The sequence below is a fragment of the Elaeis guineensis genome, chromosome 5, assembly GCF_000442705.2.
Source record: "Elaeis guineensis isolate ETL-2024a chromosome 5, EG11, whole genome shotgun sequence".
NCBI lineage: Eukaryota > Viridiplantae > Streptophyta > Magnoliopsida > Arecales > Arecaceae > Elaeis > Elaeis guineensis.
Genome location: NC_025997.2, coordinates 20,966,203 through 21,110,381, shown reverse-complemented (window position 1 = coordinate 21,110,381; position 144,179 = coordinate 20,966,203). Strand labels below are relative to the sequence as shown.

Below are 144,179 nucleotides of genomic sequence, written 5' to 3'. Positions count from 1 at the left end.
TGCAAATCATTGACCAGTTATTTAAACAATTGGGCCAATCAACTATAGTGGATAGTAAACTAGAAGAGGGTAGATTATCAAGCCAACTAGAGAATGACCCTAGAGCTCAGAATGGTCTAGAACTTAAAGATCAGTTCAATCAGTTGAGAATATTCAGGTCTAAGGAACTAAAGGAGATACCCGAAGTTGATAAAAATAATAAAGTATCCACACCTAGTGACCATTACACTCAGCTAAACCCAAAATTATTTGTTGAACCCCTCATAATACTGATTGAACCTCTGCTTAAAAAGGAAGAGGCAACAATAGGAGATCCAAAAATACTCCCTCAACACATCGAGTATGTAGATCTAGGTCTCTTAAAATCCTGACTAGTACTTATGTTATACCTAGATCTAATTATAGAGGAAGAATTATTAGTTATTAGGAGAATGAGTCATATAATGGTCCCAAGTAGAAAATACCTTGAGGAAAAGCCTGAATCACATAGAAAATTACAGACTCATATTAAGATTCAGGTAAAAATAGGATAAGCACTCTTTTAACATCTGGCTGAAGACGTTAAACTTAACACCTTTTGGGAGGCAACCCAAATTTTTTATTTTATTTTAACTAATCTTCATTCTTTTAGGAATAAAGGACCACTCTGTGTGAAAGCACCTATCGATAATTTGATATGGCTGAAGATAATAAACTTAGTACTTTTTGGGAGGTAATCCAGTTTTAGCTTTTGCTTTTACTTTCTTTTATATTTTGTTTAGGTTAATCGAGTCTTGCTTCGTATCTTTTGTAGAAATTTGAAGACAATATTGGCTAAATAAGGGAAAAAATTAATTTTGAAAAGATATTTGGATCAGATGATATCTCTCCTTTTTCTTTCTCTTTTTATGCATCTTTTTTTTCTTACTCCATTGAGGACAATGTTGATTAAGTTGGAGGGAGAGAATAAAAATAATTTTTTTTAAAATCCTCAAGTAAGTTAATATTTAGCATTTAAGCACCTGATTACACTTAAGAATCGAGTTAAACTAAGTATTTTTTTAAAAAAAATTGATGTACAGACTAAAGAGTTTGTGAGATACTGAGGGATCAAGTATTAAGAAAATTTAATAAAGAGCTAAGTTTGGAACTTAAACAGTTATGTTTGAATATTTTTAAATTTTTTTATCAGTATCAAAGAAGAGTTTACTTCCTATGGACTTGTGTAGGGTAACTATACATTTCTTTATACTTAAAAAAAAAGTTTTCAAGTACTTCATGCTGAGTAACCGGACCTCTTTGTCTAAGCAAGTATTGAGTTTCGCATCAAAAGATATGAAGGGCAAAAAAGCTTTATTATAAAGCAAGTTTTAACTCGTAGCCTGTTTGATTCGAGCAAGTAGGTCTAAAGGGTATTTTATACCTAGTACCCTAAAGCCATCTAGTTTGAAAGTCATTGGCTGAAAACTTGCTACATTAGTCAAACAGAAAGCTTAAGGAGCTAAAACATTCAATAGCAGTACAACATTAAAAAAAAAATCAATCAATAAATGAGGATGGAAGTAATAATATACTTGTCCATATGAGGTTAATGATAAAGATAGAGATAATTTAGAAAAAATTTAGAAAATATTTAGTGTTCTTAGCTTAACTCTCATATTGATTAGTATTAATACCCCAATGACATACCTCGCTCACGCTCTACTGAATATCAATGATCTTTTTAAAAATTATTTGATAAAATTTGAAATTTTAAGTTAAATAGTACTTAATTCTAAATTCTTTCTTTACTCAAGGATGAATAAAGTTCAAGTTGGAGGGTGTGATAAGTGGTATATTTTTATATTTATTGAAGATATTTTTGATAATTTATGGTGCTAACATCTTCTTAAGAACCTAATTTCATGAATAAATTAGATTTTTTTATAAAAATAGATAATTTTAAAAAATATGAAATTAGAGCATATTTATGAAAAATAGATGTTGAGTTCATTAAGTAATTTAAGTACCAAAATAATAAAATTTTTTTAAAGAATTTAATATATTTTTTTTATTTTTCAGACAAAAATTGAAGCAAAAATTAAGTGAAAATATCTTAAAAAATAAATTTTATTACCTTCGATGCACGGTGGATCGGCCACTTGGTCCACAAAATCAGGGGCACAGTCCATAGGAACAATTCATGATCCATGATGCGGTCCACGATGGGTGGAAGCTTCTTTGTGCGATTCGATGGCTGGAAATCGATCTGGACTTCGATCCAATGGCTAGCATCGATCTCGACTATGTTAAAGAGATAAACTACACGATCCAACAGCCAAAATTTGATCTGGAGCATGATTGAATGGTAGAGAATGCATCTGACCCTGATAAGGATTTAAACATTGATTTTTGGGTAGATCTGGAGGGTCAAAATATGATCCGACAGTCAGAATTAATTCCTATGATTATAATATGAATTTTAAGGATTTTGAAACTCCTTTTTCTACTAAAAAAGATAAAAAATTTATCTATAAAAGAAAATCTAAAAATAAGTGTAGAGAGAGAAAAAAATTAGAAAAAAAATAAAAAAAATAAAAAAAAAATCAAAGAGCTTTAGGGATCAAATATTGGGAGAATATGGAGCTAGATATCTTGATGCGTGGCTAAATCTCTTCAATCCAAGAATACGATGAAGTCTATAAATGAATTTTTATTTTTTTATTTAATTTTTATACAATAAAATTATATTTTATTTCATATCTTTTAATTTTTCTGAGGTATTGATCCAGCCTACACGTCCTATATTTTCTATTGACGTACCGTGATCTCTGGATACAGTTCATACTTAGAAAAGATAGATCGTAGTATGTTAGATTAAATCTTATATCTTATAATTAAATTTATATAGTTTATACTCTGATAAGACGAGCTGTGATCTACTGATACAGTCCGTACCTCTTAGAGATAATCTATACTAATACCTTAATCACAAAAATTAATATTACAATATAAATAAATAAATAAATCTAATTTGTATGGTGGATTTAAAATTTTTGAATTATTTCTCTAATTTATTTTTTTCATAAATTAATTTATACTTTTAATTTAATTTTTATGATTTTATTTCTTTTTAATCCTTCTACAATCAATCCTCTTTTATTTCTTCTTAAAAAAAAAGATAATCACCCTAGATCTTTGTGAAAATAATTCTTATTCATCCTATCTATATAGTTTGAGTTGGTTTTTATTCTTGACCGCCTACGACAACAATCAACAATTATGACTTTTTAGTCCATGTATCTTGCCTTCTTTGACTTGAACACATCGAGCAATATTAGATGCATAAGAATTTGGCATCTTCACATCCTTCAAAAATTGGCAAAAAGTTCTTCTTTCATTTAATGACATGATATATTTTGCAGCAGGCAGTTCAAACTTGTCCTCTATTATTTTACGTGGATGTAGTCCCTTTTCGATACCCATCTCTTTAAGATCAAGATGAGCATTCAAGCTATCTTTGTTTTTCCCATCAAGACATAGTATTGTACCCAAAATACTATCACACACATTTTTTCCACTTGCATCACATCCAAATTATGTCGCAGTAATAACATTTTCCAATAAGGAAGCTCAAAAGAAACACTCTTCTTTTTCTAGTTATGCACCTTATCTTCATCTCTCTTTCTCTTCATTGGAGTGAGCTTCTCAAATATGACTTATTCAAAAGTTTGATATTGTTCCAGTGCATCATATCCAAAGAGGGATTTAGGTGCATTTCGAGTCTCCTTATGGTTATCAAACAGAGTTTTATTTTTTCTCCAAGCATGATCTTCAGGTAGAAAGCAACGATGACCCATGCAACAATATTTATGACCATGCTTTAATCTCTTTGAAACTATTTCCTTATTACAGCAAGGGCATGCTAACTCTTCGTTGGTGCTCCAATCAGACAACATGGCATAAGTAGGAAAATCGTTTAGAATCCATAAAACAGTAGCTCGAAGATGAAAATTTTGCTTCTTATGAGCATCAAAAGTTTCAACTCCAACTTCCCATAATAATTTCAATTCATTAATTAAAAGCTACAAGTACCCATCGATATTGTTTCCTGGTGACTTAGGTCCACGAATAATCAATGATAATATCCAATAAGGACTCTTTAAACACAACCATGGTGGTAAGTTATAAGGAATAAGTAAAACTGGCCATGTGCTATGTGAGATGTTCATGGTTCCAAAAGGATTGAAACCATCACTTGCAAGTTCAAGTCTAACATTTCTAAGATCTTGGGAAAATGATTGATGTTGCTGATCAAATGATTTCCATGCCATGGAATCAGCTGGATGCCTTAAAATGCCATCATCAATCCTCTTCTCTTTATGCCATCTCGTGTCAATTGCTATTTGTTTAGACATAAACAGACGCTGAAGCCTTGATTTTAATGGAAAATAATGCAAAGTCTTTGCTGAAACATTGTTCCTTTTCTTAGAACCTAAGCGACTAGGTCCATCACTGCCATAATCTTGATTTTTTATCCACCTTGACTCTTTACATTTTGGGCACTCATTCAAATCTGCATATTCATTGTAAAAAAGGATACAATCATTTCTACAAGTGTCTATCTCCTTGTAATCCAACCCTAAATCCCGAATTATCTTTCGAGCATCATAAAATGATGCAGGGCATATATTTTCTAGTGGCAGCACACTTTTCAGTAAACTTAGTAAAGCATCTAAAGATCTATTGGTCCATCCATATTGGCATTTCATTTGGAATAATTTTACTGTGAATGTCAACTTAGAGAATCCTTGACAATTTGGGCACAACTTTTGCTCTGCATCTTTTAATAACCGATAGAATTTTTGAGCTTCTTCATTGGGCTCTTGAGGTTCTTGACTACCTAAATTTTTGGACACACCTTCAATATTTTCTCCAAGGTTCTCACATCTAAACATATCATATAACATTTCAAAAGTGGCAACATCATCGCCTTCATTAAAATTGGCATTGTCATCTAATTCAAGCTCATCAAGGGAAGCAACATATAATCTTTCTCCATGATATGTGCATCTTCTGTAGGTTTTTTCCATCCCCCATAAATATAAATTCATATTAACTTCACTTCTAGTTTTGTAGTAGCCATTGTTGCACTTAGTACAAGGACAATGTATTATATCCACTACCCTAGGGCGAGAAAATACAATGTCTAGAAATGCATCCAAACCCTTTTCATATTCAGGCGTACGCTTATCATATTCAATCTAGTTCTTATCATACTCAACTTCCTTATTTTGCATCAGCCTAATTTTTTGCAAAATTGAACACTTTTAATGCTAAGAACTTTGTATTAGAAGCAGAAACTTTGTAAACTATCGACATTGTAAGAAAACCTATAAGAATAATAAAAAGCATTCAGGACCAATGTCTTAGGCATTCAAGGAAATATGATAATGAAATCAAGATCGGTGAGTAACAAACCTAGAAAAAATTAGAATGATAATGAAACAAAAAGAGAGAACCTATAGAGTCAAAAACCAAAGCCAATGTTTAAATAATACCTCTGTAAAGGCAGCCCCCCCACATCTAGAGTAGAGGTCGTAGAGATGATGGAAGTCATCGACCAAGATGAGGAGCCGATCTCAAGAAGCCGAGGACTTAGAGACGACGTCGATGCGAGAGAAAGAGAGAGGTGGGACTTCGAGATGGCATTGATGCTAGAGAAAGAGTGAGGTCGGACTAGAAAAGGGGTTTTTACAGACACGAGGGGGGGAGAGAGATCATGGGTAGAAAAAGAATTTTTAGGTGTTGGCAAAGAAGCACAACGATAGTGCACAGGGGAGAGAGAGAGAAAGTGGAGGTTGTGGCTCGGAGGTAAGAGCAAAAGAGAGAGATATCGCATGCACGGGTGAGGGAGAGAAAGAGATATATCATATAGAATTTGAAAGTTTTTTCCCCTAAATTTTAAAAATTTATGCACACAAACATATTTAAAAAAATATAAATTAATCATATTTTTTTTGCCATTCTATTTTTAATTATCTTTTTTTGGAAAGCCCAAATAAAATATGGTTCATATAATTAAACAAATCAATACCCTAATTAAGTACATAAAATTAATATATGTATGCATTTTGATTGTTATGTTATATATAAGATCGATCAACTGCTAAACTAGATATTACCGAACTAATAACTAATTAAAGTCGACATCGATCATATATAACCAACAACTAAAAATTTAAATTGGATCTAGTTATCATGCATGTAAGCGACAGTGATGGAATAATTTATCCATTATCAATTAAATATAATTAATTCGATCAATATCATATATTTGTGTCATTTAATAAATACATGTGTATATCTATATAACTTATATAACTTAACCTGCACATAAAATTATTTTTGGCAAATAATTATATGCATGTGAAACTTTTTTTTTAATTGACTATATGCATATGCAGCTATTGCAGCTGTTGACCTCAGGAGTGATTTTGATGATGACCAAATATTAGAGCATATATTTACTAATATTTTATATAAGATTGTTTTGTAGAAAAAAAATTTCATGGAAGAAGTTTACTAATATATTTACTAATATTTTTGGTGCTACTAATGAAAATCTTTGCCAAGAGTTTGCTGAGCTAATACAGGGTGAATTTGAAATGAGCATGACGGCAGAGCATAATTTCTTCCTCAGGCTTCAAGTCAAGTAAATAAATTAAAGAAGGTGTTGAGAGATACTTAAAAAGTTTGCAATGGAGAATACAAAGGACATTGAAATTGTTAGAAAATGCTATGGTTTTGTATGTGTAATTTAAAAAAAATTAAAAAATTATGTAGTAAAAATAAATAAATTAAAATATTTTTAATTTAAAAATATATACTTGATCTGATCTAAAAACTATGCTAAGGATCTTGACACGAACATGCTACCTTGATCTGAAATCTAAAAAAAAAGAATCAAATGTCAGTGAAATAAAATTGAAGATCAGATCTTCATACCTTCGGATTCTGCAGATGTCTGAGGTTCCGATCGTAGCCGCACATGCATCCAACCTCTACTGGTATCCACATAAAAATATTTGATCAAAGTATCGAAATCACCAGTGTACTAGCACCTTGCAGATCTCACTCCTTAACCTTGGATCTGAATCTCTTCTTCTAGATCTCAAAGAAGATGATCGTTGCGTAAACTTCTTCGCACAGATCCGATGGGATCTGAACTAGATCATCAAGAAAGAAAGAAGAACCTTTTTTCTTCTCTTCTTCTCTCTCTTTTTCTCTCTATTTTTTTCTCCTTAGATATGATCACATCAGATTTGGGCATTCGGGTAAAGGGAAGAGAGAGGATAGTGCTAGAAAATAAGTTGGATGTCTTAAAGAAGCCATCCCATACATCTCATGCTAAAATGTCACGCCCCTTTTTTATTTTTGTCGCACAAAACCAAAATTCTCTACACCCAACCACTTTCTCACACCTTAATAGATCAAATCTTATTTGATCTTAGGTGTTCAAATCCAAAGGAAGGGTTTAGATGCATTGAGATTATGTTGTACGATAAGAAAGGAGATTCCAATCTAAAATAGCGCACGCCCCTTCTCTTCCCAAAATTTTGTCACACAAAATCAAGGTCCAAAATCTTTCCTTTTAGACATTATCCTCTTCTTAGTTTGAATCAAATTCAAATAGAAAAAGAGAATGAAATAAGAAAAGATGCACATAAAGGAGGGGTACCCTTTTCCTTTCACGCATGCAAACGTGCATCTTTCCTTTTCTTAATTTTTTTGATGCATAAAAAATCAACTCCCACACCCCATCAAATGAGAATTTGATCATATTTTGAATCAAATTTAAATAAAAAAAATGAGTGAGAAAGAGAACCCCAGATGGAGTGGGGCACCAACTATTGGCGCCCCTCCCCTTCATGCATGTGAAAAGAAAAGGGGGCGTGTCTCCATGCCCTCTCTCTCATTTTTTGTATAAAAATTGGAGAGAGAGTCCTAAAAAAACCTAAGCTCTCTGAGTCATGGTTCATTTGATTCAAATTTGATCTCAATCGGATTCAAATCGAGTCTAAATCAAGTTGAATTTGAAAGGCTGTCAAGCTTGATCCAATCAAGCTTGAAATTCAAATCTGATTTGGATAATTGAATCTAATTAAAATTAAATTAAATATAATTAAATTAAATTTGATTTAAAGTAATTAAAACTTAATCCATAATTTAATCAATCTCAAAATAAATTATAATATTTATATTTAAGTCTCTGCCTAACAATTAGCATCTATCAAAACTGTAACTTTTACAAATTAGCAGTTTCTAAAATTCAAACTATCAATCCAATTGATAATTTGAATATGATGCAAGTCATTGATTAAGTCATACTCTTTTTGGTATATGACCCCTCAGGTTCTATTCTGTCTGGTAGTGAGACATACCATGATCTCCATCACAATATCATTGAAACTCCTTTCGATAGACTAGAACGATTCTAACTCATCTCAACAAAGATCGTTGATCCGAAAATGATCCTAGTAAGTTCTCACGATCCACCAATGATACCTAGCAGCATGTAGTGGCAATCCAATGGAATAGAAAGATAAATCTTTAGGTACAGTTATCGCATGATACAATCCCTCTATCGTGAGTCTCTACTAGATGGAGGTCATGGAGAACTTGTCAAACCCCATCGTCAGTCATATGCTAGATTGGCTCGACTCGAATTTATCTATGAATTTTTTGAAAACTCTTTTTCAGTGTTCACTCTTACTTTGGTCAGAGATTTTTTGAACTCAGTCTTGTGAATCACATAGGACTTCTCCTTTTCTATCAAGATCGATAGATTCCATCTAGGTGCATCCTACTCCAAACAGCGAATCTGAACTTGCAATAACTAACATACACAGCAAGGGCTCAAATAGCTAGGGATAAAGAGAATGTGTAGTCAAATTAAGTAGCCTCACTGTGAATAGCCAACACACTATAGGTCAAAGGATCAGTCACACCACTGCAGCATCAAGAAGACTACTAACGAGTGAGTAGATATTTAAGTGGTTTCTCATGTTGGTCACGCTCAGTATAAGTTGTTCTCTATCAACCACCTGCACTCTCATCCCAATGTCTCTACACCATAGACTGGAGACTCATCTATCTTAAAGAGAGGTGATTTGTACCCCAATCTTGAATAGATTGATCACTATCCTCCGTGACGATCCTTCGATTGGGAGTATTTAGAAATTAACCACTAATGATGTATGTCTCAAATTCTCAACACCTTGAGAATATACAAAATCATCTTTGTTAATTTTTAGGATAAATAATGGATATAAATGATATGATTGGTTATAAAAACTATCCATCAAGTACAAAATATATCCTAAAAAAAAATATATGTCAGCCAAGATTAGCTTTTAGGGTACATATCTAACAAACTCTCACTTTCACTAAAGCCAATTTGCCATATACCTGAGCCCCATCTTTTGAAGATAGGCTTCCATGTTTAGCTAGCTAAGTGACTCGGGCCCACCACATCTTATGTGGAGTCTACTCTCTACACCTCCATGTATTTCTACTTGAGGTAATCGCGTATATCCTAGCTCTATGTGCATAGACTTCTGGTGAGACCTTGGCTTCTTAGTGAAGGTTATAGATCATTATCTTTGCAATACAATATCATAACATCTAATGGTATGACATTCAGTTTCACAACTATCACTAGAATCAGAACACATCCTGTACATCTATTGTATATTCAGCTTTCATTGATCGATTGTCTGAAATCCTTCCAACATATCGAACCAACATAACTCAAAAATATATACTAATGTAGATATTCTACTATCAACATTAGTGTATCCTCTCACTCTTAGGTCTAATTCTCCTTCAAAGATGAAGAATAATCCCTTAGTGCTTTTCAAGTACTTAGGAATATTTTTCACAGCAATCCAATGCTCCCAGCTTGGATTTGGCTAATATCTGCTTGTGACTTTCATAGCAAGATATCTAAATCGAGTACATATCATGGCATACACCTATGTCCAAGAGGATAACGGATCTCTCTTGGAGGTTTCAATGCTAAACCCTTTCAGCACCTCTTCTACGTACTTGTCAGTTAAAACCAAAAATTCTTTTAGGATCTATCTCTATAGACTTTTATTTTTAGAATGTTTGACTTAGGTCTTTGATAAGAAAAATCTATATGTAACCACATTATAACCGATGTCAACATAGAACCCTCCCACTGACCTTCATATAACTACATGATTCCTCACATCACATTGTTGTAGGTTTTGGGATCATCCCAATGTTCCCAATCTCCCTAGAGAAATACTTTCTCTGAATCCTTTGTAGGAATATCAAGTACCTTTCTAAAGGATGGAAGATCCTACTAGATCTATGAGGTAGAAGAGGTACTATAATACTGGCTCATCTTAAATAAGTTGTACAAGTCCTGTGACTCATTGTTCTTTAGAAATTTTCTTTGAGTTTATCCTCCCACTGTTTCTAAGAAACAGTATGATTGCTCACAATCACATTATGAACCACTAAAAAAGAAAAATAACATCCCAATACCTTATAAATGAGCTCTTACAGACTTATCCTTTAACCTATCCATCATATTATATCTCATATGATGTGGTGAAACCAACTTTAGAGAGAATCTAAACTAAATTTTAGAAATTAAACTTTGTTTCTAAAGAAATAATAGTTGAACCAGTGATGTTCATGATGGATCGAACCATATCTCATACAGCACCATTGCTCCTCACATATACCCCGTTGAGCTGAGGTGTATAAGAAAAATTTCATCATAAAATTATGCCATCTCTTTAGATAATCGATAAATTTTTTATTTGGTATTGCATCCTCAATCTGATAGAAGTACCTTTAAAAATTTTTTGATTTATCTTTTTTATTTTACATCTGAATTCTTTAAACCTTTCAAAGTTTTTCAGATTTATATCTCACATACATATCTATACCATGACTGTTCATCTATAAAGATGATGAAGTAGTGTAACCTCCTAGTCTGGCTCATCAAATGGATCATGTACATCGTATGTATACTAGGATAAGTATCTCAGTGGTACTATCTCTTTGACCCATAAAAGATAGCTTGGTCATTAATCCTCAAAGAGATGATTCACAGACTAGATATGACTAAACAATCAATAAGCTCAAAGGTCTATTTTTTTCAGTCGACAAATCATTTCTTCTCATACATGATCTAGCCAAAAGAACCATCTATATACTTCAGGTTATTTGCTTCTAGATCTCTCAGACCCAATGGCATTTACTATTTACTCAAATAAGTTCACAAATGCATCACCATGCAAATGATAAAGAACTAAATCCAAAATGATAATCATCGAGGTTAGGTGCCCACGATCTCAGTGTAACTTTTGCACCATTATTGACTCAAAAGAGTCACTTCACCTTTCTTTAGTCCTCTTTCTTCCTTAGACTCTATATTAAAGTGTGTAATATATACTAGAGTCTAATGAAAAAGAGAAAATTGTAAGATCAATTTTAAGCAATTTGACATACCTTTCAAAGGCATGTAAATGATTCTTTAGATTCTCTAGGTATGTAACTCTGAACTTTTCAAGGTCCTTTAGTTATCAGTATATTGACCAATTTAGTTAAGGTGCTATATTATTTATTCATATAATAGTTTCATAAACTATCCATATGAATCAGAGATTGCAGGATCAAATCTATTAGTAATTTTTATACATGGTCATGTTGAGCTTTTTAAGCTCTTCAATATTTTTGATCATCGATCATGGACAAACTGTCCATCACGCATCTCATATACTATACGACTTTGATCATCTCATAACCATTACAGATGAACTAGTACATCATTGGCAGTCTACATATCTTTATGCATATATTGGATTTCGTCAACTATGCGGTCCAATTTATAACACCTAACCTAATTGTCAATACCCAACTATTTGTCAAGTATAGCTTGTTGACTATGGATTGGATAAGCTGATGACATTGGGTTAACCTGATAAAAAATATGACTTAATTTTTAAAAGCTAAGAACTACTTTTAGATTTTTGAGCCAGAATATGTAATTGATTTTGATTAAGTGGTTGATATCTAGGATTCGAGCTAGAGTGATGGAGGCTGAATAATTGATCATAGAAAGTAAAGATTTAATTAGATGATTGTGCTTGTAATAGTTTATTCTAGAGACTTTAAAAGCAAACAAAAGCTCTCACTAATTTTTTGAGTCTCTCACACTCTTCAGATGGAGAAAATAAAAATCCTAATGTGATAAAAGTGATTCTAGTGGGTGCTGCAGTCCCACCGATGTACGGCTCCTCATGTAACAGTTATTGATAACACATATACCAATACGTAGACAACTCTTTATCTAGATGCTTTTCTAAGCATGTTGCAGTAACTTGATCTCTAAGTCCTGTGGCCTCACCTAACAATTATTAGTATATTTCTTAGTTAAGTTTGACCCATCATTCACCAGCAAATACAAAGCCATCATTGGGTTCCTCACCTAATAGTTATTGGACCCAACCCCATCTTTACCTTAGGGCATCTAATGCAAATAGAATAGTTGTGTCTTTGTGATGCCATCGAACCATTATAATCGTCAAGAATGATCAACACCTTAAAAGGCACCCACATCTCTACAACGATGGAAGTCCAGTAGATTTAATATTTAGTGAAAAGATTTAAGTTTAGATCTTTTCTAATTAGTCACATACATCTGATGTAATAACTAATATAGTTTGGGTCAGTACATTTCATGTCTGACCAACCTAGTCGGCATTGGTGAACTCGGGTCAACAAGTAACCTAATACAAAATATAATCTCTCAAGATGGTCAGATAAGTAAAGATGAGTGGGGGTCCCCCGTTGCTTTCCTTGGACACCAATGAATTGGTTAGATCAGACAACGGAATCAATTAAAGAACCACCATCTAATACTTGCCTTAGATACCAAATTGATTGATTAGAATCAATTAGGTTAACCTATAAACCTGAACTCGAACCACTGAGCCAAATTCGATCTTCATTTAATCAATTTACATCACATATGAATTAATTTGATCAACTATAACTAAATTTAATTTTGAGTCCCTTTGACCTAATCCCAACCAACTCTTGATTAGGTTTGATCAACTACTCAAAATCGAAAAAAGAATTCTAGCCTGATCTAATTAATGATCCTAGTTGTAGTTTAGTCTCTAAACCTAATTTGTTAAACTCATACCCAAAGTTCATATTTTATATATTAAAATTTAGATCTTAAATTCATAATTTTATATCTTATAATTTTGAATCTTAATTCTCAATTAAGTGCATTATGTATATAGATTTAAGTTTAGATCTCGAAATAATTTTTAATCTAAATAACTTATATTGTATCTCATATAATTTTATTGTCTACAGAATCAAGTCGACTTATCCTGGTATACGAATTAATTTGTCATAGTGTTGCCCAGCTATGCAACCCAAGAGGGGGGGTGAATTGGGTTTCTAAAAATTTTAAGCTTAACTTATGACTTATGAAAAATATTTGATAATAGCTAAATAAATAAGGAGAGTAAAATTAATTCAAGACTAATGGCTAAAAGCAAGAATGCAAGAAAATAATGAAGAGTTAAAGAAGAGCAATTAGGCACACCACAAACAAAAGAATTTATAGTGGTTTGGTGCCAACCTTGCACCTACATCCACTCCCCAAGCTCCTACTTGAGAATTTCAATCCACTAACTTATATTCAACACGAATACAAACGTCGGAAACTCCGACTCTAGCTATCCCAAGCTAGTCCACTTATTTTTCGGGTACAAGCCAACCCAATACACTCCGATTCAAGGTTCGGATCAACCTTTCCTTATTTTCGAATCCTTCCAAAATAAAAACAATAACTCAAACAAAGTATAACAATGAATAGCACAAGTAAGTACAAAGAAAGCTCCTTTAATGAGCGTATGATGCTTTAAATACACTTTACTCAAAGGGAAGAAGACTCTTTTTGATTTCCTTAAGGTGGTTGGAGACTTGAATGTGCACTTGAGGAGTTGGTGAGCTTGGATTAAAGGCTTCTTGAATGCTTTGAGTGAGCTCTTGCTTAGGACTGAAAAGTTTGCTTGAAATCCCTTTTTCAAAATCTCTCTTCTTGATTCTTCTTTTTGATTCCCACCTTTTTGTCCCTTTTATAGCTTCAAAAAATAGTGAAAAATATTCTAGGCTGAAATAGAGCCGTTAGACCATATTAAATGAGCATTAAAAGCACTTAAAATGGGTTAAAAACTAGCCGTTATGGAAAAATTCCATCACAGGGGTCGACTCATGGGTCAACTCATGCCTGGGGGTCGACTCATGGGTCGACCTCTGTGGAAGAATATCAGAGAATCAAACGGGATGCAAGGTTCTGTAAAATTGGCTTAAAACCCACAGAGGTCGACTCATGGGTCGACTCATACCTTGGGGGTCGACTCATGGGTCGACTCACAGGGTGTGCCAAGTTTGTGCCGGCCAAGAATTTTAGCGTGCCAATCATCTCATGTGCCATGAGTCGACTCATGGGTCGACTCATGTTTTTCAAACAAGCATATCTTTCAAAATACAAGTCCAAAAATAATGAAATTTTTACTCCTGGATCACATATCTTTTGTTCTATCACTTGATGCTTTCAAATCAGGATTTGATAAAATTATAATTTTGCCCCTGAAGAGCAATAAGTCTTTTTCAGGCGAAAATCATTAGTACCCCTTCAAATGCTTTGTAATCATCAAAATCAATCCAAGGAGCAACAATCTCCTCCTTTTTGATGATGACAAAATACTTGAATGAAAGCATATATATAAATCAATGAGCATGAATTTCAATATAGGTAGTTTGAAGATAAATAGAAAATTTATTGTCAACTTAAAAATTACTTACAAGTGCATTTGCTTGAAAAAAAAAATTGATTCTTTTGGCATGTGATACATGTGCCCATTTGCTTATGTTGCTTATTTGCATAAATAATTTGCCTATTGCTTAATGATTTAAAAATTTTCTCATTTGATTATGTGATTTTGGTATCAGAGCAAAATTTATTTTTACTATCAGAGCAAAGCAAAATTTGTCTAAGAATTTGAAAATTACGTATTTGAAAATATCTCATTTGCTCATTTGCTTATTTTTCAAATTTCTTAGCATCTTGAAAATTTGCTCATTCTCATTTGATTATTTAATTTTGGTATCAGAGCATGTTTAACAATTAAGTGTATCAAAGCATGTCTAAGAATTAATTTTAAAGTGTATCAGAGCATGTCTAAGAATTAATTTTAAAGTTTGCTCATTTGCTTTTGCAATTTACTCATTTTGTTTTTAAGTCTTTTATTTATCTTACTTTTGATACTTTTCTTTAATTTCTCCCCTTTTTTGACATCATCAAACATTGTTTACTCCTCCTTTTCTTTTGAATACATTTTCTCTTTTTGTTTCTTGAATTTCTTGTACTAATCATTAATTTTACTAACATTAATGTTTACTCTCCCTGAATACAGCAATCATAAAACAAAATATACCATTGAGTACCATAGATATAAAATAGCAATTCATAGTATTTTAAGCATGCACAAAATTGAAAGTAACTCAATTTAAAGGACATACATTAAAAGTCAAAAAGTAGATATATAATCAAAAAGAGATTGATACCATAGTTGTTCCAATACATATTTCATAATATAAAAGTTAATTAGTTAACATCATTACATGACCCAAAAGATAGATCCTAGAAAGAAACAACAGACAAGGCTAACTACAAGGATCTAGTAGAGCTCATGACTGGATGGATCAGAATCAGATGTATCGGAGATGGGGTGGGGAGATGAAGGATCACGACCAAGGACTCGTCCTCTACCCCATCTGCCTCTGCCACGAGTGGAGGTGCTGGCACGAGTAGGTGGGCGAGATGATCCTGAAGGCTGAGAAGCAATAGACTGAACTGCAAGAGAGAGCCTGATGGTGTCAAGAAGGTTCAGAGCTCTCGAAACAGACTGAAGCAGTGCAGTGAACTGTGTAGATGCATGCTCACTAGAGCCTCTGATCTCTCTCCTCAGGAAATCAAATCCACTCTCCAATACTCCTCTAAGTCTGGCTGCCTCCGTAGATAGGTCTGAGACCTCAGTAGTGCACTCTTGTGGCTGTGGATGTGCCAGAGCTAACACTTGCCCCTGCAAGTCAAGTATTCTCTCAGTCAGTCTCAAAATGTAATCCTCGAGCTGCTGAATCCGAACAGACTGATCTGAGATCATCTGAAATACAGTGGAGATGTGGGGGATCAAGGTCTGATCAGATGCATCAAATGATGTGGATCCTAATGCAAAAGCTGAAGTGCTCCACTGTCGAGAAAGCAAGGAAGCCACACGCTGAGAAATCATCTCAATCTGATCATCAGCCAATCTGATCTCTGAGGGAGGTGCTCTGCTGTCTGGCTGCTGAACTGGAGTGTGCCTCCTGGTAGACTCTGAAGGGCCAGCCTCTGGATCTGAAAAAATTGGATGTTTGGAGATGCTGCCCTGATATTATGGAGAGGTGATGAAGGACCTTCTTCCTCAGCTCTGTCCTCAACTCTCTCTCTTCTGCACCCTTAATCCAACCACCATCGGTCTTAGTGAATCCCATGCGGTGCAAAGTATGTTGGTTGATGGTGTCAGAGTGAGAAAGCCTAGCTGATGCCTCCCCCTCAAAACTAACTCCAAACCTCCTGAATACCAGTGTGAGGGCCATACCAAAAGGCAGATGTGCCTTGGATCTATTCAGTGTTTCTCTCATGGCCTCAATCATTAAAGCTGGGAGGTTTAAGGGGGTTTGGGTGATCACATGAAACATGATGCATATGTCTCAGCCTGAAAGGAGGTCATGTCTACCACTTCTTAGGAAGAAAAGCTTTGTTACCAATTAATGTAGAATTCTCATTTCAATTGACAGGATCTTAGCTTCTAATTTATTTAGGCTTCCCGAGTAGGTTCCTCTTAAAATCACATTGATCCCTTCTTCCTTCACTGGGAGTTTCATGTTTGAATATCCCTCACAGGGCAAATGAAGAATCTCTCCCAAAATAATAGGATCTAAGCAGATATCAATTCCCTTAACAGTAGATGTTACTGTTCCATTACCATAGTGTAGATTCAGATAAAACTCTCTAACCAAATCTACATATGTAACTTCTTTAAGTGAACAGTAAAATCCCCAACCCTGATTTTTGATCTTTGAACCAATGGAGAATCCCTCATTTTCAAAAAATCTGAAGTCAATATTTTTCCCGATTTCTACCTTTTTGACAGATAGAGAAATTTTACTAGGGCTGAGAGGAGACCGAGAGGAACCTGGAGAAGATGCTGAAGCAGGAATGGGAGCAGAGGAGGTCTGAGAAGCTTGCCTTTTCCTGTGCACGCCCTCTTCCAACTCACGGACTGATTTTCTTCTTTGAGGGAGTTTCATTTTTGGAGCCATTCTCACCACAAGAGCAAGCAAGGAGACTTGGAAGATCAAATGGGTGAGGAGAAGGAGGGTTATTAGGGGATGGAAAGGGATTTTTGGAGAAGAGAAATCCCGATTTGGAGAAGAATGGTGGAAGCTAGGGCACGCTCCAACCGCTCCAATCAAGGGAGAAAAATGAGAATAGTGCCTTTCCCAAGGGGCGATTTGAGGTGGAGAGGTGATGGGAGAAGGATCTTGGGCTTAGACCTTGGATTTGGAGAGAAAGAAGAGGAGGACTACGGGTTTTGGAGGGAGGAAGATGAAGATGGAGGGGTCGGCTCATGAACGGGTTTTTAATTAAAAAGAGATGAACTCGTGGGATGTTGGCCGAAAATTGCAAGTATGCCATTGGGTCGATCCTAGGGGGTCGACTCATGATTCATAAAATTTCAGAAAAATTATGAATAAATTTTGAAAAAATTCAAAATTTTGGGAGAAGAATTTTTGCTCAATGACAAGTTGTGAGAAGGATAATCTTGAGCTTTTAGGTCCAAGAGAGATGATGGAAATTGAGCTTAAAGAAATTTTGACATCGATTCCTTGGAATTTGAGAGATATTTAAGCTAATGGATCAAGAATTCCTAGATCTCTCCTAATTTCATAGAATCTATCTTCACTTAGGGCCTTTGTAAAGATATCGGCTAATTGATTTTCAGTGCAAACATAGTCAAGAATTATATCTTTGTTTTGAACATGTTCTCTTATAAAATGATGTCTGATTTCAATATGTTTAGACCTTGAATGTTGAATTAGATTTTTAGTAAGATTTATGGCACTAGTGTTATCACATCTTATGCGTGTTTCATTAAGTTTGATACCAAAGTCTTCGAGTTGTTGCTTAATCCACAAGATTTGAGCACAACAACTTCTGGCTGCAATGTATTTGACCTCAGTCGTAGACAGTGCTACCGAATTTTATTTCTTGCTAAACCAAGAGATTAGGTTAACTCCAAGAAATTGATAGGTTCCACTAGTGCTTTTTCTATCTAATCTATATCTAGCAAAATCAGTATCTGAATATCCTATTAAGTCAATTAATGAGTCCTTAGAGTACCATAATCCTAGAGTTTGAGTACCATTTAAATATCTAAGGATTCTTTTAACAGTATTCAAGTGAGACTCTTTAGAATTAGATTGAAATCTAGCACACAGACAAACACTAAACATGATATCAGGCCTACTTGCAGTCAAATATAATAGAGAGCCAATCATACCTCTATAATATTTTAGGTCTACACATTTACCTTCTTCATCCTTGTCAAGCTTACATGAAGGGCTCATGGGTGTGCCAATTGCTTTGGAGTTCTCCATTCCAAATCTTTTGAGTAATTTTTTAGTGTACTTGCTTTGGGTGATGGAGATTCCTTCTTTTGTTTGTTTGATTTGGAGTCTGAGGAAGAATGTAAGTTCTCCCATCATGCTTATCTCGAACTCCCCCTGCATGAGCTTAGCAAAGTCTTGACAAAGAGATTCGTTAGTAGACCCAAAAATAATGTCATCAACATATATTTGTATAATTAATATATCATTTTGATTTCTTTTAATGAAAAGGATTGTGTCTACATTACCTCTTGAAAAACTATTATTTAGTAAAAATTTGCTTAGCCTATCATACCAAGCCCTAGGTGCTTGTTTCAAACCATATAGAGCTTTATTTAATTTAAAAATATGATTAGGAAAAGCATGATTTTCAAAACTTGGGGGTTGTTCTACATAGACTTCTTCAGCAATATATCCATTCAAAAATACACTTTTGACATCCATTTGAAATAATTTAAATTTCATAAAGCAAGCATATGCAAGTAGAAGTCTAATGGCCTCTAATCTAGCAACATGTGCAAAGGTCTCATCAAAATCAATTTCTTCTTCTTGATTATAACCTTTAGCAACCAATCTTGCTTTATTTCTTATTACATTTTCATGTTCATCTAATTTATTCCTAAAGATCCATTTTGTGCTAATTATTGAATAATTTTTAGGTCTTGATACTAAAGTCCATACATTATTTCTTTCAAATTGATTAAGTTCCTCTTGCATTGCATTAATCCAATTATAATCATTTTCAGCTTCTTCAATAGTTTTTGATTCAAGATGAGAGACAAAAGTACAATGATTAAATATATCTTTAAGTGAAGAATGAGTTTTTACCCCATGCATAGGATCACCAATAATTAGCTCCTTAGGGTGATTGTGAACATACCTCCATTCTTTGGGTAGGTTATTTGTACCTTGAGGTTGTTTTTGATGTTCTTCACCTCCTTCATCCTGTTTGTCTTCATGTTTCTCATCATCTTGAAATGTTGAATCTTTCAGAGTGATCTCCTTCATTCCTTCTATAAGAGGATCTGCATCATCAACACCTTCATTCTTTCTTGAAGGAAGATCGTTAGATTCATCAAAGACAACATGTATCGACTCCTCTACTACTAAAGTTCTTTTGTTAAAAACTCTAAAAGCTTTACTAGTGGAGGAGTAACTAAGAAAGATTGCTTCATCTGATTTTGCATCAAATTTTTTAAATCTTTCTTTACCATTATTTAATACAAAACATCGGCAACTAAAAACATGAAAATATACAATATTAGATTTTCTTTCTTTCCAAAGCTCATAGGGGGTTTTCTTTAAAATTTGTCTAATCAAAGCATGATTTAAAATGTAATATGCTGTGTTAATAGCTTTCGCCCAAAAGTATCTTGGAAGGTTGTTTTCACATAGCATGGTACAGGCCATTTCTTCTAGGGTTCTATTTTTCCTTTCTACTACCCCATTTTGTTGGGGTGTCCTAGGTGCAGAGAAGTTATGGCCAATTCCTTTTTCATCACAAAATTTTTCAAAGTCTTGATTTTCAAATTCAGTTCCATGATCACTTCGAATATTTTGAATTGAAAATCCTTTCTCATTAGTGACTTTTCGGTAAAATTTAGTGAAAACTTGAAAAGTTTCATCTTTGTGTGCCAAAAAGAAAACCCAAGTAAAATGAGAGTAATCATCTATAATTACAAAATCATATTATTTTCCTCCTAGACTAGTAGTTCTAGTAGGTCCAAATAAGTCCATATGCAAAAGCTCTAAAGGTCTAGAGGTTGAAACAATATTTTTGGATTTAAATGAAACTCTTGTTTGTTTACCTAGTTGGCATGCATCACAAATTCTATCCTTTTCAAAGTTCAATTTTGGCAAACCAAGAACTAATTCTTTCTTAATTAATTTTGAAAGTGAATGCATGCTAATATGTGCAAGCCTACGATGCCAAAGCCAACTAGTCTCATTAATTTTAGCATTCAAGGATACTAGGTATTGCATTTTTATTTTGGATAGATCATTTAAATCTACCATATAAATATTACCATATCTATGTCCTATAAATTTAATGCCATCATTAATAGGACTAGTTACAATGCAAACAGAAGATTCAAAAATAACTTTATATCTTTTATCACAAAATTGACTAATGCTTAGTAAATTATGCTTTAAACCATCTACTAACAAAATATTTTCAATGTATTTGAAAGGACCATCCCTCCATTCTTAGCATCAAGAGTGATGAATTGGGATTCATCACCAGTCATGTGTCTCGAGCATCCGCTATCAAGATACCATTTCCTGTTTCCTCCTTGGGATGCTAGACACACCTGCAAGCAAAAGTCAAATTTTTATTTTAGGTACCCAAGCTTTCTTGGGTCCTTTTTGGTTAGTCATAATGGTTCCTTTTGGAACCCATATTTTCTTTACATTTGAGTTTACAGATTTGTTAGAGAAGCAAGTGTATGACTTGTGTCCTATTCTACCATATTTGAAGCAAGTACTATTAGAGAACTTGTTATTTGAAGAGTTTACATAGATATTTTTCAGATACTTTTATTTCTTCAAAGGGTTATAGCCAAGTCTAGCCTTATCATACACAGCTTTTTGATTATCAAAAATCATATCAAGTTTATTTAAACTCAAGATGAATTTTTTTACTATTAGTTTTAGCTTGGCAATTTCATTCTTTAAACTTTGATTTTCTTGAAGCAGGGTGGATTTTTCAATTAAAATGCTTTCATTTTGTTTCAATAAAGATTGATTTTTCGATTTTAGATCTTTGTTCTTCATCCCTAGTTTCTTTAATTCATCAACTAAATCATAAAAAGCTTCATGTAGTTCTTCAAATGTAAAGTCACTAGGAGTTTCGAAAATTACCTCATTTTTGTGTGCCATAAGGCACAGGTTGGCTTGTTCAGTCGAGTCTTCCTCTTCTGAGCTTGAATCATCACTCGCACTCTAAGTGGCCATCATGGCCTTCTTCTTGTACTTCTTGGGACCCTTCTTCAGTTGTGGGCATTCGGACTTGAAGTGTCTCGATTTCTTGCATTCGTAGCAGATAAGGGGTTGGTCTTTATCCTTTTCTTTGCTCTATTCCCCTCTTGTGAATGGCCTCTTCCTCATCCCTTGTTTCCTTTTTCTCAAAAATTTCTTAAATCTTCGGGTAATGAATGCCAATTCTTCATCCTGCTCTTCATTTTCGATGTCATCAGTTTCTTCATCTGGTGGAGCTATGGATTTGAGGGCAATTGTTCTCTTCTTTTTGACTTCTTCCTCTTAATGTTGCTTCATGCTCAGCTCATGAGTCATCAATGATCCAAGAAGCTCTTCCAAGGGTAGAATGTTCAAGTCCTTGGCTTCTTGGATGGTGGTCACTTTGGCTTCCCAAGTTCTTGGTAAGGACCTGAGAATCTTTCTTACAAGCTCACTGTTAGTATAGGACTTACCAAGACTCTTTAAACTATTTATAATATCAGTAAAGTGAGTAAACATTTCAGTTATGGACTCATCATGCTCCATTTTAAACAATTCATATTTATGCACAAGCATGTTGATTTTAGACTCCTTTACTTGATTGGTTCCTTCATGGGTTACTTCTAACCTATCCCATATTTCTTTAGCAGACGAGCAAGTAAAAATGCGATTAAATTCGTTAGCATCAAGAGTACAATAAAGAACATTCATAGCTTTAGCATTTAATTGGGCCATTTTCTTATCAACCTCATCCCATTCTTTCTCGGATTTGGCTGATTCTACACCATCTATAATTTTAGTGGGTGTGTGAGGACCGTTCACTATGATACTCCACATATCATAGTCGAGTGCTTGAATGAATATTTTCATCCGAGCTTTCCAATAGGTGTAACTAGACCCATTGAAAAGTGGAGGTCGGTTAGTGGATTGCCCCTCGGTTAGAGAAGTACCGACTTGAGTTGCCATAGATCTTTGGCTCTTTGATTGTTTAGATCAAAGTAGGGCTAGAGCATCGGGCTCTGATACCACTTGTTGCCCAGCTATGCAACCCAAGAGGGGGGGTGAATTGGGTTTCTAAAAATTTTAAGCTTAACTTATGACTTATGAAAAATGTTTGACAATAGCTAAATAAATAGGGAGAGTAAAATTAATTCAAGACTAATGGCTAAAAGCAAGAATGCAAGAAAATAATGAAGAGTTAAAGAAGAATATTTAGGCACACCACAAACAAAAAGATTTATAGTGGTTCGGTGCCAACCTTGCACCTTCATCCACTCCCCAAGCTTCTACTTGAGAATTTCAATCCACTAACTTGTATTCAACACGAATACAAACGTTGGAAACTCTGACTCTAGCTATCCCAAGCTAGTCCACTTATTTCCTGGGTACAAGCCAATCCAATACACTCTGATTCAAGGTTCGGATCAATCTTTTCTTATTTTGGAATCCTTCCAAAACAAAAACAATAACTCAAACAAAGTATAACAATGAATAGCACAAGTAAGTACAAAGAAAGCTCCTTTAATGAGCGTATGATGCTTTAAATATATTTTACTCAAAAAGAAGAAGACTCCTTTTGATTTTCTCAAGGTTGTTGGAGACTTGAATGTGCACTTGAGGAGTTGGTGAGCTTGGATTAAAGGCTTCTTGAATGCTTTGAGTGAGCTCTTGCTTAGGGCTGAAAAGTTTGCTTGAAATCCCTTTTTTAAAATCTCTCTTCTTGATTCTTCTTTTTGATTTCTATCTTTTTGTCCCTTTTATAGCTTCAAAAAATAGTGAAAAATATTCTAGACTGAAATAGAGCTGTTAGACCACATTAAATGAGCATTAAAAGCACTTAAAACAGGTTAAAAACTAGCCGTTGCGAAAAAATTCCGTCACAGGGGTCGACTCATGGGTCGACTCATGCCTGGGGGTCGACTCATGGGTCGACCTCTGTGGAAGAACATCAGAGAATCAAACGGGATGCAAGGTTCTGTAAAATTGGCTTAAAACCCGTAGAGGTCGACTCATGGGTCGACTCATGCCTTGGGGGTCGACTCATGGGTCGACTCACAGGGTGTGCCAAGTTTGTGCCGGCCAAGAATTTCAGCATGCCAATCATCTCATGTGCCATAAGTCGACTCATGGGTCGACTCATATTTTTCAAACAAGCATATCATTCAAAATACAAGTCCAAAAATAATAAAATTTTCACTCATGGATCACATATCTTTTGTTCTATCACTTGATGCTTTCAAATCAGGGTTTGGTAAAATTATGATTTTGCCCCTGAAGAGCAATAAGTCTTTTTCAGGCGAAAATTATTAGTACCCCTTCAAATGCTTTGTAATCATCAAAATCAATCCAAGGAGCAACACATAGTGAGTCGGCATAATACTGAAATAAATAAAAACTTATAGACCTAGCCTGCATAATTGAGTCGACTCATCAGCAAATGAGCCGACCTACCAGGATCTCAGTTGACTCCTACAAAATAAGTCAACTCACCAAGCATTTGAGTTGACCCAATTGAGAATCGAGTCGACTCCATAGGTGTGCTAGTCACAATTTCATGATTTCATGCAAACAGAACCTAAAATTTTGGATCTAGAATTTTGCAAAAATTAAGTTTTAGATCGTATGTCAAAATAATATATCACATATAATATTTAGCGATCTAAAATATATAAAAATACATGTATAATCTGATTTAAATCTAAAATATATAGCATATATAATTTTTTACTCGCTGTTCATTTTCATAGAAAATATCACAGTTGGCACCCCTACACGTCATAAGAGAAAATCCATCGAATGGGCAAGAAAGGGACTTTAATCCCTTCATCCTTTTATGACTGGATGGCCATGGTGATTATCCCAATTCGATTACTAAGCTACTAAGAGATTAATCAAATAAATCATATATATAATCAATTAAAAATTAGATCTAATTATCTTTCACATGTAAAATATATGAACAATAATTTTTTAATCTATATATTTATGAAAAAATTTCAGCAATCATACTAAATCCAAATTAAATCTTAATTAATATTTTCAAATCTAAAATTAATTTCAAATCTGAATAATTTATGATTTATTTTAGATCTAAAATAATCCTGTAATCACATTACAACATGTAGAAAGTTCAAATCTAACATTAATTGATGTTCTACATCATTCTAGGATAACCATTTAGCATAATAGGATTATGCTAGGACAACCTTATATTAGAATGATGTTAATCATTTAACTAATCTTCAAATTTGATTTTTATAAATCAGATTTTAGATCTAAGATATTTTTATATTTGTATCAGAACCTATTAGAAAATACTATGGTTTCGTATGTGTAATTTAAAATTTTTTCTAAAATTTATACAGTGAAAATGAATAAATTAAAATATTTTTAATTTAAAAATACATACCAGATTTGATTTAAAAACTATGCTAAGAATCTTGACATGAATATACTATCTTGATTTGAAATCTGAAAAAAAAATCAAATGTCAGTGAAATAAAATTGGAGATCAGATCTCGGATCCTGTGGATGTCTGGAGTTTCAATCGTAGCTGTCCACATGCCCCACCTCTACTGATATCCATACGGAGATGCCTAATCAGAGCATTGAGATCATCGGTGTGCTAGCACCTTACAGATCTTGCTCCTCAGTCTTAGATCTGAATCTTTTCTTCTAGATCTTGAAGAAGATGATCACTGCACAAACTCCTTCATGCAAATCCGATGGGATCTGAATCAGATCATCAAGAAAAGAAGAAAAATCTTTCTTCTTCTCTTTTTCTCTCTATTTTTCTCTCCTTAGGTCTGATCACATCAGATTTGGGCATTGGGGTAAAGGGAAGAGAGAGGATAGCGCTAGAAAATAAGTTGGATGTCTTAAAGAAGCCATCCCATACATCTCACGCTAAAACCTCACACCCCTTTTTTATTTTTGTCACACAAAACTAAAATTCTCTACACCCAACCACTTCCTTATGCCCTAATAGATCAAATCTCATTTGATCTTAGGCGTTCATATCCAAAGGAAGGGTTTAGATGCATTGAGATTATGTTGTGCAATAATAAAGGAGATTCCAATCTAAAATAGTGCACGCCCCTTCTCTTCCCAAAATTTTGTTATACAAAATTAAGGTCCAAAAATGTTTTCTTTTAGACATTATCACCTTCTTAGTTTGAATCAAATTCAAATAGAAAGAGAATATGAAATAAGAAAAGATGCACATAAAGGAGGGGCACCCTTTTTTTTCTCGCATGCGAACGTGCATCTCTCCTTTTCCCAATTTTTTTGTCACATAAAAAATCAACTCTCACACCCCATCAGATAAGGATTTGATCTTATTTTGAATTAAATTTAAATAAGAAAAAAAATCAGTAAGAAAGAGAACCTAGATGGAGTGGGGTGCCAACTATTGGCACCCCTCCCCTTCACGTGCTTCAAAAGAAAAGGGGGTGTGTCTCCACACCCTCCCTCCCCTTTTCTATATAAAATTTGGAGGGATGGTCTTAGGAAACCTGGGCTCTTTGAATTATAATTCATTTGGTTTAAATTTGATCTCAATCAGGTTCAAATCGAGTCTGAATCGAGTCGAATTTGAAAGGCTGTCAAGTCTGATCAAATCAAGCTTGAAATCCAAATCTGATTTGAATAATTAAATCTAATTAATATTAAATTAAATTAAATTAAAATAAAATTAATTAAAATTTAATCTATAATTTAATTAATTTTAAAATAAATTATAATATTTATAATTAAGTTCCTGTGCTAACAATTAGCAGCTGTCAAAACTGTAACGCTTTCAAATTAGCAGTTTCTAAAATTCAAACTATCAATCTAATTAATAATTTGAAATTGATCCAAGCCATTGATCAAGTCATGCTCATTTTTGTATGTGACCCCTTAGGTTCTATTCTATTTGGTAGTAAGATATACTATAATTTCTATCACAATATCATCGAAACTCCTTTTGATGGACTAGAACGATTCCAACTCACCTTAATAAAGATCATCGATCTGAAAATGATCCTAGTGAGTTCTCATGATTTACCAGTGATGCCTAGAAGCATATAATGGCAACCTAACAGAATAAAAAAGATAAACCTTTAAGTACAGTTATCATGTGATACAATTTCTCTATCGTGAGTCCTGACTAGATGGAGGTCATGGAGAACTCGTCAAACTCTATCATCAGTCATATGCTAGATTGGCTCGACTCAAGTTCATCTGAAAATTTTGTAAATTTTTTTTTAGTATTTACTCTTACTCTAGCCAAAGATTTTTAGAACTCAATCTTATGAATCACATAGGACTTCTCTTTTTCTACCAAGATCGATAGATTCTATCTAGGTGCATCCTACTTCAAATAGCGAATTTGAACCTACAATAATCAACATACATAGCAAGAATCTGAATAGCTAAGAACCAAGAGAACATGCAGTCAAACTAAATAATCTTGTTATGAATAGCCAATACATTGTAGATCACACCACTGCAGCATCGAGAAGACTACTGATGAGTGAGTAGATATCCAAGTGGTTTCTCATGTTGGTCACGCTCAGTGTAAGTTATTCTTTAACAATCATCTGCACTCTCACCCCAATATGTCTACACTGTAGACTCGAGACTCATCTGCCTTAAAGAGAGGTGATCCGTATATCAATCTTGAATAGATTGATCATTGTCTTTCGTGATGATCTTTCGATCGAGAGTATTTAAAAATTAACCACTAATGATGTATGTCTCAAATTCTTAACACTTTGAGAATATACAAAATTATCTTTGTTAATATCTAGAACAAATCATGGATATAAATGACATGATTGGTTATAAAGACTATCCATCAAGTATAAAATATGTCTTAGAGAAAAGTATGTATCAGTCAAGATTGGCTTCTAGGATACACATCTAATAGAAACACCCATGAACCCATCTTGCAAACTTGAAAACTACTAATGAAAATCTTTGCTAAGAGTTTGCTGAGCTAATGCAAGGTGAATTCAAAATGACATGATGGAAGAGCTCAATTTTTTCCTCAGGCTTCAAGTCAAGCAAACAAAGGAAGGCATTGAGAGATACTTAAGAAGTTTGGGATGGAGAATGCAAAGGGCATTGAAACACCCATAAGCCCATCTTGCAAACTTGGAAACTACTAATAAAAATCTTTGCCAAAAATTTGCTGAGCTAATGTAGGGTGAATTCGAAATGAGCATGATGGGAGAGCTCAATTTCTTCCTTAGGCTTCAAGTCAAACAAACAAAAGAAAGTATTGAGAGATACTCGAGAAGTTTGGGATGGAGAATGGAAAGAACATTGGAACACCCAAGAGTCCATCTTGCAAACTTGAAAACTACTAATAAAAATTTTTGTCAAGAATTTGCTGAGCTAATGTTGAGTGAATTCGAAATGAGCATGATGGGAGAGCTCAATTCCTTTCTTAGTCTTCAAGTCAAGCAATCAAAGGAAGGCATTGGAGAATGCAAAGGACATTGGAACACCCATAAGCCCATCTTGCAAACTTCAAGAGAATGAAAGTGGTCAAAGTGTAGATAAAAGCTCTATCGAGGTATGATCGATTCTCTACTTTACCTTACTACTAGTAGGCCTGACATTCTATTTAGTATATGCATATGTGCTAGATTCCAATCAAATTCAAAAGAATCTCATTTGCTAGCTGTAAAAAGAATTTTTAGATATTTATTGGGCACTCAAAATCTAGAATCTAGGATTGTGGTACTCTAAACACTCTTCACTTAACTTAATTGGATATTCTGATACTGAATATGAAGGGTGTAAAATTGAGAGAAAAATTTATCAATTTTTTGGATTGAATTTAATCTCATGGTTAAGTAAGAAACAAAACTCAATTGTACTTTCCACGATCGAGATCAAGTATGTTGTAGCTAGGGTTGCTGTGGGACTTTGGAATAAAACAAAATAAAATTTTAATAAAATATGATAGTACAAATTAATTAATCTAACAAAATCTTCCTGGACAAAATAGATAAGACATCTTATTTTCATAAGAGTAATTCTTTGTACACTGGGCATGATGTAATAAATCCGATGCGGAGCGCACCACATGCTGTGATTAGGCCGTGTGGCATCTACATGAAAGACTGGACGGAGCCTTATTTTGTGCCAAAAAAATGGAGGTATGCCTATCGCTGATCGTGACCTCTATTTAATGCCCATCACCGATCACTTTTTCAAATTTTTTCGGATGAAAATACCCTTTCCCTCCAACGAGGGTTTTTTTTTGGCTTGTCATGTGCTCTTGTGTTGCCATTTCAAATGCTCCCCTCTCTCTCCACCCTCTTTGATGCTCTCCTTCCTCTCTGAGCTTTGGGGCATTTGATCCTGGTCTAATTGTTGAAGGTTTTGGGTAGCATCTTTTTCCCTTAAATTGCACCCCTTAAATTGCTTGATGATGGCAGCATGTCGGGCCAGTTAGAAAGTAAAAACCCCATGGCTCTCTTTTATTTTTCAAGTAGTTTATTTATTACAATATCTCCATGGATAGCTAGACGAAGTTAATATCTTAGCTAGATTCCACATCAAGTTCTGCCTTTGATTTTGACCTTCGATACCTGATCATGACTTCCTAGTATCGAAATAGTTCCCAATGGTGCCTTTTCAATCAAATATGTCATCACATCCCCAGATTATGAGTTCTCACAAATCAAATGACCCTTCTATCAGCCTTCTCGTGACCCTTCCATGACACCCTAGAGCCCATACAAGATATCTGATGTATTTTTTTTTGATAGGAGAACGACATCCTGTACTCCCTTCATGACATCTTGGGTGCGAATTATGACTTATTGCAATCGTAAGAGTTCCACCAATGTTTCATGATTTTTGATATTATTTTATAATTTTTGACACTATTTTATGACTTTCGATACTGCTTCATGACTTTCTGTATTGTTTTATGACTTTTTAATGAATTCCATCAATATTTTATGATATCCTGCGCTGTTTTATGATTTTCTACATTATTTCATGACTTTCGATATTATTTTATGACTTTCTATTCTGATTCATCACTTTCTATTCTATTCTATGATATCCAGCACTGTTTCATGATTCTTTATATTATTTTATGACTTCCGATATTGTTTCATGATTTTTTATTTTATTTTATGACTTTCTTCACTATTTCATGACATCCTTCATGACTTTTTATTTTATTTTATGACTTTCTTTACTGTTTCATGATATTCGATATTATTTCATGACTTTCTATACTATTTTATAACTTTCACCATTACTTTATCAATTTTTCTACTATTTTCTAACATCTGATACTATTTCATGATGTTGTATACTGTTTTATGACTTTCTCCACTATTTATAATTTTTTATATTATTTTATTATTTTTTATACTATTTTATAATTTCTTACATTATTTTAGGACTTTCATCAATGTTTGATATCTTTTTATGATTTTTTGTGACTTCCTCCACTATTTTTTGATGTCCGACACCATTTTATGACTTCCACTAATGTTTCATGTGAAGGTGAGAGAAACTATTTCTCTTAAGATAGTCCAGGTTGCATCAAAAATTTTTTATAAATCTATATGAATAAGGATCAAATCCTTATTTGAATAGCAGTGGAACAGAGGATCAAATCTTCAAAATTTAGAATCAACCTTTGTGGAGGTCTAAAAGTGCAGACCCTCTACTTCGCATGCATGCCAGACAACGCAAGAAAGTGGGATGACTTCTGATCAAAACACCCTTGCAACCCAATCAAATGAGGGAGGAGAGGTGCTGGTGTGACACCTCACCCTAGTAAGGGGGAGCCCAAGGGAGGGCCCACAGCAAGGAGGAAGAGGGGTGGCAAGCAAGGGGAGACGCCAAGGGAGAAGGTGCACCCACTTCTCACGCCTCTCTCTCTCTTTCTCTCTTCTCTCAATCTAATTTGATTGCTATCTCTTGTATTCATCCATAGGTAGAGATCCACTCTATTTATAGATAATTTTTATGATCCATTAAGTATAAAATTTCTAATTCAAACATACTTTGAATCAGTTCAATACTCATGAAAGAAGGACTCCTACATAAGATAAAATTGGAGCCATTTAAGGCACCCACAATGCATCCATTCCTACACCCATATGAGATGCCCACAACCAGCATCATGCCAGGTGCTGGTCGGCCCAAGGGAGGAAGAAATCCTAGCGCAAGTAAGACCTATAATATCTCATCCAAAAAAGATCCAATTCGAATCCAATTCGAAGCTGGTTTGAAATAATTTCGAAAGACTATCAATCCCAAGCTCGTTAGGACCTTTGTACCAAGTCTAGCTTGGATTTTGAATCTAATTAAGTCTAATTAATTCAGATCTAATCTAAAATTAATCAACACTTAAATTCAATCTCTCATAGGCTCCATGGATCATAGATCAGAAACTGCTCATCCTCAGAATTGAATCTAAACCTCATGTATAGTGCTAGCTAGACATAATCAACTCTTTAATCACGTTTGACCCATAACTAAATTCTCAATTAAGTTAGCTTATATATTCAATCAAGTCAAATAATTCTAAATTAGAAACATAAACATAGGCCAATACTTTCTTACTTTATCTGATTTGTGTGCGTGACTCTATAGGTTTAAATACTAAGTCGGTAGCACAGGAATTGTTTTCTACACTAATCAAGATATCATCTAGCAATGATTTCTGACATCCAAATAGATTAAATTATCGTAAAAAAATATTTCAAAACCTATACATATGATTATCCCTTGGACCCTGAATGCTCTAGGATGATCTCAGGTTAACTGTCAATCGAGAGTGTTTCATTCACATTATATTTCAATCTTTCAAATCCACCTCAAGGATTATCCTAATCAAGATTTTACTAAATTAAAATATAGTGATATATCAACTCCAATAATTTGAAGGGAGCATTCTCATCTTGATCCACATACAGACTTCGTAAGTACTTGACTGTATCCAGTGGCCTTCCATCACTGCATTAGAAATCTAGATAGTCTGGCACTAAAGAACAATGAGTTACTTCCAAGTCAGTATAGTGATCTCATATATGAGGGATACTTATACCCATACACTTCATGAGTAGCTCTTGATAGTAGAATGCTCAGCAGGTGAGTCACTTATTCAGTGATGATGTACTCCTGCATCTCATCTGTATACCATATCAGTGTCACCACACTCCTTAGTTAAAGGACAACCAATCCATATGGCACACAACGACCTCCACTCGATAAACGTCATCATCCTGTAATGACGTATTATTTGATCGTGAACATGGTTTAGAACTATACGATAAATCCTCTCTTTATCGTACACTATCATAGTTCTAAGGACTTCATCACAACATAAGAGTTCAAAGAAGATGTAACTTTGTGATGAAAAATATCAGAATAACTTTTATTCATTAATTAATAATTCATATACAAAGTAGAACTCAATTATCACATGATTGATTTTAAGACATAATTCCCAACATCATGATGTCCAGTACTGTTTTATGACTTTTGGCATTATTTCATGACTTGCTGCACTACTGCACTATTTTATGACTTTCGACGTTATTTCATTACTCCATGTACTTTGTTATAACTTTCTGAACTATTTTATGATGTCCTACATTATTTTATAAATTTTGACATTGTTTCATGACTCTCTGCATAATTTTATGACATCCATCATTATTTTATCAATTCTTCCACTGTTTCTTGATATCCGACATCATTTTGTGACATCATGCACTGTTTATGACTTTCTCCGTTATTTTATGATTTTCTCAACTATTTTATGATATTGTGCACTGTTTTATAACTTTTTATACTATTTTGTGACTGAGAAGACTGAACAATAGATGTGATCTCCCGAGCCATAGCACTGACCAAATCTGAAGTCATCCTAACTTGATCATCAAAATCTCTTGGCCCAAAAGATCTAGAAGATCCTGTTGCTCCACCCCCATTAAAATGAGGTTTCTCTTTCTCAACTAAAATATTCTCCTAAACATCTCTGCTTCCACCCTTCTTGGTCCACTGACCATCAATTTTGAAGAATTTTTAGGAAATACATTCTATGGAGGGCTCTTTCATTGATTTTACTATCTTGGTTGATTATTCTCTCTGAAGCTTTATCCTAAAATATTTAAAGATATGGGTTAAAATCATAGTATAAGATAAGGATGTCTCTACTCTACCCACAGCCTCTTGCATAGCCTTGATAATCATTTCTGAAAGGTTGAGTGGGATGCATTGGACTACATGATACATGATAGCTAAATCCTTATCTGATATAATATCAAATCCTCTTACTCTAGGTTATATAATCTATCAAATACTCCTGCTTTAGGTTGTATAATCCAGCAATAAAGGAATAGGAGTTTCGAGGGTTCAGCTTATGGTTATAATTTACAATCCATACGATGTGGTTAGTCCATGCGGGTCAGCCATTTGGTGAACTTGGGTCTGAATCGAATGGAGTTGAAATTAGACTAGCCTTCGTCCTTCCTGTAGTGCCTTGAACCCCTCGCTCTCCTTCATGAATCGGGTAGAAGGCACCTTCATGAACAATGCTGAAGGTGCCTTCATGGTTCATGAAGGCACCTTCAGCACTGTTGAAGGTGCCTTTAGCCATGAACAGTACTGAAGGCACCTTCATGAACCATGAAGATGCCTTCATGAATAGTGCTAATAGTGCCTTCCTTCCCTCCTTTCCCCTTCAGCCTTCAGCACTATTCATGAAGGCACCTTCATGGGCACCTTCCTTCCCTCCTTTCCCATTTCTTCCATTTTTAGATCGATACATAGGAGAGAGAAAATAAAATAGAGAGCCAGGGGAGAGGAATAGGTCGGTGTTCAGATCACTTCATTCTTCTAGTGTGCACTCTCTCTCTCTCGTCTCCTCCTTTTTGATCCCTTTTTTTTTACTCTTGTTCCATCTTTTTGCTCCCTTTTATCCCATCCAAAGATCACTGTTTTGCCTCTTTATTCACTTCTCCTCGAAAGATCGCTTTTTGCCTTATCTCTACTTGATCGTGGCTCTCTATACCTTTTCACTGATCAAAAACTCTTTGGTGGTGGGCGGTCCAGGGTTTTACAGGGGTTTGCAGTCTAGCAATTTATACAAGCCTCATGTCATAGATACTCTCGATTTCCAAGTTTCTTGCTTGTTCTGGGCTCTGCTCTTTTGGATTCCATGTGGATTCGCTTCCACTCTCTTTGATTCTTTTTGAATTGGGGCACCAGATTTGATGGCTATGGCGAGCTCTAGGGTCCATCTTTTGGGCTTCAAATTTTGATTTTGCTAGCCATCATCATCGTCATCATCATGTTCTAGTAATCTAGTGATGGTCGAGTCTCTTTGTTTGTTTTCCAAAAAAATAAAAAAAGGGTGTTCTTAAATTGGAGTATTCTCCTCAAGCTCTCTCCTTTTCAGATTCTCTTTAGTTTTGGAGGGGTAGGTATCTGTTCTGATTCCTTTTGGAAAATAATATAACTCGACCTATTCCTTGTACTGGATTTGCCCTCTGTTTGCTATACCATCCAAAAAATAGCCGTTCAAGTTTCGAAAGACCTGGAAATGGTGATGAACTCCTGGATGGAAGTTCTTCCTCCATCGACCCCATGCTTCCCCAACTCAAGTTGGCTTCTTGGCCCAAAGAGGGGTAGGAGTTGGACACGAGGAGAACAAACTCTTGGAGGATGCCCTAGTGCACTTCGATAGGGACACCCCTAAGCGATGGGAGATGGTGGGGGCCATGATCCTGGGGAAGTCGGTGCAGGATATCATCACCCATTACAAGGATTTGTAGGATGACATGAGCAAGATAGAATCTGGGTGGATCCCATTCCCTAGTTATAGCTCTTCATCTTTTATGTTGGATTGGGAGAACGACCATGGGTATGAAGGGTCGAAGCCATCCTACTACATTGGTGCAAAGAGGTTAAGAGGGAGGCTCGATCAGGAGAGAAAGAAAGGAGTCCCACAGACTGAAGAGGAGCACAAGTAAATTTCCTGTTCAAAAACCCATTTGGCATTTTAAGAAGATTACATATGTGTTTTTTGTGTGTTTTATTATTATTATTATTAAGAAGATCATACGCCATGGTTGAATAAACATTGCCATCTTTAATTAGATTTTTTTTAGAAATTAAAATGATGTGCAATTGATAATCCATGTATGTTTTGATTCCAATACAAGAAGAAGTATAATCTAATAGGCAAAATAGGATTTTATGTCCTATCTGTTTATTGTTGGTTCTACTACTAGCTTAGTTTGCTTCTGAGATTGTTCATTGTGGATATCTACAATACTACCATATACCCTTGATCTAAATTATTAGCTTTCACTAGCAATCACATGGCTGGCTATTGTTCGAAAGGTGGTCCTCGCATCATCATCGTCCATCACTGCATGTGTGATAGGAGTTCGTAAATCGATTGGTTGCTATGAAAGTTTTCATGGATGGAGTTGCTGCGTAATGTCATGGAGAGCAAACAGGATGATGTTGCTTTTCTTCAGGCTTATGGGCAAAGTCTTCATCCCAACTTTTGATATCTTGCTTTCGTGATGGGGAAGGCAATGAACCTTCAATGATCAGATTACCTAATAAAGCTCTAAGGAAAAGAGTTTCTATTCTATTTTATGACTTCCTCCACTATTTTATCACATTCGATGTTGTTTCATGACTCTCTGCACCATTTCATGACATCCGCTACCATTTCATAACTTTTGGTACTATTTCATGACTTCCTCAATTGTTTCATAACTTTGGACACTGTTTCATCACTATCTGTACTATTTCACAACTTTCTATACTATTTATGATTTTTGACAATGTTTCATTAGTTCTACCAATATTTTATGATGTCTTATTCTATTTTTTAACTTTCTCCATTGTTTTATGACATCCGATATTATTTTATGACTCCGTATATAATTTTATGACATCTGTTACTATTTTATAACTAGTTGCATCTATGTTCTCATAATTGAACTCAGTGTGCAATATTTAATTACTTGCTGTCAGTTGGTATTTAGCTATTTCGAAAGCTAACATATTATATAATACATTCAGAAGCTTCCATAATTTCAAGGATCATTCCATAGGATAATCTGATGATTATAATGTTAGATGTATGTCCTAAAAGTCAATACGATTGACACATTATAATAAGTCTAGGACACAATTTTATACTTAATACATTAATTTAATCAATAAAAGGATAAGTTTTATTTTTATTCAAGAGTGGTGTATCTTTGAATCATCCATGAAATTAATATTTTGATACATATTCTCAAAATATTGAGAACTAGAGACATATATAAAATTTTTAAATACTCTCGATCATAGTATCATCATGATAATGGTGATCGATCTGGATAGACCGACGTACAAATCACTTCTTTCAGGATAGATGAGTCTTTGATCTATAATGTAGAGACACTGAGGGATAAGTGTGGATAGTTGTTAGAAAACTACTAGTACTGAGCATGACTATACGAGAGATCACTTAAATTTTTAATCAATCGTCAATGATTATCTTAATGCTGTAGTTGTCTAAATAGTCTTTTGACCTACTATGGTATAACTACTCACAGTGAGGCTGCTGGAGTTTGACTGATATATAAATATGACCTCATTAAGATCTTGTAGTAGATGTTGATGACAGTTGATCCACTATAGGAGTAGAATACATATCTAGATAGAATCTATCGATCTTGATAGAGAGGAGTAGTCCTATGAAATTTAAGAGGCTAAGTCTGAGAGTCTATGGCTACAGCCGTATGATTGATGAAAAAAAACTTTTATGATGATCACAATTAGACTTGAGCTAATTGAATCTATTATATGACTGATAATGAGATTTAATAATTTATCTATGACTTGCCATCTAGTCAAAACTCATGATAGAGAGACTGAATCACATATGAACTACACCTTGAGGTTCTTTTTTAGTTCTACTGTGTTACTACTACATACTGCTAGGTATTACTGGTGAATTATGAGAGATCACTAGGATTGCTCAAGATCGATAATTCTTGATGAGTTAAAGTGAAATTAATTCGATATATTGAAAATAATTTTAATGATACTATGATAGAGATCATTGTATATCTCACTACCAGATAGAATTAAACCTATAGAGTCACACAACAAAGAAATTAGATTTGAAATAAGTAATTGAGCTTATGCAGTCTCAATTAGGTTTAAAAAAATTTTATTGGATTCAGGATAACCTTGCTAGCATATAGTTAAACTCAATTTTCTTTCTACACTTAAATTTTTTATTTGATAAGATTAATTTAAATTAATCACGTGCTAATAACCTAAATGAATTAGATTCATTGGGCTCTAATTATTGGGTGCCTTGGGTTTTGGATCATATGCATTAAGGGTTGAAATTCTTAATCAATTTCTTTGATTGTTTGCATGGGATGCCACTTGATTTGATCAAGTTGGTGAAGAAAATATGTGGCAGTGCAGTACATATAATTTTAAAATTTTTATACAGTAAAAATAATAGATTAAATAATTTAATCCTAATCACATGTATAAGATCTAATCTTAGACTATCACATCAAAATTTTTGATATAAAAAATATATACTTTAGATCTGAAAATAAAAATTACATCGATCTCATCGATGCTGAAATTCTAAATCTTAACTATTAGATCTATCATAGAAATCAAAACAAGTTAGAGATTGTTATCAAACAAATATTGACCTTGATCTCCTCTAGTCCAATGGTTGGAAAGAGTGTTTGTCAGGTCACTTATAGTCACATAAAGTCATTTGGCCTCTATAAAAAAATCTACGTGAAGATTGACCCAGATTAGGGGCTCGAAGATGCTAGTCTGCAAATAATTTTGACAGCTAATCTCTTTCTTCTTCTACAAGCATCTTGGACACTCCAAAGTGATAGGAGATCTTGAGGAGAAAGAGAGAAGGAGGACAAGAGGCTTTGAAAATAAAAAATCAGCAAGGAAATTGATTATTAGATGTCCAAGAGAGGCGACCCTTTTTTATAGACTAGAAATTAGGGATTTCCAAAAAAGGATGCCATGAATCAATGCCAAAATCTCCTTTTTGTATCTCAAAAAATTCCAAAAAATTTATTAAGATATGGAGAAGGAATATGGAGTCTCACACACTAAAAAATTCTTCAAAAAAGTAAGAAAAAAAATAATATATCACCAACAATATACCATATATAAAAAATATCTTTCCTAGTCTGCATCTTCTCTCTAATTCGGATCGCATTCAAATTAGACAAGAAATAATATTATAACTCATCAGCTATTGTCACCCACCCTTATTGGATCCTCTCTCATGATGCAAAAAATCATAACACAAATCCAATTAGGCATGGAGAAATTGACATGGATCCAGATATGGTGCAAAAGATAAGGATAGAGTCCTAGTTTGACTTGGACTCTTCATTTATAATTCAATTCTAATCGAAATAAAATTTGGATTGAAATCACTGATAGAAATGAACCTAATCCAATTAAAAATCTAAATATCTCATCAAATTCCTAAACCAATTAGAAATTAGCTGAGTCTAAATTCTAATCGAATCAGGATCAAATTTCTCTTATAATCGGGTTTGATCATATCAATCCCAATCTAAGTCGAACTGAATCTAATTCAGTTAGACTTATTCCAAAGCTCTTTACTCAATCAAATTAAGTCAATTAATAATCTAATTACTAATTAATTCTTCATAAATGATAGAATTTTAGTCTCAGTGGGACTCTTCCACAGAGTCCTAGTCCAAGTAGAACTCTTCACTAGATTCACAATCCAATTAGACTTTTTCAGTCATCAGATCTGGTCAAGTCTTCTAATGCATGTGACCCTATAGGTTTGAATTTAAACTGATAGCATAGAAATAACTTTCTATACCAATCGATGTAATCATCTAGCAATGATGATCTGACGATCGAATAGGTTGAAGTATTGCAAAGCAACCTTCTAGAACCTACTAGCGTATGGTTACCGTATAATTCATCCCTTTGATCCAAATGCTCAAGATGACCTAGAGTTTAACTGTTAACCCTAATTAAGTCAACCATATTATATTTCAATCTTTCAAATCCATCTCATAAATTACTTTGATCAAGATTTTGCTAAATTGAAATACACTGATTCATATCTCCTATCAATTTAGAGGGGTCAATTCCATCTTGACTTACACACCGACTTGATAAGTACTTGACTGCACCGAGTATCCTTTCATCACTAAGTTAGAAAGTCAAATGGTCCAGTGCTAAAGTATAGTGAGTTGCTTACAAGTTACCATAGTGGTCTCAAGTTGGAGGAACACTTATGCCCATACCCTTCACGAGCTACTCTTGATAGCAGAGTGCTCGGCACATGATCACGTTTGATGCGAATGTACTCCTACATTCCATCTGTATGTCATAACAGTGTCTCCACACTTCTTGTTTAAGAGGACAACCAACTCATATGGCATACAACGATCTATACTTGATATCGCTATCATCCTAGTAATAGTGTATCGTTTGATCGCGAATATTTTTAAGGACTTAATGATAAATTCTCGTTTATCGATTAATAATAGTCCTAAGGACTTCATTACAATATAGGAGTTCAAAGATGGTCAATTTGTAATGAAAATATCAAAAATTTTTATTAATAAAAATTTATATACAATTTACAAGATGAGCACAATTGTCTAACGATTGGCTTTAGACATAATTTCTAACAACTTTTACTTGGACTAAAGCCAATGGGTACAGTATCGTATACCCATCTTCGATTTATGGTCATCGAACTCCTTGATTTTGAGAGCTTTAGTAAATGAGTTGGTCAAATTCTCTCTCCCATCGATCTTTTGAAGGTCGATGTCATCTCGATCTACGATCTCTCAGATAAGGTGATAACGACGCAGAATATATTTGGTGAGCTGATGGGATCTCGGCTCCTTGGCTTGAGCAATGGCTCCAGTATTATCGCAGTATAACAAGATAGGGCCATCAATGGAGGATGTCACTCTGAGCTCATCGATGAACTTCCACAACCATCAGCTTCCTTCGCAGCATCGGATACTGTGATATACTCTGCTTCGCAAATAAAGTCTGCTACCATATTTTGCTTAAAATTTTTTTAGTAAATTACTCTATCATTTAGGATAAAAATATAATCCGACACACTCTTACTATCATCATGGTCTGATTGAAAGCTGGAGTCGGTGAACCTCACAAGTTTCAAGTCAGTTTCACCATACATAAGTCACAGGTCCTTAGTATTTCTTAAATACTTAAGAATGGTCTTTACAACCTTCCAGTGATTTTCTCCTGGATCAGACTGGTATCTACTCACTACCCCTAATGAGTATGCCACGTCTGATCTCGTACATATCATAGCGTATATAATAGAATCCACTGTCGAAGTATATGGAACTCTATTCATACGTTCTCTCTCTTGAGGAGTTGTCGGATAATCTCCTTTTGAAAGAAAAATTCTTTAACCTATCGAAAAGTAGCCTTTCTTAAAATTCTCCATACTGAACCATTTTAGCATGGTATCTATGTACATGGATTGAGAGAGTCCGAGCAGCCTCTTAGATCTATCTCTATAGATCTTCATCCCTAGAATGTAGGCTGCTTCTCCCAGATCCTTCATAGAGAATTGTGACGATAGTCAAACTTTTATTTCCTGTAAAGCAGGGACATCATTTTTGATTAAGAGAATGCCATCCATATACTGTGGAGAAATTCAGTGCAGGGGTAAAATGATAATTTTAAAATTTTTTCAAAATTATGATTTTATAGTAAAAAAATATTAATTAATCTAATTAATTAATATAAATTTATCCTACACTAGGATCTAAATATGATATATAGCATGCATTCATTTAAATTTGAAATTCAAATTTGAACAATAAATACTTTATTGTAATGTGTTCAGAACACAATACCTTTGTGCGGGTAGTAGATCGCCGCAATTTGATCATCGTCGAAAGAGTCTTATCATCGCGACACAGCCACACAATATGTCTGATCTCTATGGATCATCCACACGAAGCTCCCGATCTGATCGACTCCTCACGAGTGCTAGCTCGTTGTAGAGGCCTTTTGACGGTCGATGCTGATCGAACCCCTTCGATCGATGTCTGTCGATTCTTCAGATACTTTGGATCATCAATAGACGTGCTTGAGAGGATGTTGAAGATCTCTCTGAGATTTTGTGGGCTCATGATACTCGTAGCTCACTTTCTCACTTCCCGAACCTCAGGCTAAAACTCTAGGGAACTCACCGAAAACTTTGCACCCACTTTTCTTTCTTTTCTTTCTTTTTCTCTTGGAAGGATATGGACTTCCTTCTCACGCACAAGACTTCTCACGCCCCAGAATTTTTCTCCAAATATCTTCTTCTTGCATGCCCCACTCTTCTCCTCCTTTTATAACAACCTCAAACATCTTATCCAAAAGAAAGGATAAAGATGAGTAATTGCACATTTGAATTCAAATCAAATTTTGAATTCAAATGGATACCAACTCATCCCTTATCCACTAAAGGTGTGAGGCATGGCTTAAATTATGCATAGAGTAATTTCATGAGAAACCTTTTCTCATGTAATAAATGGGGCGTAAAAAAAGGGATAAGGTGCAAAGATTGATTACCCATTCAAATTTAAACTTTATTTTGAATTTGAATGGCCAACCAATCATTCTTATCCATTCATTTGGCACATTAAAGTAGGGCATGGAGAGGGCTTGGCGTGAGAAAATAATTCATGAGAAGTTCCTTCTCATGAATTCAAATGGGTGCAATGGAAGTGAGGTGGCGCATGGAGATTGGGTCAAGGTGGTTTCATTATTTAAACCAACCTAATTGAACCAAACAAGTTAGGTCCAATTAGACTAATTTAAACCCAACTTAATTAGGCTTAATTAGGCTGAATAAAATTTTAATCAAATCAGGAATTGACTAAGCCCAACCCCCGATCAAATCAGGGACCAAACCATCTTGACGATTAGGTCAACTCTTAACCTAATCGGGTCAAACCCAACTGAATCCAATTCAATTGGACTTGATCCAAAAATAATTACTCAATCAAATTGAGTTAATTAGCGATCAAATCACTAATTAAACATCTCATAAATACTGTGTCTAAATTTGATGGGCAATCGAGCATCAGAATTCATCGATATGTAACCCTGATTGAAAAGTCCCAATCAGTGGGACTCTTGACCCCGGTACCCATAATGTGTGAAACTCGTGATCAGAGAATCCTGATTCTCGATCACTGAGTTCCAAACATGTAGGATTCTACATCAGCCATCAGATTAGATAGGAACCTCTAATGTATTGACCCCACAGGTTCGAACCTAAGTTGGTAGCACAGGAACCAATTCTTGTACTAATCGAAGTGACCATCTAGCAATGGTACCCGATATCCAGATAGGTCAAATAGTCGCAATCGCAACACTCGAAACCTACATGAATATGCTTACTGTATAATTCATCCTTTTGACCCTTGTGTTTAGGATGACTCAGGGTTAAACTGTCAACTCTGATCAGATCATCCGAATCGTGCTCAACTCAAACAGTCCTGTGACCCCTCACAAGGATTACCCTGGTCAAGATTTTGCTAAATTGAAACATGACTGTACACGGCTCCTAAACTGGAGTGGTCAATCCCATCTTGACATACGCACCGACAAGTCAAGTACTTGACTACCCCCAGCAGCCTTCCGTCACTGAATTAGAAATTCAGGTAGTCCAGTGCCTAAGTGCAGTGAGTTGCTTGCAAGTCACCGTGGTGGTCTCAGGTCGAAGGGACATTTATACCCATATTCCATCAGAGCAAATCTTGACAGCAGAAATAGCTCTGGAGTCGGTCACGTTCAGTGCAGATGTACCCTTACATCTCACCTGTATGCCATACCAGTGTCTCCATACTCATTGGTTAAGAGGACAACCAACCTATATGGTACACAATGACCTATGCTTGATAAATATTATCATCCTTGGTAACAACGTATCATTTGGTCGCAAACAGATTTAAGGACTAAATGACAAATCCTCCTTTGTCGAGTCTAAATAGTCCTAAGGACTTCACCACAACATAGGAGTTCATTAGAAGATGAAATATTTTATGATGAAAAATGCCAAAATAATTTTTATTAATTCATAATTCATGTACAAATATAAAAATGAGCACAACCGTCAACAGACTGACGATTAGCTTTGGGACACTATTCCCAACAATCTCCCACTTGGCCTAAAGTCAATCGGTGTATATCTAATACCCATCTTCGACTTGTAATTGTCGAACTCCTTCACCGCAATGGCTTTAGTGAATGGGTCAGCCAGGTTCTCCTTCCCGTCGATCTTCTGAAGATCGACATCATCTCGATCCATAATTTTTCGGATGAGATGGTAGCAGCGTAGAATATGCTTCGTCTGCTGGTGTGCCTTTGGTTCCTTCACCTGAGCAATGGCTCCAGAGCTGTCATAGTAGAGCAGAACTGGACCAACAAGGGAGGGTGCTACTCCGAGCTCGATGATGAATTTCCTCAGCCACACCATTTCTTTGGCAGCATCTGATGCGGTGACATACTCCACCTCGCAAATTGAATCAGCCACTATGTGCTGCTTGGAACTTTTCCAGCAGATAGCCCCACCATTAAGAGTAAAAATAAATCCCGACACACTTTTGCTATCATCATGATCAGACTGGAAACTAGAGTCTGTAAACCCTATAAGTCTCAAGTCCGATTCACCATAAACAAGCCACTGGTCTTTAGTATTTCTTAAATACTTCAGGATGGTTTTAACAACCTTCCAGTGATTCTCCCCTGGATCAGATTGGTATCTACTCACTACCTCTAGTGAGTATGCCACATCTGGTCGTGTACATGTCATGGCGTACATGATAGATCCCACTGTCGAAGCATATGGAATCCTACCCATACGCTCTCTCTCTTGAGGTGTTGTCGGATAATCCCTTTTTGAGAGAGAAATTCCATGGTCTATCGGAAGATAGCCTTTCTTGAAATTCTCCATGCTGAACCTCTTCAGCATAGTATCAATGTACGTGGACTGAGATAAATCAAGCAACCTTTTAGATCTATCCCTATAGATCCTCATCCCTAGGATGTAGGAAGCTTCTCCCAGATCCTTCATGGAGAACTGTGACGATAGCCAAATCTTTATTCCCTATAATGCAGAGACATCATTTTCGATTAAGAGAATGTCATCCACATACAATACAAGAAATACTACTACTGGACCATTAGCCCACTTATAAATCCAGGGCTCTTCTCCATTCTTAACGAAGCCATACGTCTTGATCGTCCTATCAAAATGTATGTTCCAATTTCGGGATGCCTGCTTAAGTCCATAAATGGACCTCTGTAGTCTACACACCTTAGACTCATCTGTAGATGTGAATCCTTCAGGTTGTATCATATACACCTCTTCATCCAGCTCTCCGTTTAGGAAAGCTATCTTCACATTCATCTGTCAGATTTCATAGTCTAGATGGGCAGCTATCGCAAGCATAATCCGAATGGATTTGAGCATTGCCACAGGAGAAAATGTCTCGTCATAATCTATACCATAACGTTGATGATATCCCTTGGCAATCAGATGGGCTTTATAGGTTTTCACCTTTCCGTTTGTGCCTCTCTTCCTCTTGAAGACCCATTTATACCCAATAGGTTTTACTCCTTCGGGTGGGTCAACCAATGTCCACACATCGTTGACCTTCATGGACCCCATTTTGGATTTCATGGCCTCCAGCCATTTCTCAGAGTTGGATCTCTGCATTGCATCCATGTATGTGATCGAATCCTCATCATTTTCATCAAGTTCGATAGGATCGCCATCCCGGACCAAGAAACTATAGTATCTGTCCGGTTGACGTGGTACTCTACCAGATCACCTTAAGGGTGCTTGAACAATGGGCTCCGGATCTGATCTAACCAAATCCGGTTCAGGTTCAGCAACTTATGTCGATTTTTCTACCTGCTGAACTTCGTCAAGTTCGATCTTAGAGGCAACAGTCCCTTCACCAAGAAACTTCTTTTCCAAAAAGATTGCCTTAAGGCTGACAAACACTTTTTGCTCATCAGCTAGGTAGAAGTAATACCCTTTGGTCTCTTTTGGGTACCCTATAAAATTATACTTGTCAGACCTAGGTCCAAGCTTGTCCGTAATTAAATGTTTAACATAAGTCGGACATCCCCAAATCCTAAGGTGCGAGAGTACTGGCTTACGTCCTATCCATATCTCATATGACGTTTTGGTTACAGACTTACTCGAAACTCTATTTAGAAGGTAACAAGCCGATTCGAGTACATATCCCCAGAGAAAGATCGACAGACCAGCAAACCTCATCATGGATCTAACCATGTCCAACAAGGTCCGATTCCTCCTTTCAGATATACTATTATGTTGTGGTGCTCCAGGAAGAGTCCACTGAGAGAGAATCCTATTCTCTCCAAGATATGTCATAAAATCATTGGAAAGGTATTCACCTCCTCGATCAGATCGAAGAGTTTTAATACACTTTTCAATTTATTTTTTTACCTCATTTCAGAATAGTTTGAACATTTCAAACGACTCCGATTTATGCTTCATTAAATAGAATACCCATACCTCGATAGGTCATCTGTGAAGGTTATGAAGTAGAAATATCCACCTCTTGCACTTGAGCTCATGGGTCCACATACATCAGAATGTACCAAACCCAAGAGTTCACTGGCTCGCTCACTTTTTCTAGTAAAAGGTGATTTGATCATTTTACCAAGAAGACAGGACTCACAGGTTGAAAGTAATTCACAATCACCTACTTCAAGAATTCCTTCTTGAGCCAACCTGTTTATCCTGTTCTTATTGATATGACCTAGCCTACAGTGCCAAAGGTAGACTTTTGACACATTATCTATTCTAGGGCATTTATCTGAGGTTTGAACCACATTAACAGGTTGTGATAGAAAGTAAATTTCATTATTAAGTTGTCCAACAAACATTGTAACACCATTCAAAATGATATTACAAACGTTTCCTTTTATTAAAAATTGATAACTGTTCATGGCCAAAAGGCCTACAGAAATAATATTTAATAAAAAGCTTGGACAATAGTGACATTCACTCAGAATTATATTTTGAGAATTGATTACAAGGTTCATGATTCCTAATGCTAGAACTGAAACTTTGCTTCCATCTCCAACGTTTAGGAATCTCTCGCCTTCATCAAATCTCCTACTGACCTGTAGACCCTGCATCAAATTACAAATATGATAAGAGCTTTCGGTATCCAATACCCAGGTAGTAGTATCACAAATGAAAAAGTTGCAAGGTGTTATCATATAAGTACCTTGCTTCTTCTTCGGCCTGTTCGGATCTAGTGAGGCAATGTATAGAGGACAATTCCTCTTCCAGTGCCCTTGCTTCTTGCAAAAAAAGAACTCCGTCTGGTTCTGGTCGGGCTTGCACTTCTTGGTCTGACCATGTGCAGACATCCTAGCATGCGGTTGCACCTTCTTATTCTTCTTCTTCTTGTTCTTCTTCTCTTTCTTAAAGGGTCGACGACCAGAAGAAGACCCTCCTACAACATTCACTGACTCCTTATGGAGCTGGTGGTCCTTCTCAAAGTTCTGCAACAACCCCAACAAGTCGTGGTAGTTTACTGCAGTCTTTGTCATTCAAAAATGAGTAAGGAAGGGGTGGAAGGACTTGGGCAATGAATTAAAGATCGCATCCTTACCGAGCTGTTCGTGCAGGGGAAAGCCCAGTTTACTTAGGCGCTCAATCATTTCGATCATGTACAGTACATGATTAGTGACTGAGGCTCCATTTCTCATCCAAGCATTGAAAATGGCACAACTAGTTTTGTGCCTTTCAATGTCGTCAGGCATGCCAAAGGAGTCGTTGAATATTTGAAGCATCTCCTGTGGCTGGGCGTTCTTGAACCTGCGGCTGAACTCATCATTCATTGCCGCCAGCATAATGCACCAAACGGTGGTGTGGTCGTTGAACCACTTCTGATAAGTGTCTCAGATCGTCCCTCTAACGTTCGGGGCTGGCTTCTCAGGTGCCGGATCCGTTACTACATAAAGGATCCGCTCATGCTCAAGGACGATTTTTAATTTTTGATACCAGCTATCGAAATTAGGTCCCATGAGCTTGTCATTATCTAATAATGATCGGAGAGATAGGGTAGTGGCCATAGCTGCATAAAGAAAAACCAGACCTCTATTAGTACATAAAGTATAAATACTAAAGATTTGGACTTTAGTCTAAAGTTTCTCTCAGTATTTTTATGAACTGGTAGCCTCAACCTCCAATTTAAGGAATTACTTTAATTCCTTAGTGGGTACTAAAATCCACATAGACTACACACGAGCCCAACTTTGGTTGGTCAATCCATGTGTATCTATGGGTAGGTTCATAACCAGTTGTTTCTCTAAACAACTTCTAGTAATTGATTTTGCCCCAGAACCTAATCAGTAGGCTTTGGCCTCCACTGAAAAGATCTGGTTAGGTCCAACCATTAACATGATTTGATTTGGTGAATCAGACCAATAAATGATCAGGCCTGACTTTGGCCGGCCAACCTGATCACCATCAGAAAGACTCAAACCAAATTATCATATTATGAATGATAATTCCATTAGTCAATAAGCACCAGGCCTTTGGGCCTCCAATGATTATTAAACTAATGGACTCATTATCACTCACTTAATGGGAGGCTATGACTTAGTTATCAATATAACATAATCATTTTTAGGGACCTAATAATTTTTGAGGATTTTATTAAAGGATAGATGAGAAGAAAATATCCAGCCAATTTCAATCCTCCCACTGACTTCACCAAGTTAGATTAAAAAAAAAGATTTAATTAAAGATGGCATTAGGAGCACCTAAATCAGTCAAACTGATTTACTTAATGACATGGGTGAGCCCTAATCACCAAGTGATCTAATCAAAACCTAATTCACTAGATTGGCCAGGTAAGTGAGATCAGTGGTGGGGATAAGCCATTAACTCGTCAGAGATCGAATCACTGCGAGTAACTCCCGCTTAAAAACCACCGATCAAACTGTCAAACTTACCTTAGACACCAATCGGTTCATTAGTTTTAATTTGATCAACTTAGTAAATAGGGTTCCACCGCGTAGCCATGAATTAAGTCCATCTTGGTCTAGTTAAAGACATAGACCCATTCAACTACATTCAACTACAACTATTGGAGTTGAGTCTAGAGTATCCTTGACCTAATCTAATTCAACTTTTGATTAGATTTGATCAATTACTCTAATTTAGTCCATTTCTTTAAGCTAACGGTAGGTCTAACCCAATTATGGACCTAATCCATCTAACTCATTGACCCACAAGTTTATGCAATTGTCTTAGGTCTTAATTCATAATTCTAGACCTACTAGACAACACTTAATTCTTTTAATTAAGTATTTGGGCTGATGGGTCAGGGTTTGGCATTTCGAAAATAATTTTTAAATTTGAAAGATTTTATTTTCTGTTCATCAAATATGTTGACTCATTTCACAAATAGATCAGCATATTTCATAAATAGCAATCCTATTGCAAATTACATAACAAAAAATAACTCAATCAAAATAAATCATGAATATTCTTTTAGATCTAATCTAACACATTCATGATAAATTTCATAATTGAACCTTTACAATTAATTCCTTTCGCTACTTCATCTGCATGGGATATAATTGCAGCGGCACCCCTACCGCCATAGGAGACCCCATCGAAAGGGAGGAGAGGGCCTTTAAACCCTGCTTTTCTCCTATGACCGGACGGCTATGGCAACCAACCCAATTCGATTACTTACTACTTGGATCAAGTATATCTAAATATACCAATTTCAAAATTTAAATTTTAAATTTTAAATTTTAAATTTTAAAATTTGAATTTCAATTTTCAAACAAATTTCAAATTTCAAATTTCAAATTTCAAATTTTTAAATTTCAAATTTTGAATTTTAAATTTTGAATTTTAAATTTTGAATTTCAAATTTGAAATTTCAATCAAATTTCAAATTTTAAATTTAAATTTTTAGATTACAACTTAATCTACGCATGCTAATATATATATCATATCTAAGAACTCGCTCTGATATCATTTGTGGAGAAATTCAGTGCAGGGGTAAAATGGTAATTTTAAAAAATTTTTAAAATTATGATTTTACAGTGAAAAAATATTAATTAATCTAATTAATTAATATAAATTTATCCTACACTAGGATCTAAATATGATATATAGCATGCATTCATTTAAATTTGAAATTCGAATTTGAACAATAAACACTTTATTGTAATGTGTTCAGAACACAATACCTTTGTGCGGGTAGTAGATCGCTATAATCTGATCACCGTCGAAAGAGTCTGATCATCGCGATGCAGCCACACAGCGTGTCTGACCTCAATGGATCATGCACACGAAGCTTTCGATCTGATCGACTCCTCACGAGTGCTAGCTCGTTGTAGAGCCCTTTTGACGGCCGATGCTGATTGAACTCCTTCGATCGATGTCTGTCGATTCTTTGGATGCTCTGGATCATCAACAGACATGCTTGAGAGAATGTTGAAGATCTCTCTGAGATTTTGTGGGCTCACGATACTTGTAGCTCACTTTCTCACTTCTCGAACCCCAGGCTAAAACTCTAGGAAACTCACCGGAAACGTTGCATCCATTTTTCTTTCTTTTCTTTCTTTTTCTCTTGGAAGGATATGGACTTCCTTCTCATGCACAAGACTTCTCACGCCCCAAAATTTTTTTCCAAAAATCTTCTTCTTGCACGCCCCACTCTTCTCCTCCTTTTATAACAACCTCAAACATCTTATCCAAAAGAAAGGATAAAGATAAGTAATTGTACATTTGAATTCAAATCAAATTTTGAATTCAAATGGACACCAACTCATCCCTTATCCACTAAAGGCTTGAGGCGTGGCTTAAATTATGCATGGAGTGATTTCATGAGAAACTTTTTCTCATGTAATAAATGGGGCGTAAAAAAAGGGATAAGGTGCAAAGATTGATTGCCCATTCAAATTCAAACTTTATTTTGAATTTGAATGGCCAACCAATCATCCTTATCCATTCATTTGGCACATTAAAGTGGGGCGTGGAGAGGGCTTGGTGTGAGGAAATAATTCATGAGAAGTTCCTTCTCATGAATTTAAATGGGTGCAATGGAAGTGAGGTGGCGCATGGAGATTGGGTCAAGGTAGTTTCATTATTTAAACCAACCTAATTGAACCAAATAAGTTAGGTCCAATTAGACTAATTTAAATCCAACTTAATTAGGCTTAATTAGGATCAATAAAATCTTAATCAAATCAGAAATTGACTAAGCCCAACCCCCGATCAAATCAGGGACCAAACAATCTTGACGATTAGGTCAACTCTTAACCTAATCGGGTCAAATCCAACTGAATCCAATTCAATTGGACTTGATCTAAAAATAATTACTCAATCAAATTGAGTTAACTAGCAATCAAATCACTAATTAAACCTCTCATAAATACTGAGTCCAAATTCGATGGGCAATCGGACATCAGAATTCATCGATATGTAATCCTGATCGAAAAGTCCCAACCAATGGGACTCTTGACCTCGGTACCCATAATGTGTGGAACTCGTGATCAGAGAATTTTGATTCTCGATCACTGAGTCCCAAACATGTAGGATTCTATATCAGCCATCAGATCAGATAGGAACCTCTAATGTGTGTGACCCCACAGGTTCGAACCTAAGCCGGTAGCACAGGAACCAATTCCTGTACTAATCGAAGTGACCATCTAGCAATGGTACCCGACATCTGGATAGGTCGAATAGTCACAATCGCAACACTCAGAACCTACATGAATATAGTTACTGTATAATTCATCCTTTTGACCCCTGTGTTTAGGACAACTCAGGGTTAAACTGTCAACCCTAATTAGATCATCCGAATCGTGCTTAACTCAAACAGTCCTGTGACCCCTCACAAGGACTACCCTGGCCAAAGTTTTGCTAAATTGAAATACGACTGTACACAGCTCCTAAACTGGAGTGGTCAATCCCATCTTGACATACGCACCGACAAGTCAAGTACTTGACTACACCCAGCAGCCTTCCGTCACTAAATTAGAAATTCAGGTAGTCCAGTGCCTAAGTGCAGTGAGTTGCTTGTAAGTCACCGTGGTGGTCTCAGATCGGAGGGACATTTATACCCATATTCCATCGGAGCAAATCTTGACAGCAGAAATAGCTCTAGAGTCGGTCACGTTCAGTGCAGATATACCCTTACATCTCACCTGTATGCCATACCAGTGTCTCCACACTCATTGGTTAAGAGGACAACCAACCTATTTGGCACACAACGACCTATGCTTGATAAATGTTGTCGTCCTTGGTAACAATGTATCATTTGGTCGCGAACAGATTTAAGGATTAAACGATAAATCCTCCTTTGTCGAGTCTAAATAGTCCTAAGAACTTCACCACAACATAGGAGTTCATTAGAAGATGAAACATTTTGTGATGAAAAATATCAAGATAATTTTTATTAATTCATAATTCATGTACAAATATAAAAATGAGCACAACCATCAATAGGCTGATGATTGGCTTTGGGATACTATTTCCAATATATACAACATAAGAAATATAATTATTGAATCATTTACCCACTTATATGTGCAAGATTTCTCTCTGTTCCTAACGAAGCCATACGTTCTGATCACCTTATCAAAACCTATGTTCCAACTCCGAAATGCTTGCTTCAATCCATAAATAGATCTTTGAAGCTTGCACACCTTGGACTCATCTATAGATATAAACACTTCAAGTTGTATTATATACACCTCTTCGTTCAGCTCTCCATTTAGGAAAGCTGTCTTCACATCTATTTATTAGACTTCATAGTCCAAGTATGCTACTATTGTAAGCATGATGTGAATGGATTTGAGCATTGCTATAGGAGAATATATCTTATCGTAGTCAATACCATAACACTGACGATAACCCTTGGCAACCAAATGGATTTTATAGGTCTCTACCTTTCCATCTGTACCTCTCTTCCTCTTGAAGATCCACTAACACCCTACAGGTTTAACCCCTTCAGGTGGGTCAACTAATGTCCATACATCATTAACCTTCATAGACTCTATTTCGAATCTCATGGCTTCAAGCCATTTATCAGAGTCAGACCTCTGCATCGCATCTATGTAGGTGATCGGATCCTTATCGTTCTCATCGAGTTCGATAGGATCCCGATCCCATATCAAGAAACCTAGGTATCTATCCGACGATGTGGTACTCTACTAGATCATCTTAAGGATGTTTATTCATTGGGCTTCGGGTTTGATCTTATTAAATCTGGTTCAAATTCAATCATTGGTGTTGGTTCTTCTACCTGTCGAACTTCATCAAGCTTGATTTTAGAGGCACTTATTCCTTTACTAAGGAATTTTTTCTTTAAAAAATATGCCTTACTACTGACAAACACCTTTTATTCAATAGGCAGGTAAAAGTAATATCCCCTCATTTCTTTGAGGTATCCTACAAAATTATACTTATCAGACCTAGAACTGAGTTTGTCAGTTTGTAATCGTTTAACATAAGTTGGACACCCCCAAGTCCCTAAAGTAAGAGAGGTTCGGCTTATGTCTTAACCATATCTCATATGGTGTAACTGACTTGTTTGGAACATTATTGAGCACAAGACAGACTGTTTCAAGTGTATATCTCCAAAAGAAGATCGACAGAATTGCAAACCCTATCATAGATCGAACCATATCCAACAAGATTTGATTCCTCCTTTCTGAGACACCATTATGCTATGGTGTCCCTAGAGTGGTCCATTGGGAGAGAATCCTATTCTCTCTTTGATATATCAGAAATTCACTGAAAAGTTATTCACCTCCTCAGTCAGATCGAAGAGTTTTAATTACTAGTATTCTTTTATTAAAAATTCTAAAAATTTTGCTAGAAGTGGAATAGCCAAGAAAGATAGCTTTATCAGATTTAGTATCAAATTTATCTAAACTATCTTTATTATTATTTAAAATAAAGCAACGACAACCAAAAATATGAAAATATTCTATGTTAGATTTTCTACCTTTCCATAATTCATAAGATATTTTTTTTAAAATTGATCTTATTAAAGTATGGTTTAAGATGTAACATGCTGTGTTGATTGCTTCTACCCAAAAATATTTTGGGAGCTTTCTCTCACATAGCATAGTACGGGCTATTTTTTCAAGAGTTCTATTTTTTTTCTATTACTCTATTTTGTTGGGATGTTCTAGGTGCTGAAAAATTATGATTTATGCCTTTTTAATCATAAAATTTTTCAAAATTTTTATTTTCAAATTCAATGCTATGGTCACTACGAATTGAAATAATTGATAAATTTTTTTATTCAAAATTTTTCTATAAATTTTGAAAAATACTAAAAATATTTCATCTTTGGATGCTAAAAATAAAATTCAAGTGAAATATAAAAAATCATCGATAATTACAAAATCATATCTTTTACCTCTTAGACTAGTTATCCCTGTAGGACCAAAAAAATTCATATGTAAAAGTTTTAAAGGTTTAAAATTTAAAATAATGTTCTTAGCTTTAAAAGAAATGCTTGTTTGTTTACCTAATTGGCATGCATCACAAATTTTGTCTTTGTCAAAACTTATTTTTGGCAAACTAAAAATCAAATCTTTTTTAATAATGTTTGATAGTGTGTGCATACAAATATGTGCAAGCCAACGGTGCCAAAGCCAACTAGTCTCATTGATTTTAACATTTATGGCCATAAGATATTACATATTTTTCATAAAAAGATTATCTAAATCTATCATGTAAACATTGCCGTGCCTATGCCCAATGAATCTAGTACTATCAAAAGGACTAGTTACAATACACATGAATGATTCAAAAATTATTTTATAATCTTTATCACATAATTGATTGATGCTTAAAAGATTATGCTTAAAATCATCTACAAGAAAAATATTTTCAATATAAGTGGAGGGAGTGATTGTTAGATGTGTGCCCTAGATGCCAGATCAGCTGACACATTCCTTTATAGATCTAAGGATAAATTTATAATTTTGACTATAAATGAATAAAAAGATTATTCTTCTATCACATTGTGTACATTGTGTCTGTGATACATCCTTTGAGTTAGTGAAAATGTAAATTCATATTTTCAAGAGTTAAAAATTTAAGACATGAATTTACATAACTAACTCATCAACAGCTCCTGACCATAGGATCATCACGAGGATGGTGATCGATCCGAAAGGTTGGTGTATGATCGCTTCCTTAGGATAGATGTGTCTTGAGTCTATGGTATGGAGACACCGGAGTGGGAGTACAGATATTCATTGAGAATGAGAGTACTGAGCGTGACCACTTCGAGCAGTCATAAGGAAGTCTACCTTCTCATCGATGACTAGCTCGATGTTGTAGTTGTGTGTCTAGTTCTTTGATCTGAGGTGCATCGATAGTTCACCTTGAGTGTGTTATAGTTTGACTATACCATAACTCGGTCTCCTACCCATTCGAAACCCTGAGGTGTATGTTGGCTATAGCATATTCATTGTAGGAACTAGGTCGCACCAAGATGGGATCTATCAACCTCGGTAGATGAGAGAAGTAGTCCTATGATAATTGAAAGATCAAGTCCTTAAGCCCATGGCTATGGTAGAGTGAAATAATGAAAAAGAGTTTTCCATTAAGATTTCACATCGGACTCGAATCGATCGATTAACTCATATGACTGATGTTGGGTTTGACGAGTTCACCTTAACCCTAATTCAGTCGGGACTCATGATAGAGGAACTCAATCACATAGGTAACTACACCAAGAGGTTCATCTTTAGTTCTGATGGGTTGCCACCATATACTGCTAGTTGTCACTAGTGGATTTTGAGAGCAATTAGAATAATATTGATGATCGATCATTCTAATTGTCTGAATCAGAAGAGTTTTGATCTAACGAAAGGAGTTTCGATGATGTCGATGATAAGATCATGACATATCTCATTACCATACGAAATTGAACGTAATTGAGTCACACAAATAAGGGTTAGGGTCTGGATGTCATCAATTGAGCTAACTCAATTGATTTGGATTAGATCAATTAGGTTCAAAAAAATCATGCTAGCACATGATTGAGCCTAACTTTCTCCTCGTGTAATATTTTCTGTCTCTACTGAGCCAAATATAATTTGACTCATCCAGAGAACCTTGAGAAGGTTTCTCCCAGTCTAAATGAAGCTTGTCCAGCTTAGAAAAGGCTTATCTTAATTCATGAGATGAATTTAAAACAACACCTGCTAATTTCTAGCACCTGCCAATTTCATTTTAGGACATCTGTCAAAAGTTGACATATGGGTCTTAAACTGAAGAGGGCTCATTGAAGGATTTTTATGGAGTGTCCACATATCAAAACCTAATTGAATTAGCTGCCATAATCAGATTATGACATGAGCCCAATTGGATTAAAGTGGGCGCCCCAAATGGATAAGAACCAAAGAGTCCTGATAAACATGGACTCTTTGGCGCCACCTTGATTGAGCTTATCCAATGTTGGTGCCAACTTAGGAGAGAGGGTGGGGTTCTTATCTAATATAATCAAATGATATCACTCCACCAATCAGAATTTTTTCAAAATTTATTAGAATTTTTTGATTGGTTGAATGATGTGGCACTGCACAGCATACAGGGTCTATATAAATCCTGTTGCACCTAGGGTTTCGAGCAAGAAATTATTTTATGTATAAAATCCAATAGCTACTGCCCCCTCCCCTCTTCTCTATATCCTTCCTGCTCTCATTCCTTCCCTCTTCATGTCCAAAGAGTTGGACATCCATCTGGCAAAGATCCAAGGCGTGGTGATGCCTGGAACAGAAGGCTGCAGGACATCTTCGACAGACTACTGCTCCAACTTCAGAAGGAGTTCTGAAGCACTTTCAAATCAGATAAAGATCTGATTTTTGGAGTATAGATTTGTGAGGAGAAGATATTCCATATTCTATCTGAGTGGATACTGGTAGAGGCCAGGCACTTGCGTGGCTACATCAGAACCTCAGGCTGTGCAAAGATCATCTACAGGGTAATCAGATTACCGTTGAGGTACTTCTTCTTTCATCATAGATTTAGATTTAATTTTAGATTTTAAATATCAGATAATAAAATTAGATCTAGAGAATTAGATCTAAAATATGTAGGATAAATTTTTTTAAAATTATTTTGCCCCAGATTTGATGAAATCTGGAAGATCCTACGAGGAAAAATGATTTTCCTCCCTTCAAGTGGTATCGAGCCAGGTTGTTGGCTCTATTTTAGATCTATTTTAGATCTGATTTTAATTTTAATTTATCTGATATTAAAATATTTTAGATATCACATCATATGTGATAGGATCTGAAATCAAAATATTTAAAATTAAATCTAAGAAGATCTAACATGCATAAGATGCATGACTAGACTAGGATTAGTTGAATCCATGAATGATCTTAAGTTTTATATTTTAATGAGATTAAAATATGAATTAAATATAATTTATTATTTATTTTTTTGATGTTATAAGTGTTATAATTAGATCAAAAAATAAAAAATAAAATTTTAATTTTTTCATAAAATTGATCTGCTGCATGCCTAGACTAGTTATAGAATTGTTCTAGTAACTTGTCTAGAATAGATTTAATTTTGAATAGTTCAATTTAAATCTTATTTTTTAGATATTACATGTGATGTATCAGATATGAAAGCATATTAATTAGATTAATTTTTGATACGTGAGATGTATGTAAAGCATGTATTAGTTAGATCTTAAATTGTATATGTGATATGTTAATTTAGATCTAACTAGTTTTGTACTTAAATTTATATTTCTGATTAAGATATTCCTCATGGCCATCCGATCATAAGAACAAAGTAAGATTTTAAGACCCTCTCTTCTCATTCAATGGGGTGTTCATATGACATGTAGGGGTGCCGCACGTTCATCCTTAATCAGAAATCAAAACTTACTTTTCTGCAAAACCCTAGATCCTGAAACCCTAGGATTTATTTTACATATTTTATTTATGAATCCAAACTTAATTAATGAATTAAGCTTATGAAATTAAGTTAGGTCTAAAATTGAGAATTTCAGATCTAAGATATTTTCATAAAATTGGGTTCGGGCTTGGGTAGCTCAATTAGGTCTAGCGGTTGATCAAATCGAATCAAGAGTTGGTTAGGTGGGATCATGAAAGCTAATAATTGACCAGCCTAATAGGATTAAGTCTGGGTCAAGGTCCAATCACATTTAGATGTGACTCGATCAAGTTAAGACCTAATTTGGCTCAGTGGTTAGAGCCTGGATTGTAGGCTAACCCAATTAGTTCTGGTTCGATAATTTGGTGTCTAAGATAAATTGGACAGATACGATCGACTGATTTTTAATAGGGAGCTACTCGACTCGAATGCATTCTTGTCGAGTTAATGGCATATCCCTCCCATCGGTCTCACTTACCTGGCCATATGTGTCGACTCAGTTCTAATTTGAGGTGGCTAACAATTCGAGCTAACCCATGCCACTAGGTTAGTTATAATTGTCATGATTATATCAAGTCAAGTTTAATGAGACCTAAATAAATCTTCCTAAAAAAATATTAAGTCTAGGTCTTCCACCATTGTGGATGTGTGGGCCCTTCCCGGGGTTGATTATTCTCGGTTGGTTACAGTGGCTCAGTTGTACCGGGAAGACGCAACCATGTCCATTAGGCATTGGATGCTACCGATTAGAGGATGGGTTGGGCTCAATATTCTGGATACGATGAGGGACCCAATCAGGAATCTAGTTCGTACAAATGGTGGATTTGACTTAACTAAGGATTGGAGCAATATCCCAGACATGGTGAGCTTCATGAATTAGAGATCAAGTTTTGGATGCACCATGATTAGAGAATTATTGGACAAGAGTTGTCCACTCATCGGTTGACCCATCACCAATAACTATTAGGTGAGGTGGTGAGCCGTCGGTGAGACCGCACCACCCACTAAAAATCACTGATCACGGAGATTTTCATATCTCTACCAAGGGAGTGTAGGGATTTGAGAAAATAGTGGGAGCCTAATTTGTTTAAAAATAAAAACTCTAAATAAATTGGTTGAGTCTGATTACAAAATCTAACTAGAAACTTTTGACTCTCTACAGGAAACATGTCTGCCTCAAACTCCCTGACCAAAATTCTAGACACCCATAGACTGACTGTACCCAATTTCAAGGACTAGTTGAGGAACTACAGAATTATTCTGAGTTTCAAAAAATTGACTCATGTCTTGGACTAGGATTCACCTGCCATACCAGCATGTCCGACTGCTGAACAGAGAGCGTCTTTGAAAAAATAGACAGATGATGATAACAAAGCAAGGTACTACATGTTGGGTGCAATGTCTGATGACTTACAACGCCAACATGAGAACATTTTGACTACCCACCAAATATTGGCTCACCTATAAGAGTTGTTTGGTGAACAGAGTCGTGCGATCAAGTATCAAGTCTGTCAAAGACTTTTTAAGGCCAAGATGCGTGATAGGCAGTCAGTCCAAGATCATTGTTTGACAATGATCAAGGATCTTAAGGAGCTTGAGAAGCTCAGTATCATCTTAGATAAGAATTTTCAGATTGATGTGATCCTTCAATCCTTGTCCGATGCATATGGTCAGTTCATCATGAACTTCCATATGCATAAGATGAAGTGCATCTTGGTCGAGTTAATGAATATGCTGGTTACAGCTGAGCTTTCTATGAAGAGTTCAAAAGGCTCAGTTCTTACTGTGGAGCGAACTTCTTCCAAGAGAAAGTCTTTTGGAAAGAAAAAGAAATCTGCGAAGAAGCAGAAGGTGGATGGCAAGAAGAAGAAGATAGAACTGAAGAAGAAGGCTGCAGATGAGGAAAAATATTTCCACTACCAATCAGACGGCCATTGGAAGTGAAACTGTTCTCAGTACCTGGCCACCCTGAAGAACAAGAAGGATGGTCCTTCTGGAGGTATGCTCATTTTAGAATCTAATCTTACGATTTCTTCTGCATCCAGTTGGGTGCTTGACTCTGGTTCTAGTGCTCATTTGTGCACTTTTATGTAGGGTCTTGAGGAGAGCAGGAGGCTGAGGGATGGGGAGATGATCCTACACATCGAGAACGGAGCAAGAGTTGCAGCTGTGGTCATGGGAACCTACCCTCTGCGATTACCGTTAGGATTAGATTTAGTTTTAAGAGACTGTTATTATGTGCCTGCAGCAAGCAGAAATTTAATTTCTGTTTCATGTTTAGCACAAGAAGGCTATGTGATTAGCTTTTATAAGGACCATTGTAATATTTTTTATGAAAATAATAAAGTTGTAGATGGTTTTCTTATTAACGGTCTCTATCAACTATATATTGATGTATCTGTATTTAATATTGAGCAAAATGTGAAAAGGCCGAGAGATAGTCTAAATGATAAGTATCTGTGGCACCTAAGGCTAGGTCATATAGCGGAAGACAGGGTTAACAAATTAGAGAAATCTGGGCTATTGAGTCCGTTGACTTTTGAGTCATATCTAGTTTGTGAATCATGCCTTCAAGACAAAATGATCAAGCTTTCTTTTGTGGGATATGGGAAAAGGGCCACAGACCTACTTGCCCTAATACATACGGATGTGTGTGGCCCGTTTGATGTGCCGGCTAGAGGCAACTACATCTACTTCATTACCTTTATCGATGATATATCTAGGTACGGGTATGTGTTTCTAATGAAACACAAGTCTGAAGCTTTTGAAAGGTTCAAAGAATTCAGACATGAGGTAGAAAAACAAACAGAAAAGCCCATTAAGGTTCTTCGATCAGATCGAGGAGGTGAATACCTTAGTTGGGAGTTCCTAGACTATCTTAAGGACAATGGCATGTCTCTCAATGGACTCCACCTAGAACGCCTCAACTCAATGGGGTTTCAGAATGGAGAAATCGGACCCTATTAGATATGGTCCATTCCATGATGAGCTTCACAGACCTCTCCGAATTTTTTTGGGGACATTGTCTCATGACAGCAATTTATATATTGAATAGGGTTTTCTCTAAAATCGTTCCTACCACACCATATGAGATATGGCAAGGTAAGAAGCCAAGTCTGAATCATCTCAGAATTTGGGGTTGTCCGACTTATGTCAAGAGACAGCAGACGGACAAGTTAGAGTTCAAGTCTTTTAAAGCTCGGTTCATAGAATATCCTAAAGAGTCATTAGGATACTATTTCTATATTCCGGAAGACCACAATGTGATTGTGAGTCGAAATGCTATTTTTCTTGAAAAATAGTTTATTCAAGATGGTGGCATCGAAAGAATAATTAAGCTCAAGGAGAATGTCTCCCAAGAGCAACGAGCTCAAGAATCTGAGGAACCCAATCAATTAGAACCAGTCCCAATACAACCTCTTCCACCTCGTAGATCGACTAGAATTTTTTGTCCTCCTGAAAGGTACTTAGGTACCATACAAGAGGAAGTAAAGAAAATATTCTTCACGAGAAATGGGGCTCATGGTGATGACCCCAAGACCTATGATGAGGCGATATTAGATATCAACTCTGAGAAATGGTTAGAGGCAATGAGATCAGAAATTGACTTGATGCACTCAAACCAAGTCTGGACCTTGGTAGATCCACCTGAAGGTATTGTACCTATTGGGTGTAAATGGATCTTCAAGAGAAAGATAGGTGTGATGGAAATGTGGAGACATTCAAGGCTAGGCTCGTAGCGAAGGTTATAGTCAGCACGAAGGCATTGACTATCAGGATACCTTTTCGTCCGTAGCTATGCTAAAATTCATCTGCACATTGCTTGCTGTTGCAGCCTATTTCGATTATGAAATATGATAGATGGATGTGAAAATGGCATTCTTAAATGGACATCTTGAAGAAGATATCTATATGGAACAGCCGCTTGATTTCACATCCAGTGATAATGATCACAAGATCTGCAAGCTGCAAAGGTCCATTTATGGATTTAAGCAAGCATGTCGAAGTTGGAATACTCGTTTCAATGATGTCATCACAATGTTTGGTTTCATCAAGAACGAGGAGGAACCATGTATGTTCAAAAAGGTCAATGGGAGCACAGTTGTCTTCTTCGTATTGTACGTAGATGACATCCTCCTAATTGGGAATGACATTCCCATGTTGACCTCAGTCAAAGTATGGTTGTCTAAGGAGTTTTCTATAAAAGATCTAGGAGAGGCATCCTTTATACTGGGTATTAAGGTCTATAGAGATAGACCAAATAGGATGCTCGGACTTTCACAGAAGATATACATAGAGGAGGTGCTAAAAAGATTTAGCATGGAAAACTCCAAAAGAGGTTTATTACCTTTTAGACATGGCATTCATCTCTCTAAGAAGATGTGCCCTAGCACACCTGAGGAGATTGAATGCATGAGCAAGATCCCTTATGCTTTGACAATAGGAAGCCTCATGTATGCCATGCTATGTACACGACCTGATATAGCCCATGCTATGAGTGTTACAAGCAGATATCAGTCAAATCCAGGCGAAGAGCACTGGACTTCTGTGAAATGTATCCTTAAGTACTTGAGAAGGACTAAGGATATGTTTCTAGTCTTTGAGAATGGAGAACTCCAGATTCAGGGATATACAGACTCAGACTTTATGTCTGATATAGATGATCGAAAGTTGACATCTGGGAGTTTGTTCATTTGCAATGGTAGTGCAGTTAGCTGGAAGAGTTTCAAGCAGACAGTGATTGCTGATTCCACCATGGAGGCAGAGTATATTGCTGCATCGAAAGCTGCGAAGGAGGCATTCTGGTACAAGAAGTTTGCCGCAGAGCTTGGAGTGATGTCATCGGATGCCATACCTCTTTACTGTGACAATAATGGTGCCATAGCCCTAGCTAAGGAGCTAAGGTCTCACCAGAAGTCCAAGCACATCGAGCGGCGATTCCATTTGATCTGTGATTACCTCGAAAAGGATTATGTCGAGGTCAAGAGAGTTAACTCCATAGATAATATGGCAGACCCACTGACTAAGCCATTGGGCCAACAGAAGATTGAAGCCCACCTTGAGAAGATGGGACTTAGATATGTAGCCAATTGGCATTAGGTCAAGTGGGAGTTTGTTAGATGTGTGCCCTAGATGCCATATTGGCTAACACATTCATGTACAGATTTATGGACAAATTTATAATTTTGACTATAAATGAATAAAAGGATTATTCTTCTATCACATTGTGTACATTGTGTCTGTGATACATCCTTTGAGTTAGTAGGAATGTAAATTCATATTTTCAAGAGTTGAAAATTTAAGGTATGAATTTACATAACTAACTCATAAACAGCTCCTGACCATAGGATCATCACGAGGATGGTGATCGATCCAGAAGGTTGGTGTATGATTGCTTCCTTAGGATAGGTGTGCCTTGAGTCTATGGTGTGGAGACACCAGAGCGAGAGTATAGGTATTCGTTAGAATGAGAGTACTGAGCATGACTACTTCGAGCAGTCATAAGGAAGTCTACCTTCTCGTCGATGATTAGCTCGATGCTGCAGTTGTGTGTCTAGTTCTTTGATCTGAGGTGCATTGACAGTTCACCTTGAGTGTGTTATAGTTTGACTATACCATAACTTGATCTCCTAGCCATTCGAAATCCTGAGGTGTATGTTGGCTGTAGCATATTCATTGTAGGAACTAGGTCGCACCAAGATGGGATCTATCAACCTCGGTAGATGAGAGGAGTAGTCCTACGATAATTGAAAGATCAAGTTCTTAAGCCCATGGCCATGGTAGAGTGAAATAATGGAAAAGAGTTTTTCATTAAGAATTCACATCGAACTCGAATCGATCGATTAACTCATATAACTGATGTTGGGTTTGACGAGTTCACCTTAACCCTAATTCAGTCGGGACTCATGATAGAGGAACTCAATCACACAGGTAACTGCACTGAGAGGTTCATCTTCAGTTCTGATGGGTTGCCACCACATACTGCTAGGTGTCACTGATAAATTTTGAGAGCAATTAGAATGATATTGATGATCGATCATTTTAATTGTCTGAATCTGAAGAGTTTTGGTCCATCGAAAGGAGTTTCGATGATGTCGATGATGAGATCACGACATGTCTCATTACCATACGAAGTTGAACCTAACTGGATCACACAAATAAGGGTTAGTATTTGGATGTCATCAATTGGGCTAACTCAATTGATTTGGATTAGATCCAATTAGGTTCAAGGAAATCATTCTAGCACACGATTGAGCCTAACTTTCTCCTCGTATAATCTTTTCTGTCTCTACTGAGCCAAATATGATTTGACTCATCTAGAGAATCTTGAAAAAAATTTTCTCAGTCTAAATGAAGCTTGTCCAGCTCAAAAAAGATTTGTCTTAATTCATGAGATGAATTTAAGACAACACCTGCTAATTTATAGAACCTGCCAATTTCATTTTAGGACATCTGTCAAAAGTTGACATATGGATCTTAAACTGAAGAGGACTCATTGGAGGATTTTTATGGAGTGTCTACATGCCAAAACTCAATTGAATTGGGTGCCATAATCAGATTATGGCATGAGCCCAATTGGATTAAAGTGGGCGCCCCAAATGGATAAGAACCAAAGAGTCCTGATAAACATGGACTCTTTGGCGCCACCTTGATTGAGCTTATCCAATGTTGGCACCAACTTAGGAGAGAGGGTGGGGTTCTTATCTGATTTGATCAGATGATATCGCTCCATTAATCAAAATTTTTTCAAAATTTATTGGAATTTTTTGATTGGTTGAATGATGTGGCACTGTGCAGCATATAGGGTCTATATAAACCCTGCTGCACCTAGGGTTTCAAGCAAGAAATTATTTTATGTACAAAACCTAATAGCTGCCACCCCCTCTCCTCTTCTCCATATCCTTCCTGCTCTCCTTCCTCCCCTCTTCATGTCCAAAGAGTTGGACGTCCATCTGGCAAAGATCCAAGGCGTGGTGATGCCTGGAATAGAAGGCTGCAGGATATCTTCGACAGGCTGCTGCTCCAACTTCAGAAGGAGTTCTGAAGTACTTTCAAATTAGATAAAGATCTAATTTTTGGAGTATATATTCATGAGGATAAGATGTTATAGATTCTATCTAAGTGGATATCAATAGAGGCCAGGCACTTGCGTGGCTACATCAGAACCTCGGGCTGTGCAGAGATCATCTACAGGGTAATCAGATTACCCTTGAGGTACTTCTTCTTTCATCATAGATTTAGATTTAATTTTAGATTTTAAATATTAGATAATAAAATTAGATCTAGAGAATTAGATCTGAAATATGTAGGATAATTTTTTTTAAAATTATTCCATCTCAGATTTGATGAAATCTGGAAGATCCTATGAGGAAAAGCGGTTTTCCTCCCTTCAGTGATACTAATGTTACCTATGCCAATGATCTTTTCTTTACCATTGTCTCCAAAGGTGACCATCTCTTCATTTTTAGCTTCCAATGTGATTAATTGAGATTCATCATCGATCATGTGTCTTAAGCATCCACTATCAAGATACCACTTTCACTTTGTTGCTTGAGATGTAAGACACATCTGCATATATAAACTCAAGTTTTAACTTTAGGTACCTAAGCTTGTTTGGAAATGTGTCCCAAAATCAATCGTTAGACAATTATGCTCATCTTATAAACTGTATTTGAATCTTTATTAATAAAAATTATTTGATATTTTTATTACAAATTGATCATCTTTGAACTGCTGTGTTGTAATAAAGTCCTTAGGACTATATATATTAATCGACAAAGAAAAATTTATCGTTAAGTCCTTAAAATTATTCACAACCAAATGATACGCTATTACTAGGATGATAGTGATATCAAGTGTAGGTCGTTGTGTGCCATATGAGTTAGTTATCCTCTTAACCAAAGAGTGTGGAGACACTGTTATGGTATGTAGATAGAATGTAAGAGTACATTCGCATCGAATGTGACCATGTGTCGAGCACTCTACTGTCAAATGTAGCTTGTGAAAGGTATGGGTATAAGTGTCCCTTCGACCTGAGACCATCATGGTGACTTGTAAGTAACTCACTATACTTTAGTACTAGACTATTTGAGTTTCTAACTTAGTAATGGAAGGATACTAGATGCCGTCAAGTACTTATCAAGTTGATGTGTGAGTCAAGATGAAATTGACCCCTCTGAATTGGTGGGAGATATGCATCAGTGTATTTCAATTTAGCAAAACTTTGGCTAGGATAATCCATGAGATAGATTTGAAAAGTTGAAAAATAATGTGGTCGACTTAATTAGGGTTGACAGTTAAACCCTAAGTCACTTTGATCATTTGGGTCAAAGAGATGAATTATACGATAACCATATGCTAGTAGGTTCTAGAAAGTTGCTTTGCAACACTTTGACCCATCCGGTCCTCAGGTTATCATTGCTAGATGGTTACATCGATTGGTATAGAAAGTTATTTCTATACTACCGACTTAGGTTCAAACCATGGGATCACATGTATTAGAAGATTTGATCAATCTGATGGCTGAAGAGTTCAATTGGATTGTGACTCTGGTGAATAATCCTACTTGGACTAAGACTTTGTGAGAGAGTCCCACTGGGACTGAGACTCTACTATTTATAGAAAATTAATTAGTAATTAGATTACTAATTGATTCAATTTGATTGAGTAAAGAGTTTTAGAATAAGTCTAATTGAATTAGATTAAGTTTGACTTAGATTGGGATTGATATGATCAAACTCGATTACAAGAAAATTTTGATCTTGATTCGATCAGAGTTTGGACTTAGCTAATTCCTAATTAGGTTAAAAATTTGATGAGATATTTAAATTTTTAATTAGATTAGATTTATTTCTATTAGTGGTTTCAATCCAGATTTGATTTAGATTAGAATTGAATTAGAAATGAAGAGTCCAAGTCAGACTAGGACTCTATCCTTATCTTTTGCGCCATATCTGGATCCATGCCAATTTCTCTACACCTAATTAGATTTGGATTATGATTTTTGATGTCATGAGAGAGGATCCAATAAGGGTGGTTAGTTATAGCTGATGAGTTATAATATTATCTCTTGCCTAATTCGAATGCGATGCGAATTAGAAATAAGATGCAGACTAGGAAAGAAATTTTTCGTATATGATATATTATTGGAGCTATATTATTTTATTTTCTTACTTTTTAAATAATTTTTTAATATGTGAGACTTTAAATTTCTTTTCCACATCTTAATAATTTTTTTAGAATTTTTAGGGATGCAAAAAAGGGATTTTGGCATTGATTCATGGGTCTTGAAAAGTCCTAATTTCTGGTCTATAAAAAAGGGACCCCTCTCTTGGATGTTTCATGATCAATTTTCTTATAAATTTTTTTTTTAGAACCTCTTCTCCTCCTCTTCTCTTCCTCCTCTAGATCTTCTATCACTTTAGAGTGTCCAAGATGCTTGTAGAAGAAGAAAGAGGTCAGCTGTCGAAGTTATTTGCAGATTAGCATCTCCGAGCCCCTGGTCTACGCCAGTCTTCATATGGATTTTTCTGTAGAGGCCAGATGACTTTGTGTGGCTATGAGTGACCTGAGAAATATCCTCTCCAACTGTTGGATCAGAGGAGATCAAGATCAAAAATTATTTGATAATGATCTCTAACTTATTTTAATTCCTATAGTAGATCTAATAGTTAGATCTAGAATTTCAGCATCGATGAGATCGATGTGATTTTTATTTTTAAATATAAAGTATATATTTTTTATATCAAAGATTCTGATGTGGTAGTCTAAGATTATATCTTATATATATGATTAGAATTAAATTATTTAATCTATTATTTCTACAGCACAAATTTTTTTTAATTGCATGTACTGCACTATCATAAATTTTTTTCAATTAGTATTAGAGCAGGTTGTTTTGATATGAATTAATATGACTTTAGATCTATTTTTTTATTATTAGATCTGATTATTTATAATTTAGATTAGATCTAAATTAATTTATTTTTAGATCTGATTATTATTTATTTAGATTAGATATTCTGAGTAGCAAAGTACTCACATTGGATAATCACCAGGCCGTCCGATCATAAGAGCAAGTAAGGTTTCATGACCCTCTCCTTCCATTCAATGGGGTACTCTTCATAGTGTGTAGGGATGCCACTATGAGGTCTCATGAAGAAGAAAGTGAAAAGAAAAAATTTACTTTCTTACAAAACCCTAGATCTTGGAACCCTAGGTGTTGTTGTATGTGATGCAAGTTGCGAAGATAGCTAGTTACATCTAATCTTATTTAGTCAAAATTATTTTGATCTAAAATCATAAAAAAATTTAGATTTAATCTAAAAAATTTTATGACTTGATGTAAAAAATTTACATAAAAAATTATTTTCAAAACCTTAACTATATTGATGCAAAACTTAATTGAGAATTAAGTATCAAGCTGATTGGATTTAGAATTATGATTTAGATCTAATGACATTATATAAAATATGGGGCATGGGTTAGCTCAAATCAGACCTAAGGTTAGAATCAAAGAATTGATTGATCATGTAGAGAAATTGATTAAGTCTAACCAAATATTGAATTAGATTAACCAGAGTTTCTCTAGTACAATAGTTGTAGATGGTCAAATCCATGTCTTTGATTAGACAAAATGGACCTTGATTGTGGCTCAGTGATTGAACCCGAATCATTAGGTTGGTCAAATCGAAACTAGTTAACCAATTGGTGTCTAAGATAAGTTTGATATTTTGATCGATGGTTTTTAATTGGAAGCAGCTTATTTGGCCATTTTGATGGTGTCTAAGACAAGTTTAACAGACCCTCCCATCGATCTCACTTACCTGGCCAATTTGGTGAACTAGATTTTTATTAGATTGCTAAGTGATTTGAGTTAGTCCATGCCATTAAAGTTGATCAGTGTGACTGATCTAGGTGTCAGTTTAATCAGTATGAGCTAACCCGATTCAGTGACTTGGTGAAGTCAGTGGGAGGATTATGATCTACTGATTGATCTTTTCTTCTCTTTTCTCTTCTCTAAATCGATTAAATTCTCTAAATTATTAGGTCCTTAAAATGAGCTGATTATAACTAGATCATAGCCTCCCATTAAGGTGAGTGATAATGGATCCATTATTTCTGATTAACATTGCAGGCGCCATCCGTCTGATATTCTCCCTGAATGATGAAATTATATTATCATTCATCATATGATGACTCTGATGAACTATCTGATGATGGTTGGGTTGATCGAGCCATCCTCGGGCCTGATCACTCATTAGGTAGAATCACTGAGTAGGTTCATGTTAATGGTTTGACCTAACCGAAACTTTCAATGGAGGCCCATCACCTACTAAAATGAAATCTGGGGCTAAATTAAATATTAGAAGTTGTTTGGAGAAATAATTAATTGAGAACGTATCCATAGATGCATATGGGTTGATCGAGCCATCCTCGGGCCTATATGTAGTTTATGTGCATTCTAATACCCACTAAGAAATTAAGATAATTTCTCAAATTGGAGGTAGAGGCTATCAATTCATATAAAATAGTGAGAGAACCTTTAGACTAAAGTCTAAATTTTTAGGATTAATAAATTTATATACTAATTAGATTTTATTTTTTCTTTGTGTGTGCAAATATGGCCTCAAACTTATCACTCCGATCACTATTGGACAGTGAGAAGCTTATCGGATCGAATTTTGATAATTGATATCAAAAATTAAAGATTGTTTTGGAGCACGAGCGGATCCTTTATGTGACAACAGATCTGACACCTAAGAAGCCTGCTCCTAACGCCCGAGGAGTGGTCTGAGATACTTATTTAAAGTGGCTCAACGATCGTACTATGGTTTGTTGCCATGCGGACCTTCATGAATGATGAGTTCAGTCAAAAGTTTGAAGAAGCTCAACCAGAAGAAATGCTTCAAATGTTGAGGGATTGCTTTGGTACTCCTGATGATGTTGAGTGACATAAGATTAGTTGCACCATTTTCAATGTTTGAATAAGGGAGGGTGCATCTGTTACCGATCATGTATTGTACATGATCGAGCAGATTGAAAAATTGAGCAAACTCGACTTCTCTTTGTATGAACAGTTGGAGAAAGATGCAATCCTGAACTCTCTTCTCAAGTCCTACCTGTCGTTCCTTAGTCATTTCAGAATGACGAAGCCCGTAGTCAACTACCACGATCTATTGAGATTGCTATAGACTTTTGAAAAAGATCACCAGCTCCACAAGGAGGCAATGAATCTAGTGGGAGGATCTTCTTCGGGTAGTCATCGTCCCTTTAAGAAAGAAAAAAAGAAGAAGAATAAGAAGATGCCTGGTGTTAGGAGTCAGTCCCAAGAACTCAAGTTCAAGGCTGATCAAAATCAGGCAGAGTGCTTCTTTTGCAAGAAGCAGGGTCACTTAAAAAGAAATTATCCTCAGTATATCGCTTTCTTTGACCTAAATAGGCCAAAGAAGAAGAAGCAATCAGTTACTGGACAAGGTACTTATGTAATAACAACTTGTAACTTTTCTTTTATAGATACAATGACCTGAGTATTGGATACTGAAAGCCCTATTCATATTTGTAATTCATTGCAGGGTCTTCAGGTCACTAGAAGATTTGAAGAAGGTGAGATATTCCTGAATGTTAGAGATGGAAGATCAGTTCCAGTTCTAGCTTTAGGAATCATCAAGCTTGTATTCAAATCTCAGTATATTATTCTTAATAAGTATCATTATTATCCTAGTTTTTTTTTAAATATTATTTCTGTAGGCCTTTTGGCCAATTCAAATTATGATATCATTTTGAATGGTGTTAGAATTTTACGTGGACAGTTGAACAATGATATCTATATTGTATCTAAGCCTAATGTAATGTACATTTCAAATAAACATCCTAGAATAGATGATGTTACAGATGCCTACCTTTGGCATCGTAGGTTAGGTCATATCAACAAGAACAGGATAAACAGGTTGGCTCAAGAAAGAATGCTTGATAAACATGATTATGAATCGTTACCTATCTGTGAGTCTTGTTTGCTTGAAAAGATGACCAAGTTACTTTTTACTGAAAAAGGTGAACAAGCCAGTGATGTACTAAGTCTGATTGATATCGATGTATGTGGATCCATGAGCACATGTGCCAAAGGAGGATATAGCTATTTCATCACATTCACAGACGATCTATCTAGGTATGGGTATATCTACTTGATGAAACATAAGTCTGAATCATTTGAAATATTCAAACGATTTCGTAATGAAGTAGAAAAATAAGCTAAAAAAATATTAAAATTCTTTGATCTGATCGAGAAGGTGAATACCTTTTCAGTGAATTTCTGACATATCTAGGAGAGAATAGGATTTTCTCCCAATGGATCCCTCTAGGGACACCACAGCATAATGGCATCTCAGAAAGAAGGAATCAAACTTTTTTGGACATGGTTCGGTCCATGATGGGGTTTGCAACTCTGTCGATCTCCTTTTGGAGATATGCACTTGAAATAGCCTATTTTGTGCTCAATAATATTCCGAGCGAGTCAGTTAATAAGACACCATATGAGATATGGTCTGGACGTAGGCCGAACCTCTCTTACTTTAGGGTCTAGGGGTGTCCAGCTTATGTTAAACGATTACAAACTGACAAGCTTAGTCCTAAGTCTGATGAGTGTAATTTCATAGGGTATCCCAAAAAAATGAAAAGATATTACTTTTATCTACCTGCTGAATAAATGATGTTTGTCAGCAGTAAAGCATATTTTTTGAAAAAGAAATTCCTTAGTGAAGGAATAAGGGCCTCTAAAATCGAACTTGACGAAGTTCGATAGGTAGAAGAACTGACACCAATGATTGAATCTGAATCGAATTTGATGAGATCAAATCAGGAGCCTAATGAACAGATATCTTTAAGGCGATCCGATAGAGTATCACGTCATCTGGATAGATACTTAGATTTTTTGGTCCAGAATGAAGATCCTGTCGAACTCGATGAGAATGATGAGGATCCGATCACCTACATGGATGCAATGCAGAGATCCGACTCTGATAAATAGCTTGAAGCCATGAGATCTGAAATGGATTCTATGAAGGTCAATAATGTATGGACATTAGTTGACCCACCTGAAGGGGTAAAGCCCATAGGGTGTAAGTGGGTCTTTAAGAGGAAGAGGAGCGCAGACAGAAAGGTGGAGACCTATAAAGCCTATTTGGTTGCCAAGGGTTATCGTTAGTATTATGGTACTATGACGAGATATTTTCTCCTATGGCAATACTCAAATCCATTCAGATCATACTTGCGATAGCAGCATACTTAGACTATGAAGTCTGGCAAATAGATGTGAAGATAATTTTTCTAAATGGAGAGCTGAACGAAGAAGTGTATATGATACAACCTGAAGTATTTATATCCATAGATGAGTCCAAGGTATGCAAGCTTTAGAGATCCATTTATGGATTGAAGCAAGCATCTCAGAGTTGGAACATAGATTTTGATAAGGTGATCAGAATGTATGGCTTCGTTACGAATGGATAGAAACCCTGCAAATATAAGTGGATAAATAATTTAATAATTATATTTTTTATATTGTATGTGGATGATATTCTCTTAATCGAGAATGATGTTCCTGCATTACAGAGAATAAAAGTATGGCTGTCGTCATAATTCTCCATGAAGGAGCTGGGAGAAGCAGCCTAAATCCTAGGGATGAAGATCTATAGGGATAGATCTAAGAGGCTACTCGAACTCTCTCAATCTACGTACATAGATACTATGCTGAAATGGTTCAGCATGAAAAATTTCAAGAAAGGCTATCTTCTGATAGACCAAAGAATTTTTCTTTCGAAAGGAGATTGTCCGATAACTCCTCAAGAAAGAGAGCGAATGAGTAGAGTTTCATATGCTTCGACAGTGGGTTCTATTATGTACGTCATGATATGTACGAGACTAGATGTGGCATACTCATTAGAGGTAGTGAGTAGATATTAGTCTGATCCAGGAAAAAATCACTGGAAAGTCGTAAAGATCATCCTTAAGTATTTAAGAAATACTAAGGACCAGTGGCTTGTGTATGGTAAAACTGACTTGAAACTTATGGGGTTCACCGACTCCAGCTTTCAATCAGACCATGACAATAGTAAGAGTATGTTGGGTTATATTTTTATCCTAAATAGTGGAGCAATCTGCTGAAAAAATTTCAAGCACAATATTGTGGCAAACTCTGTTTGTGAAGTAGAGTATACCGCGGCATCCGATACTGTGAAGGAAGCTGTAAGGTTACAAAAGTTCATCGATGAGCTTGGAGTGGCACCCTCTATTGATGGTTCTATTTTGTTATACTGCGACAATACTAGAGCCATTGCTCAAGCTAAGGAGTCGAGATTCCATCAGTGCACCAAACATATTCTGTGCCATTATCACCTTATCTGAAAGATTATGGGTCGAGATGACGTCGACCTTCAAAAGATCGATGGAAGGAAAAACCTAACCGATCCATTTACTAAAGCTCTCAGAATCAAAGAGTTTGATGATCACAAATCAAAGATAGATATACGATACTATACCGATTGACTTTATTCCAAGTGGAAGTTGTTGGAAAATATGTCCCAAAGTCAATCGTTAGACGATTATGCTCATCTTGTAAACTGTATATGAATTTTTATTAATTAAAATTATTTAGTATTTTTATTATAAATTAATCATCTTTGAACTTCTGTATTGTAATGAAGTCCTTAGGACTATATATATTAATCGATAAAGGAGGATTTGTCGTTAAGTCCTTAAAATTATTCACGACCAAATGATACGCTATTACTAGGACAATAACGATATCAAGTATAGGTTGTTGTGTGCCATATGAGTTGGTTGTTCTCTTAACCAAAGAGTATGGAGACACTATTATAGCATGCAGATGGAATATATGAGTATATTCCCATCGAATATAACCATATATCGAGCACTCTACTGTCAAGAGTAGCTTATGAAAGGTATGGGTATAAGTGTCCCTCCGACCTGAGACCACCACGGTAACTTGTAAGCAACTCATCATACTTTAGTATCGAACTATCTGAGTTCCTAACTTAGTGACGAAAGGATACTAGATGCAGTCAAATATTTATCAAGTCGGTGTGTGAGTCAAGATGGAATTGACCCCTCTGAATTGGTAGGAGATATGCATCAGTGTATTTTAATTTAGCAAAACTTTGGCCAGGATAATCTATGAGATAGATTTGAAAGGTTAAAATATAATATGGTCGACTTAATTAGGGTTGACAGTTAAACCCTAAGTCACCTTGAGTATTTAGATCAAAGAGATGAATTATACGATAACCATACGCCAGTAGGTTCTGGGAGGTTGCTTTGCAACACTTCGACCCATCCGATCGTCGGATCATCATTGCTAGATGGTTACATTAATTGGTATAGAAAGTTATTCCTATACTACCAGCTTAGGTTCAAGCCTATGGGGTCACATGCATTAGAAGATTTGGTCAGATCTGATGGCTGAAGAGTCCAATTAGATTGTGACTCTGGTGAAGAGTCCTACTTGGACTAGGACTCTGTGGGAGAGTCCCACTGAGACTAAAATTCTATCATTTATAAAGAATTAATTAGTAATTAAATTACTAATTAACTCAATTTAATTGAGTAAAAAGCTTTAAAATAAGTCTAATTGAATTAGATTCAGTTCGACTCAGATTGGAATTGATATGATCAAACTCGATTACAAGAGAAATTTGATCCTGATTCAATCAGGATTTGGACTTAGTTAATTTCTAATTGAGTTAAGAATTTGATGAGATATTAAGATTTTTAATTGAATTAGGTTCATTTCTATTAGTGGTTCAATCCAAATTTGATTTGGATTAGAATTGAATTAGAAATGAAGAGTCCAAGTTGGACTAGGACTCTATCCTTATCTTTTGCACCACATCTAGATCCATGCCAATTTCTCCATGCCTAATTAGATTTGGGTAGTGATTTTTGGTATCATGAGAGAGGATCTAATAAGGGTGGTTGGCTATAGCTAATGAGTCATAATATTATCTCTTGCCTAATTCAAATGCGATCTGAATTAAAGATAAGATGCAGACTAGGAAAGAGATTTTTTGTTTATGGTATATTATTGGAGTCATATTTTTTTTTCTTATTTTTTTTGAGGAATTCTTTGGCATGTGAGACTTTAAATTTCTTCTCCACATTTTAATAATTTTTTTGGAATTTTTGGGGATGCCAAAAGAGGTTTTGGTGTTGATTCATGGCATCTTTTCTTGGAAAGTCCTAATTCCTAGTCTATAAAAAGGAGACCCCTCTCTTGGATGTCCCATGATCAATTCTCTTATAGATTTTTTATTTTTGGATTTTCTTCTCCTCCTCTCTTTCTCCTCCAAATCTCCTATCACTTTGGAGTGACCAAAGTACTTGTAGAGGAAAGAAGAGGTCAGCTGTCGAAGTTATTTGCAGACTAGCATCTCCGAGCCCTTGATCTGCTCCAGTCTTCGCATGGATTTTCTTATAAAGACCAGACAACTTTGTGTGGCTGTGAGTGATCTGAGAAATATCCTCTCCAATCATTGGATTAGAAGAGATTAAGATCAAAATTTATTTGGTAATGATCTCTAACTTATTTTGATTCCTATGGTAGATCTAATAGTTAGATCTAGAATTTCAGCATCAATGAGATCGATGTGATTTTTATTTTTAGATCTAAAGCATATATTTTTTATATCAAAGATCTAATATGGTAGTCTAAGGTTAAATCTTATACATGTTATTAGGATTAAATTATTTAATCTATTATTTTTGCTGCATAATTTTTTTTTAATTGCATGTACTGCACTATCGCAAATTTTCTTCAAAGCTAACTTGGATCCTTTGGGGTTAGTCACAATGGTTCTTTTTGGAATCTATATTGTCTTAATATTTATACCAGTAGATTTATTTAATAAGTATGCATAAGCTTTATGTCCTACTTTACCACATTTAAAATAAATAATATTTGGCAAGTTGTTCATGGATGCATTTACAAAAATATTTTTCAAAAATTTTTATTTTCTAAGAGTATTATAGTCAAGTCTGACTTTATCATACACTGCTCTTTAATTGTCAATAATCATTTATAGTTTATTTGAGCTTAAGATAAATCTATCAACTATTGATTTCAATTTGGTTACTTCTTCTTTGAGATTTTGATTTTCCTTTACAAGAGTTTTATTTAAGCTTGAAATTTCTTCTTTTTCTTTCAATAGAGTTTGATATTTCATTTCTAATTCTTTATTTTTGTTAGCTATTTCTTTCTTTTCTTTAGCTAATGCTTGGTTTTTCAATTTTTGATGTTTATTTTTTAATCCTAATTTTTTTAGATTATTCAAAAGTTCATGAAAAACTTCTTGTAGTTCATCATAAGAAACATCATTTTGAGTTTCAGGGGTTACCTCATTTTTATGTGCCATAAGGCACAGATTGGCTTCTTCATGAAATTCTTCATCTGAGGTGCAGTCATCACTATCGCTCTATGTAGCTATCTTGCTTTTTTCTTCTTGAACTTCTTCTGACCTTTCTTGAGTTGGGGACAGTCCGATCTAAAGTGGCCCGACTTCTTGCATTCATAACAGATGACGGACTATTCTTTCTCCTTTTCTTTACTCGACTCCCCCTTAACTGATGGTTTTCTCTTGGTTCCTTGTCTTCTTTTCCTCATGAAATGTTTGAATTTTTTGGTGATCGATACCAAGTCCTCATCTACTTCACTATTTTTTAATTTTTCTGAGTCTTCTTCTTCTGCTGTTGATTTGAGAGCAATTATCTTCTTTTTTCTGATCTCTTCTTCAGAATGTTGCTTCATGGTCAGCTCATGGGTTATGAGAAATCTAAGTAGCTCCTCCAAAGGTAGAATGTTTAAGTCCTTGACTTCTTGAATTATCATGACCTTTGCCTCCCACGACCTTGGCAAAGACCTAAGAACTTTTCTTATAAGATCACTGTTAGAATAACACTTTTCAAGACTTTTTAGACCATTTATGATGTCAGTGAAATGAGTAAATATTTATGTTATAGATTCTTCAGGTTTTATTTTAAACAATTCATAGTTGTGCACAAGTATGTTAATTTTAGACTCTTTTACTTGATTTATACTCTCATATGTAACTTCTAGCCTATCCTAAATTTCTTTGACTGAATTACAAGTAAAAATACGATTAAATTCATTTACATCTAAAGCATAATATAAGATATTCATTGCTTTAGCATTGAGCTGAGCTATTTTCTTGTCAAATTCATCCCATTCATCTTCCGACTTAGGGAGGGACACACCATCAATCAACTTTATGAGTGTGTGAGATCCATTTACTATGATACTCCACATATCATAGTCAAGTACTTGAATAAATATTCTCATCCGAGATTTTCAATAGGTATAGTTGGATCCATTGAAAAGTGGAGGTTAGTTTATGGATTGTCCCTCGGTTAGAGATGTGCCAAATTGGACTGCCATAGTCTTTGACTTTTGATGGTTAAATCAAGCAAGGGCTAGAGCATCGGGCTCTGATACCACTTGTTGCCTAGATATGGAGCCCAACAGGAGGGGTGAATTGGGTCTTTTTAAAAATTTTTGTAATTAGTGTTCTCAAGTAAAGTACAATACTTGTTGAGTGGGGTGAATTGATTAGTTAAGAAAATAAGATCAACCACAAATGACAAGTAAACAAGTATCGAGTATAATAAATGAAAAAAGATATGCAAGCATAATAAACACAAAAGATTTATAGTGATTCAGTGCCAACCTTATACTTACATCCACTCTCCAAGTCCCTACTTGAGAATTCAATCCACTAAAAAGATTTCAAGATACAATCCATCGGATAACACCGACCCTTACTATCCAAGCAACAATACTTATTTTTTGGGTACAAACCAATCCACAAACACTCTGATTTCAGATTCAGATCAATCTTTTCAAGTTTTGAAACCCCTCAAAACTCAAAAACTAATGTACAATAGCAAGAGAAGAGAGTACAAGAATTTCAACACAATAGCTCCTTTAATAAGCATAATAAAAGCAATAAAAATATAATACTAAAGGAGAAAAAGCCTTTGCTGAGCATCTTCAAATGATTGACACATTTGAATGCAGCTGGAGAGTGGTTGGTGAGCTGATTGATTGCTTCTTTCCTCTCTTTTTAGGATTTTCTTTCACTTTCACGAATATGAGCTTGAATGCATGAATCTTGTTTGATTTTCCACCTCTAGAGAGCATTTATAGCCTTCATTTGGATTTAAGAGTGTATTAGTCTTGGTTAAGAGCCATTGGAGTGTGTTTAATGCGCATTAAATGCATAAAAAATGAACTAAAAGCTAGCTATTACAAGTGTTCGCCCGGAATAAGTCAACCCATGGGTTGTCCCATTGTGAATGGGTAGTCTCATGAGTCACCTCATTTGGCCAGACAAAAAAAATAGTCTCTCTATTTTGATCTCAGGATCTCAGGAGTCGACCCATGAGTCGTCCCACTACATGCCACAAGCCAAAATAGTGTGTGTCGGCTATCCAATAAAAGGGGATGACCTAGTTGGGTCGTCCCATTTTGTTCCAACCCAATTTTTCATACATTTAAGGTTTGAAATTTACTAGAATACTACCAAATGCTCTTAAATGAATTTGAATCAATTTGATACTTCAAAAAGATTTCAAAAATATCTCCAACTTGCAGAAACTTCAACTTTGACACTCTTGAAGGAGCTTTTCAAACTCAATATTTTAGACTATCTGAAATAATATCAAAGTATCTTTCAAAGATAAAAAACTCATTAGTAGTCTCCTCAAATGGTTTGTGACCAGCAAAATCAATTCTTGGGGCAACACCATATTTTGGTTCATTTCCTAGCTTAGTTCTCTGATCCTTGTATGGGGTGTTCTGGATATGACGAAGTGTGCATAGAGGTTGTGAGTGGTCAATAAGGGATCGGTCACTCCTAATAAGGAGAGCGAACATCCTATGTGATCTCACAGATCAATGATTCGGAAAGTCTTTGGCCAAAGCAAGATAATAATTAGAAAAAAAATTTTAATGTATCATCAACTGAACCATCATTTTTTGATCGAGATACATATAGATGAGTATTTGATTTTGACATAATTTCATACCCATAGCTCGTCTGGGATGTTGTATGATTGAAGGATTGAATTATATGATAACTTGCTACTAAAAGATAATTTTGATATTTTTATCAAATTTCATCTCTTCTGAGTAGTCATGACATGTTGCTAGACATCAATCTTAACTTGTGGACTCATAAGAATTAAAAGAATTTAATTTGAAAATTAACTAGAAAGAGTTTTGATTAATTGATGCAATTGGACTGACCTAATCTAATTGGATTATGGTTTGGTCAGGAGACTGAGTTCACTGTTGACTAGATTTGGAATCCAATAGATCACGCACTTTGAGATTTAATCTTGATCTAATTTTATTTGAATGTATTATAAATTCTAAGGGTTAATTTGATATACTAGCACATTGTATTAACCCAAGTTCCCAATTTGATTAGTTCAAAGTGTTTGAGCTAGACTTAACCTGTTGCCTTGAACCTAATTGGATTAGGTCCATATTTAATTAGTTTTATGCCTTTACATGGAAGTGTTTCATGTGTGAAAGAAGTTCTCCATGCCACCCATCTGAATTCAATGCCAAAATTTATAGGTGTGGTAAAAGAAGAGTCTTTCTTTTAATACATCTCTTTGTTTTTCACTCCATTTATTTCTTTCACACACCATTAATATATGATATTTATGGGTGTGAAAGAGGAGGAGTTTTTTTACCCTTGGGACTCCTCCACACCATTTATTTTTGCATGAAGATTCATTTTCCCATGTGAGAAGGTGGAGCAAGAAGAGTTGGCACCCCTTAGGAGACCCATGCCCCTCTTCATTTTCTATTTATAGAAGATGCCCCCTATGAATTTTGGAGCAGATATCCTGACATTTGGGCATGGGATAAGTGAGGATTAAGCAAATAAATTTTGAAAAAAATTAAGATAAAGAAGAGAGGAAAAAATGGAAAGAGAGAGAAAAAGAGAGAAAAAGGCAAGTGAGGGCTGCTTGACCTAGGATTTGGTTTTTCCATGTGTTGGAGTACAAAACCAAATTCTAGATTGTGAGATCTCTTGAGAAGAGGTTCTTGGCATAGTCTTAGTAGAGGAATCAAAGGCAAATAGGTAGTGGCATGATTTATTCTTGAAGAAGGACATCGGCAACGTTCTTGTGAAGAAAGGTTACAGCATTATTTTGATTGGGAAGGATCTTGATCATCTTCCATGTGGATCACTATTGGAGGGCTTCTATTTTAGAGCTTTGTAGAGGTCATTTTGCCATCTGATCTTCTTTAGGAATTATAATTTGTATCTTATTGTATGCTTGAATAGTTTGATTGAAGTCTATAAGATGATTCTAGGGTTTGAGTTTCGATATGCTGATTTTAAATGATAAAACTCTTTTTATGTATGTTAAAATTTTTTTGAAATCCATATTCCACTGCATAATCAGAACCCAACAATAACCACAATCATCAGATTGCGGTGAGAGGCTACCCGCACAAAGGTATCAAGATCTGATCTCAAGTTTTTGTTTTTGATTTAAATCTGATTTTATTTCATCATCTTAAAAGCATATGATCGATCCTGTTGCATGTAGATTAGATCTACATCATGCATGTTAGATAGATTAAATTGTATAATCTAAATCAGATTTTTATTCCACTGCATTTATGATTTTAAAAGTTATAAATCTACATACTCTAATTTCTATATGCATGTCTCCAGATGTGCAACATCCTTCATGGACAACTCTTTATCCAGATACTTCTCTAAACATATTACAGTGACTTGGTCTCTAAGTTATGTGAGCTCATCTAACAATTATTGACCACACTCTTTAATTAAGCCTGACCCATCATTCATCAGCAGGAGCAAAGCCATCATTGGATCCCTCACCTAACAGTTATTGAGCCCAACCCCATCTTTATCTCGGGGTATCTAATGCCAATAGGATGGTTGTGCTGTTCCAATGCAACCGAACTATTGTGATCAGCTGAGAATGATCAACACCAGAAAAGGCATCCGCATCTCTACAATAGTGGATGACCACAAGACTTAATATTTAATGATGAGACTAGGTTCAAATCTCTTCTAAATTAGCACATCTGATGTCTGACTAACTAGGTTCAGATCAACACAATCTCATGTCTGACTAACCTAGTCAGTAGGGTGAACATGAATTACGAAGCAACCTTATTCAATTTATAATCGATCAAATTAGTCAGGTAAGTAAGATCGATGGGAGGGTATGCCGATGCTTGCCTTAGACACTATCGAAATGGTTATGTAAGCATGCTCTCAATTAAAAATCATTGGTCAAGCTGTCAAACTTATCTTAGATACCAATCAATCAATCAGAATCAAATCGGTCAACCTAATTACTCAGGCTCGAACCATTGAGTCAAATTTGATCTTGATTTAATTAATTCACATCATATGTGAATCGATTTGACCAACTATAACTAAACTCAATTTTGAGCCCTTTTGACTTAATCCCAACCAATTTTTGATTAGGTTCGATCAACTACTCAAAATTAAAAAAGAGTTCTAACCTGAACTAATCAATGACCCTAATTGTAGTCAAGTCACTAGACCTAATTTGTTCAACCCATACCAAAAACCCCATGTATTATGCAATGAAATTTTGGATCTTAAATTTATAATTTTAGATCTTTTAATTTTAAATCTTAATTCTTAATTAAATAGATTATGTACATGGGTTTAGTTTAGATGTCCAAATAATTTTTAATCTAAACCAATTTGTATTATATCCCATATAATTTTATTGTTTACAGAATCGAGTCGACTCATCTAGAACTCGAGTCAACTTGTCACAGTGATTGACTCATCTCTGAGACTGAGTCGACTCATCTGTGATGAGCAGAAAACTATAGGCCATAGCCTACAGAACTAAGTCAGCTCATCTGCAAATGAGCTGATTCACCAGAATCTCAAGTCAACTCCAACAAACATGAGTCGACTCATCAAGCATTCCAGCCACAGTTTCAAAATTTCATGCAAATAGATTTTAAGATTTTTTGGATCTAGAATTTTATAAAAATTAAATTTTAGATCATTTATCAAAAACTATATATCATATATATCATTTACTGATCTAAAATTAATAAAAACATAGACATAATCAGATCAAAAATATGTAACTTATATAATTTTTTGTTTACTATTCTTCTTCATGAGATGTGATCACAGTGGCACCCCTACACACCATAAGAAAATCTATCAAATGGATAAAAAAAAAAATTAATCCCTGCTTCCTCTTATGATCAGACGGTTATGGTGATGAACTCAATCTGAGTACTAGAGCTGTTAAGATATTTTAATTTAACATATCACATATGTAAAGACTAAATTTCAGATCTAATTATCTTTCACATATGAACAACAATTCAGATCTATGCAAGTTTCATATATCACATATATGAATTAAATTCAGATCATAAAAATTAATTTCAATAGAAATTAATTTTAGATCTAAATAAATAATCATATATCATATACATGAACAAAATTTAGATCTATATAAACTAATTTCAAACCAGAATTCCATTTTGTAACAAAATTTAGATTCAATCCGAACCCACCCTAATTAATGTATTCAGATCTAAAACTAATTTCAGATCTAAATTATTCATGATTTATTTTAAATCTAAAATAATTTTAAATCTAAAACAATCGTGTAATCACATTATAATATGCAGAAATTTTCAGATCTACTATTACTTAATATTCTACATCATTCTCAGACATCAATTTATCGAAACAATGTCAACCATTAACTAATCTTCAGATCTAATTTCTGTAAATCAGATTTTAGATATGAAATAATACATGTTCATATCAGAACCTGGCTCTGATACCACTGATAGAATAAGCGATGGTTTCGTATGTGTAATTTTAAAACTTTTAAACATAACAGATTTATGTGTAGTAGAAATAAAATTAAATTAAAATATTTTTAATTTAAATCATACTAGATCACATTTGAAAACCACACTGAGGATCTTTGTATGAACACATCACCACAAATCTAAAATTTAAAATAGAAAAAAAAATGTAAACAAGTGACAGGAGATCCGATCTCCATATCTAATTGCTTCGGATCCTGCGGATGTCCAAAATTTGCATCCGAGCCGTACAAGTACCCGACCTCTACTAGTATCTATATAGAGATGATCCTGATCAAAACTTCAAAGCCACCGATGTGCTAGCATCCTTGCAGGCTTCATTCCTCGGCTTGGATGAGGATCTTTTTCCTTATATTACTTGAAGCAGTCCTATTATAGGATTCTAGAGATTGATCCTAATCATCAAGAAAAATCAAGAATCCATTCTTGATTTTTTTTTTCTCTAAAGCCTCTCTCTTGGATCTCTATCTGGAGGTGGAATAAGGGCATGGAGATGAAAGAAAAAAAGAAGTAGAGGGCACGGAACATTGGCTTGCGGCAAGAAGGAAGAGGAACCTTCAGATCACCGCACGCCCCAATTTCCCTCCTTTTATTTTGTCGAACAAAATCCAACTCCCAACCAATTCCATGCCTCAACTAGATAAGGATCAATAATCTGATGATGTGGCATGGTTATGGATGAAGGAGAGGAGGGGGTGTGAACATATGACTTGCGACAAAGCAAAAACCCATAGAAAAACACATAGCATGCCCACCCTTTTTTTTCCTCATGTTTTGCCACACAAAACAAACCCCTCCTATGCCAACTCATGATAAGAATTAATCCACAACTAACTTCAAATTTAAATCAGGATTTAGTTAGGATTAAAATCTATCAAGAAGACTTTTAGCCAATCAAGAAGGCGAGCGCCAAACATGCCTTCATATCCACTCACATGCAAAAAAAAATATGTGTGAGTGGGCTAGGTAGTTAGGTCCAATTGGATTTAATCTGGATTCAAATCAAGTCCAATTTGAGTTTGATTTGAATCAAATTCGAAAGACTATCAATCCTAATCCAATCAGAATTGAAATCTAAGTCTAACTTAGATAATTAAATCCAATTAGCCTTAAATTAAATCAAGATTAATTAAATTAAATCTGATTTAAATTAATTAAAATTGATTTATTATTTAATCAGATCTAATTAAATTGTAATACTTATAATTAAGTTTCTCTACTAATAATTAGCAATTGCTGTATCTGTAATACTTACAAATTAGTAGTTTTCAGATTCAAACCATCAGTCCAATTGATAATTCAAATATGATCCAAATTATTGATCAGATCATGCTTCTTTTGTATGTGATCCCTCAAGTTCTATTCTATTTGATAATGAGACATACCGTGATCTCCATCACAATATTATTGAAACTCCTTTAGATGGACTGGAACGATTCCAACTCACCCCAATAAGGATCGTTGATCTGAAAATGATCCTAGCGAGTTCTCATGTTCCATCAATGATACCTAGCAGCATATAGTGATAATCTAGTAGAATAGAAGAATGAACCTCTAGTTACAGTTATCATATGATATAATCTTTCTATCGTGAGTCCTGACTAGGTGGAGGTCATAAAAAACTCGTCAAACTTCATTATCAATTATATCCCAGATTGGCTAAACTCGAGTTCATTTGTGAATCTTATGAAAATTCTTTTTTAATATTCACACTTACTCTGGCTAGAGATTTTTTGAACTCTGTCTCACGAATCGCTAAAACTACTCTTTTTCTATCAAGATCGATAGATTCCATCTAGATGTATCTTACTCTAAATAGCGAATCGAACCTACTGTAGCCAACATACATAGTAAGGATCCGAATAGCTAAGGACCAAGAAAATATGTAGTCAAACTTAGTCTTACTATAAATAGCCAACACATCGCAGGTCAAAGGATCAGTTGCACCACTGCAGCATCGAGAAAATCACTGATGAGTGAGTAGACATCCAAGTAATTTCTCATGTTGGTCACGCTCAGTGTAAGTTATTCTCTAACAACCACCTACACTCTCACCCATATCCCTACACTATAGACTCAAGACTCATTTGTCTGGAAGGAAGATGATCCATACACCAATCTTAACAAGATCGATCACTGTCCTCCGTGATGATCCTACAATCGAGAGTATTTAAAAATTAACCACTAATAATGTATGTCTCAAATTTTTAATATCTTGAGAATATACAAAATTATTTTTGTTAATTTTTAAGATAATTCATAGACACATTCAATATGAATGGTTATAAAAACTATTCATTAAGTACAAAAATATGTCATAGAATCATGGTATGCATCAATCAAGATTAACTTCTAGGGCATACATCTAACAGCAACAACTCAAAGATTATAGCATCAAACAAAATAAAATTCTAATAAGATGTGATAATACAAATACTATAAACTTAACTAAAAATCTAATTTAGCACTCAAAAACTATGCATATCGATATAAGACATCATTTTATTAGAGATTATATGCAAAATAATGATATCATGCTTGATTTTGTATGTACTGATAATCAATTAGTGGATATTTTTACTAAACCTTTAAATGAAGATCAATTTTACATGATTAGAGGAGATCACTACAAAAAAACATATTCATTTGTGACTAAAATTTAGTGAAGGAGCATTAACACCCTCACAAAAAGTATTATTTATGATGGTAAAACTTAGTCATCATTATTAGTCATCAAGATCTTTATACATTTATAACTATCTTGAAATACCATCACAAATACTGAATTTTTTCATCACTAACATTATTTTTTTGGAGAAAAATATTGGCACCAATTCTATACAAATTTACTAGTGATGAATGAATCCACATCCTCATGAAAAGTATATTATTTATAACTAAATGTCAAAAAAATATATAATTTACTCTAAAATTATTCTATTTACAAAGGCCAAAATTAGTCATCATTGTTGAGCATTAAAATTTCAATAAATTATTGACTACATTAAGATTTCCTCATAACTAATATATTTTTTCATCAATAATATTGTTCAAAGCCTTATTAGTGAGGGTAAAAGGCAGTCGTTACTATTGATTGTCAAAATTATACTATATGTGTGCTTAGAATTAAGATTCATTATAAATACTTAAATTTTCCCTCACTAATATCATTTTTTTTGGAGGATAACTTTGGTGCCAATTTTGAACCGATTTACTAGTGATGAATGAATCCATGTTCTCATAAAAAGTATGTTATATGTAATTGTACATCACTAAAGATATAAAATTAACTCTGAAAGTATCCTATTTACAAAGGCCAAAGTTCGTTGTCATTGTTAATCATTAAAATCTTAATATATTACCAACTATATTAAGATTTTCTAATAAATCATATATTTTTTTATTAGTAATACTACAAGAAAACTAAGATACACCTACATGAAAGATACATGGGTCAAGATCTAAAAACTATGGGGATATGCCTACACCGACGTTGGTACACATGTTTGGTTAAATATGAATATGTCTGACATGGGTGTAGCTTATACCCACGTTATTTCTTTCTATATGTGTATCCTTATTTTATCCATATAGCATCTAACGTAGGTGAGAGTATATACGTAGGTATAGATCTAGTGTACACTCTTCTTTATTAAATATGAGTAACTACATACACACGAATCAGAATTCATGAGAGTTATCAAAATATGGGTATACAATCAACTTTGAGATATTATTACTCATTCAATTTCAAAATATGGATAACTAATAATAATAAATAAAAATAAAAATGATACATTAGTAACTTATTTAAGCATCCTGTATCACTGAATAATATATGAAGACTAATAATTTCAAAGAGATGAAATAATTACAAATAAGATAATCTTCAACATTGTATTAAAGAGAACTGAACATACATAGTGATACTCTTAAATTGTCCCAACAACCTTTTTAGTTTCATCAAAATCCAAAGATCAAGGTCATATACCATCAAATTTTTTAATATAAAAAAAATAAATACTAGAACTCAAAATATGGAATAAATAAGTTTTAGCTGATCTTCTGCACTTTATACATAAGTTTTAAGCTCACTTTTGCTACACTAAAAAGAGAATAAAGTAAACTTGAATGGATGACATCGAAAAGTTAACTTTGCAAAATCTGAGAATTCATCAACCTATAAGGTCATCAATAAGACAATCCCTATCTTTCTTTGACACCATCCATCATATCCATGACCTAAATCAGCAAAAAAAAAATATAAATAAATATATATATATATATATATATATATATATATCATTTTAAAGCTTAAGTGACTATTAAAAATATATGTATCTAGACACATATATAATCTGTTCACCAAACAATGTGAGTACCCACAACATATTTTATTAAAGCTTGACTTTTATCCTTTACAAGCAATAGAGCATCAAGCTTAGTTGCATAAGAAACAGAAACCTCATAAAACATATCTCCTAAACACTTGTCCATCGATATCTTGTCTTTATCATCAGAAATGAATATTTTCTTGTCTAGTTTTTTCTGTGAGACATCCAATAAAATAATTTCTTCATCCTACAAATACTAATTTTATAAGATCTAATCAACAAGTTCTGATGATTCACTACTATGACAACATCGAACCAATCTATTAAAATCTTTAAATTTATGAAACTAAATTTACTTATCATTTTAAATGATTCAAGAATAGATGGTAATGTTCATTTAAGAAGAGATTTATTCAGCTCTATCACCATTCTAGAAACAACTAAGAATTAGCCAGCTTTCTTAAAAAATATTAAATTACGAGTGTGTCACAAAGTAATGATATCATAGATACCTCTAGGCTATGTTTGCTACTAACTGATAACATTTTATCTATCTTTGGTGAATGGTCATCAGCTTCTTTCATGTTGGCAATACCCTGTTAATAAATGAGTATAATTAGCTTAAAACAAAAACCAAATGGCAAGTAGAGCGAATGGTTATCATCTTCTTGCATGATACTTTCATAATTTAAAAAAAAATCAGATGATAATTTTAAAAATAAAGATTGAGTTATCCAATCTCATTCATATGGAAATAAAAAAAGAATTGTACATTCAAATAGAATACCCACCGAAGCCGTTGAACCATAAATATTTGCTACTTGGATTTGGAGAGTTCTGACTTGACCTGCCAAGTCATGAACCATTTTATGCAGACTCTTATTTTTCTTTTTTAAGACTTCATTAGTTGCTTTAGGGCCCCACAGTGAACTGGGAGTTGATCCTATCCCTAAATAATGGATCATGTCTGGTCTTTCTTCGCCAAACTGTTTAGAAAATACTTCATCCTCTTCTGCATCTTTAAACATCTCCTATTGGTTTCCAATAGATATGTATTAATTACAAGAAACAAACATTACAATAAAAATAAGACAAACCTACAGTTTAATTGACTGATAAAGGATACTTATAATGAGTCCAGCACCAGCATCATTTACAGGATTACCGTCCTTTCTAGTATGATTCTTGGCCCATATACGAGGTGGCTCAATTTTTTTCTTGTCCTTTTGAACTAAGTATACAACATAAAAAAAAATTAAAGAAACACAATAAACATATTCCTTAAAGCAAGCACTTAAAGAAATTTAGATGGGTTTTCCTGCGGGTGATTGATTTGCACAAAGCTCCTTATTCCTACACAATGGGGGTACTTGTATTTCTTCTTGCATTCAATGTTGGTACCTGTCCTATACTACCATTGTTCCATATATATTAAAATTTAAGACCAACCTCAACCACAACATGCAAAATTGACCTCAATCAATGAAAGATAACAATTTCTATATACCTACTATTGTAAAGCATATCAACTATCTATAGTATAACATGATTCCTATAATACAAATACACATAGCATGCTTAAGAATTTTAATAGAAATATATAAATAAAATCCAAAGCAACCAAATAAATTAAATAGATGTATATGCATAGAAGATCATGTAATTGTGATTAATGTCCATTACGTACACTAACTTTCTTTGTCTTTTTATTTACAAAGTCACCATTCTTGCCTTGGTGCGTGCAGTCAAATACCTCCTTCTACGTGGTTGGCCGACTAAGCTCAAATTCCTAAAATAATCTTAAGATAAATTTAGATTTATGAGAAAACAACACACTAACCAAACTACATAAACTACATAATGTTTCAGTTTATAAACTTGCATTGACAGAAGTATACAAAATCATATGTATTATAAACTGGTATTGATAGAAAAAAATACTAATCAAATGCCTAGTATAGGTGGTCATGCTAGACGAACCACCGGTATGGACAACCTGAGTTGATTGCTTGTAGTTTTTAGATGCAATTGATGACTTCTTCTGCCATTCTTCTTTCTTCCATTTGACCATCAAGCTCCTCCACTTCATAGTGGTCATACTACCAGACGGATTATCAATCGTCTCAACTAAATCTTCTTTGATCTGAATTGAAGTTAACATCTAGCCTGGCTCTCATTACCAACAAAAATATGAAAGACACCCTTAGAGAAACATTACCCAGTAAAGCTAATGTCCAATAGAGAAGATGTTTGCTTAAAACTAGCTTGTATAAGACCTGCAATCTAAAATTCAAGAGCCTCCAGTCTCCAAACTGATGATTGAACTGTGAACATCAACATGGACCATCAACAATAGACTAAAGCCCTCTACTGCTCTCCTTTTCTAATCAGAACCAACCCACATTGACCCTCCAATCTCCCTCTGCTGCTCTCCTTCTTTGGTCAGAACCAACCCACACCACTCCAAAATAATATATGTCCGAGAAAAAATCCAAATTAGATGCTAAAATCTCCTCTGATCTCCCTCTACTACTCTCCTTCCCTGATCGGGACCAGCCCACATTGCCATAAAACCCCAACTGGATGCTAAATTCCCTCCGATCTCCCTCTGCTACTCTCCTTCCCCATAGATCCTAAAAAAAGAGAATGAAATTAAAAGCAAAAGAAATACCTTTCTATTTTCCCATCTATCCTCCCTCTACTACTCTCCTTCCCCACAGATCTCGAGCAAATGAAATTAAAAACAAAGAAAATGCCTTTCTATTTTCCCATCGTTCCTTTGTTCTTCATTGATTTTTCCTCTATTTTCTTTAATTTTTTCTCTGCTTCCTGAGTTTCGATCGGGTGGGAGGCTTGGAGAGGCCGAATATGGAAGCTTGGAAGATAGCCGAATAGGAAAGATCAGACTCCGATGCTGTCGCTAGTGGTTGGTGAGGATGGGTTGGAGACAATCGGGTGGGAGGCTTGGAGCTACTGATTAGGAAAGCATGGAAGACAGCCGAATAGAGAAGCTTAGACATTGATGCTGTTGCTAAGGGTTGGGGAGGATGGGTGGATATCTGTCGGGCTGCCACTAGGGGTGGGGGAGAGTGGGCACCTGCCAGCCACCAAGTGAGAGAAAGAGAGAGAGAGAGAGAGAGAGAGAGAAAGAGTGATGGGGGAGAGAGATGGGTGTGGGGCAATGGTTCGGTTGAGAGAGAGGGAGAGGAGAAATTAGAGGGAAAGAGAGGGAGTGAAAATGAGGAAACTAAACTTAGGATTTTTTTTTTAAGATTAGCAATGGAATAAAATTTTGTTGCAATTTAGTTACAAAATCATATCTTAATTTTTATTTTAAACTAACTTGTAAACCCATGCGATCCATAAAATTTTTTTTTACTTTAGTGTTCGAGTCATTAGCCCTCCATCGCTCCCTCGGCACCCTCCCTCTCCCCAGCCATGAACCCCCATCCGTGATCCTTTTTCAAATACAATATTTTTATCAAATATTTTATAATTTAATATAATTTAATAAAAAATTTATATTTTATTTTAAATATTATAATTAAATAATTTAAATAAAATAATTAACTAATATTTAAATTAAATCTAATATATCTAATATAATATAATATATCTAATCTAATATATATATATTAAAATGAAGATATCTGCCTTCATCCATCATGTATCATCAGAGTCGATGCCTCTATCCACCATATGTCCCTAGCCTGCAAATGAATCGAGTTGACCCATGACTCGACCCAATTTGACTCATGTAAATTTGATCTAAACCATTTTAAAGGACCTATGGATCCGAATTAGACTGTAAAATTGATAGCTTTTGTTGTAGTGAGCCCTGGTCCCTTCATAGTGGTGGTGGTGGTTGATGCGTAGTCGTTGATAGCACCAAAAATAACTCTACTCACTACGTAGGTAGGATGAGTCGAGATCGTATCCTCAAGGACCTTGGGCTAAGTTGAGATTGCAAAATAAAAGAAAGAAGTATTGTTTTGATTTAGAAAATAAATTATCTTAAAATTGATGTAATTAAAAAATAAAGAGCTCGGAAGTTTTGAATTAATTTTTGCACTAGTAGAGTTGTATCTCTTTTTTTTTAATTAAATAGATGCGATTAATCTTAAAAAAAATATCTATCTTTCCTCGACACACTCCGTACCCATAGATCACGGTGCATCTTCGAAAAGTACTAGGTAAATAACTCTTCTTTTCTCAGCACGCCCCGTACCCGTAGATCACGATGCGTCTCCAAAAAGAAAAAGTTGTTCCTAATATTAATCTAACAGGAAAGTATAAATAAAAGTATATGAAAGAGAGAAAATAAAGAACTCACGATGATTTAAATAAAAAGCATAATCTTTATTGCATATAAAGAAATATAAGAAAGTTTAGAACAATAAACCCACTCTGTGTCATTACAAAATTTTTTCTCCACTCCCGAGACTGCTAGCCTAGCTACTCATGGAGTAGTTCATTTCTCTTCATCTATGCAAGGCTCTAGAAGAATTTCTAGGCTCCCCCTCCAATGGGATTACAAAAGCCTTTTTTATAGGTGTTAGGAGGGAGGAGTTTTACATGATTTTTCGATGTGGGACTAAAGAAAATACTAAGGATTAAAAGATGGATGGATGAGATGGAAAGATCACAAGTAGATAAAGAAAATACAAATTCTTCCTCTTGAAGTATTTTCAAGTATTATCTTTTTTTCCTTTAATTTTCAGATCCATTGCTATCTGTTCGCCACTGTCCGCCAGCACAATTTCCTGCGAACCCGCCCGTAATACCGCGCGCCCACCATGCCGCGCGAACCCACTGCCGCACGCCTGCCTTGCCGCACGCCCGTCCTACCTCGCACCCGCGCGCCCGCTGTCGCGCGTTCGCTGCCACGCACCCGCTCCTTTTTTATTCCAAAAAGAAACTTTTGTTTCTTTAAAATGACGTCTATATCCTTTTTGAGTTCCTTGCATAGTATCTTCATTTTCTATAATATCGTATGCGTCCTTCTTTTATTTAAATTTTATTTTAAGTCCAATTTTTTTTAAACTTGAGTCTTTTTTATCTACGAATCGGACTCTTTGTATCGACAATCATCTTTTCTGTAAAACATAAAAAGAAGCATCAAATTCTTAATAAATAAAATAAATTAACTATAATTTTTTACTTTAAATGACTTAAATTAAGTGTTTATTACATCCTCCAACTTGAATTTTGCTCGTCCTCGAGTAAAATAGATATATCAGCATTATGTACCGACTCGATCTTGAATAAAAAATTAGGTTAGGCATCCCAAAAGGTAGATGATACCTGGTCAGACCATTAAAGAGATACTTCATTGGATTATCAATTTGATCCAATTAGTGGCTGAGTATTAACTAAAGAAATTTCAAGAGCTTTTCTTTGACCAACTCTCCACTTTACTCTTTAAATCCTCTAACTTAATGTGAGAAAGGTTTATTATCTTCTTGCAATTTAGTCCCCTTATTATCCACTATTATTATTATTATTTTTTATTTTTTTTAAATATTTCCCACCTTTTTATGCGAACTACAACACTTACATAGGCGAAGGGGCCCGGTTACTCAGTAGAAAATCAATATTTTTTTTTTAAGTAAATTTTAAGGAGAATTTTTGCATACCTCGATCTTTCCACCCAATCTCTCATGAAGCAGATTCTTTATTGAGATCAGTAAGAAGAGGGTTGTAGAATCACTCCTAAAATTTGGTCTAGTTTAAACTCTACCATTCATTGGGTTTTCTTAATAATTTATTCTTCGGTATCTCTAAAATTATCTTAATCATTAATTATTCATTGATTAGGATGCCTAATTGACTCTTAATCAAAATAAAATTTGGATACACAAAACTAATTATTTCTTGACCATACTCGAGGATTTGATTAATTTTCTCTCTCCCCCAACTTAATCTACATTGTCCTCAATGGAGAAAGAAAGCAAAGAAAATAAAAGGAGAGAGTGCACCTGGGATAATTTTGCTTCAGAAGTTGAAGATAGCTTCATTGATTAATAGGCTCTTGTTCTAAATTTCTGCAACTGCAGTAAAGTAAAAAAAAATATAAAATCATTGGGTTGCCTCCCAACAAGCGCTAAGTTTTACGTCTTCAGCCAGACGTCAAGTTTATTATTCATTATAAAGTGGATCACACAGGTAGATGGTGTCGATTCATTTTTTATGTGCAATTTCATCTACATATGGTTTCAGACGTTGGCCGTTTACCTTAAATGTATTGCCATTCTGAGGGTCATGAATTTTAATTGCTCCATGTGGGAATATTTGTGTGACAATGAAAGGTCCATCCCATCGGGATCGAAGTTTATCGAAAAAAAGGCATAATCTGGAATTGAAAAGCCATACCTTTTGATTTAGCTCAAACAATTTTCTAGAGATATATTTGTCATGAAATACTTTGGTTCGAGCCTTGTAAATTCATGAACTCTCGTATGCATCGTTGCGAAGTTCTTCCAGTTCATTGGTTTGCAACCTTCGATTAGAACCTACATTCTTCATGTTAAAATTAAACATTCATATGGCCCAGAGTGCACGATGTTCTAATTCAACTGACAGATGGCAAGCTTTGCCATAAACTAATCGGTAGGGTGACATACCGATAGGGGATTTAAAAGCTGTACGATAAGCCCATAATGCATCATCTAAGCGAAGAGACCAATCCTTTCTATCGGGCCTAACCGTCTTTTCTAAGATATGTTTAATCTCCCTATTTGACACCTCATTAGTTTGGGGGTGATATGGTGTGGCCACTTTGTGCATAATATTATATTTTTTCATAAGTGCTTCACAATATTTATTCGTAAAATGAGTCCCCCCATCACTAATGATCACCCTTGGGAAGCCAAATCGACTAATGATGTTTCGTTGGATAAAACTAGTTACAACTTTATTATCATTAGTCCGTGTAGCTATTGCCTCCACCCATTTTGACACGTAATCAACTGCCACCAGAATATATTCAAATCCAAACGAGGCTGGAAAAGGTCCCATGAAATCAATCCCCCAAACATCGAAGATTTCTACTACTAAAATGGGGGTCAGCGGCATCATATCCTTCTTGGATAAATTTTCTATTTGTTGACATTGTAGACAACTTCGGCCAAATTCATGTGCATCCTTGAAAAGCGTTGGCTAATAAAACTTACTCTGCAGCACTTTTGCTGTAGTTTTTCTTCCACTAAAATGTCTCCCACATGCCGAAGAATGGCAAAAAGTGAGAATGCTTTGGAATTCACTTTCGGGGACACAACGACGAATAATTTGGTCAGGACAGTATTTGAATAGTTCAGGTTTCTCCCAGAAATAATATTTAATTTATGAAAAAAATCGATCCTTTTCTTATTTTGTCCAGTGAGAAGGTACTTGTTCTGTTGACAAGTAATTGACAATATGGGAAAACCATGGAGGACGGCTAGAGAAGATTGCGAAAAGTTGTTCGTCAGAAAATTTCTCTTTGATCTCATCTATGCCTATCGTGTGTTCAACTAAGATTCTGGAGATGTGATCAGCTACCACATTCTCAGAACCCTTCTTATCTCGAATTTCTAGATCAAATTCTTGTAAAAGAAGGATCCATCTGATCAAACGTGGTTTAGTATCTTTCTTTGAGAGGAGATGTTTCAGAGCCGCATGATCAAAGTAAACTAGAACCTTAGACCCTAACAAATATGAGCAAAATTTTTCAAGGGCGAACACTACTGCTAGTAGCTCTTTTTCTATTATGGTGTAGTTTAATTGGACATCGAAAAGAGTCTTGCTAGCATAATAGATCACATGTGGCTCCTTATTGATTTTTTGGCCTAAGACGGCACCTATTGCAAAGTCAGAGGCATCACACATAATCTCAAATGGAATGGACCAGTCAGGGGGTTTTATTATTGATACTGTTGTCAGGGCTGTTTGTAATGTGTTGAATGCTTTCAAACAGTCTTCATCAAAGACAAATGGTGTGTCCTTGGCCAACAGATTGCACAAGGGTCTTGAAATCTTGCTAAAGTCTTTAATGAAGCATCTATAAAATCTGACATGACCTAAGAAGGATCGTATTTGTCGGACCGAAGTAGGAGGTGGTAGTTTTGAAATGACCTCAACTTTGACTTTATCTACCTCGATCTCTCTTTCAGAAATAATATGTCCTAATACAATTTCTTTCTGCACCATGAAATGGCTCTTTTCCTAACTTAGGATAAGATTTGTCTCCATACATCGTTTAAGAACTTTGAAAAGATTATGGAGACAATCTTCAAAGGTGGTTCCAAACACAGAAAAATCATCCATAAAAACTTCAAGATATTTATCCACCATATCCGAAAAAATGGCCAGTGTGCACTGTTGAAATGTAGCGGATGCATTGCAGAGCCCGAATGGCATACGCCGAAAAGCGAAGGTGCCATAGGGGCAGGTGAAGGTAGTCTTTTCTTGGTCATCTAGAAATATAGGTACTTGATTGTACCTTGAATAACCATCAAGAAAATAGAAGAAACTTTGTCCTGCTAACCATTCTAAGATTTGGTCGATGAAGGGCAATGGAAAATGGTCCTTCCTAGTAACGGCATTTAATTTTCTATAATCTATGCATACTCGCCATCCAGTTGATATATGAGTGGGAAGCAATTCACCTTCTTCGTTCTCAACCACAGTAATACCTGATTTCTTAGGTACTACTTGAGTGGGACTGACCCATTTACTATCGGATATGGGGTAGATGATTCCAGCATCTAACCACTTTACCACCTCTTTCTTTACTACTTCACGTATGTTTGGGTTCAATCTCCTCTGCATATCTCGATGGGGTTTGGCATTTGCCTCAAAATGAATATGGTGCATGCAAATGGAGGGGTCAATTCTTTTTAAATCGGCAATGGACCAACCGATAGCCTCTTTGTGTTCCTTCAGAATACCAACCAATTGTGTTTCCTGATTAGGGGTCAAGTTTGATGCAATGATTGCTGGGAGGGTGTCATTAGGTCTTAGAAATACATACTTGAGCGTAGCAGGAAGAGGTTTCAATTCTAACGTAGGTGGTGATTCTAAAAATGGGACTATTGGTATACTGGCTAATGTGGGCAATGGCTCATACTTGATTGTCCATGGAGGAGTGGTTTTATCGTGTGGTGTATCCAACAAGGTGTTAACTTCTTTTATATATCCCTCAAAGTCATACACTCCAAAGTGAGCCAAGCAAGTATCTAAGGGGTCTGGTGCTAGAATTGTGGGTGTTGCATCTTCTATAATGTCTTCTAGTATATCTACTTCGAAGCAACTATCTATTGATGGTCCTTGGGAAGCACCAAACACATTCAGTCTCAGTTTCTTATTCCCAAACGATACGTCCATGACTCCTGTCCTATAATTAATGCATGCATTTGCCGTAGCTAGGAAGGGTCATCCTAAGATAATGGGAATTTATCTTAGGTTGCCACTTAGTTCCATGTCAAAAATCAAAAAATCAACTGGAAAGTAAAACTCATCTACCTTGACCAAGACATCCTCAAGCATTTCATATGGTTCCTTAATTGATCTGTCAGCTAACTGTAGTGTGACTGATGTGGGTTTTAGTTCTTCGAATCTAAAAAGTTCATACACCGAACTAGGTAAAAGATTCACACTTGCCCCTAAGTCCAGAAGAGCTTTTTCAATGTGATAATTTCCTATAACACAGGAAATGATGGGGGCTTCTGGGTCCTTAAGCTTTGGAGGAGTGGTATGCTGGAAGATGGAACTAGCCTGTTCAGTGAGGCATACTTTCTTTGGAATTTATGATCTAGATTTACATTTTTGGGTGCTCAAATCTTTCAAAAATTTGGCATAAGCAGGTACCTATTTGATTGCATCTAGAAGGGAAAGATTAATTTGGACTTGCTTAAACAATTCCAACATCTCATCGGATCTTTCTCCCTTCTTATCTGCAGGAATAGGGGCTTTCAGGGCATCCAAAAATGGGGCTTTAGGCAAGTAAGATGATTCTAGTGCAGTTGGTTCATTCTCTATTTTAAGATCCTCCTTGTTCTTGGGTGATTTGGCTTCGGTTAGAGGTTTAGGGTCGGTTTCATTGGTTTTATTAGTGTGTTCAATGACCTTCCCACTTCTCAGAGTCATGATTGATTTGGCGTGTTCAGAAAAAGCTTCTAGGGTATTAGAGCTCTCAATCACAAATTGCCCTCTTGGGTTGCTCTCGGGTTGGCTAGGTAATTTTCCTCCTTCCCTCCTACTGAATGCAGTCGCTAGTTGACCTATTTGGGTCTCTAGCTTAGCAATGGATTGTGTGTGGGAGTTAAGGATCTGAGTATTGACTTCTAATCGTTCTAGTACTTTCAGAATTTTTTCCTCAAAAGCTGAGCTGTGACCAGTAGTAGACGGTTGAGGAGCATTTTGAAATTGATGGTATGGTCCATGCCTATATGTTAGGTCCTGATATTGAGGTCGAGGTGTGGCAGGGCCAACCACTGGTTGTAGTCTCCAGAAAAAATTTGGATGGTTTCTCTAGCCGAGGTTATAAGTGTTCGAATATGGATCGTTTCCTGATCTGTGAGCTTGTTGGACTTGAGCTTGCTGAACCTGCTCGTGCATAAACTCAAAAAATTGAGGTACGGCTGGGTATTCACTAACAAAATGGTTCGAACTTGCACACAATGCACAAACTTCTTGGATTGGATTAGGTGGAATCGGGGATTGTCCAGTATTTAGAAGACAGTCTAATTTTTGAGACAGCTCATCTACCTTACTATGGATATCCATGACGTTTCCAATCTGATAAATTCTATTTCTTTTTTGTTGAAGCATGGGTTGTTCTCTAGAGGTGGCAGACATATGATGTAGGAAATTCTCACTAAGTGTTTCAAAGAGCTGCCAGGCTTCACCCTCACTCTTTAGCATGAATGTCCCACCTCATGATGCATCAACCATTTGTCGGTGTTTCTCTGATAGACCATCATAAAAATACTGACAAAGTTGCCATTTAGGGACAGCATGGTGTGGACATTTACGAATGAGGTCCCTTAACCTTTCCCATGTCTCATGAAAAAGTTCACCCTCCAATTGGGAAAAACTAGTGATAGCTTTTCTAATTTGATTTATTTTTCCAATTGGAAAGTATTTCTTGAAAAATTCTCTCTGAAGATGATCCCAAGTTGAAATGGTTATAGAGTCTAAGGAGTTTAACCAATGCTTAGCTTTGTTCTTAAGTGAGAAAGGGAATAGTTTCAACCTAAGAGCATCATCGGAGAAGTTTTGGATTTTTACTGTGGAACAAATTTCAAGAAATTCATCCAAGTGTTTGTATGGGTCCTCGTTACTAAGTCCATAGAATGATGGCAACATTATACTAGACTTAATCTCATATTGGGTAGCTTCTACTGGAGGTGCTTGAATGCATGGAGAGTAGGTATACGAGGATGGAGTGAAATATTCTCTCAATGAGCGTGGAGGATTAGCCTCACCACGTGCAGCCATGTTTCTAACTCGGATAGTCCTAAGAGTCTTTTCTAATTCTTCATCTAATGGTTGCAAGTCGGGTTTTAGTAATCGTCGACCTAACATGCAACTAAAAGGTCTATGTAGGACTATCCTAGTCTGTTAAGGATTTTTTATTTTTTATTAAGAGGAGAAGAGAAAAGAGAAAAGAGTTCTAAAGAAGAGATCCTAAGAAGTCCTAAAACTAATAGAAGAATTAGTTGTGGTTAGATTTTAATTATAATCAAGTTAGCATGCATTGGACTCTCTATCCTAAAGTTATCCTAGTTCTAGATAGCTCCTAACTGTAGTTAGCCTTCAAGCCCTCCAAGTCAAAGCTTGACCAACCAACTGACCAGATAAGTGTAAGGTTGGTGGGAGTCCCCCCGTTGCTTTCCTTAGACACCAATTAAATTGGCCAGGTCAGCGAACGGAACCAATTAAAAACCACCTTCCTTCGGGCCCGATCATCCCGCAAACCACTTGCCTAGATACCAGTTAGCTGACCAAGTCTAACCTAGTTCAACTCTCAGGGTCACTTGTCCTAATGAGCTCAAAATTCTTAGGGGTCAACGTCTAATTAATTTTAGATTAAGGTCTAGGTTATGCAAATGCAAGGGAGTGATTTGTGGACCAAGAAAGGGTGATCAAATCTCCACCTTATCTTAGTTAATGGGTTGCACCCTTAAAGTTAATTATGGAGATGCAATGCAAAGGAACAAGGTGTCCAATCAAGTTAGAGATTTTTATATTTGAGATTACGCTATTTTAGTTAAGTATTATGAAATATCAGTAATTTTTTTTTTAATTCAACTGTGCCAAGATCTCCGACAACGGCACCAAAATTTGATGCGTAGTCATTGATAGCACCAAAAATAACTTTACTCACTACGTAGGTAGGATGAGTCGAGATCGTATCCTCAGGGACCTTGGGCTAAGTTGAGATTGCAAAATAAAAGAAAGAAGCATTGTTTTGATTTAGAAAATAAATTATCTTAAAATTGATGTAATTAGAAAATAAAGAGCTCGAGAGTTTTGAATTAATTTTTATACTAGTAGAGTTGTATCTCTTTTTTTTAATTAAATAGATGCGATTAATCTTAAGAAAAATATCTATCTTTCCTCGGCACACTCCGTACCCATAGATCACGGTGCATCTTCGAAAAGTACTAGGTAAACAACTCTTCTTTTCTCGACACGTCCCGTATCCGTAGATCACGGTGCGTCTCCAGAAAGTAAAAGTTGTTCCTAATATTAATCTAACAGGAAAGCATAAATAAAAGTATATGAAAGAGAGCAAATAAAGAACTCATGACGATTTAAATAAAAAGTATAATCTTTATTGCATATAAAGAAATACAAGAAAGTTTAGAACAATAAACCCACTCTGTGTCGTTACAAAATTTCTTCTCCACTTCCGAGACTGCTAGCCTAGCTGCTCATAGAGTAGTCTCTTTCTCTTCCTCTATGCAAGGCTCTAGAAGAATTTTTGGGCTCCCCCTCCAATGGGATTACAAAAGTCTTTTTTATAGGTGTTAGGAGGGAGGAGTTTTACATGGTTTTTCGATGTGGGACTAAAGAAAATACTAAGGACTAAAAGATGGATGGATGAGATGGAAAGATCACAAGCAGATAAAGAAAATACAAATTCTTCCTCTTGAAGTATTTCCAAGTATTATCTTTTTTTCCTTTAATTTTCAGATCCATTGCTATCTGTTCGCCACTGTCCGCCAGCACAATTTCCTGTGAACCTGCCCGTAATACCGCGCGCCCGCCATGCCGTGCGAACCCGCTGCCGTGCACCTACCTTGCCGCGTGCCCGTCCTGCCTTGCACCAGTGCTCCCGCTACCGCGCGTTCGCTGCCGCGCACTCGCTCCTTTTTTATTTCAAAAAGAAACTTTTGTTTCTTTACAATGATGTCTATATTCTTTTTGGGTTCCTTGCATAGTATCTTCATTTTCTATAATACCGTATGCATCCTTCTTTTATTTAAATTTTATTTTAAGTCTAATTTTCTTCAAACTTGAGTTTTTTTGATCTACGAATTGGACTCTTTGTATCGACGATCACCTTTCCTGTAAAACATAAAAAGAAGCATCAAATTCTTAATAAATAAAATAAATTAACTATAATTTTCTATTTTAAATGACTTAAATTAAGTGTTTATCAATGGTGGTGGCGGCGGAGAAAAAAAGAGAGATGGAAGAGACAAGAGGAATTTAATTGAAAATAAGAAAAGAAGGTTGGGGAGAAGAGCAGCGGTGGACTGGGGGCCATGGAAAAGAGGTCTGACTGCCATGAAGTTGGAGGGAAAAATTCTTCCCGCACTCACTTTGCCTTTTTTAGGTTTTTCTTTTTCTTTGTGATCAATAAATTATTGCACATTTGAGAGGAGAGTAGAAACCGAACAGTTGGATGGAAGCAGGAGATCGATACTTAGAAGGGAACACTGATCGGATGGTTTGCATGTGAAGTGAGATGTGAACGAGGCCAGCTTGGAATTACCAGCTTGCTATTTGACTTGGAATTTATTTCTTCTCTACATGATGATGTTTTGTCGAATAGAACTGGTTTGGGTTGTGTAGGGGTTGATCAAAAATTTATTAGCTTGGGCTTGTCTTTAAAAATATTAAGTCAACTTCAAATGTGATGGGGCCGATGTTTTTTTTTTTTGGCACTCCTTTCTTGGCGCCAGTCACTTTTCGCCAATACTTAATATATTTTTTAGCAAATTTGAGTTATCCATCTTTACCCATTAGCAGATTTGATTTACTCACGTTTACTCATTGAAATGTAAGTTAAAATTAATTATAGTATTTTCACATTTGACAAACATGAGTATATACAATCTTTTTTCAAAATTTGACCTTTTATCCACGTATGTACTTTACATGACTAAAAAGCATGAGTGTATGTGACTTTTCTTGTAGTGTAATATTGTTCAAATCCTTATTAGTGAGGGTGAAAGTCAGTCGTTACTATTAATTATAAAAATTATACTATATTTATAATTAGAATAAAACTCCATCATGAATATTGAATTTTTCATTAGTAATATCATTTTTCTTGGAGGATAACTATGGCACTAATTTTGTACCAATTTACTAGTGACAAATGAATCTATATCCTCATAAAAAATATGTTATTTATCATTGGACGTTACCACTAACACAAAATTTATTCTAAAAGTATCCTATTTATAAGGGTTGAAGTTAGTCATCATTATTAATTATTAAAATTTCATTATATTATAGATTATATTAAGATTTTCTCAGAAATGATATATTTTTCATCAATAATATTGTTTAAAGTCTTATTATTGAGGTTACTATTTTTTTGTGAAAAAGTATGATAACATTATTTTTGAAAGTAAAAATTAGATGTCGCTGTTAACTTTTAGAATCTCAATATGTTTCCTGCTAGAATAAAATTCCATAATATATATATATGTATACATAACTATAGAATTAATATTATAGTATTTAAAAATCTTAGTAATTAATTGGCCAAATTAGTATCTATTTAAAGAATTTGGCCAAATTAGTATTAATTTCTCTAAATTATTTTTTAAAGAGATGCATATTAAATTAGCAACCTTTGAATCAAAAGAATCACCAAACTTAATGTCAACCACTTTTACTCTAATCAGATCAATTGGAGACTGTAATAAATAATAAACTATTTAGTATTTAGTTTATATTCTTTTGATTAAGTAATTAATAAATACTTCTGACCTATGAACATCTGCTTTAAGCAGGTTTGGATTTGATATAAATGGATTTAGATCATAATCAGGTTAACCCATCTAGATCTATTTATTAAATAAGTTGGGTTCATGCATAAACTTCTAATCTATTTAACCAATTTTAATCTATTTAATAACTAGGTTGAATTATGACTTGCCCTATTTAACCTATTTAAAACATGCTTAACATATTTATGACCTATTTAATCTGACTCATTTAGCCTATATTACCCATTTAATATGACTTGACATGTTTACTAAATGGGTTATATGGGTCGAATAGGCTTATCTATTTATTAAATAGATTGGATTCAAATATGAGTTTTTGATTTATTTAATAAATAGTTTGAATTTGAGTTAATAAATTTTTGATCTGATCTATATTTAATCCAATCCATATCTGACCCGATTATCACTCCCTATCCTCAAATTCTCACCAAAGTGAGCTTCCTCTAACATGGGGACTCTTATTATCCCCCACAAAAAAGAAGTCACTTATATTCCATATCACATATAAATTCTCAAAAATAAGTACCGTACTCCCTAATACCCTCACACAAGGATAGGGATGACAGTCTCGTAGATTTTTGAGATATCTGACCCATTCTATATCCTAATAGGATTTGTTTGGTAATATTCTATCGGATTCAAAAAGGGTTTGTGATTTAAAATTAAAATTTATTCAGATTTCAGATTTGCCCTTTGCATACATGCTATCTGAATTCAAATTAAAATCTAGTGATTCAGATTCCCATGCACACTAGACTTCCATTCTAAGACTTCTACTAGGATTAAAACTCCATTTAAGAAAGGACTTCGATATGCAAAAATATGCATGTACTACAAAAATTTAATGAAGCAGCGATACTATTTTAGTGGCATATATATATATATATAATATAAATTTTATTCAATATTTTTTTATCAAAATTAGTAATCCAATATTATCGAGATAAAAAATTTTATGGATCTAACATACATTGCAGTGGCATATATATAATACGTATATGCGGCTATTAACCAAGTATAATATTTTTTTATTAAAAATCAAATCTCGTGCATATGTTGGGATCAAGAAATTTGATTTCACAATGGACTCAACCCAATTTAAGCAGAATTTTGGATGCAGTTTAGATTTATCTATTGAAGAAGATCCATTATTTTTCATATTGTTTATCTTCTGGTTCTTATTTGATCATTACCTCTAAGTTGTTCCATTGACTATCTAAATGCATCTGTTGATATTATATTCCACATCAATAATTTTTTAAATTTAATGTGGGTTACTGACTTTGATTTACGTCATTGTAGTGCACAAGCCTATTCCTTTAGGACTCGTTTGATTGATGGAAAGCGGAGGGAGAAAGAGACAGTTCCTGAAAAATAGAGAAGATGTCTCTTATTTGGGTGGAGTTTTAAGAGGAGAGAAAATAAAAAAAGTTCTTTCCATGGAAAATCACTTCCCATATTTCATAAAAAATAAAAATCCATAGGAGAGGTAGGTTTTGGCACTTTTCATAGGATAGAAAATGGTGGTACTTTTTTCTTTCTCAAAATATTCTTTTGAAATCAACGGACAAGATTTTTAAAATATCAATAGATGGTTATGATAAAATATTAAATAGTAATATAATATTATATTAATATTATCTTAATATTTATATAAATATAATATTAATATCAATATTAATATTATAATATTATTTTAATATTTATATTAATATAATATTTTTATTAATATTAATATAAGATATATATTAAGATATTGATATTTATGTTAATATAATATTATATTTAATATTATATTTATATCTATATTAATAAATTTATTATATTAAATATTAATATAATATTAATATATATTAGTATTATATTAATATAATAAATTATTATGATCTTATGTTATATTATAGTATATTAATATTATATTTATATTAATATAAATATAATATTTATATTTATATAAAGTTTAGGAGTAAAAATGTATGGTTTTATATTTACTGGGGCTATAATAGGTATTTTATACCATTTTTCTAGGAAAATGAATGCTCAACCAAACATAAGCTACTCTACAATAAGTCACTTTTCCATGGTCTATCAAATATGTCAAAATCCTATTCCTAAGAAGCAACTTCTCTTGAAGTAACTTCCTAAAAAATTATTTTTTAAAAAGAAAAATTCTTTCTACAAACCAAACGAGTCTTTAGATGAGATGCTCTGATAAAGATTTATTATTAGTCTCGGCATCAATTTAAATACTGTACTTGCTATGGGTGTTTCATCAAATTGGTGAATGGAGATCATATCCCTGCCAAAATGTTGTCTTCTGTGTTGCACGCTGTTCTCTCAAAATGATTTCAGGATGCAAGACATACAGATTCATATAAAGTTTCATATCTATGAAATCAAAGTCTGGGTCTCTCTGTGCTGTAGATTGTTGAGTGATCTCAGGATGCAAGACATATAGGTTCATATAAAGTTTCATAGCACTAAATTCAAAGTCTCAGTCTCTCTGTGCTACAGAATGTTGAGACCGGTTCTCATCGCTCTATTTTCTTATTTACAAAAATTTGCTGGATGCCTGTTTTTTTTTACAACTCTTATGGATCACTAGATTACAGTTCAAGGTTACCGCTCCATAACTTCATGCAAGAACATTGTGATGGTTACCGTTCTTTCTTCTTTCAGCCTACAAAATTTATGGGTGTTATATCAGTTATTTCACTGCTTCAGTACAGGATTTCTCAAACTCTGCTGGTTTAATTCTACCATTTTCTGCTGTTTATATGCTTCTCAGATGGCTTACAACTGCAAAGATCCATGTGTTCTCTGCTATCACTACTCCTATCATCGTGGCTCACATCGACTTTTGTTATATCATCTCAAAGGGAGTCTGATGAGTTGTGCATTTACTCTCTTTTTTTTTTTGATGTAATTGAGTTAGAGAAAACCTAACTCATGAGATGCTATATTAATAAAATTAGGAATACATATTAGAGCTGGTACATATGATTGTGATGTGTACGATAGGAGTTAATTTTTCTCAGTTTCAGTTGTACATTTACTATTTCTCTACTCCAGCACAACACGCTTCATTCAACCATCCAAGGGTCATACATTGCAGGTAGTCATACTTCTTTTGTGGAGTTTACTTTGACTTCTCTTTATGTCAAACAGTTAAAACTTTGCACTTTCCGACTCTTCTATTTTGTTTTACTTCTGTTTGTATCAGGGAATAACTGTTTCATCCTTTGTATATCTCTTTTTGCCTAGTCTGTGTTTTGTCCATATCTTCTACAGGCCACTGTTGTAATTAAACTTTTCACTACTTACTTGGTTTAATAAATGTCTACTTTTTCTATCAAAAAAAAAAAAAAAACTGTACTTGCTTCATTTTATATTTCTGAGGTAATATTGTATCACAAAGATGAAACTAAGTTGGTAGTAGTATATTGGAGTCTTTGACATCATGAATACCTAACAAGTGAAATCAAAATTTCTTTTGCTAATAGTGCTAAAAATATCATATTATTCTCCTCCCTAAGAATTTATTTAATTGCTATATGTATTGTGTCTTAGACTTCCATTTGTAATAAATTTGATGCTCTAGAATGCAATAAATTTGAATATTAATAATTAAATGAACATGAAAGTTAGCAAAGATGACATAGAGGATGAGGACCATCTAAATATTTTGAATATTTGATGGCCATTGGTTTTCCAATTCAGCAAAACTAATAATCCAGAAATACTCTAGTGCTCTAAATTGCACCAGAAAATGATGATCTAGTAGGCTTTTGATTACATACCTTTCAAAATGCTTCTATTCTTTAATCCATATTCTTCTACAATATTAATTTGTTGAGTACTTGTGCAATCTCTCTTGTTTAATTCGACTCTGAATTAGTTACTTCTATTGTTGATTCAGATCTTCAGAATTTCTGCTTGTTTGATAGTTAAAAAACTTATCTATACCAGAGGACTTCTTAACATGTGATTTTATCTCTTCAAATTACTAATCTTTTAATAATTCCTTCTTTATTTGCAATTTTAGAATATGCTTGGTTTTGCTGATACATTATCTGGTGTAGAGTTTTAGTTTTTACTATGCAAAAGGGTCCTCTCTTGCTGACATATTTAGACATCTGGAGCATAATGAGTATCAAATGGCATCTGAATTTTCATATACAAAATGTTGGTTGTCTCTTGTTAAGCCTGTCGATTTTATTACTCTACTCAAGGAGAAACCTAGGATACAAGAATGTACCGCATCAGTCAATCAACATTGGTGTGATAAATTTATGTTGAATTGTATTTTTTTAATTGATTGGAATAAAAAAATTAAATAAGTACTTATGAAGTTGCTAAATAGTAGATTCTTACTTCTTTATTCTTTTATTTCATTATAAGCTGATATGAATAAAAATCAAGATGGCATGCATGGTGAAGATGAAGACACTGATGAGGACTCAGAGAGTGGTTCAAAGAATGATTAGTTTTTTTTCTTTTTATTCCTTTCTTTTGAGTAGCTAAACTTTACATTGTAATTTTTTTATTTTATGGATGTAAATGATAAAATTGTAACTATTATGATATTTATTATATAATAAAACTTTTATTACTTCTTTGATTAACACCTTTGTATATGTCAAATTTCTATATTGTTATGATATATTATTAGAAGCTGTCAATAATATGTTTAAAGATTATTGTGAGGATAATGTGTACCATTTACTACTAGAAATAAGGGCTTCACTAATGAGCTTTTCTGACAGACATGATCCATCAAAAATTTCTGATAGATCACTGACAAATTTCTATCACAAAAGGAGTAACAAAATATAATTAATATATTTCAAAATCTCTGACAAATTTTTGATAGATTATTTGTCAGAAACAACTCTGTTAGAAAATCCATCAAAACTTTTTTAAAAATAATTTTAAAAAAATATAAAAAATATTTGTGATCGATTTTGTACAATTTTTTTTGTCAATAATATTTTTGACGAAAATTTTCATCAGAAGCATAATTTTAATAATTTTTAAATTATTAGAATAGTTATTTTTGATGGAAAGATGATCAAAAATATTTTAATAAATAGAAGTAGATTTTGTGATGAATAATCTGTCAGAAACTGGGATTACAACTTTGAAAATAAAATCTTAAAAGCATAATTTAAATAATTTTTAAATTATTAAAATAGTTATTTTTGATGGAAAGATGGTCAAAAATATTTTAACAAATAGAAATAAATTTTATGATGAATAATTTGACATTACAAGTTTTTTATAAAATATATTTATAATAAATAAATGAAAAGATTTAAACTTCAAATTCTTAGATAGTCTATCCACTATCTTAGCCATGTAGGTCTAATTAAAATCTATTTCTATGATGATTGGTAAGTTATTTATACCAGTTAAACTCTTATAAATATGCCTCAAATCCCAACTGAGCTTCTATATTCGGCTATTGCATTTTCTATTCGTTCACTAGTGCACAACCCTAGCCAACATCCCAGCTTCACTGTCCGGCCACTCCAAGCCTCCCACCATCCCAAGAATCCATATTCGGCTGCTCCAAGCCTCGCACCCATCCCAGCTTTCGGATGTTCACAGACCAGAAGGGGAAGGAGGAGGCGATAGGGAAGGAGGGGGAAGGAGGTGGCAGCGAGGAAGGAGGAGAGCAAGTCAGCAAAGAAGAGCAAGTGGCGGCAGAAGAAGTTGTTGTTGATGCTGACTATCATCGAGAGGTTGTTCGATACCTGCAAGGAGGTATTCGCCAATTTGGAGCCAACGTCGTCCCAGCCCTGGAGGACATCGAGCACCTTCACACCATTCTTGGTATGAGCTCTCTATTCTTTTTCACAAAAAGTTTCGATATTTATATCCTAGAAAATTTGTGTTCTATTACGTTCCCAGGAGTTGGGGACGATGCGAATCTTGTATGGTGGATGGTTTGGTGAATGCGATAGGATTTGGATAGATTAAAATGCCTGTTTTGTTAAATCTAATAAGCATTGTAAAGAACTTTTGAATCCTACTTTTTGATTTGGATTAATAGTAAAAAATTATTCTTTTTATCGGTTAGGCCAAGGCTTGCTATAGATTCTGCAGAGTTGATGCCATGAAAAGAAAATATTAATTTTGTGTTTATTATGGATTCTTGTCTTATTTGGATGATTGGTTTTCTCAGAATTGCAACTATTGCTGCATTTCATGATGTCGGATTCAAATTGTAGGATGGTTGCTGCTATTACAAGTGATTTCTTGGTCTTGTTTCTCTTAGCAATTTTCTGTTGGCCATAGATTAGATGTTGATATTGGCTTTTATACCAAAGGGAATCAAACAAAATAGAAGGGACTCAAGGTAGTGGAAGTAATATTTGACATAGTTATCAGTCAAAGATACTTTGTTGACTCTCTGTAACTAAGTGATATGGACAAGGAGACATACTTGTGAGTATTGTTTGATGGTGAAGATATTGTTGGGTTCCAGTGGTGCAACAGAAGGATTAGCTGACCAATAGGCCTGGAAGAAGGCGGAGCGTAGTGAGAGGGGAAAAAGAAAGTAGCCGAGCTCGAGAAAGAAGCGAATCGAGAAAGTATGGAAAGGCCTAGATTAAGAGGCTTCATCTGCATTGAGTGTTTCCGTAAATCGAGCTCATCTTCCAAAAAGCGGATCGGAAAAAGAATGAAGTTTCCTTCGGGAGTGAAGCGAGGTGTAAATCACCGAGCGAACGTCTAGCATTAAGACATCAAATGGCCTATATCGGCAAAACATGGTACGCTTTCTATCGGTACTAACGTGGTCCCTTTGGTGGTGTACAGTTGTGGTTTTGGAATCAATCTTTCTAGAGTGCAAGAACCTTTGATAAAATCCGTGTTTAAAATTTTATTTAAAAATATCTGATGCACCAAAAATTCTAATACCTAAAAACTCTTGACTATATCAATCAAAGTACATTTAAAATAAATTTGGATCAGAAAAATACCTATAGCACTAATCTAATTTTCACAAGACGTCTAAGTATCCGCCCTCCAATGGTGATCCACATAGAAATTGAACCAAGGACAGTGCTCCTTCTTCACCTTGCTTCAACAGTTCTAGCCCCTAGAACTCGATTAGCCACCAATCGATTAGACCTTTCTTCAGACTTAAGTTTGAACCTCTCAGAACCATCCACTGCACCTGACCACCTTTTTTTGAACCTTTTAAATCCTTAGAGCTATTAGGATTAGGCTTGTCTTAAAAGAACAAGCCTTTGTCCCAAACCCTAGAGTTGTAAGAGAGGGAGAGAGGGAGTGGATAGGGGATGTAAGAATTGAATGATCAACACTTCTGCCGTCCCCTATTTATAGCACCAGATGAGGCACCAACAGAGAAGGCACAATCTGATGGATTTTTCATACTTTAAATAGTGTTCTAGGTGGCTCATGGTTTGATCTACTTGTCATAAAAAATAGAGACCCAAAGCAGAAGGACTCTTAGTCCATCTATATGCCAGAACCAAAGAGCACATGCGCTCAGCATATATGTGCTAAGAGTCCTCATCTTGGACTCTTGATTTTTGGCATTAAGATAAGATGTGGTGTCTCTTTTTTAGCTGTTTCTAGGTGGCTTGACTTGACCCAAGTGTTCACTAAACTGGACTAGCAAATCAGCAAGGTGTGAGACCAAATTGATCTCCAAAGGAACTAAGATTTTCACACGTGCTAGCATACTTAGCGAAACCCTGATTGAATCCAAAATTTCAATCAACCTTTCTCAAAAGGGTCCTTAGCCAATTTCTAAATATGTGTGATTCACTAAATTCTACATCTAGTTAGCAGTAGATCCAGGTGTAAGTTGATCTAATTTGATTAGATTTTAATCTAACTGATTTAGGTCCTATCGAGCTAATCCGATTTCAGCAATTAGAACTCTTTCTAATTGACAATCGAATCAAACTCTTTAATTTGATCAGACCTACAAGTTAAAATTAATATCTAGTAATATATCACAACTATCCAAAAGATATAAAATTTGATAAAAATATCAAAAATATTCTTCAATGGTAAGTTACCGTGCAATTCAATCTTTCAATCATCCCTACACCCTGAATATGTTCATGAGTATGGGACCATGTCAAACTCAAACACATATTCATATCGATTCTCAATTAATCAATGATGACTCTAATGAAAAAATATTAGAAACTCTTTCTAATCTCTTTTCTACTTTTGGCCAAAAGATTTTTCTCAAATCATCTAGAAATGAGAATGCACAAGATGCGAACTCCTCTTACTAAGAGTGATCGATTTCTTGTTGACCTACTAACAATCTTCATACACACTCCACCATATCCAGAACACCCCGTATATGTCTTAATATCATGCTTGAGTATAAACCAAAATATGAATTTATGTACACAAGATTCCATGGTAATCTCAGGTCTAAGGATCACTTGCATAACTCCTACTTAGAGAACCATCTTTGACATGCAAGTAAGACTTCCATAAGATGTTCTCTTTCATCGAGTCTATTTAGTGGACTCATTTTCTAAATGAGCACCCACATCCTTGTATTAATATCCCATACAAGTGGCTAGTGAGATCTGCCACCCTCTCCATCGAGCATACATAGGATGTGTCAGTCTATCCGAAATATTGATCTCTGACTCAATATTTTTACAACCAAAAATATTTAAGATTAGGATTTTAATATTTTAAGTCTCACTAGCATGACCCATTTATGTCTCCTAAAACTATTATCCTAATCTTTGGAGTTCATCATAATCTTAGACGTAATAAGATATAGCTAATATGATAAATTAATATCTTATTTTATTATCAAATAATAAATATCATTACATGAGTTAAAAAATTATAAAAAAAAGTTTCATCGCAACACACTTGTGATTGGCTTATAAGGCACTCTTATTTCAATCTCCCACTTGCACTAAAGCCAATCACCTTTATATTTCAATCCCATACAATCAAGATGACGATCAAATAGCTATTGTGGTATGACCTTAGTGAACTATATTATTCTTTGTATCTACTCATTCAAGGATAACATCTTATCTATTTATAATTTTTCAAATGAGGTGAAAGCATCTGAGGATGTACTTAGATCTTTGATGAGATCTAAATTTCTTAGCTTGAATAACGACCCCAGTATTATGATAGGATCGCGATGTTATCGTTAGAACACCAGGCTTATCAAATTAATTTTAACTTTAATAAAAATTAAAAATATGTAAAAAGTAGTGACTTGGATCAAATCCACAAAGAAGACAGAATTTTGATTTGAAATTTTTGATTTTATAAAAAAATAAGATTTTGAAGAAAGTAATTTTAAGTCAGAAAATAAAAATTAAAAATATAAAAAATAAATCAGGTACTAAGATCTACTATTTAGATCCTAGCTTCTACTTGTAATAAAAATAAATAATAAAAATTTAAAGAGTATAAAATAAATTGGTACTAAGATCTAATAACTAAATCCTAGTATCTACTTGTAATAAAAATAAAAGATAAAAAATAAATTTTATATTAATTAAAATTAAAATTTAATTATAAAAAATTTAAAAAAAATAATAAATTAAAATAAAACTATAACAAAGATCTGAAGTTGATCAGCACAGTCTCGTCAGAAAAATAGTTGATGACCTCTCCTTCTTTCTTTGTACTCTGTAGAGCGAACCGACTTCTCTTCTTCTTCTCCTTGGATCTCCAAACTTATCTAATTTTTCTCTCTAATTTTTTCTTATGTTTTCACTATTTTTTTTTCTTTTACTCTCGAACTCTCTATTTATAGATGAATTTTTTATCTTTTTCTGATAGCAAAAAGAGTCCTAAAATCCTTAGAAATTATATTATACCCGTATCAATTTATTCTAACTATTGGATCTTCATTGGACCACCTAGATTAGCCCAATAAACAAAGATCAAGTCTTTCTTTCGATCGAAAATGATGCTAACCATTGGATCACGCATCAGATAGAATCTGGGCCGTTGATCAGTGCTCAGCTCTCCTATTCTTAGTCAGGAACAGCATCAGCCGTGGGATCAAATTTTGGATAGATTTTTGGCCATTGGATCGCACAAAAAAATTTCTTCATTTGATTAGTTTTCAACCGACAATGAATAGCAGCCGTTGGATCTTGATTCAAATTAATTTAGGCTATCGGATCGCAAAAATTTTCTTCCACCCATCGTAGACCGCACCAAACATCGTGAACTATTTTCGTGGATCGTGCCCTTGAATCCATGGACCGAGCGGCTGGTCCACCGTGCATCGAAAGCTATAAAATTTATTTTTTAAGGATTTTGGCTTGATTTTTGCTCTGATTTTATGCCTAAAAAATAGAAAAAAAATATGATTAAATTGCTCAATATTTTTTTATTATTTTGATACTTAAATTGTTCAATTAAATTAACATCTATTTTTCATAAATATACTCTAATTTTATATTTTTTAAAATTATTTATTTTTATAAAAAAATTAATTTATTTATGAAATTAAATTTTTTTAGAAGATGTTAGCACCATAAATTATAAAAAATACCTTCAACAAATGTAAAAAAATATCACTTATCATGTTATCACAATAGAGTGGCACTGATCCTTCAATCTCAGAAACGACTCCAAAATTCATGATGAACTTCTTCATTCAGATAGCTTCCTTAGTGGCTTCACTAGCAGTGATGTACTCTACCTTAGTAGTTGAGTCAGCTACTGTCTGCTGCTTGAAACTTTTTCAACTCACTGCTCTACCATTAAAGGTAAATACGTATCCTGATATTGAATTTCTATCATCTGGATCAGATTGAAAACTAGAATCTATATATCCCTCTACTTTCAGCTCTGATCCTCCTCTATATATGAGAAAAATATCTTTAGTCCTTCTTAGGTACTTCAGAATATTTTTTACAGCTTTTCAATGACTCTCCTCTGGATGAGCCTGAAATTTGCTAGCTACACCCAAAGCATAAGCTACATCAGGCCTGATACATAGCATGGTGTACATTATTGATCCCACAGTCAATGCATAAGAGATTTCATTCATTCTCCTTCTCTCTTCTGGTGTCTTAAGATATTTTTTTAGAGAGATGTATATCATGACTTGCAGACAGGTAACCTCTCTTATTTACCTCTATATTAAATCTCTTTAATATGAGATCTATATACCATGACAGGGATAAGCCTAACATCTTTTTAGATCTATCTCTATAGATCTTTATACCCAGTATATAAGATGCTTCATCCAAGTCTTTTATGAAAAATTTATTCAATAGCCAAGTCTTGATCGATTGCATCATTGGGATATCATTCCCAATGAGCAGTATGTCATCGACATACAGATCCAAGAAGATAATTATACTTCCACTTATCTTTTTGTACACACATGATTCATCTTTATTTTTGATAAAGCTAAACTCTTTGATTATCATGTCAAATCAGATGTTCCAGCTTCTCAAAGTCTGCTTCAATCCGTAAATAGATCTCTTAAGCTTGCATACTTGATTTACCCTCTCACTTGAGATAAATCCCTCTGGCTGAGTCATATAGACCTCTTCCTCTAGATTATCATTAAGGAATGTGATGTTGACATCCATCTGTCAGATCTCATAATTGTAGTATGTTGCTATAGCAAGCAAAATTCGAATGGACTTAAGCATAGCCACTGGTGAGAAGATTTCATCATAGTCAATTCCTTACCTTTGTCTGAAATCTTTCACCACCAACCTAGTTTTGTAGGTTTCTATTTGGCCATCTACTTCGATCTTCTTCTTAAAGACCCACTTGCACCCTATTTGGGTCACACCCTTAGACGCATCAACCAAAGTCCATACTTGATTGGTGTACATCGAGTTCATCTCAAATTTCATAGCTTCCAACCATCTGTCTAAGTCTCTACTCATGACAGCTTTCGAATAGATCAGTGGATCATTATCCTGAATGATGTTGATTAAATTATCATTCTCAATGACAAAACCATATCTTAGAGGTGCTTGACACACTCTATCCAACACTGATATTTCTAGATCAGTTTGTAGATCATGAACTTTCATAAGTTCAATATTCCTCCTACTGCCACCTTCTTGAATGAATTCATTTTCTAAGAAAGTGGCGTGCCTACTGACAAACATCTTTTGTTCAGTAGGATGGCAGAAGTAGTATCCATTAATTTTCTTAGGATACCCTACAAACTTACACTTGTCTGATCTAGCACTAAGCTTATGTCCAAAAATATTTTTGACATAAGCAGGACAGCCCCAAATCTTAAGATGTTTAAGTTTAGGTTTCCTTCTCTTTCATATCTCATATAGTGTGCTTGTAACAGACTTTGAAGATATTCTGTTTAGAATATATGTGGCAGTCTCTATGGCATATCTCCAGAATGATATTGGGAGATCAGTGAAGCACATCATAGACCGCACCATATCCATCAAAGTATAATTCTTTCTTTCTGCTACACTATTTAACTGAGGTGTATAAGAAGGGGTCCGTTCAGAGAGAATACCTTTAATTTTAAGATGATCAAAAAATTTACTGGATAAGTATTCTCTTTCTCGATCATATCGAAGAATCTTAATATATTTTTCAGTTTATTTTTTGACCATACTTTGATACTCCTTGAACTTATCAAAGGCTTCGAATTTATGTTTCATAAGATACACATATCCAAATCTTGATAGATCATCTATAAAGGTGATAAAATAGGAGCATCCTCCTCGAGCTTGAGTTATCATCGGTCCACATACATCTATATGTACTAGGGCTAATAACTCATTCACTCTCTCTCCATGTCCAAAAAATGAAGTCTTGGTCATCTTACCCGTGAGATAAGACTCACAAGTTCTCAATGACTCATAATCATATAGGTCCAAGAATTCTTCTTTGTATAACTTATTTATCCTTGACTCACTAATATGACCAAGGTGGTAATGCCAGATATATATGATATTCACATCTTCTCTCTTTCTTTTCATATTTCTTTCAATATGAAAAATATTTTCATTGAGTGCAAGAATTAAAAGATTGTTATCAATATAACCACTGCCATAAAATTCATTAGAAAAGAAAATGGAGTATCCATTTCCCATTAGCCTTATTTCATAACCTTATTTTAATAACAAAGGTATAAAAATAATATTTATAATGACCTTTGGCATGTAATAATAGTCTTTCAATTCTAAAATTTTATCTGAAGATAAATCAAGCATACAGATTTCCACAGCCTCTGCGCTAATGGACTCTCCACTTGCACTATAGAGCTTGAGGTCACCTCTTTTCAAATCTTTGATATTTTGTAGTCACTATAATGAATTATAAATATATGATCCACATGCGGTATCTAATACCCAAGTATTAGAGTCTAAACTACTCAATGAAAAATAGATCTGTATCATATACATACCTTTTGGTGCTACACTTACATCCTGCTTCAAACTTACAAGGTTATTCTTACAATTATACTCCTAATGTCCAAATTTATCACAAAATGAATAAATAATATTCTTATGGACATCTTTTGCCTTCTCATTATAATTGACCAATTCAAGGTCAGGAATATCTAGAACATCAGAGTTTTTCTCTGATACGAACCTAACTTATAAGTTCCTCAATCCATCCACATAGTTGAGATCGATTAACATATTTTTATCTATGGTGTTATGCAGTGAAAATAAAGAAGCCCTAATACAGACTTAAATCTGTATAAATAAGAATAATAATATAAGCAGACCGCTCATGTTTGACATACATAACTAGATAAGGACTTTTAAACTAGTTATGTCTCTCACTATTTTATCGGATACCATAACCCTCTCCTATGATAAACGAAAAATCTTAATCTAGTTTTTTAATGGGGTTGAGACCCTAATCCCTCAATAAAATTTTGTGGATATCATAACAAATCTCAATGAGTTCAAAGGTAGGAAAGCCTATCCAATTATATCTCATGCAACTCTCAACATAATCTTTGTCTCTAAAAATACTCATAGCCTAATGGATATCACAACAAACTATAGTATTTTTAGTTAAGTCAGATCCTTCATTTTCATACAGCAATATCTGAAAAATACTGTTCTTGTGGATATCACAATAAAGCAACATATCTAAAATATATTGTAAAGCATCTACTATGCACCAAGATAAACTCACATCAATCTTCATAGCAAGTCTTGTGGATATCACAACAAACTTACTATGATTTTTGACAGGATATTGACTAGGTATAAAGGAAAGCAAATATAGTGTTCAAAACACTGAGCTATCATTATTCAAGATTCAAATTAATCCAATTGGTCAGAAAAGTGTGAAGATTGGTGGGGGTCACCCCGTTGCTTTTTTTAGACACCAATAAAATTAGCCAGGCCAGCAATGGAATCAATTAAATAACCACCGCACTTGAAACACTGCTTAGATACCAATTGATTAATTGATTCAAAAAAATAGGTCAGCTACTAGTTCACAATACTATGATTTAATATAATTTTTATGAGTACTTTAATGATCTCATGTATATCCCAAATCAATCAATCACAATGATGCACTAATATAGTTGTATCTTAAAAATCATAACAATTAATCATAGCATCTAATCATATCTTTAAGATATGAAAATATAATCATATAACATGATTATAATTAAGCATCTCAAGCATATCACATATGCATAAAATTTTAATAGCATGCATGAACACAAAATACTCCTTTCATGGTTCTTCTTCTTGGGATATCACAATGGCACCCCTACACGCCATAAGAGTACCCTATAGAATAGAAAGAGAGGATCTCCGAATCCTACTTGCTCTTATGATTGGATGGTCTGGTGATGAATTTTAATTAGAGTACTAAGCTACTAAGAAAGATTCTATATATACAACATGCATTTTATATTTAAAATATGTCTCTAAGACATACTAGGGTTTGGATATTCAATTGGGTTCAACCCTTAACCCGACTTGAATCAAACCAAAAATCATGCTTGATCACAATCAAGATAATAATTTAATCTTTGATTATATAGATCAAGACAGGCTCTGATACCATTGTTGGATTTCGATGGCATAGCGAAAGGATTAGATATTTAAAATTTTCATTAAAAACACCCAATGCACCGAAAATCCTAATGCCCAGAAATCCTTGACTATATCAATCAAAGTATATTTAAAATAAATGTAGATCAGAAGAATGCCTATAGCACTAATCTAATTTTTATAAGGTATCTAAGTGTCCACCCTTCAATGGTGATCCACACAAAAATTGAATCAAAAATAATTTTCCTTCTTCACCTTGCTTCAAGAGTTCTAGTCCCTAGAACTCGACTAGCCACCAATCGATTAGACTTTTCTTCAAACTTGAGTCTGAACCTCTCAGAACCATCCATTAGACCTAACCATCTTTTTTTAGACCTCTTAAACCCTTAAAGCTATTAGGATTAGGCTTATCTTAAAAGAACAAGCCTTTGCCCTAAACCCTAGAGTTGTAAGAGAGGGAGTGGATAGGGAATGTAAGAATTGAATAATCAACACTTCTCCCTATTTATAGCACCTGGGAAGGCACGCCTCATCTGGAAAGCCATATCAAGTCATTATATCACTTATTTGAGAGTCTTTAAACAGAAGGACTCTTCAGGATGCGATACGTCGATTTCAGTTCTCTCACATGCGCACGCCCAGAATGAGATGCAATTGGTGTCTCTTCTCACTTCAGATCAGCATGAAAATTTGCCACACAATACATGATTCAAATGGAAAGACTATCATCAAGTGTCGCCCCATTTGGATAAGTGTTTAAACCTGAGAAGGACTTTTAATCAGAGAGACATGCAAGTGCCTTCTCACTATCATGTGCGTGCACACCCAGAAAAGGGCATCAAAAGCAACCTTCCAATATCCAATAATTTTTTATATTTTTATCACGTGATCAGCACTTAAAATTGATCCTTATCAAAAAAATAATCAGATGAAAAAGTTGCTTAACACCCCTTAAATAGAAGGAGTCTTCGAGTCCCTTCATGCATCCAGAAAACCTATCGTGTGCGCAACAATGATCCAAGAATTTTTTTCATGCACAATCTGATGGATTTTTTATACTTTAAATAGTGTGCTAGGTGCTTCATGATCTAATCTACTTATCATAAAAAATAGAGACCCAAAGCAGAAGGACTCTTAGTCCATCTGCATGCCAAAACCAAAGAGCTCGTGCGCTCAGCATATATGCACCAAGAGTCCTTCTCATCTTGGACTCTTGGTTTTTGGCATTAAGATAAGATGTGGTGCCTTTTTTTTGGCTGTTTCTAGGTGGCTTAACTTACCCAAATGCCCACCAAATTGGGCTAGCAAATCAGTAAGGCGTGAGACCAAATTGATCTCCAAAGGAGCTAGGGTTTCCACACGTGCTAGCATGCTTATCGGAACTCTGATTGAATCCAAAATTCCAATCAACCTTTCTCAAAAGGATCCTTGGCTGATTTTTATATGTATGTAACCCATTGAGTTTCATATTTAGCTAGTAGTATATTTAAATGTAAGTTGACCTAATTTGATTAGAATTTAATATGACCAATTTATGTCCAATTGAGCTTACCCGATTTTAGTAATTAGAACTCTTTCTAATTGACGATCAGATTAAACTCTTTAATTCGATCAGACCTACAAGTCAAGATTGACATCTAGCAATATATCATGACAATTCAGAAGATATAAAATTTGATGAAAATATTAAATATACCCTTCAGTAGTAAGTTACTATGCAATTTAATCCTTCGATCATCCCTGCACCCTGAATATGTTTATGAGTATGAAACCATGTCAAACTCAAACACATATTCATATCGATTCTCAATTAATCAATGATGACTCCAATAAAGAAGCATTAGAAACTCTTTCTAATCTCCTTTCTACTTTTGGCTAAAAATTTTTTTTCGAGTTATCTAGGAATGAAAATACGCCGGATGCGATCTTCTCTTACTAGGAGTAATCGATTTCCTTGTTGACCTACTCACAATCTTCATACACACTCCCCATATTCAGAATACCCCGTACATATCTTAATACCATGCTTGAGTATGAACCAAAATATGGATTCATATGCACAAGAATCCATGGTAATCTCATATCTAAGGATCACTTGCACAACTTTCACTTAGAGAACCATCTTTGACATACAAGTAAGGCTTCCATAAGATGTTCTCTTTCATCGAGTCAATTTAGTGGACTCATTTCTCAAATGAGCATCTACATCCTTGTATTAGTGTCCCACACAAATGGCTAGTGAGATCTGCCACCCTCTCCATCGAGCATACATAGAATGTGTCAGTCTATCCTGAACATTGATCCCCGACTCAATGTTCCTACGTCTAAGAATATTTAAGATTAAGATTTTAGAATTTTAGGTCTCACCAGTATGACCCATTCATGTCTCCTAAAATTATTACTCTAATTTTTAGGGTTCATCATAATCTTAGACATAATAAGATGTAGCTAATATGATAAATCAATGCCTCATTGTATTATCAAATAATAAATATCGTTACATGAGTTGAAAAATTATAAAGAAAAGTTCCATCGCAACATACTTGTGATTGGCTTATACGGCACTCTTCTTTCAGATATCTGAACCTACAAATCTTCACCAATTCTAATCCTGTGGCATCAGGGATTAAGGGTACTCATTGCATGAATTATAATAGAAGGATGCTTTCATCTAAGGTCATGGTGGTGGCTTTGCTTATTGTTATTGGTCATATGTTTTGACTTCCCAAGACAAACACGTATTAATATCATGCATTGACTCCTATAGACAGACATGTATGCAAAATTAGGATTAGGTGGAAATCATGCTTTATAGTGCGTATGATCTGTTTATGCCCTCAGCTATCAATTTCAGTTGTTCCATCGTGTATGTGATATTCTTCATTCTGACGATTCTCAGTTTTCATATACAGGTGACAAGATAACATGTGGACAACCATGGAATAGCTTAAACAATTAGTTGAGTGTTAGTTTAGATATACTTGATTTTATATACGGATGAGTCCGTATATGGAGCAGGTGATGATTCGTGACTAGATACTGTAGACAGGGATTCGAGTGTTGGAGATAATCTATCATGTGATTAGCTTCCTCATGTATTAGAAATAAAAATTATAAATAGGTAGTGGGCCATGTTAGTCACATGTGTGACTTAGTCTGATAATTGCGCTCATTTCTCTCTCCAACAGATGATATGAGACCAGAAGATGTTGGCCTGACTCTGAACTTGCCATGATTTTGCAATGCTGTGTCTACGGGGCCTGCTGTGATAACATGCATATTTATCCTTTTATAAGTCTCCCAAGTTTTCGGTGCTGTAAATTCCTGTTAGACTACCAGTTCTGTTGCATCTGTTTGTAAATACTACTTGGTAATCCATATTTGAATTGCTAAATGCATCCTGCAGATACGCATCTTCCTGCATGCCCAAGTCTGCTGTCATCCACTGCATAATCACCCAGGAATGATTGTCTTAAGCAAGATTCTTTTTGGGTCAATGCACATCAAGTCGTACCATTGGGTTAATAATCCTCAGAACTCCAACGGGATAGATAGAAACACAGATGGTAAACTCTTTTGGGTTTGTTTGGATTTGCAATATGCGGAGTTGAAGATTGTGATATTTAATCTTCCTTTAATTTTTTCCTTGTTCTTGGGGGAAACTCTAGGTGCGCAGCTCGCGAAGGTTAATACTGATGATGTTTCCAAGGTCCCATGTAATACATCTATACTATATCCAGCTGCTGGAGGCATCATGCATTGTTTTACTGCAGTAATCTCTTGTGCAGTGCTGGATGTTCTCGGCCCACCTTACTCTAAATATGAAGGAAGGGATTGCACATATTATAATGATGATCTCCCATATTTGAGTTCCTCTGATATGGTCTTATTTTGAACTCATTTGCACACATTTCATTCATCTATACTTACATTATGACATCAATATATATATATATATATATATATATATATATATATGTGTGTGTGTGTGTGTGTGTGTGTGTGTGTGTGTGTGTGTGGGTGCGCGCGCACGCACGCGCGGTCTGAAGCGGCTATGCTAATCGGATGATGAAGAAGGAGAGATCTATTATCAAATAGTCATGCGATTCAATACCTATCGTGATGCACAAGAAAATAATGATGAGTTAATAAATTATATACATAAATTTAATTATTTTAGATACTTAGTTTTAAATCATTTTACTATTCTATTATGTGTTGTTGAGTATAAACGCAAGAGTACGATAGAGAAATGAATCACGCAGAGTTGTTCAGCTGCACTCATACACTGAAGGGGAAGTTAGAATATGTCGATGCCAAATCAAACAAAGTTTCTGCGAGTCATAAATTTATTTTATTTCGATATGCTACTTACTACTTAAAAATTTATATATTTATTATACTTACAAAAGTTTTATTCATCAACTATTTCGGCCAAATATGGTGATAATACCTTGTTGCATCATTGTTTTGATGCTGATGCATGGGTGAAAGCAATTGGAGGCCCCAATAAAGGTTGATTATATGGTTTTGGGTTCATGATGAAAACAACATTGATACTTAGAGGTCCTTCTACATCATACTCCTGCACGTAGTCAGACAGCTCCTTATTTTAGCCTAATTGGACACGAGCAATTTGAGGACATGCTTAACAAATGGAAGGAGTAGCACTTATCGACGGAGACTGTCAAGATAGAGGCATGAGTTGTAGGCTTGCAGCTCAGATGATAGCCTAGATTCCTTGCTTGTTTTAAACTTGAGAATGTTCAAAGGGTACGGAGGTACCACCTTCAGACCAATTAATTTTTGTCTCCCCTTTGTGATGGTAATAATCCTCCAGCTGCTGATTGACTAGATATTTGATATTCTAGATTTAATGTTTATATATATAATCTATATTTATAAGTATGTGATGAGTTTTTTATTGTATGAGATTTGACATATTTTAATACATTTGATGGTAAACTTTAGATTTTGAATATGTAATTGATTGAATATCAACAGGTGAATTTTGATATTTTATTTTGTTAAATTTGATATTCATTTCAGGTTTATAAAATTTTGATAGATTTCTAATAGATTTTTGATGGATTTTGGATTGATTTTTCATCTATAAATTTTGTGATGGATTATCTGTTAGTGAATGGGAAGAAATTCAAACATAATAATGATAAATTTTTGATAGATATTCTGTAAGAAATTTTTCTAATGAAAAATCTATTTGTCAAAAGATGGACTATCTGTCAAAAAATTTTGTCACAATTATATTCTGACGAAAAACTAATATTTGTCAAAGAATGTGAAAAATATATTTCTGATGGATTATCCATTATAAATCTGTCAGAATAATTTCTGATGGATATATGATCTGTCAGAAAAAAATTACTGACATCATTTTTTCTAATGGATGAGAATTCATCAGAAAATCCTTCAGAAACATATTCTCTAATGGATTTTATGAATTTTTCTAATAAAATTACCCATCAGTGAAGCCCTTATTTCTAATAGTGATTTAAAATGATAAAAATATATATATAATGAGAAATTATCATAAATAATATATTTTTAGCAATCAAAAGTTTCTCAGAGAAAATATTTACATTCATCATAAATGATTTTTCTAACAACAATATTCTCTTAAAATATACTGGTCGCAAAAGATATCTTCTCATAAATAATTTTAGTGATGCCAGTATGATATCAAAAATACTCATTTATCAAAATTAAAAAAATTTATTAATGATGAATATGTGCCATCATCATAAAATTTTTTTTATCACAAATAATTTAGTGATGGCAATATATTTTCATTTTACAATAGAATACTGACGACATCCAAATTATTTGCGATGGATAAAATATAGTTGGTAAAGATTACAAGCAAATCAATTGGTCATAAATTAGTACTTTTGATGGATGTATGGTTCTCACAAAAACATATACTTTCCTCATTCACTAATTCATTACCAAAGGTGGTTTATCTATTTTACAATGAATATCTATTGTCACAAAAAAAATTCTCATCTATTTTTTTTCATTTGCTAATACATTAAGGATAGTAATTAATCTTATTTTTGATGACTATAAATGGTCAGAAATGCACCATTATCAACAGTCTATCACTAATGAAACTTTTTACGAGGGAGGTATTTGTGATAATCAGTGACGGCAATATACTACTGAAAATACTTCTTTGCAATAAAAATTGACTTTTAGTGAGAGAAAATAATCCTAAAAAAAGTTACTTTTTTATAGTGAGAATTAAAAATTTGTGATCCTTTTTAGCTAATGAGCTCAATCCAAAAATTTCTTGTTTGTTCTTTCAATCATTTCTAATTTAATCTTTCCAGTTCTTATTTATTTCTTTGTTTGCTTACTTATGATTATCTCTATTATATTTATAATACAATAATTATTTGGTATCACTCATATTATTATACTTGCTATTTTTGTAGTACCTTTGTTTGACTCTTTTTATTGATGAAAAAGAGAGAAAGAGAGAGAGAGAGAGAGAGAAATTGAGCACTTAGAAAGAAAATGTTGTTAAGAAAAAAACTAGAGGTAACAAATTAAGGGGGAGCAACTAGAATAACTAAAAGTTTATAACATTACATTAATGGGGAGATTAATTATTTTAAAACTTATAAAGCAAAATAAAATAGAGAAAAGGGAGAGAAGAATGTTAAAAGAATGTTAAGTTATTTAAATTACTTGAATGTTATGCAATGTCTTATTTATGTATCTCAAATCTTTGAATTTCTTATCTTTATGATACTCTTATGATTCATTTAAATTTAATATGATTCATTATATTTTCTTAAGCAATTCTTTATTTATATTTATGTTCAATATTTTATCAATAAAAAAGAAAAAAATTATTGACTTAAGGAATGATTTTGATGATTACACAATATTCAAGTATAAAAAGGGACTAATATCTTTGAAGCTTGGTCAAAATTATTTTTGTAGAAAGCTAACTCTTGTGATAAGCTTTGAAGTTATTTGAAAATACTTGAAAAGCTTTTAAACTAAGAACAATCAAATTTGGATATGAATTAAGTGAGAAAAGCTGAATGGAGGAAGTCGAGTCGACTCATGGCTTCAAGGAGTCGGCTCTAGCACTATTTCAAAATTTGGCATAGATCTGGAGTCAACCTCAATAGACCTTGAGTCGACTCTGGAATGTAGGATGGTACTGGCACAGACTTCGAGTCCACTCCTACAGACCTCGAGTTGGCTCTCTCAAAAAAAATAGAAAGCTTATCTTTTGGATACAGGGTTCGAGTCAACTCTCATAGATTTCGAGTCAACTCTTACAAATCTCCAGTCGACTTTTGAAGATCTCGAGTTAACTCCAGACCTGCTTAAGTCGACTCTTAAATTTCTAACAGTAATAACAAACTGTGTAGAAAAAGTTATAGAAACATCCAAAATTTGTTAGAATGGCCAGATTCCATCTCCAACATACAAAAATGGCTAGTTTTCAAATTCAAATTACTTTAATTGATTAGAGGATCTTTTGAAATAAAGGAGGAACCAAATTGAATATTAAGAATAGCCTATTCCAAGAAAATAAGCTTAATTTTAGTTTAGAGTGCATTCAAGAGAGTTCTTTAGCTCCACATCTAAAAGTTCTTGATTTTTGAGAAGGCAATCTCAAAAGTGTAAGCAATCTCATGTAAAGAATCCAAGCCATCCTCAAGTAATTCTCAACGATATTTATCTACTTATTAAGGAACTTTTTGTATTGTAAAATTTCTATTTTGCTATCCGCTATAACAACTTTCAAAGGTTTGAAACTTGAGAGAAAAGGTTCAATCCAAACCTGGAAATTGGATTGTAAAACTAGAGAAAGGCTTACAAAGGTTGTGATTGGTGATCCTAAAAATCTAACTGAGCTTGATTATGAGCCTAGCCAAACAATCACACTGTAAGCTATGAATTATGATGAAAATTTTTAAGTGGAGCTTGAAGAGTGGACATAGGTACTAGGTGTGCACCATATCATTATAAAATCTTTTATATTTATATGGTGTGCTAGTCTCTATTTGCTTTATATTCTTCTTTAGCTTTTATTTATTTAATTTCACTACCGTACATTGCATTTTCTATATATTTACAGTATTTAAGTTAGTTTGTTTCCAAAACCTGCACATACTTGTTTGAATCTTTGAAAATCCAATTCATCCCCCTCTCTTAGGTGGTCTAGCTGGGCAACAGGGATCCAACTCAAACCCTAAGCCTAACCTAAATCCTATCGACAAACCTAGCCCTAACCCAGCCATCTAGGCTAACCCAAACTGAAAAACAACCCAAAAACTCCTAACCTGAAATCCATCAACCCAATACCCGATAACCCAACCACCCAATAGCCTGATATCCACAAACCAAAATTTTAAAACCCGAGATCCCAATAATCCATTATCTGATAGTTGAATATTTGATAATCTAAATCCTCATATCTGAATCTGCAAACCCAAATCCATTAGCTTGATTAATCAAACCCAAACCATTCAGCCCAAACCTAAAATCCTAAACTAATCCTATTGGATCCAAACCCTAGCCCAAAGCCCAAACTAAACTAAGGGACCGGGGGGCTATTGAGCTTTAGCAACAGCCATCCAAATCCTTCTTCTCCTTTTTCCTTTCCTTCACACCATCATGGAGGGCTCCTAAAAATACCATCCACAGTGATTTTCAGGAATGGAAGGTTGCTGTATGCAGTAACTATTAAAAAAATGGATAAGCAGCATGTAGATTTCAAAACTTTTGAAAAATATAGCAGAAAATAAAATAGATTAAACCTTTTAACCCCTCATGCTAAAGATCAAATCTAATCCTACACAAACTCATAAGAAAACACATATATACAATCTAAAATTTAGAAATAAATATGTGATCAGATCTCATTACATTGGCATAGGTAGATATTCATCGCTTCTAATGATCACAGATTTACAAACACTCGAGCCATACACGTGTCCGACCTCTACGGATATCCATTGAGATCAGTCTCGAACTAATTTTTTTTTATAGAAGACTCTTCTTCTCAAGAAGAATCTTAGCCTTAAATACTTTGATCAACACCTTGATCTAGACTGCAGGATCAACTCCTTGATCAGCAGCCTTCTTCTTCTTCTCATCGATCTTCACTCTTGAAGTCATAAAGCACTACCTCTTAGCGTGTGAAAAAGGGGATGCCTAACTCTTGGGTGTGGAAGAGAAGAGAGGGAGGAGAGGAGGTGTGGAGAAGGGAGAGAGAGAGATTTTTCATCAAAAATAATTAGCTAGAAATCTTAGAGATGTACCCTTTATATAGGCACTATCCTGATACGTAATAGGAAATCAATTATCTTAAAAAGGTAGATCCTTATCTCATAAGAATCTTCTATCTTTTTAATCTAATTTATTCTAATTAAAATTAAATATAAATGGTATATAATCAGTCCCTTAAAGTAGGTACAAGAGGCACCCATCTAATATATGTCAGGTAGTTGGGTTGCCAACTCTTGGCACCCCACAATAGGATTTCTATCCAAATAAGAATAGGGCATGGCCCCACCTCTCTCTCCTCCATGCTATGCCACATAAGAGGGGGCGGGCCCCTCAAGGATTTGGCACCCAATTCTGACCAAAAGAAAAAGAAGGCGCCACCCAATCTTTCATCTATTCCACATGCACACTTAGAGATAATTAGGAGATAAAGAAGAGATAATGTTATGATAATTATACCAACTAATTGACTTAATCAAATCCTCTTGGGCTCATAATTAAGAGTCCAATTAAATTTAAATAAATTTATATTAGGTTCAAGGCTATGTATTTGATCAAATCAAAGTCTCGAGAAGAATTAGGTTTATCCGTGTGCTAGCATGGTTCTCATAAATCTAATAAGATTTTAATAAATCCTAACCCAATTTGAACTTCATAAACTCAATTGATAAATTCGAGATTAAATCTCTTAATATATGACCCCATAGATTCTATTCTATTTGATAGTGAGATATATTGTGATCTCCATCACAATATCATCGAAACCCTTTTTGATGGATTGAAATATTTTCAATTCTATCCTTCGAGGATGATCGATCATCAAGACGATACCTGATGAGTCTTACAATCTACCAGTGACACTTAGCAGTATATAGTGGCAACTCAATAGAATAAAAGTACAGACCTCTAGATGCAGTTATCATATGATTCAGTCCTTCTATCATGAGTGTTGACTTGACGAAGGTTATGGAGAACTCGTCAGACCCCATCATTAGTCATATGCAAGATTGGCTCGATTCGAGTGCACTTGTGAATTTTGTGAAAACTCTTTTTCAGTATTCACACTTACTTTGATCAAAGACTTTCTGAACTCGATCTCATAAATCGTATAGGATTTTTTCTTTTCTATCAAGGTCAATAGATTCCATCTCGGTACATCCTACTCCAAACAACGAACCTGAACCTACTGAAACCAATATACATAGCAAGAATCCGAATAGCTAGGGACTAAGAGAACGTGTAGTCAAACCCAATAGCCTCACTATAAATAGCTAATGACACTGCAGGTCAAAAAACCATTCACATCATTATAGCATCGAGAAGATCACTGATGAGTGAGCAGACACCCATGTGGTTCTCGTGTTGGTCATGCTTAGTGCATGTTGTTCTTTGACAATCACCCATACCTTCAGTCCTATATCTCTACACCAAAGATTCGAGACTCATCTGTCCATAGGAGAGGTGAACTGTGCATCGATCTTAAATGAATTGATCACTATCCTTCATGATGATCTTTTGATCGAAAGTATTTAGAAATTAATCACTAATTAATGTATGTCTCAAATTTTTAACTCTTTAAGAATATACAAAAATCATCTTTGTTAATTTCTAGAATAAATCATAGACACATAAACATGATTAAAAAGAAAAAACCCTTTATTGATAATAAAAAAATTACAAGTACAAGTTTAGGCCCTGAAATTATATAATGTGTTAGCCAACAATTGGCTTCTATGGCACAAATCCAACAAACTCCTACTTGACCTAAAGCCAATTGGTCATATACCTAAGGCCCATCTTCTCAAGGTGAGCTTCGATCTTCTGCTAGCTGAGAGGTTTGGTCAGTAGGTCCACCACGCTTAGTGCGAAGACAACTTTTTGCACCTCGATGAATTTTTTTCTCAAGATATTTGCGTATGATGTGAAATCACCGCTCTATATGCTTAGACTTCTAATGAGACTTGGGCTGCTTAGCAAGGGCTATGGCACCGTTGTTGTTGCAGTGCAGTGCAATAGCATCTGATGGCATCACACCCAGCTTTGTAATGAACTTCTTGAATCAAAAGGCTTCCTTAGCAGCTTCAAAGGCGGTGATGTACTCAGCTTCCATGGTTGAATTTGCAATGATCGATTACTTGAAACTCTTTCAGCTAACCATACTATTATTACGTAAGAAGATACATCTCGATGTAGACTTTCTATCATCGACGTCAGCCATAAAGTCTGAATCGGTGTATCCCTTAACTTTCAGCTCCGATCCTCCACCAAAAATCAACATCAAATTTTTAGTCCTTCTCAAGTACTTAAAGATATTTTTAACAGCAATCCAGTATTCTTCATCTGAATTTGCCTAATATCTACTTGTGACACTCACGACAAGTGCTATATTAGGACGTGTATATAACATGACATACATGAGTCTCCCTATTGTCGAAGCATAAGAGATCTTGCTCATGCATTGAATCTCCTCCGGTGTGTCAGGACACATCTTCTTAGAGAGATGAATGCCATATCTAAGGGGTAAAAGATTCCTCTTAGAATTTTTCATGCTGAACCTCTTCAACACCTCCTCTATATACATATTCTGTGAGAGTCCTATCATTCTCTTTGATCTATCCTTATAGACCTTTATACTAAGAATGTAGGAAGTTTCTCCTAGGTCTTTCATGATAAATTTTTTTGACAACCATACTTTGACCGACATCAGCATGAAAATATCATTTTCAATCAGGAGGATGTCATCCACGTGTAATATGAGAAATGTGATAGTACTCTCACTGACCTTTTTGTACACACACAGCTCCTCCTCATTTTTAATGAAATCAAACATTTTGACCACATCATTGAAGTGAGTGTTCCAACTCCGAAATGCTTGCTTAAGTCCATAAATAGACCTTTGCAGCTTACAGATCTTGTGATCACTATCACTAGATGTGAAATCCAAAGATTCCTCTATATAGATATCTTCCTCAAGATATCCATTTAGGAAGGTAGTTTTCACATCCATCTGTCAAATTTTATAATCATGAAATGCTACTATGGCAAGCAGAGTATGGATAGATTTCAGTATGACTACGGATGAAAAAATTTTATGATAGTCGATGCTTTCACGTTGACTATAACCTTTCGTGACTAGCCTTACCTTATAGATCTCTATCTTACCATCTGACCCAATATTTTTTTTGTAAATCCATTTACATCCAATAGGTATAATACCTTCAGGTGGATCTATTAAGGATCAAATATGGTTGGAATATATGGAATCAATTTCTAACTTCATCGCTTCCATTCATTTCTCAGAGTCTACGTCTAATATTGCCTCATCGTAGGTTTTGGGATCATTCTTAATATCCCTATCTCCCACAAAGAATGCTTTCTTTAAATTCTCTGTAAGAATACCTAAGTATCTTTCAAGAGGATGGAAGATCCTACTTGATCTATGAGGTGGAGGAGGTATCATATCTACTGGCTCATTATTGGGTTTAGATTCTTGGATTCGATGCTCTTCAAAAACTTTCTCTTCGAGCTCAATCTTCCTCCCACTATCTTCATTTTGGATAATTTTTTTTCCAAAAAGATAGTATGGTGGCTCACAATCACATTATGATCCTTAAGAAGATAGAAGTAGTATCCCATAGTTTTCTTAGGATATCCTATAAAATGAACCCTAAAGGATCTAGCCTCTAACTTATCGACCTGCTATCGCTTGACATGGGCCGGACATCCTCAAATCTTAAGGTACCCAAGAGTTGGCTTTTTACCATGGCATAACTCATATGATGTGGTAGGAATAGATTTAGAGAGAATCCGATTCAAAAGATAAATCATAGAAAGCAAAGCATGTCCCCATAGAAAGTTAGAAAGATCTGTGAAGCTCATCATTGATCGGACCATATCTAATAAGATTCGATTCCTCATCTCAGATACCCCATTGAGCCGAGATGTCTCTGGAGGTATCCACTATGAGACTATGCCATTATCTTTGAGATAGATCCAAAATTCTCCATAAAAGTATTCTCCTTCTCGATCCGATCGAAGAACCTTTATGAGTTTTTCGATCTATTTTTTTACTTCATTTCTGAACTCTATGAACTTTTTAAAAGCTTCAGACTTTTGATGCATCAAATATATAAATTCATACCATGAATAATTATCAATAAAGATTATGAAGTAGATATAGCCACCCCTGGCTTGTATATCAAATGGACCACACACGTTAGTGTGTACCAGATCTAATATCTCAGTGATCCTTTTTCTTTGTCCCATAAAGGGCAGCTTGACTATTTTTTTTTGAAGATAATTCACAGACTAGATAAGACTTAAAAGTCAATAGTCTGAGAAGATCATCTTTCTCTAATTTATTGAGTCTGTCCTTTCTAATATGACCTAGCCTAAGGTGTCATAGATTCTTTTGGCTAATCCTATCTCTAGGTCTCTTAGACTCTATGGCATTCACTATTTGCTCGTTAATGTTTACACTCACATTCGTATGTAAATGATAAAAATCATCAATCAAAAAAGCATGCACAATAATTTTATTTTCAAAATAAATTGAACACATGTCTTTATTGAAATAAAAATTTTAGTTATCCTATGCCAGCATAGAGATATAAATCAAATTTTTACTGGCTACAGGTACATAATAACAATCTTTCAAAATCAAACTAAGTCCTAATGGTAGTCACAGAGGGTAGGTTCCAATGGCCACGACAGCAATCATTGTTTCATTGCTGACTCAAAGAGTGATCTTGCCTTCCCTCAGCCCTCTAACTTCTTCAAGATCCTGCATTGAAGTTCACAAATCAGTACTTGAACCAGAATCAAGAACCCAACTAAAAGAAAAAAAAATCATTAGATTAGTTTCAATAATGAGTATTTCAGATGTACTTTCAGAAGGTCCATCCTTCTTTCTGCTCTTTACAGTCGTCAGGTAGGCCGAATAGTTCCTCCTCCAGTGGCATTCAATGTTGCAATAAAAATATTTTTCTTTATCATCGACTTTTTTAGAAATCTATTTCTTGGGCTTGACTTCATTCTTCTGCTTCTTTATGAGATTTTTTTTCTTCTTTAAAGAAGACTTTCCTTTGGAGAAAGCCTACTCCACAGCTAAAACTATGCCCCTTGAACTCTTCAAGGTGTCCTTTGCAATTATCAGCATATTCAATAACTCAAATAAAATAGCATTGATCTTATTCATATGATAGTTCATGATGAACTATCCATGTGAATCAAAAAGAGACTGAAGGATCGAATCCACCTGCAGTTCCTTGTCCATATTCATTCCGAGCTTTTGAAGCTCCTCTATGTCCTTGATCATTGTCAGACAATGATTGTTGACAGACTGTCCATCATGCATCTTCATTCTGAAAAGTCTTCGAGAGACCTCAAAGCGAGTTGTGCGACTCTGTTGACCATACAACTCTTACAGGTGAACCAACATTTCTCTAACAGTCCTCATATCTTCATACTATTGCTAAGGATCATTGGACATGGATACTAAGATGTAGTACTTTGCCTTGTTATCTTCATCCATCTACTTCTCAAGTGCAGCTCGTTGATCAACAGATGGATGAGCAGGTAACACAGGTGCTTCCTGATCAAGGACATGTATGAGTTTTTTGAAATTGAGAATAATTCTCAGATTTTAGAATCAATCTTTGTAATTAGTGTTGATCAACCTATTTGTATCAAGGATTTGGGCTAAGAGATTTGAACTCAACATGGTTATCTATAGAGAGAATAGTTTCTAGTTAGATTTTATACCTATAAGATTGTTTATTCTAAAAATTTTAAAAAACAAACAAAAGCTTTCACTATTTTTTTGAATCTTTCACACTCCTCGGGTGGAGAAATAAAAATCTATACACGATTGATTTCAAGTGGGTACTGCGGTCCCATTAATTTATACACACCTCACCTAACAATTATTAGTGAGTACGGACCAATGAGTGGATAATACTTTGTTTATTGCTTCACTAAGCAAGATGCAGTGGGCTTGGTCTCTAAGTTCTGTAGCCTCAGTCTCTAAATTTTGTGGCCTCACTTAATAGTTATTGACATATTTCTTAGTTAAGTCAAACCCATCATTCACCAGCAGGTACAAAACCATCATTAGGACCCTTACCTAACAGTTATTGGGCCCAACTCTATCTCTATTCTAGGATATCAAATATCAATAGAGTGATTGTACCTTTTCGATGCAATCAAACCAATGTAACCAGTCGAGAATGATCAACGTCAAGAAGACACTCGCATCTCTACAATGATGGAAGACGTCTAGACTTAATATTTAATAAGAAAATTTAAATTTAGGTCTCTTGTAAATCAGCAGATCTGACATCTGATTGATTAAATTAGGTCAGTACATCAATATGTCTAACCAATCTAGTCGGCATAGGTGAACTCGAGTCAACAAATAACCTAACATGAAACTGAATCTCTTAAGATGGCTAGATAAGTCAAGATATGTGGGGGTCCCCCCGTTGCTTTTCTTAGATACCAATCAAAATTAGTCAGGTCAGACAACGAAACTAATTAAATAACCACCATCTAAATATTTACTTTAGATATCAAATTGATTGATTAGAATTGATTAGGTTAACCTATTAAAATAGATTCGAACCACTGAGCCAATTCGATCTTGAGTCAATCAACTCACATCAAAATATGAATTAATGTGACCAACAATAACTAAACTCAATTTTGAGCCCCTTTGATCTAATCCTAATCATCCATCGATTAGGTTCAATCAACTGCGCAAAATCAAAAATGGGTTCTAATGTGATCTAATCAATTAGATCTTAATTGTAGTTTGATCACTAGATTTAATTTGTTCAACCCAAACCCACATATAATAATATAATTTTAAATTTAAAAATAATTTTTAGATTATATTTCATTGCATACAATTAATGACTTATGATCTTGAAACTATTTCAGATCTAAATCTAATTTCATATATCAAATATATGTAATTTTAGATCTAAATTAAATATACATCACATATACATTAAATTTTAGATCTAAAATAAAATTTACATATATCAAATATATATAAAATTAAATTTAAAATAATGATTAAAATATTTTAAAAATATCTTTTTAAAAATCTATTCATATCAAATTAGGACAACCTTTACAATATAAGGGATAAACCCTATATCAGGACAACCTTATATCAATTTGATGTAAACTTTTAATCATTTTAATTTTAAATCTAAATATAAAATTAATTATATCATATATACTAATTTTTAGATCTAAAATATTTGATTTAATTATTTTAAAAATAATTTTTAAAATCAATCAATCTTATGTTAGGACAATCTTTGCAATATAGAGGATAAATCTTATACTAGGACAACCTTATATCAGTACAAAATTAATTTTAAATTATTAAAACTTTTAGATCTAATTTAAAAATCAGATCATATATGTTTTCAAAAACCTATGGCTCTGATACCACTATTAAAAAAATGGGTAGGTAGCATGTGTAGATTTTAAAATCTTTAAAAAATATAATAGAAAATAAAATGGATTAAACCCTTTAACCCCACATGCAAAAGATCAAATCTAATCCTACCCAAGCTTAGAAGAAAATACATATATACAATCTAAAATTTAAAAATAAATATGAGATCAGATCTCATTACCTTAGCGTGGGTAGATATTCATCGCTTTTGATGATCATAGATTCATAGACGCTGGAGCCGCACATGTGTCTGATCTTTACGAATATCCATCGTAATCAATCTCGAACTGATTTCTCCTCATAGAAGATTTTTCTTTTCAAAAAAAATCTTAGCCTTGAACACTTTGATCAACACCTTGATCTGGATTGTGGGATCAACTCCTTGATCAATAGCTTTCTTCTTCTTCTTCTCGATCTTCACTCTTGAAGTCACAAAGCACTACCTCTTGGCATGTGGAAAAGGGGACACCCAACTCTTGGGCATAGAAGAGAAGAGAGGGAGGAGAGGAGGCGTGGAGAAGGGAGAGAGAGAGAGATTTTTCACCAAAAATAATTAGCTAGAAACCCTAGAGATATACCCTTTATATAGGCACTACCCTTGAAAGAATAGTATCCTATAAGCCAATCACATGGGTAATGCGATGGAACTTTTCTGTGATATCTTCCTACTCATTTACATGATATTAATTATTTTATTCATGAGGTATTATATTTTATCATTTGCTGCATCATATTTTTATGATTATAATAAATCCTATAGATTAGGACAATGAGTTTAGGGTCATGATGAAATCATACCAGTAAAACTTAAAATCTTGATAGCTCCAATCTAAAATATTTTCAATCATTGGATCATCGAGTCAGAGATCAATGATATCGGTAAGATTAATACATCCTATGTATGCTCGATAGAGAGGTTGATTGATCTCACAATCATTTGTGTAAAAATACTAATACAAAGATGTAGGTGCTCATTAAAGAATGAGTTCACTGAACTGACCTATAGAAAGAACATCTGATAGAGCCTTACAGCATGTCGATAGATGGTTCTCCAGTGTGAATGGTGCATGTGATCCTTTAACCTGAGATCACTATGGTATCGTGTGTATATGGATCCTTACTTTGGTTTATTCTCTAACATACCACTTTAAACTATGTGTGGAATATTTTGGGTATAGTGAAGTATGCATGGAGGTTGTGAGTAGTCAATATAGAATCGATCACTTTTTATAAGAGGAGAAAACATCCTATGTGATCTAATAGGATGATGACTCTAAAAGTCTTTGATCAGAGCAAGGATGAACAGTAGAAAAAATTTTTACTGGTTCATCAATCTAGTCATCATCATTGGATCGAGATATATATAAATAGGTATTTGGGTTAGATATGATTTCATATCCATAGCCTGTCTGGGATATTGTGTGATCGAAGGATTGAATTGCATGGTAACTCACCATGAAAAAATAATTTTGATATTTTTATCAAATTTTAAATTTTTTGAATAGCCATGACACATTGCTAGACATCAATCTTGACTTATGGACTCATCAAAATTTAAAGAGTTTAATTTAAAAATTAATTAGAAAGAGTCCTAGTTGATTGAAACTCTTGAGCTGATCTAATCTAATCGGATTAGAGTCATGTCGAGAGTTTGAGTCCACTGCTGGCTAGATTTGAAATCCAATAGATCATATATAATAAAAATTTTATCTTGATCTAATCTATTTAGATTTATTATAAATTTAATGGATTAATTAAATTGCTAGCACATGAATTAACTGAAGTTTTCAATTGGGTTCAGTGCAAAGGTGTTTGTGCTAACCCTTGTTTTGTTGTCTTGAACCAATAAGATTGGGTTTAAATCCTTAAGTCATGAGATGGCTTAACTAATTTATTTTGGAAGTGATTAACCTAATCTTGAATTCCTCTACACCAAGCCACATGCACCTATTTTGGGATGCCCAAAAATAAATGGCGATAAGAAGGAAGAGTCCTTCTCATCTACTCCTCTTAAAAACCCTTTTGTTTCATGCATTTCTTTTTCTCCATGTGCCATCTGGTGGCTCTTGAGGATATGTTGGCATAGAAGTGGAGGAGTCCTTCTACTTGAAGGCTCTTCCACACCTAATAACTCCTATATAAAGAATTTAATCTTTATGGGAAGTTATGGGATGTTGCGTGGAATTTTATGCGCCAAACATTATTTCTTCTCCCTTGTCTCTTAATTCTTACACGCCTAGGATTATGGGATCCAGAGAAGGAAGAGTCCTTCTGATCCTTAACTTTCCCACATGATATTTACTTGTGATGATTTATTTCACCGTGTGAGGAATGAATAATGCCAAGTGTTGGCATCCCTTGGAGATATATGGCACCCCTTCTTATCTTATAAGTAAGGGGGTGCTACACCTGGTTCCACATCCCACCTTTGGATAAAAATAGGCATGAGAATGAGAGGAAAAAGAGAGAAAAAATTTGAAAAAAAAGATAAGAAAAAAGGAGAAAGAAAAATGGAAAGGAAGGGATAAAGAAAATGGAAAGCATGTGATGCTTGTCTTAAAATCAGATTGTTCAAATGTTGAACATCTAATCTGATTTTGTATGGTATGTTATTATAAGAAAAGATTCATATAGTGATTCTAGTAGAGGTCTTGAAGGCATACAAGTAGTAGTGCAACTCATTCTTGCGAAGAATGATCGGCAGCGAACTTGCGAAGAAGGCTGCAGCATTACGTCGAATTGGAAAGGACCCTGATCAATCCCGTGTGGATCACTGTTGGAGGGCTTCTACTTTAGAATCTTGTGAAGATATTATGATTACTAGATCATCATCTTCATATTGGTATATGGCTTCTGATCTCTTCTTATTATACATGCTTATGTTATTAGATTGTAATCATCAAGATATTCCTAAGATTTTGTGTTTCAGTAGTCATGTTTAATTGTTAAACTTATTTTCAATTGTTGAATACATATAAAAATATTTAAAATTTATATTTCACTGTATTACCAAAATCTAACAATGGTATCAGAGCCATCCTTGATTGATTCAATCAAATATCATGTTATTATTGTGATATCGATTAGATCCAGTTCAGATTATGTCAAAATCAGATTTTTTGATTGATGTTTAGTTGATATTTTTGATGTATTTTTGTTAATAATAAAATATTATCAATCCATGATCATACTTGGATATGAGTTTCATGGTCTTTAAATATGTGACAAGTTTAAGTTAGATCCCATGATCTAATTTTTGATGGAATTATAAATCTAGTGCATGTGATGCGTGAAGCTTTGAAATGATACATTGGATGTACATTGCCAAGACTTAGTATTTTTATATTTGATACATTCACCAAAGAGCCAAGGGCCGACCATCATATTATTGGATACTCACCATTGTGGGTCTTCCATCTTGGTTGTTGTCTAATATATGTGTGGAGCTAAAAAATTTTGATTATGGAAAGGATGCTTCAAACATTGATTAGAGTTTTTGTCAATGGATTTGTTCAACTATAATTCATTGATCTAATATGATTAGAATTAATAATTATAGATTAAATCAAATTTATATTTCTAATTATATTTAATTTAGATTGATCAAATTGTCATTTATCTAATTTGATTAGGGTTTGAGTTATGGTTGACCGAATCTATGCTAATCTAATTGGATTAGAGTTAACCTAAGAATTGATCAATTTGACTCAAAATGATGATAAATGATTGACTTAAAATTAAACTTGGATCAAGTGTTGAACCCAAATAAAAAATCTTAGATGGGCTTTATGCCCAAATATTTAAACATCTCCATTGACATATTTATGAATGATATCACAATTAAGATAACATAAGAAGTTTGTTATCATATTTTGTAGTTGTTATAAAATGCATGATAAGTTGTTATAGACTAAGGTACATTCATATGATGGATGTATGCATGAATGCTTCCCTGTTGGTTGATTATTTAAATATATCTGTAAGAGTTGCAATAGGGGCTGGGTGCCCCTGATACATTGAATTATCAGTTATTTTTTTCTTTTGTATGTTCTCAACTGTTGATAGAGATTTTTACATATTGATATAAAATTATAAAAAAAATATTTAAAAAATAGATAAAAATTATTTCTTTCTATTATCAGATAAAGATTGAGCATTCATGGAAGTCTTCATAGAGATGAAGACTAGACTACCAGGTACTTGGAGAGCAGAGGCACATTAAGATTGATCATAAAATGATTCAATCTAAGATGCACCTAAGGTTTGACCCATAAACCATCTTGTGGCTTGGATATTTTTTTAAAAGTCCATAACCATTAGATTTCCTTTATATGCTCTTATATGCTGGTAGTTAGAATTAAAATTAAAATTATATATGATGTATTTTTATATATATGATTTGGATGTGCATGAGACCTAAGTCTCTCATTTTAAATTATATTAAGTCATAATGATGAAGTGTTAAGAACACTACTCATACCTTTCTTCATGCTAAGCCAGTATTATATCAAGAATCATAGTAGGCTTGTTGTGCTATCCATAAGGCTTGCTGTTAGGACTGATTTGATACTGTCTTGGTGCATAATGAAGCTAATAATACTTAGCTCATACTAAGTCAATAGAGCATGTCAAAAACTACAGTGAGTTTGTTGTGCTATCCACAAGGCTTGCTATAGAGATTGATATGATATTGACTAAGTGATGCTTATGGCATATTTTGGTAGTGCTACCTTGTTGTGCTATCCACAAGGATAGTATTATTCAGATATGATCATATAGGATTGAAGGATATGATTTAACTAAAATACTATAGTTTGTTATATTATCCACAAGACTATAAGTATTTTAGAGGTAAAAGTTATGTTGAGAGTTACATGAGATGTAATTGGTAAAGAGTTACCTACCTTTGAACTCATAGGAGCTTGTTGTACTATCCACAAGACCTTTTATGAAGAATTGGGATCTCACCCCCACTGAGGAACTAGATGATAGGTTCCTCATTTTTTATACTTGAGGGCTATGAAATTTGCTAAAATAGAGGGAGACATATTTAGATAAAAATCTCATCTAAATTATGCATGTCATTATGAGTAGTCTTTTTATCTTCTTATATATTCATCTGTATCTTCACTATCACTGCATGGTATACTTTTTAAATTGATCAAACTTTATGGAATGATTAAGAAATTTGAGAATAGTTCTCACATAGAAGATAGTCTCCTATTCTTCTTATTTTGATTTGTTCAGAGATGATACTATAAAGAAGGAAAAATCACATATGCGATATTGTGGGGTGACAATATGACTATCAAATATATATCCTGATTAACTTAATCATGTGATTAAGTTATTATCATAGATGGTGAGTTAATCCAGAATTTGATCCTATTAACTCTCTTGAATTTCTTCTTTAGTATCTCCTAGGAGTAGAAAGGTGAAGAATATCTTCACTGTGGGTATCTATTATCATTACAATAATGATGAGTATTAGAAATAAGTTGCAATAGTTATTTTGCAAGTATGAAGCAATAGTAGGATACAAAAATTATATTTGCTAATGGTTTGTATGTGATGCAAACTAATATATCATTGGATATTTCAGCTTTAGAATTTTGGGTATGAGATATCTCATATAGGTCTCATTTATGCAAAGCGTTGCTGGACCTATAATGCTGAAGTAAGGTGACTACATACTTTTTAATACTAATGGATAGTCCATTCATGCTAAGACTGTATGAACCTATTTATATATATATGTAACCTTCTAGTAAGATTTGAAAACTAGTAGATCATTGTTATATGCCTAAATTTATCAAAAATATTATTTTAATTTTTTTATTATTATAGCATGATTTTAAAATTAATGTTAAGAGCAAAAGTTGCTCTTTCTCTGATAAATTTTATGACTATGGATTTGTTATAATGATTTTATATTTTTATCACTCAATGATGATATTCTTCATATTGATGAGAACAAGAAAAGAATATGTGATGGCCACATATCTCTAGCATTGCCAACTTGATCATTTTTGTGAGTCAAAGATAAATAAGTAATACAAATAAGAGTTCTTTGTTCTATATGATTTTGTATCATATAGAACTTATAAATCTTATCTCATGGATAAAATTATCAAGATTCCATTTACTAAAAATGAAAAAAAGCAAGCAAGGCATTAGGTGTTGAACATACGGATGTTTAAATGCTAATAATATCTTGATCCAAAGATGGACACTTCATATGAGATATGGTATTTTCTCTAATTTACTTCATAAATCTCATTCTGGAGATATGCCCTAGAAATTACTGTATGTGTTTTGAATTAGATACCGTCAAAATCTGTTACTAGCACTCCATATAAGATATGAAAAGAGACAGGTTGTCCAGCTTATGTGAAAAGTATTGATGTACATAAATTTTGTGCTAGATCAGATTTGTATAAGTTTATAGGTTATCCTAAAGAATTGTATGTAATACTACTTCTACCACCCTATTGGACAAAAGATGTTTTGTCAGTAGGTATATCACATTTTGAAGAAAAAAATTTTTCTAAAGGGCCAGTGGGAGGATAATTGAACTTGAAAAGTTTAAGACATATGAACTATCTCATCATAACCTATGGAATATCCACAAGTTGATCCTCGACTAGATGTGCTTATTGATGAGGTACAACCATGACACACATCTCCTCATTGAAGGTCAATCCGAGTGTATAATGTACTACTTAAAATATGATTTTGTCATTGAGAATGATGATACACCATTGAGAATGATATTTTCTTGATCTATTTGAAAATTATCATGAGTAGAGACTCTGACAGAAGCATGAAATCCAAAATAAACTCCCTGTAAATCAACCAAGTATGGACTATAGTTGTAGTACCTATGGGTATGACCCAATAGGTTGTTAATAGGAATGTCAATTCGGATTTGTACTTGCCATTGCCGCACATCATCTAAAGAGTTTGTCTCTAGTGGGAGAGCAAATTTATTTATAGATTAAAGTAGGCATTGAAGAGTTGGTACTTCTATTTTTGATGAGATAGTCAAAATATTTGATTTTATCAAAATATGGATAAACCATGTGTGTGTGTAAGAAGATAAATGAAACTCCCATTAACTTCTTAGTTTTTGTATATGAATGACATGCAGTATATTTGGAAGCTAGTCCTGATATTGTGCTCGATCAATGACATGCTTATCACAAAAGTTTTCATGAAAAAAATTTGGGTGTAGCATCCAATATACTTGGCATCTATAGGGATAGATGTAAGTGGATGTTAGGCTTGTCTCAGTCTAAGCACATGGATTTTATGTTAAAGAGGTTCAACATGAATGGGTGTAAAAGTTTTTACTTATCTAAATATTCAATATACTAAGCCTGATGTGGTTTATGTCTTGTGCATAATCATTAATTTCAGAAAGATCTACGATAGGATCTTTTGAAAACTGTGAAAAATATTCTCAAAGTACTTGAGAAGTACTAGAGGAGCAGTAAATTGAAAGAGTTTCAAATAGCAAACTATATTTGATTTAGTTAATTGCTGTGAGTAAAGATTGCTAAGAAAAATTGCCTAATGAAAGGGTTAATCAGTGAGTTGGGTGTGGTCTCACCAGAAATCCACACACATCCTATGGCACTTTCACCTCATTCATGATTTGATCATAAAATGAGTTCATATAAAGACAGCATAATGAACCAGTTCACTAAGTCTTAACATAGCAATAGTGTGTTCGCCATCTTGATTGCATGGGCATCAGGTACGGGGTGATTGACTTTAGTGTAAATGAAAGATTAAAAGAATAGTACCCTACAAACCAATCGTATGAGTAATGCGATGGAATTTTTCTATGATATCTTCCTACTCATTTGCATGACATTAATTATTTTATTCATGAGGTATTGTGTTTTATCATTTACTGTATCATATTTTTATGATTATGATAAATCCCATAGATTAGGATAATGATTTTAGGACCATGAAAGATCATACTAGTGAGGCCTAAAATCTTGATAGCTCCAATCTAAAATAGTTTCAATCGTTGGATCATTGAGTCAGAGATCAATTATGTCGGTAAGACTGGTACATCCTATGTATGCTCAATGGAGAGGGTAATTGATCTCACAATCACTTATGTAGAGATACTAATACAAGGATGTAAGTGCTCATTAGAGAATGTGTTCACTAAACTAACCCACAAAAAGAACATCTGATAGAGCCTTACAGCATGTCGACAGCTAGTTCTCCAGTGGGAGTGATACATGTGATTCTTTGATCTGAGATCACCATGGTACCTTGTGTATATGGATCCTTACTTTGATTTATTCCCTAACATGCCACTTTGAGATGTGTGTGAGATATTCTGGGTATGGTGAAGTATGCATGGAGATTGTGAGTGGTCAACATGGAATCAGTCACTCCTTGTAGGAGGAGAGGACATCCTATGTAATCTCATAGGATGATGACTCTGAAAATTTTGGCCAGAGCAAGGATGAATAGTAGAAAAAAATTTTACTGATTCATCAATCGAGTCATCATCATTGAATCAAGATACATATAGATAAGTATTTAAGCTTGACATAATTCTATATCCATGGTTTGTCTGAGATGTTGTGTGATCGAAGGATTGAATTATACGGTAACTCATCACGAAAGGATAATTTTGGTATTTCTATCAAATTTTAAATCTTTCAAATAGTCATGACATGTTTCTAGACTCAATCTTGACTTATGAATTTATCAAAATTAAAAGAGTTTAATTTAAAAATTAATTATGAAGAGTCCTAGTTGATTAAGACTCTTGAGCCAACCTAATCTAATCGGATTAGGATTATATCGAGAGTCTGGATCCATTGCTGGCTAGATTTTGAACCTAATAGGTCACATATAATAAAAATTTAATCTTGATTCAATCTATTTAAATTTATTATAAATCCAATGGATTGATTAAATTACTAGTACATGAATTAACCCAAGTTTCTAATTGGGTTCAGTGCAAAGGTGTCTGTACTAACACTTGACTTGTTATCTTGATCTAATAAGATTGGGTTTAAATTCTTAAGTCATGAGATGGCTTAATTAATTTATTTTCAAAGTGATTAACCTAATCTTGAATTCCTCTACACCAAACCACATGCATCTATTTTGGGATGTCCAAAAATAAATGGCGATGAGAAGAAAGAGTCCTTCTCATCTACTCCTCTTAAAAACTTATTTGTTTCACGCATTTTTTTTTCTCCACATGCCATCTGATGACTCTTGGGGATATATTGGCATAAAAGTGGAGGAGTCCTTCTGCTTGAAGGCTCTTTCACACCCAATAACTCCTATATAAAGAATGTAATCTTTGTGGGAAGTTATGGGACGTTGCATGGGATTTTATGCACCAAATATTATTTCTTCTCCCTTGTCTCTTAATTCTTACATACCTAGGATTATGAGATCCAGAGAAGGAAGAGTCCTTCTACTCCTTAACTTTGCTACATGATATTTACTTGTGGTGATTTATTTCACTGTGTGAGGATTGAGTAACGCCTAGTGTTGGAGTCCCTTGGAGATGTATGGTGCCCCTTCTTATCTTATAAATAAGGAGGCACTACACCTGATTCCACATCCCACCATTGGCTAAGAATAGGTGTGAGAATGAGAGGAAAAAGAGAAGAAAAATTTGAAAAAAAAGATAAAAAAAAAGAGAGAAAGAAAAATGAAAAAGAAAGGGAAGAGGAAAACAGAAAGCATGTGATGCTTGTCCTAAAATTAGATTGTTCAAGTGTTGAACATCTAATCTGATTTTGTGTGGTATGTTATTGTAAGGAAAGGTTCCTATAGTGGTCCTAGTATAGATCTCGAAGGCATACAAGCAATGATGCGACTCGTTCTTATGAAGGATGATCGATAGCGAACTTGCAAAGAAGGCTGAGCACTAGGTCGAATTAGGAAGGGCTCTGATCAGTCTAGTATGGATCACCGTTGGAGGGCTTCTACTTTAAAATTTTATGAGATCTCATGATTATCAGATCATCATCTTCATATTGGTATATGGCTTCTGATCTCTTCTTGTTATACATGCTTATATTGTTTGATTATACTCATCAAGGTGTTCCTAGAATTTTATATTTCGGTAGTCATGTTTAATTGTTAAACTTGTTTTCACTTGTTGAATACATATAAAAATTTTTAAAATTTACATTCCGCTGCATTATCGGAACCCAATAATCCTGACACATAATAAGAACTCAATTATCTTAAAAAAGTAGATCCTTATCTCATAAGAATCCTCTATCTTTTTATCTGATTTATTCTAATTAAAATCAGATATAAATGGTATATGAGCAGCCTCTTAAAGTAGGTATAAGAGGTGTCCATCTAATACATATCAGGTAGTTGGGGTACCAACTCTTGGCACCCTATAATAGGATTTCTATCCAAATAAGAATGGGGCATGGCCCCACCTCTTTCTCCTCCACGCCATGCCACATAAGAGGGGGCAGGCCCCTTAAGGATTTGGCATCCAATAATGCCAAAAGAGAAGGAAGGCGCCATCCAGTCTTCCATCTATTCCACATGCACACTTAGAGATAATTAGAAGATAAAGAAGAGATAATATTAGGATTATGCCAACTAATTGACTTAATCAAATCTTCTTGGGCTCATAATTAAGAGCCCAATTAAATCTAAATGGGTCTAGATTAGGTTCAAGACTATGGACTTAATCAAATTAAAGTCTCGAGAAGAATTAGGTTTAATAATGTGCTAGCATGATTCTCACAAATCTAATAAAATTTTAATAAACCCTAATCCAATTGGAATTGCATAAGTCCAATTGACAAATTCGAGATTAAATTTCTTAATATGTGACCCCATAGATTTCATTATATCTGATAGCGAGATATATTATGATCTTCATCATAATATCATCGAAACTCTTTTTGATGGATTGAAATATTTTCAAGTCTACCCTTCAAGAATTATCGATCATCAAGATGACGTTCGATGAATTTCAAAATCTATCAGTGATACCTAGCAGTATGTAGTGGCAACCCTGTAGAATAAAAGTACGA

General features: G+C 34.4%; 1 non-coding gene and 1 pseudogene across 1 annotated transcript; both read left to right on the top strand.

Annotated features, from left to right (window-relative positions):
* The first annotated feature begins 33,320 nt into the window (after positions 1-33,320).
* On the top strand, positions 33,321-120,270 carry LOC105045162 (plant cysteine oxidase 2-like; annotated as a pseudogene).
* On the top strand, positions 97,110-97,215 carry LOC140858356 (small nucleolar RNA R71). Its single transcript, XR_012141920.1, has one exon. It is a non-coding gene; the product is annotated as a small nucleolar RNA R71 (small nucleolar RNA).
* Positions 120,271-144,179: the final 23,909 nt, after the last annotated feature.